At 33.3% G+C, this 114,245-nt stretch overlaps 10 protein-coding genes and 1 pseudogene across 13 annotated transcripts; 4 read left to right on the top strand and 7 right to left on the bottom strand.

Annotated features, from left to right (window-relative positions):
* The first annotated feature begins 757 nt into the window (after positions 1-757).
* LOC108197191 (beta-ketoacyl-[acyl-carrier-protein] synthase III, chloroplastic) lies at positions 758-7,688 on the top strand. Its single transcript, XM_017364735.2, has 8 exons — positions 758-1,225; positions 2,607-2,755; positions 3,637-3,773; positions 4,065-4,170; positions 4,275-4,393; positions 6,291-6,355; positions 6,432-6,654; positions 7,198-7,688. Exons 1-8 carry the CDS (start codon positions 1,026-1,028, stop codon positions 7,417-7,419), a joined length of 1,221 nt encoding a protein of 406 aa, XP_017220224.1. The 5' UTR covers positions 758-1,025; the 3' UTR covers positions 7,420-7,688.
* A 170-nt stretch (positions 7,689-7,858) lies between these two features.
* On the bottom strand, positions 7,859-10,121 carry LOC108198314 (probable xyloglucan galactosyltransferase GT19; annotated as a pseudogene).
* A 15,229-nt stretch (positions 10,122-25,350) lies between these two features.
* Positions 25,351-30,236, top strand: LOC108197493 (probable trehalose-phosphate phosphatase F). Of its 3 annotated transcripts, XM_017365127.2 has the most exons (13): positions 25,351-25,487; positions 27,317-27,442; positions 27,537-28,018; positions 28,148-28,288; positions 28,376-28,447; positions 28,578-28,709; positions 28,818-28,874; positions 28,980-29,081; positions 29,196-29,273; positions 29,385-29,454; positions 29,562-29,632; positions 29,738-29,830; positions 29,960-30,236. In XM_017365127.2, the coding sequence occupies exons 3-13, from the start codon at positions 27,725-27,727 to the stop codon at positions 30,011-30,013; spliced, it is 1,164 nt and encodes a 387-aa protein (XP_017220616.1). In that variant the 5' UTR covers positions 25,351-25,487; positions 27,317-27,442; positions 27,537-27,724; the 3' UTR covers positions 30,014-30,236. The 3 variants fall into 3 exon arrangements, with proteins under 3 accessions (XP_017220616.1, XP_017220615.1, XP_063938483.1); XM_017365126.2 differs by lacking the exons at positions 25,351-25,487; positions 27,317-27,442 and having other exon boundaries at positions 27,580-28,018; positions 29,559-29,632; XM_064082413.1 differs by lacking the exons at positions 25,351-25,487; positions 27,317-27,442; positions 28,980-29,081 and having other exon boundaries at positions 27,580-28,018; positions 29,559-29,632.
* Positions 30,237-33,393: 3,157 nt separating this feature from the next.
* LOC108198675 (protein YABBY 4) lies at positions 33,394-35,153 on the bottom strand. Its single transcript, XM_017366454.2, has 7 exons — positions 34,875-35,153; positions 34,548-34,709; positions 34,301-34,427; positions 34,121-34,169; positions 33,947-34,022; positions 33,768-33,851; positions 33,394-33,651 (listed from the first exon to the last, which is right to left on the bottom strand). Exons 1-7 carry the CDS (start codon positions 34,989-34,991, stop codon positions 33,580-33,582), a joined length of 687 nt encoding a protein of 228 aa, XP_017221943.1. The 5' UTR covers positions 34,992-35,153; the 3' UTR covers positions 33,394-33,579.
* Positions 35,154-44,238: 9,085 nt separating this feature from the next.
* Positions 44,239-46,035, bottom strand: LOC108197734 (NAC domain-containing protein 7). The gene is made up of 3 exons (XM_017365427.2): positions 45,876-46,035; positions 45,486-45,757; positions 44,239-45,334 (listed from the first exon to the last, which is right to left on the bottom strand). The coding sequence occupies exons 1-3, from the start codon at positions 46,033-46,035 to the stop codon at positions 44,681-44,683; spliced, it is 1,086 nt and encodes a 361-aa protein (XP_017220916.1). The 3' UTR covers positions 44,239-44,680.
* Positions 46,036-53,991: 7,956 nt separating this feature from the next.
* Positions 53,992-56,483, bottom strand: LOC108198313 (vacuolar-processing enzyme). Its single transcript, XM_017366074.2, has 9 exons — positions 56,274-56,483; positions 56,019-56,183; positions 55,567-55,723; positions 55,386-55,471; positions 55,101-55,303; positions 54,930-54,978; positions 54,661-54,846; positions 54,378-54,581; positions 53,992-54,277 (listed from the first exon to the last, which is right to left on the bottom strand). Exons 1-9 carry the CDS (start codon positions 56,481-56,483, stop codon positions 54,131-54,133), a joined length of 1,407 nt encoding a protein of 468 aa, XP_017221563.1. The 3' UTR covers positions 53,992-54,130.
* A 1,817-nt stretch (positions 56,484-58,300) lies between these two features.
* LOC108198312 (vacuolar-processing enzyme) lies at positions 58,301-61,432 on the bottom strand. Its single transcript, XM_064082485.1, has 10 exons — positions 61,197-61,432; positions 60,938-61,102; positions 60,523-60,679; positions 60,345-60,427; positions 60,061-60,263; positions 59,896-59,944; positions 59,630-59,815; positions 59,347-59,550; positions 59,204-59,247; positions 58,301-58,521 (listed from the first exon to the last, which is right to left on the bottom strand). Exons 1-10 carry the CDS (start codon positions 61,392-61,394, stop codon positions 58,431-58,433), a joined length of 1,380 nt encoding a protein of 459 aa, XP_063938555.1. The 5' UTR covers positions 61,395-61,432; the 3' UTR covers positions 58,301-58,430.
* Positions 61,433-67,561: 6,129 nt separating this feature from the next.
* On the bottom strand, positions 67,562-71,230 carry LOC108198311 (vacuolar-processing enzyme). The gene is made up of 8 exons (XM_017366071.2): positions 71,069-71,230; positions 69,038-69,194; positions 68,844-68,926; positions 68,560-68,762; positions 68,415-68,463; positions 68,152-68,331; positions 67,881-68,069; positions 67,562-67,792 (listed from the first exon to the last, which is right to left on the bottom strand). The coding sequence occupies exons 1-8, from the start codon at positions 71,162-71,164 to the stop codon at positions 67,646-67,648; spliced, it is 1,104 nt and encodes a 367-aa protein (XP_017221560.2). The 5' UTR covers positions 71,165-71,230; the 3' UTR covers positions 67,562-67,645.
* A 6,235-nt stretch (positions 71,231-77,465) lies between these two features.
* On the bottom strand, positions 77,466-78,511 carry LOC108197682 (21 kDa protein). The gene has a single exon (XM_017365371.2). It carries the CDS (start codon positions 78,406-78,408, stop codon positions 77,782-77,784), a length of 627 nt encoding a protein of 208 aa, XP_017220860.1. The 5' UTR covers positions 78,409-78,511; the 3' UTR covers positions 77,466-77,781.
* Positions 78,512-81,409: 2,898 nt separating this feature from the next.
* LOC108197436 (non-specific lipid transfer protein GPI-anchored 7) lies at positions 81,410-110,589 on the top strand. Of its 2 annotated transcripts, none has more exons than XM_017365056.2 (3): positions 81,410-81,793; positions 82,806-82,841; positions 110,157-110,589. In XM_017365056.2, the coding sequence occupies exons 1-3, from the start codon at positions 81,478-81,480 to the stop codon at positions 110,261-110,263; spliced, it is 459 nt and encodes a 152-aa protein (XP_017220545.1). In that variant the 5' UTR covers positions 81,410-81,477; the 3' UTR covers positions 110,264-110,589. The 2 variants fall into 2 exon arrangements, with proteins under 2 accessions (XP_017220545.1, XP_017220544.1); XM_017365055.2 differs by lacking the exon at positions 110,157-110,589 and adding an exon at positions 84,303-84,612 and having other exon boundaries at positions 81,417-81,793.
* An 869-nt stretch (positions 110,590-111,458) lies between these two features.
* LOC108197616 (non-specific lipid transfer protein GPI-anchored 7) lies at positions 111,459-113,946 on the top strand. The gene is made up of 3 exons (XM_017365280.2): positions 111,459-111,915; positions 112,692-112,736; positions 113,692-113,946. The coding sequence occupies exons 1-3, from the start codon at positions 111,474-111,476 to the stop codon at positions 113,835-113,837; spliced, it is 633 nt and encodes a 210-aa protein (XP_017220769.1). The 5' UTR covers positions 111,459-111,473; the 3' UTR covers positions 113,838-113,946.
* The last annotated feature ends 299 nt before the right edge of the window (positions 113,947-114,245 follow it).

The raw sequence follows: 114,245 nt of genomic DNA, 5'->3' as shown, positions 1-114,245 counted from the left end.
AAGTTTTTTCCATCATTACACCCACTATCTCATATTTAACAATAAAAACTACTATTACACCTACTACTTTCCTCCACTATCTCACATTTATTATTAAATATTGATGGGTCACACCACTTTACCCACTTTTCATCTAACTTTACTCATTTTTCATACATTGTCTTGGTCTCCGTGTCCCTCTCCAATGTAAATAATTGAGGGGGACGGAGGGAGTACTTGTCAACAAACAACCAATATAATTATTAAAAAAAACAAAATGAAAACCCTTATATGGGCCTTCCTGCCATTTCATGACCACGTGCATGCGTATACTCCCTCGGTCTCGTAGAGTAGTATATGCATAAAAATGACACGAAAGTTAAAAAATAAAATAAAATTTTGTAACGAAAAATAATAAAAATAAATAAAATGATGGAATTAATTAATATTTAATGTATAAAATGGGTACATGGATGAGAACGACTAATATTTGATGTACTCCTATCAAATAGATGCAGGAGAAGAAAAATAGTGCGTGTATTTAAATTTTTATATTATAAAATTTTATTAATTTTGAAATATACTTATATAATTAAATTGAGTAAAAGCTAAAAAGATGGAAACGGTATAGAAATGAACGAGTTGCGTTACACCTCACCTCACAGGCAATTGGAACTGTACCGGTCATCATTAGTACTCGAAAATAAAACAAATCTAGGCAATGGGAAACTATACATTTTAGTACTACTACAGTAGTATTAACTTTCTTCTAGTTGGGGTTTTAACACAGTAGCCAATTGTATTTCATCTTCTTCGGTTTCTCCGAAACACCATTTGAAAAAAATCCCATAAATAAACCCCTCTTTGTTTCTCATTCTTTTATTTATTAATTTCCTCATGTGGGCTGTTTTTTCTTGATTCGTATCTTCTTCTTCTCTCATCACCGAGCTAAAGATCTCTGCTTTATTGATTTTCTTGCTTGTTTGTGCATAAAGTTTTGATCTTTACATCTTTCTTGATAGATAGACACACAGATACATACACAAATGGCAAATGCATATGGGTTTTTTACACCTTCAGTGCAGAGTGTAAGAGGGAGGATTAATCCATCACCATCAGTAGGTGTTTATGGTTCTGGGTTTTGTTCTAACAAGGGGATTGCTACAAGGGTGTTGTGTTCAAGCAGTGTTGAAGGTGTAGAGAAGCTTGGCTCTGGTGTTTCTGCTTCTGAATCTAGGGTGCCCAGGTGAGTTTTTGGTTGTTTTTTCTTGGTTAATAATCATTGCAGGTGTTTGGTTTGGTGGTTGTGTTATGTATGATTTATTGTCATTCCATTAACAATGGTGCAGTTAGCTTCAAGTATGTTGTTAACTAGAAATGTTGAATTGTTAACTAGAAGGGTCTTTTGTATTGGTTGGTATTTGTTTGAGATTCTTGGTGTTGGTTCATTTCGGGGGAGCTGGATTAATTGCCAAAAAAAGTGCCTTTCTTGGTTTTTTCGACTCCTTTTTGGTTGGGGTTTGAGGGATTGCAAAATTCATTTTTGAAGCTTGTGTATACTGGAATTCGATAAAAAGACAGCTTAATTAGCTTATGTTGATCAAGGTCTTTGTATTCTGCCTGATCAACAGATGATTGCATTTATAACTATATTAGAGTTACGACAATTGAACTGGTATTTCCAAAATCCGAGTTTTAGAAAAATGATATGTTAAAGACATAAAACTTTCCTATGTCTCTGATTATCTTTAAGTAGGAAGCTGTAAAGTATAGGCAGTATCAGAATTTACGAAGGTAATATAAGACATTTCTGAGTGACAGTTAGCTGGGTTCCTGACCATTGGTAACTCTGATGAAAGAAAACATTCAAACAGAAGTACTAGTCTTTTAATTGGTTGTAAACGAAGGTAACTGTCAAACCTAATCAATGACAAGATTGTACATCTGTACTAGATTCAAACTTCTGAAATCTGAAAACGACCGGTGTGGTAAATGAACACATGTGCATACAGGGTCAATGAGATTTTTTAAGGTGGTAACTGTTTTACCCTCAACAATTTAATACTTGTAGTATCCAAGATTATGCTGACTGTGTTGTATGGGTTATAGCGAAAGATATTTAAACCTTTAAGTCTATAAACTCGACAATGTTGCGAGTATGCATAAGAATCACGAGTAGCTCTATTCCATGTCATGTGATGTAAACAAGAAATTTAAAAATGATTTAAGATCCTGAATGTGTAAATATATTCTGTAGAAAAATTGAAGCAATTGGAATTGAGGTGATATTTGTTTGCCAGCTCTAGGAGATTCATGTTAATTATATTTTTTGACTTGTGAGGGGTCCATTTGATATACATTTAAGACATTGTTAATTGTATTTCATTCATGCTGCAAGGATGATTGTTTTACTTCACTCTCCCAACTTTAGGGCACTCTTTTAAGTTTGGTGTATATGTTCCTTCTAAGTTTTCATCATCCTTTAGGCAAACCATTTGAAATTTACCATTTGTTGTCAGTGTCAGATATATTTTTTGATTTCAGGTTTAGCATGAAATCGGTCAACAAAAGAAAAGTGCGTGAAAATTTCTTTCTTCCATGCTGATTTTAATTACTAATGTTTACAGATTTGTCAGTAAAGGCTGCAAACTCGTTGGATGTGGATCTGCAGTACCAAGTTTAAAGGTGTCCAACGATGACCTTGCAAAATTTGTAGAAACCAATGATGAATGGATCTCTACCCGCACTGGAATACGAAATCGACGGGTTATTTCAGGTAAGAATTTTTTCAGTTCCATGATTGCTTGAATAGATCTGGAGATGAACAATTCGAAGTCCGTTATGTGTATTGTGATTTAAGAATGATCTCCATTGCCTTTCCTGGATAATGTTTAGGAATCATGTAGCAGTTACGTGCTAATCTGTATCCAGTACTTTACTCTTTTGTGAAACAAGTTTAGTGGTTGCTGCACATTAGAATAGTAGACTATGTTTTGAACTTGCATATTCTGGTGTGCTTCAGAATCAGAATTGATCTGCAACAATATTATTATCTATTAGCCACAGGGGGCATCGGTCTTGCCTGTTTATATATGATAGGCAGATGCCTCAGGTATTATATGTTTCTTTAAGTTTTTAGTTTCTTTCTACCGTCTACAGGGATTTAGTTTTTCCTTGTGTGTTCCTTAGTTTATTTGTGAGCTCTGTTCGTTTTAATTTGTAACTACAGAACTGAAGTTCTTTGACTTGAGATTTTTTTTACAAGCAAGAATGTAAGCTAAAGTTCTTTCCTTCAGAACTGAAGTTCAGTAACCTGAGATATTCCTTACAAGCAAGAATGTAAGCTAGAGTTCTTTCCTTTCTTCAAACCTCAGTGTGAAGTAATATTACCAAATAACCATGCGTTTGATGATCAGCTTAAGAATGAATAGCACAGTTTCAATTGCTCAGTCACACTGAAACATAGCGAGAACACAAACTAGTTGATCATCTTATGCAAAAAATGTCTATATGATACTTACAGGGCAGCCAAAATAAGGATTTTATATTATTTTGTGTGCACTACTTAGTATTTGGCATCATGGAAGCATACATCTTGCAAAAATAATGAAATAGTGACAAGCAAAATATGCTCAATTTGGTATGTACATCTCACAGGGGCAGATAGCTTGACGGGTCTAGCAGCGGAGGCAGCAAGAAAAGCTCTTGAGATGGCAGAAGTTCACCCTGATGATGTGGACTTAGTCTTATTGTGTACATCAACTCCAGAAGATCTATTTGGAAGTGCTCCTCAGGTATTGATTAAAGATTTATCTTCTCTAGACATAGATAGTGGAAATGTAAAAAATATGGCTTGTGATCAAAAGACTTCAGTCAACTTAGAAACTCGAATTTACATGAGTTTTCTGCTAATCTCTTTCCCCACCCCTCTACCCACTATATGCCAAGTTTGTTTCATTGTAAGTTTTAGGTTTTCAGCTTGATACATGTCTTCCAATGAGTCTTTTTTTTATAATCCTCTGCCTGTTTAGGATAATTATATATTCCAGGTGCTTAATTTTTCTGCTCTTCCTATTGATATCTAGATCCCAAAAGCACTTGGCTGCAAAAAGAATCCACTCGCTTTTGATATAACTGCTGCTTGTAGTGGATTCATTTTAGGTCTCGTATCAGGGTCTTCTTATATCCGAGGTAAAAAAAAATTGTAGCTGTGTTTTGGCAATGGTCTAATATGTCAACTTTTTTAGTGCCCAGAAAATAGTTTGCTGATAAATGAACTTGCAATGTGTTTGCAGGGGCCGGATTTAGAAATGTTCTTGTAATTGGGGCTGATGCACTTTCTCGTTATGTTGATTGGACTGATAGAGGCACTTGCATCCTCTTCGGGGATGCTGCTGGTGCTGTATTGCTGCAGGTATTATGATAAGGCTTTTTCTTTATTCTGAATGACAGGTTAACATATATAAACTGATGGAGCTGGATTAATTTTTATTTTTTTTGCAACGACAGAAGTTGTTATTGTGATGTCAGTGGTCTTTCAATTGCACTGTCAATACTAACTAAATAATACTAATATCAGTTAAAAATATAAATCTACAATTTCTGCCTACTTGCTGATCTGCTACATTATCTTAGATAAAAATGTAAGTGTTTTAAATCATAATCTCTAGACTCAAATTTTTTTACTCACCTAAATGCTTAACGAACTGATTCTAACATCACTTATATGAAGTATGCCTTTTAGATTTTAGCTAATGGTCATGTTTGGCAATTAGCGGTTAGCTGTTAGCGGATTGAATAAGCTGTTTTGACTAGCTAATTGCGGTAGCTGTTTGACTAGAGGATTGAATTAGTTGTTTTGTATTAAACTGATTGGTAGATAGCTGTTTACTTAGCTTTTTGCATCATAAATAGACACATATCAAACGTCTAATTGAAAAAGCTCCTCAAAGTAGCTTTTTGAGTCCAAACCGCTATTTCAATCCACCAACTACCAAACACCAAAATTAGATGATTCTCTTGGTCAAACTTTTAATATGACCCAAACCTCTAATTTCTCGTCAAACCCTTAACTTCCAAACAGGGCCAATGTATTTTCAATAACTCCTCAACTCTTGGCAAGGCATCTATGCCTACAAGGTTCACCAAATCTGTCTAGAAAACTTCTACCTTATAAGCTGTGATGTAAAAGTAAAAAATCGGTTTAAATCATCGAGCTAAGCACATACGATTTTCTGGATTTATAGGGTAGTAATGATTAATCAGTGTCTAAATTGGACGTATAAAGATATTCATAAATTTATATATTATTTAAGTGTAATAGTGAACAAATATAAGATCTTGTGACAGATAAAATGCTAATGCAATGTCAATTTAATGTCTAAACAGGCTGAACTACACAATACAATTACTTAGGCTCTAATATTTTTTTTCCCAAAAACAATGTTTTAATCAATTACTTAATAATCAAATTTCATTTTTTTTCAATACAAACCTAATTTTCACCCAGTTTTCCTCTTGATCTGATCGTATATAGGTTTCTTCCTGATTTTTCGAAAAATAATATTGACCCAATTTTTTAAATTGGATCAGTAATAGGACCGGACCCGACCCGAGACTTTTCCAGATTTTTTGATTTATAGAACACTGCTCTAAAGTCAATGTGTATTATACTGTAATTGGACTCCACTATTTTTTGGCTCCAAATTTGGACTAGCGGTTTCTACTTTGTCATTATGTTGATTGGAGTTTTGAGAAAAAAAGGAGCCAGTTAATGCAAATTGTGACTGTTTCCTTATTGCAAAGTTGCAGTATATTGGCAAGAAGCACCTGACAAGTTTTGCATTGTCTGGATCTATTATGATAATTCTGTGAATCACTATTATATATGTGTTTGTCCATGATAAAGTCAGAGCAGTGGAAAGAACTAGCAATTTGAAAGTCTCCACGAGTTCCATTATCATTATTGTCATTCGACACCTTTACTTGAACCTAAAATGAGTTTGTACCTAGTAATCAAGATAGATATTTAGGGCATGGCCTCTTTAACTTTTCTGGGAGTGATATTCTCTCAATTAAAGCAGATAAGAGAATGTGGGTTAATAGGCTCAAGAGATGATGATGACCGTATTATGAGACCTGTATCACTATTTCCTTGCATGATAGGATTAGTGCATACTCCACGTGACATTTTTTGTTTAACCATGCGCACTGCTCTAGTTTGCTTCAACTCTTTAAGTAATGCTTATCTTAATTATGCAATTTTGTGCTGATAATGCTTTCATTTAAACTGGTTTAAAAATACTTTGCAGGCTTGTGATATTGAGGATGATGGTTTATTTGGTTTTGACTTGCATAGTGATGGTGATGGCCAGAGGTTTGTTCCATTACCTCGGCGAAAATAGGATCCTTTGTTTTATGTATGTTTGTCTTACCTTCAAAAGCTTTTGCAGGCATCTGCATGCCACAATGAAACAAGAAGAATTGGATGATGCAGCAGGCTCTAATGGTTCAGTATCAGGGTTTCCTCCTAATCGGCCCTCTTATTCATGCATAAAGATGAGTGGTAATGAGGTGTTTCGTTTTGCTGTTCGTGCGGTGCCACAGTCAATTGAATATGCACTACAGAATGCTGGTCTTACTGGGTCTAGCATTGATTGGTTACTGCTCCATCAGGTATGAACCACTGGTCATAAAATTTACTTGATGAAACTATCTGATTACACGAGTCAGACATCATATTAAATGTGCATATCATGGCATAAATTACTTTTTAATATAAAAAATATTTAAAATTTGTAGCTGTATATTTTCTACAACACCTTTTTCTTCCTTGTGAACTTGCATGATGTGGAAAAGCCTTAGTTGTAATTTGTGAACTGATAACTTCACAACACTGAGTCACCACCAAAAGCCCAACCTTCTCTTGGTAAAAACGAATTTTGTCAAGTATACTATTACTGAATCCAATGAAATTGAAATTATTGTTATTCCCTGTGCGGCATTTTTTATTCTTCCATCCAAAATTTAGCATATCATTTCCAACTTAGAAAGGTTGAAATTACAATATATATATAATTTACACGTTTAATTCATTAACAATTTTATGAGTTCTAAACTATCTTTGATTTTACTTCCAAGAAGTTAATGCATTTTGAAATGACTATAACTCATTGTGTTCAATGCTATCTATATAATTTCTTGTCCAATCCATTGCAGGCAAATCAGAGAATCCTTGATGCAGTTGCCAATCGTTTGGAAGTTCCATTAGAGCGGGTCATATCAAACTTAGCCAATTACGGTAACACAAGTGCAGCATCAATTCCATTAGCATTGGATGAAGCTGTTCGAAGTGGGCAGGTGCAGCCAGGCCACACTATTGCAACAGCAGGATTTGGGGCGGGTTTGACGTGGGGTTCAGCTATCATAAGATGGGGGTAAAACCAATTTCAAAGATCCTTGCAGATAAAGAACTCAAAATGTTACATATCACAGCTTTTCAGGTCTTTTTTACAGTTAAGTTTAATGCATTTGCTTTAGGGAGGTTGCTATTCCACCATCTTATTGGTTCAATTTTGTTTGTTTGCTAGTCCCCTGGTTTCTTAAACATTTAGGATCAATAAATTGTAATTTCCCCCCTCTAATCTTTAGTTTTCCCCATAGACCCCCCTGTAAAACTTTTTTGTATTTATTTTAAGAAACTTGTTCAATTATAGCTATCAAACTTTTTTGGTTTGAGCAAATGAAACTTGTGCTATTATGGCATTGTTTAGACATTTGTGTTAATAAACACAATCTTAAGGTGTCAGGAACTTGGAGTTCTGTTTCCTTCACTGTATTTTTATATCCTAACGTCCATCACTGGGAAAGCCGTATAGTTTTATCCTTCACACCAAGTGAACTTCCATGCTTTCTGTATAGTTTTATCCTTCACACCAAGTGAACTTCCATGCTTTCTGTATATTACTCTAGGCAACATCTCCAGAACTTTCTCCCTCATCCTCCTAACCTGCATTCTCGGTATACTTGTTAACAATCCAAAACCTTAACCCCTTTGAAAACAACATTTTCTTTCCGTATAGACACTGAAAACTCGTCATACTTGTCCTCTGGCAAATGCCATCTCTGCTGTGCCTTGGCAGACAACTCCTCAAGAAAACTGGAATGCAGCCTGCAATAATCGCAGCAAATGTTGAATGCGTTGTTGGTGTATCACCGCGAGGCTGTAAGCAAAAACTTGCTTGCAGCATTGGCTTTATGAATCTGATAGGATCATGACCGCCAATCCCACAAACTCACACAAATTTGTACACGCTCCATGACTTCTGTTACTCGTACTAACATTTTTAAATTCTAGCCTAATGCTTCGCCTTGCATTCGGATTCGTAGAAATACCACCTCCCCCACCTGCAAACAACATCGAAGTGTTCTGTCTTGATCCATGCATCAAGAAGTGCTAATTTTGGTGGATGAAATGAAGTTGGTTATGAGATTGCCATTTCTTGATATGAGTAAGTTCTAGATTCGAAAGTTAACGCAGTTACATTATGAAATTCGGGTAATTCGAGAATGGGGTACCTCATATCGGTGGATCATTAATTAATGGCTGTCAAGTATCCCAAGCTGGTCTAGCCATAACCAAAACAATGATCAAAATGTATGTCTTGCGTAATCCGAAGGAAGTGCTTGAGAGAATCTATTCCAGCATGATAAGGGAAGAGATTAAGACAACGGTGGGATGAGTTGGATCATTGGTATTCAAAAGACGATGATGAAATATGAGTTCAAGTATGTAGTATTAGTGCAGAACCATGAGCCGGGGTTGCTATGTTGAGCCTGTTTGCCTGGGTTTAAGACCTGGGCTTTAAGCCATTTTCGACTTTAACTTGAAAAGTATCTGTTTGTATAATAAGTCAGAAATTGGCTTAAAATTAAAAATAAACTAAAGGGGTTCCCATCTTATCACATTAGGTTACGTTTAGTCACAAGTCACAATTTTAATCTCAGTCAAACGGGCTCGCTGTCTTAAGGCCAAGGCCATGATTTGAAATGTAAGGACAAAAATCACCAAATGTTCTATATTTTAGGCAGTTTATGAGAAGGTCTAGATTGTAATATGATGGGAGTTTTCGACTGTGAATCCTACGATCTCTGCATTCTGTTTCGAGATCCTGTGTTTATGGTAAAAATGAGGATACAAAAATAAGTGAAATGATTAATAATGGTGGCATTGTGTGGTAGCTGTTTTCATTATGGAGGGTGGAGAAGGAAAAGTGGAAGTAAAGTGATGAGGAAAAGTTTGAATTTCCAACCAAACCTAACCAACTCCCAGAAAGAACAAGCTTTGTACTGAGAACTTTCATACTTTGAGCAATGAGGAAGACTGGATAGGCAACATGGCATGATGCCTCTGTTAGGCTCAAATTGCCACTACAATTTTCTGGTATGAATTGGTTATTTCTGCTGTGCCTTGGCAGACAACTCCTCAAGAAAACTGGAATGCAGCCTGCAATAATCGCATCAAATGTTGAATGCGTTGTCATGCGCGCCAATCCCACAAACTCACACAAATTTGTATACGCTCCATGACTTCTGTTACTCATACTAACATTTTTACATTCTAGCCTAATGCTTCGCCTTGCATTCGGATTCGTAGAAATACCACCGTCACCTGCAAACAACATCAAAGTGTTCTGTCTTGATCTTCTCACCGAATCAAAAAGTGCCAAGTGTGGTGGATAAAATGAAGTTGGTTATGAGATTGCCGTTTCTTGATATGAGTGAGTTTTAGATTTGAAAGTTAACGCAGTTACATTATAAGATTCGGGTAATTCAAGAATGAGGTACCTCATGTCGGTTGATCATTCGATAATGGCTGTCAAGTATCCCAAGCTGGTCTAGCCATAACCAAAACAATGATCATGACCTTGACGTTTTTCCCATATCCGCGGAGATTCAAAATGTATGTCTTGTGTAATCTGAAGGAAGTACTTGAGAGAATCTATTCCAGCATGATAAGGGAAGACAACAGTGGCAAGAGTTGGATCATTGGTGAGACGATGATGAAATATGAGTTTAAGTATATAAGGATTAGTGCAGAACCATGAGTTGGGGTTGCTATGTTGTCTCAAGGCCAAGGCCATGATTTGAAATGTAAGGACAAAAATCATCAAATGTTTTATATTCTAGGCAGTTTATAAGAAGGTCTAGATTGTAATATGATGGGAGTTCTCGACTGTGAATCCTACGATCTTTGCATTCTGTTTCGAGATCTTGAAAATTTGGGAATTGTGTGGTAGTTGTGTTCATTATGGAGGGTGGAGAGAAAAAAGTGGGAAGTAGAGTGATGAGGAAAAGTTTGAATTTCCAAACAAACCTTACCAATTCCCAGAAATAACAAGCTTTTGTACTGAGAACTTTCATACTTTGAGCAATGAGGAAGACTGAATAGGCAACATGGCATGATAACTCTGTTAGGCTCAAATTGCCACTACAATTTTCCGGTATGAATTGGTTATTTCGTTCTTGATGTTATATCTCAATGGAACTCGTCGACTAAGAAGTTCAAGATGCTTCCTATATCTTAATACTCATTTTCGACTTTCTGTGATTCCAATGACTACATGGTTGTTAGGATTGTGTTTGATATCTTTGTTGTTTATGTAGTAGAATCGGAGGTTATTCCATAAATGCTGATTCAGGGAAAGAGATTGAGGTTCCTAAAGCTGTGCGGTTGGTTTCTGAGTTAAAGCTGTGTGAAATTTAGTGATCAAATAATTTCAACTGATGCATTTGAGTCTGTTGTGGTTTCTTGGTGACCCTGCAAAACTGCTATCGCATCAGCATGGCTTGTGCAGATTCTTCGTCTTGGAATGTAAAATATCTTTAAGAGTAACTATAGCTGTATAACGCGGATCACTCTAGATGTACTGACTATGCAGGGGCAAATTAACTTTGTAATGACTTAACTATCCACAAATAACTAACACAGGGAATCAATGTATATTAATAGATACAACAGAAAGCACAAACACTCACTTCAATCAGAAAGCAACATGAGTAGTAATGAGGAACAATAAAATAGAGGAAGCAAAACAACATATGACCATGGCCTATTTTAAACTATGGAGATGGTACAACAATGAAAGAAGTGATCAATCCGTATGTAGATGTCGTGGGAGAACTTAAGGGCTAGTGGCTGATGGCGGAGGTGTAAAGAATGGGATGGAGGGCATAGTTGTCGGGATGTTAAAAGTTGGTAAGGAAGGCATTGTGGTGGGAATGGTTGGGAGTGATGAGGGCAAAGGAGGCAATGTGACCTTGGGGATTGTGGTAGGGATAGTTGGTAAAGATGGTATTGTTGGAAGCGAAGTCGTAGGCATAGGGGGCAATGCTGCTTTGGGAAGGGTTGGCATTGCAGGCAATGGAGGCAATGAGACCTTTGGCATATTTGGAATGGTTGGCAATGTTGGTATAGTTGGTATTGTTGGCTGTGAAGATTGCATCAAGTGCCGTGCTGCAGAACTCACATCCATGCACGAAAGCGATGATGCTAGGACTAAAGCTAGGAGAAGACTGTGGTTGAAAGCCGCCATCTATGATTTAATGAGCAGAAGTTTGTATCACTTAGCTTTCCTGATATCTGGAGAACTCAAAATGCTCTATATTGTGATGGATTAAACCATAATCTTATTAGGTATTTATACAAGCCAGAATGCTCGAGAGTCCAGAGTTTGATGAATTATTGGTGAATAAGCAATTGTTAGTTTACCTTCTCAACAAACAACCTTTTGATACAATTTCAAAATACTATGAAGAGTATTTGCAGTGTTCTGATCTCCTAACATGCCAAATGTACCTCAAAGAAGGCATTTGACTTTGGGAGTATCAATTGAAAACTGACTGCAGAGTGTTTCAGAAGTATCACTTTCAGATATGTTATTCTGTGTGTAAATGCAGAACATCAGAAGTCATCTTGTTGAGAAGCTAGCTGAACTATAATCCCATTTTCTTACCCACCAGAACCTTAAGTCCTGACATTATTACTCCTAATGTACAAGTGGACATTAATGAAGTACACAAAGGGTACTATAACAAGCTTGGTTGCCTATCATTGACTATCTCCACCGTTTCAGACTTTATCCTCCTGGTTAATTTTTTTTAGCAATTCACATACATTTAGCAAGCAGTATGTTTATATTAAGAGAGGGGCTTTGTGCGTAGAAAAATCATACTTTTTTTTTTATAATTTTATTAAATATAGATTTATATAGAGTAATTCATTACTCCCTCTATCCCCCTACGTAGTTTACCTTGGGCGACGAGAGCTTGGACGCATTCTAATGCTCTTAGAAAACATAGTGCCGTAACTTATTTTTTAATCTTTTTTCTTTTGAATAAAAATTTGATGTTTGAACTTTTATACACAAAAAGAAAATCTCAAATATAAATTACGAAACTATATTTTATAAGAGTCTTAAAATGCGTGTCGAGCAGTGAAAAAAACGGTAAAGAAATGAGAGGGACGGAGGGAGTATATTATAAGAAGACATCAGAATGATATATATGATAGTATATTGATATAGTCTGGAATTTGGAATCAAGTTTTAGGAAGGTGGGATTAAATTTTTTAAGGGGGTTTAATCATATGATATCTTACATTATAAGGTTAATAAAAAAACTTATAGAAGTTACGAGAGTACTTAAACACCCTAAGCACCCTCTCTCTCTAGATCCGCCACTGATATAGCTAGAAAATCAATGGTTTTGTGGAATGTTCAATTAGAAATGAACCCAATTTTTTTTATGCTTTTAAATTGGATCAGATCATGCTTGACAACTCATTCTATTGATGATTTGAAATTTGACGGAATTCTGACATAATTATATGATCATCTTCCAGACTTCTAGTAGTACAAGCCATTATGCATCACCAGAACGTGATCAAACTTTAGTATAAGCCAATGACTAACAAATTTTCCTACTTATTTGATTCAATAATATTATCATGCTTTCTGGGCGTATTAATTCGTCTCAGTGCTCAAGACTATGTATTTTTCCCTACTAATTCCCTATTGAGCTGAAGTATTTAGAACTTCACTTGTTTTTGGATTAGTTACCTGAACTGATTCTGCTTATAAAATTCTGAAAGCCTTAGCATTTGTAAAGTCCCTTACAATGGTAGCCATATATCCGAGCGTGTGACTGGGAAGGTTTGCTGCTAGTTGTCAGATTGTTAACATTCTGTTCTTGAGCAAGTCATTTTTTGAATGTCAGATTAATAAATTTTATCTAACAAGATATGCTATGTTCTACATTTATCCTCTGTATCATAGTTATGCTGATCATAATTGTCTTGGTTTTCCGTCTTTGGTTAGAGATTTAGGCTTGACATGGAAGACTCGTTCTCTAATTAGTTTTGTGTTTATTGTTAATCAAGCATATTCTTCTTGGCCGTGAACTATATCTTTGCAATAGTCAGAATAATAGTATCAGATTAAAACAAAGTACTGCAGTTCTTTTAAAGTTTCAATGCCTGATTCTGAGTATGTTCATGAAACTAGGAATGTCCATTACCATAATTTAGTTTGATTTACGATTAGTTTATAAACCTTAGAACTTGGTAAAGACTTTAACACACAACTTAGAAAGAGAAATCAAATGTATATCATAGATACAACCAACAACATGAAAAAACCAACTAAAAAAGAGTAAAGCAAATACATATATAGAGGTTAACATGAAACAGCAACCTATTCCAAGACTATGTAATAGGTTCAAGAGCGGAAGAAAGATAAGTCCACAAGTGGAAGTAACGCGGGATCTTAAGGACTAGTGGTCGCTGGTGGGGGAGTGAGGAATGGAATGGAGGGCATAGTTGTGGGAATATTGATAGTTGGAAAGGAAGGCATTGTGGTGGGAAGGGTTGGGAGTGATGCGGGCAATGGAGGCAACGTCACCTTAGGGATTGTAGTAGGCATAGTTGGTAGCGTAGGAAGAGGCATTGGTGGCAATGTTGTTTTGGGAAGTGTTGGCATTGCAGGCAGGGGAGGCAATGCCACTTTAGGAAGATTCGGAATGGTTGGCAATGTTGGTATAATTGGCTGTGAAGACTGCAGCAAGTGGCGTGCAGCGAAACTCATTTCCAAGCTAGAAACTGATAATGCCAGGAAGAAAGCTACGACGAAGCTGTGGTTGTAAGCGGCCATCTTTGAGTAGTTGATGAACAAAAACTTGTAAAACTTAACTATCTTGATCTCGAAAAAATATGAATGAAGTGTTTGAGGTGGAATGTAATGTAGTTTCAGCTGCTATTTATAGGACTTAACCAAAGCTGGAAGGGCTTAGAGTTGGGCGAAATGTTGGTGAACAAGGTACCAGTTAGTTTACCTTCTCAACTAATTAACTCCAGATTGTGCATGAGAAGTTGCAGTTTTTGAACTGTATGACAAATGTGGCTCAAAGAATGCCTTGAGGCTCTTGACCTTAATTAGCACTATCTACTTTCATTGAAAAATGGTGGCAAAGTTGACGGTGTCTACTAACATGAGAATTAGTGTTCCCCAGGCCCAGATAGTCCAGTGGTACTAATGCCCATATTAGCCAGTGGGCTTTCCTTACAGAGGATAGTGCAAATTATTAAATACCATCTTGCCAATAATCAAGAAACTTTCAGCCCATAATGTTGTTTACATGGGTTTTGCTGAACCTTCGGCATCATATTTTGGTAGTTGGACTTAATACTCGTATTCAATAAGTTAATTAGCCTTTTCTTAATGAGTTAAATGCATAATGTGTACTTAAAGTATGCATCATGTGCATTTTGTGTACCTGAACTTTTAATTGAACACATTGTGTACTTCAAGTATTTAAATGTGAGCAATTCGTGTACTCCGTTAATTTTAGTTAACGGACATCTGTTAACTGCTTGCTTACATTGTCTCCCTGTGTACGTTGCTTTGTTTTTCTTTTCTTTGCCCCACTTAGAGCGCACATATCTTTCACTCTAAATGTAAGAAAGAAATAATAAAATAATTAAAGGAAAAAAAAATGCGTTTTGGAAGAGAAGTTTAACTCAGGGTTATTGTCACGAGCTAATTTTTGATTTTTAATTAATTAATTATTGAATTTATTGTTAAAAATTTTTTTAACACGATCCTTCAAATTTTATATATCCAAATTTAAACTTTTTCTAAAATATATTATCAATTATATTAAACTAAATTATAAAGTATAACACCGGTTTTAAACTAATAATATTTATTATTTATCATATATTTTAATTTATAATTCTATTGTGAATATAAAACTATAGTTGAATAATATTATTTATTAATTAAAATAGATTTTAACAAATGAGCTTGAATTAATACATTTTCAGTGAGTGTTCTAAATATTATTTTTTCCCAATATTGAACAATTATTTAATGGTTAAGTCCATCAAAATACTAAACAAAAATTGAATTTAAGAGATTATCTTAATGAAAATGTTTAAATATATTTTTTTGTTAGGTGTTTAAATATGTTTTAATTACAATAAAAGACTTATTAAAATTTATAAATAATTTTTTAATAAATTAATAAAAAAAATTAAATTTTTTTAAGATTTTGTATGACTTTTATTTCGATTAGACCGACTATATTTTATAAAATAATATTTTATTACTCCCTTTATAATATGTAGAAGTATCTTCTTTACACTTCAAGTCATGTGTAAAAAGTGTAAGTGGATATTAGTTTAGATCGGAGTATATATCTTTCAAATTGTTATAATGAAATATATCATTTTAATATGATAATAGATGATGTAAAATATTTTTTGCGGTTCAATAAATATAGAAAAAATATATTTTTGCGGTTCAACAAATTAATTATTTCTATAATTTAGATTTTCAACATAATTTATAAATATCAATTTTTTGTGTATATATGCAAATTATTTTCAAGATTCTCATAAATTATTATTTACAAATTTTATGTTTGTTAGATTTCTACTTAAACAATACGAGATAGTAAAGAAGAATGAGAAATATAACTCTTTTTTTTTTGAGTTGATTGGAGATTTATATAAATTTAATTTAAGAATAGTATATAATAACTAAAGTGTAAAAGAATTATAAAAATTATTTTTCAGTTTTGATTATTTTAAAGTATGTGAATTAATTAAAATTAATTAATTAATTAATATTATTTGTCATCATTAAAGAAATGTAAAATAAAATAAAATTTTGATATAAAACCTTAAAATTTATGGAGGCCAATTGATTTATTTTGAGGGTAAATTTTTTTGTAACCAGCCGATGTGTTCATTGACACTGTGGGGCGAGGTTGTGTCTCAGAGTACTGAATAAAGAGATGAGAAGTGAAAGCAAAGAAAGTTAACGGACGTGAGTAAAAACTAACGGTAATACACACATCGCACATATTTGTATATTTAAGGTACACAATTTGTTCAATCGATAGTTGAGATACACAAAGTGCACAACATGCATACTTTAGGTACACACTTTGCATTTAACTCTTTCTTAATCGAAAATTGAGTAATGTCTTTTTAACACTCAAAGAGTTGTTTGTGTATCGATACATCATCAATATTTTAACTCGGTTGATTTAATTCTCCAAGTATTCAATATATTACGATTAATTCTCATACCAAAAATGGTATATAACAGAACAGATGGACAAACATGACATGTCATACTGGTAAGGGTTAAAAGAACATTAAATATTGAGGGTTAAAAGAGTTAAAATACACATCTAATGTATTCTTTAAAGGTTAAAAGGAACTAGCAAATTATCTTTAGAGATTTAAAATAACGAGCAAACTTTATCTTTTATAGTAATCGTCAAATTACCCTCCATCGTATACTTTTTTTGATTTAATCCTCGTATGGGGGTTAGGGTCGCGCTCAAGAAAAAACTAATGCTTAAAATAGAACCATAGAACCACTAAGTTTCTGCTGCAGAACCCTAAATTTTAAATAGATTTAATATACATGTTTTTTTCATGTTTTTTCATCGTTGTGTGTGTGTTCAAAAATAATTTTAAAATATAATACATGGATATTGACATTTTTTGCTTTTGAAGTTCTGTTGCAGAACACTAACTAATACTACAAATAAGGTAAGAAATCTATATCTAATGGTGCTATCTTGAACATGACCCATGCATGGGGTTAATAGGAACATATATTTGGAGAGTTGAATAGGCCGGATTAAAATAGCGAAACCGCATCATACACTCTCTCAAATTCAAGATTAAAAGGGCACTTAGCCTAGAAAATAAGGAGCAAAATGGAAGAGAAAGAGCTAGCTGTTTGTTTTGTTAATTGTCAAAATGTTTGTTCCACATATGTAAATTCGATATCATTATATTGCAACTACACATGTGGTTGTTACACTGGCCTCACCTCACATGGAACATTTTTGTGAAATTACAACGTTGGAAACATGTTGGCGATTTATTTTTATATAAATAACTGGACAGCTACATAATTGATTGCTAATTCAGTAATCTAGGATTCTAGGTGCCACTATGTATCTCGTCTGGACTAGAAAGCACAAATGTAAACCTCCAATTATACAAGCTTTAAGACTTTAAGATTTCGCGCATCTCGCTTACACAAAATTAAACCAAGAATTAACATAAAAGTAATAATATATCATCATTAAAATATAGTCTCCGGAGAATAAGATGTACCATGATCATATCCGCATACTTTTAGAATGTAGATATGCAGTTTTTGCTTGGAAATGAATATTAATAAGTGCATGCAATTGATTTAGAGGCCGTTTGGCAATTCTAAAAGATATGATAAGTAAAAAAATAATTAGAATTAAAAAGTATATAAGTTAATAAATTGTTTAGAAAAAAAGTAGAAACTCTGAGAGAAAAATTAGTGGGTGTTTGTGTGCAGCTTAAAAACCCGGCTTTTAGGTTTATAAGTTACAAACACTTATTCGTACCGTTTGTGTAAAAAGTCAAGAACCACTTATAAAAAGCTAGGAATGCTAGCTTTTGTTTCAGGACTTCTACTTATTTCCTTAACACTTTAATCACTTATAAGTCTTAATTTGTTCTAACTTCTACTCCACTTTTTTTTATTTTAAGCAAGAAATACTTATTTTAAACTCACCAAACGGCTCTTTAGAATTCTCAACTTATTAAAAATGCTTATTTACACAAACGAGTTAAGTAAAGCAAAAATTAAGAGCAACCTATGATTTTTCTCTTTGTATCCGTCAAGCTTTTATAAGTTGTTGATCTGAGTATCACGGGGGAGAGTTTGGTTGAACATGTAACAGTGAAATCCCAACTTTTTAAGAACGGGAACACTATTTCAAGACTAATCTTAGTTGGTTCTAATTAGGCAGCTAGCCAAACCATATGTCTCCATCCTAAATCACTATTATACAACTTAATTATTGAGAGGCAAGCAAGCATGTTTCATGAAAGAATCGAAAGCAATCAAGAACCCTTAATTTTAATCATTTTTTTTTTCACGCAAGGTGACAGGTGCATTATCAGTCAAAATAAAAATCAAGTGCAGATCTTTTATATATAGGACATAATATATGTTTGCCGAATAATGTATAGTTCTACCAAAATTTTATTTCATCAATAATCATTGTATTAACTTTTGCACCAGGTTTATTTCTACATATTTAGCACAATAATGGTGACAATATAATTAATTAACACATGGGATATAAACAAATATGTATCCATACATGCATGATACATAGAAGAACCTTTGGCAAAAAATATAGGACAGAGAGGTTGTTTTCAAATTATAAGTTAGAGAAATTTTAGGAGCTTTTGGTAAACTTAAAAAAAGTGATTCTTTATTTAAAGTAAAGAAGTGGATTAGATTTGAGAAGTAAATAAATTAATAAAGTATTTGGAAAAAAAATAAAAATTGTGAGAGAAAAACTACTTATTTACACAAACGGGTTAAGACAAATGGAAGCCGAAAGCAAAGCCAGAAAGAGAAGTTGATTCCGGTTAACAAACAGGCCCTTAATACCACCACAGGCACAGTCCCACAGACTACACTCGCACTCACATTCTCAGCTATTTCTTACTATAACTTTTATTAATGCCACCTTTCGCAGTTCCTGTAATATTTATTGTCAACTTTTTATCATCAAAACGATAAAATGTATGTTTATTCGAATTGATGGTAAGTCTCCAAATCATGAAATTTTGTTGATTATGTTTTTGTTTGTTGTGTTGTCACTCAACTATCATAAGCAAAAGCACCATTGGATATTACAAGTGCTGGGATTATCTTCTATTGTTCCGGAGATCCGGATTCGACTCTAACTCATCCAAAAAGTATTATAACAAATATCAATTTGTAAGGCATATAAATCTGCATTGTCGCATTGTCAAAAACAAAAAGGTGATATATTTCATTAGAAATATTTAAAATTCATATCTATTTAGTTCAAACTTTTCTTAATTTATTAAATGTTGAAGTATTTAATTCATAATTTTAAAAATCAAATGATATTCAATAAAATTTAAAATTATATCTAAGAATATGAAATTATTTTAAAAGTCATGTTGTATTCAAAAACTAATGATGAATTTTTTCTTGAACTTTTTTAATATATTGATTTTGTAAGATTATTTATTATAGTTTATGTTTTTAGAAGTCTATCCATAATTGACTAGTTTTTAAATAATGGTGCTTAAATTCTAAAAATTCTACAATAATTTTATAATATTTTATCTAGAATTTACTATACTTCCATCGTATAATATCAAAGTACAATTATACCTTACATATGATCCATCAAAATTAATAGATTATTATTAATTCATTAATATCCTGATTAAATATACCTCCTAAGTATCTTTGCAACATAAATGACTCTCATTATTTGATCATGGTATTTTTATAAAACCCCTTATACTTCCCGGCCGCAAAACAATAGAACTGAGTTGCATTTTGTGGCTCTTTAAACTGAGTGACATCGTGGCTCTTTGTTTACTAAAACAAGGAGTTTGTGGTTTTCTTCATAATTAGAAGCATTTATGAAAAGTTAAGAGTATCAATTTTTTTTATTCACAAATTCACTTTTTTCTAAACAGTTTGATTACTAATAAGTCTTAATTTGTTCCTCTCTTCTACTCGAGTTATTTAATTTTACATTTTTCACTAGAAATATCACAAATTTCATTTTAAATTTTATCAATATATTACTTTTTAATATGATATTCTGAAATCAAAACTATTTTAAATAATTGTTTGATTTCTGCTTTAGAAGTACATCAGCAGTTTTAAACCGTATTTCTTAACAAACTTTTGATAAATTTAACTGTTTAAGCCGGTATCTACGTAGTTGGGCAAATTGCTGTGTTGTCTATAAAAATGCTTGTAAAAAAGTTCTGTTTCAGATATCAGTTTGGTAAATTTTTTGATACGTGCTTATTTTGAATTATAATATAAAAAAATATTTTTACCAGGTTTGATAGTGATATCTGTAACAGCCTGCAAAAGCTGAAAATCAAATTTTTCCTAAAAACAGTTTTTCAGTTAAAATATGTTGTTCGAAAGAGCTGATTTTAGATTTACTAAACAATTTTACATTTTTTTTGATAACAAATTGTTGTTGCTATCTGCAAAAACTAACGGCAAACAGATCTGGACAGGCCATGGGGTGAGTTTGGTTGATTTGTTACAGTATGTATAATAATATAATATTTGTATCTGGCTTCTAGATTTGCTGTCTTAGTGATCAACTAATAAGGTTTCAGTGATTAAGCAAGGGGGACTAATATATTAATAAATTTCGTGTGAGCACGATCGGATAGCCCAGTGGTTAAGGGTTTATCCTCTGTCGTCCCAGGTCATGGGTTCGACTCTGGCTCACCCCGAGAATATCTTCGAACAGATACTCACTTTGTAAGGCTATAAGTCATATTAGTCAAAAAAAAAATCAATTTCGTGTGGGCAAATGCCGCAAAACCAATATAATAATACACGATCATCGCTGTGAAGAAGACGGCTAAATATTTTTGGGTGTTTGGCTGTGACTTAAAATCCGACTTCTAGATTTTTTGGTTAGAAGCACGTATATATACCATTTGTGTAAAAAGTCAAAAAATATTGAAGTTGAGAATGTTAACTTCTGTTTTGCAGCTTCATTTCTTTCCTAAACACTTTAATCTTGGTTCTAACTTTTACTTCAGTTTTTTATTTTAAATGACAAACACTTATTTTAAATTCACCCAAACAGCCCCTTTGTTTAACAAGTACACCTCATCGGTAGACATGATAATTGATTAATATAAGGGGTTTTTAGTATATATTCAACTCCAAAATTTTTTTTCTTTACAAAACATTTTTTCAAATGTTTAAAAAAAATACCAAACTTTTGAAATATCTGTAAAAAAAAATAATGTATGCAACTGAATGCAATTACACGCAATTATACTTGCAATCAGATGCAATCATGGTTGTGACCGGGATTAATTAACTGAATTGTATATGATTGCACCTAGTTGCGGCGTGTGTTTTTGTAAATATTTTCTAAAAGTTAGTATTCTTACAAATATATTAAAAAGATATTAATATTACAATTTTTTTTAAAGTAGTATATTTGATAAATCCTTTCGATATAACTAGTGATATTATTTTTTATTCAAAAAAATGCAATTTCATCCGTGTTTAAAAAATTCTAAAATCCCACTATGAAAAAAAGTTATCGATTAAATTTTAATTTGACCAAAAAGATTTTCGATTTATTCAAAAATTTCCATAAACCCTCCATCGATAATTTAATTACAGTTCTGATTTCCCATTTCCAAATTATACGATTATGATTTTTATACAATTTTAATATATATATATATATATGCATATAATTTTACGATATCTATACTTGTGCATTATTTGGCGACTCAACTGTGTTCATGTCACTCCCGAGTCAGCATCCACGACATTCTTGGCGGTGCGCCTGGTGTCTTTGTTTCAAGGGCTCACATGCACTTGAGTTAGTCCACATCTTAAGTTGTTGACACGTTCACATCAACCTCTCTTTTCTTCAACCAAATAATTCAGCTTAATGTACTCTAATTAAACAACACTTAATCATCATTCAACTCATTGTTTTGGAAAGTAAGTACACTTAAATGGACCCATGCACTTGGTCGTCCTTAACCATCACGACAACGTCTCAAGTCGTGGATTACAAGTGGCTCCAACTCACTCACCTTTCCTTCTCAAATCTCAATCAATCAATCAGTTTTGGAGAAGTGATTACCAGGTACCATGTGTGTCTATGTGTTTGTGGCAATTGAACTTTACACTTCCCATAATCCCATCCATGACGCTTTCACGTTTTGCCCAACCGGATGTTTAAAATTATAATTTTTATTTTTTTCTGAATTATAATATCTATTATTTCTTACTCAAAATTAAAATTCTGAAAACATTTTTTCTGAATATAGTGTCAAAACACGTTAACATATGTGACAAAAGTTAAACTTCATATATAAAAAACCAATGAAGTTTAATCTCTCCGTGACCTGAGTTATTTACCTTTGTTGGGTATGGGCTCTCCACGCATTTGAGATTTCCTATAAAATATAATTTTATAAGTTATTTTAAGTTTTTTTGAGTGAAATTAAATGTTTAAATAATTATAATAATATTTTGAAATAAGTTATAAACTTATATTCTTTATACATCTTAAAATATATGTTAAGTAATATAAAAAATTGATTTAATATGGAGATTCACTGCCAACAAATACCAAAAAGAAAATTTTACCAAGCAGATTACGCGTCTAAACTTGAATTGTATTTATTCTCTCGCATTTGTTTTTTTATTTAAACTTGAGAACTCAGGCTTGACAAACGCTTAATTTATTTACAGTCCTTGGTATCAAACATTAGAGTTAAATATTTCAGTAACCATGTAACATTCGGCCAGTCAAAAGACCAGTATTTGGATTTCGCCGAGTGTACTGTACAAAACTAGGTACAGACAATTTTCTAAAGCTTTTGCTTGGTACACCAACCAACCAAACATGTGTTCCAGTTTTGAGTCGTGTTTGTAGTAGACTAGTAGTTAGCACGTACCTTTCTTCGCCAACGTTGGTTTAGTATGTTACAAATTCTCATGGTTAACTGCTTAAAAAAAAGTCTTTATATATGTATCTTTCTATGAAAAAATATTTGGAAATGTCTATTCTTTCTTATTGCACAATATATATGATCATATTTTAACAAAAATCACTAGAATATAAATTAAATACATATATCAACTATACCGAAACCCGAATTTTTTTGGATTGGAAACCCGAACCCAAAATCTGAAAATATCTATCATTATAAACATTCCAAGCACTCAATTATGGAGCACTAGGAAGAGATAGAATTTTGATATTTTAACTTCAATCATTATGTCACATATCAGTTTGGTTTATATATGTATGATTAATATTTAATTAATCAATCCAACTAATAATATTTCTCATTAAAAAATATCTTATTCACAACATTACCTTTTTGAATTATGCTATAATTTAATTTTATTGAATTTAATTATTAGTCAATTTTTAGGTTAAAGATAAATATATGTCCCAAAAGTTATACAATAATATATATATATATATATATATATATATATATATATATATATATATATAATATGCAATATATAAAATTGTGTGTGTGTATATATAATATTATATATGTGGGTTTTTTTGGGTTTCGGGTTCTAATCAAATTTTGAGCGGATTTCGGATCGGTATACTCTAATATCAAAATTCAAATTCAAAAAATTTCGAGTTTGAAAATTAAATCCATATCCAAAATATCGGATTCGGTAAATCCAAAATTTCAGTTTTGAATCGGATATTTTGTCATCCTTACTAACTTCATCTTCATATCTCTCTTCCCCCAACCTGACCACTGCTACCACACTCGCCATCCATACCCATCCATGTCAAAGTCCCTTATTTCACCACAATCCTCATAAGTTCAGCCCCTTCGTCTCTTCGCCATCACATTATCGTCATTTTTCCACCATCATACTTTTGTCATTTCCTTTTCCTCTCTCCTGATCTTATTCCGACAACCTCTTTCTCAATTTTTTGAATGACTAGAACTCTGTCATGAATTTTAAAATTGTTAAAGCTTCGATATAATTATAAAAATCAATGATTTCTACTGTACAAATTGGTGATATTCGCTTTGGAAAATGGTGATTTTCACTTTGAAAAGTAGTGATTTGTGTTAAAAAAAAATTGTGATTTCTACATCAAACGTCCTGTGATTTATAAAATTGTTATGCATGTTGATTATGTTGTAAAATATAATCTTTAGCTTATCGAATGTTTAAGGATAGTGTAGAAAATAGTGTAGAAAAAAAAAATCAAATTTGAAACTACTAGATCATATTTTATCCAATTTTGAAGAATAAGCACTTCAAGGCTATGCTGAAATTAGGATTCCAAGGAACTTAACTCTCTCAATAAGTATATATTTTATAATTTTACTAATCTAAGTTATAATATATCTACATATTGGGAATTTTAATTTCTTTGTATAAATATATTTATTTTTGTATGTAAAAGTTGTTTGGATATTTGTTTCTGATATTTTAAAAGTGATGAAATATATCTTAAAAAGGACGTCAAAATATAAGAACTGTATAAAAAGAAAATTTATAAATATTGTCTATATTTCACTTATTTTCTTTATAATTTTGAGCTTTTATTCAATCATATTACATATGATATTATACTAAAATATTTATTAGTTAAAAGATAAATAAGAAAATTGATGTTTAATTTATCACAATCAAATGGTTCACATCAACTATATATAAAGATATATAAAACATTAATAGTTGGATAAATTGAATCTGTAAGATATTATGTAAGTTTTGTCAAACCACATATTTAGATTGTTAAAATAGAATTTACGTTCATACATAAAATTATAGACAACAAGTGAGTATGGTTGGAGTGTGTTTTTTGATGCAGTTAGTTATACTTTTTATTTTTATTATGCTAAGTATTTTATCTTAGCTAAGGGATTATTTGTATGGTTAAAGAATAAAGATGCTTTAAAGTAATATACTACTATTCCCTTCGTCTCTTAATACTTTTTATTTTTGTGTTTTTCATGTTTGTCAACACACAATTTTAATCGTTAATTACTTCAATTTCGTATTAGCATATTATATAAAAATTTTATCGTATTGAAATACTCTAAATATGAATTCAACAAAATCACTAACAGCAAAAAAGAAACGGACTGAGTACTATTTTACAAGGGGTTGTTTGTTTCCCGGCTAACAACAAGGGAGGAAAAATAGGTGGGTAGTTACCTTGTTAGGCACGTCTTTTTGGTACTCATCAAACTCTATAAATACCCTCCTATTTTCCTTCCTCTTTTTTCCCTTCTTTCCTTCTTCCTCTCTCATTTACTCTCTCTCTCCAGGGCTTTTTCTCTCCCTTCCCTCATTTGCCTGCCGTAGTTTTTTAAGGTAACAAGTTTTTCATAATATATTATTTTTCCTTCTCTAGAATTCTATACATGTAAGTTTAATCTTATGGTTCATTTCTTGAGCTGGGATCTTATGGCTTATGATGATTTGAATAACTATGTGTTTTTATGGATTGTATCTGATAGAAGGGTAGATTTTTGTTGATTGCACAGTAAAAATCTATCTTTTAATGTTGTTATCATATAGATTCTTGAATTAATTAAATTAATTTGCTAATTAGTTTGGTACTTTTTGATTCATAGATTCTCATTTTTTTGTTGAGATCAAGATTCTGTATTGTTTAATTATGTCCTTTCTTTTCTGTAGTTCTGTAAAAGATCTGTACTTTAGACATGCAAAGTTGTGAACTTTTTGTCTATCACTATTTTGTTTCTGCTTGACTTTGCCTCTCTGTAGTGAGTTATACATATGATAATTGATAGTGAGTGGTCTTTTTCCCAATTGAATACTGTTTATTTTATGATTTCTAGTTGGTACCCCATGTGAGTACTGTTGTTATATGAATTTATATTATATTTGATATTGGATTATGACTGAATATTGTTGATTAAGAATATACTATTTTGTCGGTTGCTGTAAAATATATAGAAGATGTTGAAATTTTAATAGGCTGTCTTGGTAAATTTTGTATTTGGCTTTACCAAGAGAGGATAGTAAGGACCATAGGATTCTGTGTTGCGAAAGTTGCGCCTTCCTTAAAGCATCTATTTATGGTGTTTAAGTTGATCTCCTAGATGCTCTATTGTACTTGATGCATTAAATTTTGGATTCTATAGCTGAATTTTATCGTTTTTTAACCAAAAGTGGATGGCTATGGTTTTCCAGAGATATAATTAGTTACAGAGTTTATTTTGTTTATGAGGACAACTTGCCCAAATTTGTGCTAGATTTTCTAAGCTGAAACTGTACTTATTTAGCTGAAAGGGATAAATGTCCTCTCCAGTTCCATAATTTGCTTAAAAGTGTGTTAGTAGTAAATCTAGTATAATGTTACAGAATCCTTTCTTCCGGATCTGCTCTGTTGGGTTTCTGATTTGGGATTATATCTAATCGAGGCTAAGATGTTTGGTGCCTTGTTGTTTGGTACTCGTTAAAACAAAAGTGAACAAGTTATGAACCTAAAGTTATCGCCAAATTTGTAGAGCAATTTTGTAAATGCATCTCCTTGAACTTCCATAAGAAGGATATGTAAAAATTGATTTACTAAATCAATTAATTTTTCCCCATAAACTAGAATTAAATGTAAATTTCTGTCAAAAAAAGCAGAAGAAAAAAGATGTAAAATATCTTTGCTTGGCTCTATGAGTTGGTAGTCGATTAGAAGTAAGCTGTAATTTATGTGCATGAGAATCTGGGTTGTGTAAATACCTACTTTTATTTCATATCTATACAGTACCCTGGATGAGTGTGGAATAAAAGGAATCATATCTTTGAAGTCATACATTGAATAAAGAGTATTATGTAACAGTTTCGAAATACATTTGGTTTCTGTGCCAGAACTTTGTTCCTGATATGTTGGTGATTACTTATTACTTTGCATACCTTGATGTGGAAACTGAGGATTTCATTAAATTGCATGTTCTGTACACTTAGTCAACGAAGTTCTGTGGACTGATAGATAAAAGAATTCGGGAACAAATCAATTGTAACTCGTATCTTTTTGTATGTTCCGGTCTTCATTTGGTTTAGTTACTTGTCAGTGTATATAATATTCTTGAAGATAGCAAAATTATTTTATAACACCACCAGAATTTTAATATTAAAAATATCTGTTCAACTTCATGGTTTCTTCCCTTTTATATTTCCAGAATAAGCAAAGCGTGCAGTTAGTTTCTTTTGCTGGTTACAAAGGATACATTGACCAGGACAATTGGGAGTTTCAACAAATAATGCTTTATTGCTTTGTATAGATGCAATATAACTCTGGAGATGAGGTCTTTTTAATTATTTTTTTTATTTTTCACTGTTTAGGGGCTTCTTATATGCTAACAAGAACAATTTTTACTAATATGTACATTGTATTATCAGAGGGTTGGTATTACATACTTGATGGACTTCTCTCCAAGTAGCAGTGACAAAAAAACATTGAAGAGGTGGTTTTTCATTGACAAGAGGGTTGGTTAGAGGTTTTCTCAGTTCTTCATATATCTTCCAAAAAAGACGCCGTCAAATATTAACAGCTTATTATAGTTATCCTTGGAAGTTTTCTTCATTCTATGGATTTGAAAACAACCAAAGCATCCCCTGTCCTTGCCGATCCTTCAGCTCCTATAAGCAAGTCCAGACTAGGCATGCATTCTAGTCTGATGCCTTATTCGCAGACGGGAACATCATTTCCTTCGACCATACTGACTATACCAAGAAAGAAACCGGCAAAGCTTGATGATGTTGGTTCCAATGGTTGGCTTGAAGCTATGAAGTCATCGTCACCTCCTCGCAAGAAGATACTAAAAGATCCCTTTGCTGGGGTTTCTTCAGATGATGGCGAGTGTGCCTACCACTCATGGAAGGTTTGCTGCTACCCTTTTATGCTACTTCTCTAAATATGTAGATTATATCGTGCAATTTCTCATGCACATTTTTTCCAGGCTTCGTTTTATATACTGTATTCTGATCTCTTCATTCATTCCAACTTCCAGCTGAAGTTCCCGTCTGCCCTTTTCTCTTTTGAGAAAATTGTAGACTATGCCAGAGATAAGAAGATAGTTATGTTTCTAGATTATGATGGTACACTCTCTCCTATAGTAGATGACCCTGATCGTGCTTTCATGTCTGCTGATGTAAGTAGTGAATTATTTTCCTCGCATTCCACATAATATTATAACCAGTGGTATATGCATAATGATGTCAACCTTTTCCTCTGCCAGATGCGTTGTGCTGTTAAGAATGTTGCAAAGCATTTTCCAACAGCAATTATAAGCGGAAGAAGGCGTGACATGGTAGTTGAAATATTTTTTTAGGTCCTATTAAGGCTCTAAATCTTTGAGTATTTAGTCTCTGTACTGCACTGTTGCGCACATTGATTATATTCGTTGTGCAAAGTATCTAATTACTGAGCTGAAATTCCAGGTCTCTGAGTTGGTAGGACTAACAGAACTCTACTACGCTGGTAGTCATGGTTTGGACATTAAATTCCCTGTTAGAGACATACTTACAGCATCCATCGACCATCCAAATATGGAAAAATTCTCTGACCAGCAGGTTTGAGATTTATGCCAAGTATTTCGCATATAATGCAGTATAATTTTGAGTCTTACATTTGTTAAATATACAACATGGTCTCTTAGTTATCCTGGTTAATGCCTGCAGGACAAGGAGGTTAATCTCTTCCAGCCTGCTAGAGAGTTTTTGCCCATGATTGATGAGGTGAGCTACTATACATCAAGCAATCCTGTAGCATATTTTTAGAAAGTAATTCCATTCATAAGTATAACAGTGTGGTAAAACCTGTTTTTGTCTTTTAACCTTCAGGTTTTTAGAACCCTTGTCAAAATTACTAGTGACATAACTGGTGCATTAGTTGAGAATCACAAATTTTGTGCATCTGTACACTATCGTAACGTAGATGAGAAGGTGAAGAGTGCTCAACTACTCATAATTACATGTTTATTTGTTAGCACCTATTCTAGTTCACCTGTTTACTTGTCCTAAAGTAGTTCTCGTTGTCTTTTACCCTATGATATACAGAGTTGGGCGACAGTTGCACAGCGTGTGCATGATGTATTAAAAGATTACCCTCGGTTACGATTAACTCACGGGCGGAAGGTAATTACTTAGTAAATGGATTTATAATAATGTTTCCATTTTCACTTTTTGTCTGTTTAATCTTATTTCCATTTAAGCTTATATGTGCTGGGATTTGTGTAATCCCCATAGGTATTAGAAGTTCGCCCTGTGATTGACTGGAATAAAGGGAAAGCTGTTGAGTTTTTGCTTGAATCAATGAGTAAGTTATATTTAGTCCCATTCCAATTGTTGTGCGATCAAGTTCCCCTTTTTGGTGTTACTTCTATTTGGGATTATATCTGATGAACATGATAATTAATCTAGCAGATCTCGGTAACAGTGAAGAAGTGCTTCCTATATACATTGGAGATGACAGGACGGATGAAGATGCATTCAAGGTATATGACAGCTTATTTGAAGAGAAATTTTCCGTTTGTGTATTATATTTTTTCTTGTACATAATGATGAGCGGGATTGTAACTTATTGATGGCTCCTGGACTAGGTATTAAGACAAGGTAACAGGGGTTATGGCATTCTTGTCTCTTCTGTTCCAAAAGAGAGCAACGCCTTCTTCTCGCTCAAGGATACTGAGGAGGTAAGCAATGTTTTTTTTTTTTTATACTTTGGATGTTCTTATTATCTCGTTATCTTCCAAGTAACTTTCAGCTTTGCTTTGTTTGCGAAACATATTGGCTGATTAAAGGGTGTACTCTATAATATATAGGTGAAGAAATTCCTCAAGTCCCTTGTGCGGTGGAAGGAGAAGAGTATGTTGTAGGTGTGTTGTCGTGTTGATGCAATGGAAGGAAAGTTGGCTACGAGATAATGTTAGGATAGTTGCAGAATAATAGATGTGCTTATTTTGTTAGTTCTATAATAAAGCAGTAAAGTCTTTGAAACTTTCCTTGTGAACTGCTTGGATTGTTTTAATCTATCAGATGAATTTGGAAGATAAGTTGTACTTTCTAGTTTCTATAGATGAATCTGCTTTAAGTCTTTTATTTCTTTTTCAGAATTAAATTATAAGCCTTTCTATTGCTCTTCGAAAGAGGATCCCCGGAACAGAAGCTAGTTGCCAAAAATATCACCTGATAGATCCTTGGGGTAATGTAAATGTGCAGATCATGGGAGATGGGAACTGATAACGCCAAATCCCGAATCCCGGTCTGGACCTTCCTCCTCCGCCGTGGATGGTTGTTGTGAGGTGTCGCTGCTGGAAGGGCACCTACAAAACAACGCCGGAGGGGGGTTTGGGCCTCCCGGTCTGGACCTTCCTCCTCCGCCGTGGGTGGTTGTTGGTGGTTGTTGTGAGGTGTCGCTGCTGGAAGGGCATCCACAAAACAACGCTGGAGGGGGGTTTGGGCCGGCGGGCGCTTCCGGCGGGAGAATAAGAGTAGGCTTTGAAAGAGATACGACTAGAAAGTGAGGTATCTATGTGTGTGGAAGGGTGGTGTATGGTGGCTGTTTGTGGTGGCTGGGTGGTTTCGTGTTTATGTGTTTGCTGAGTGCTCAGGTGTGTGTAAAATATAAGTGTGAAGAAGAATGTAATCCCTAAATCCTTCTTCTGTGTGCTATTTATAGGCCAAAGATTAGGGTTTAAGGGGACGTACCTTGGATCCTGGTCCTACACGTGTAGGGGTTGGATCCCCTACACGTGTCCAGGTGTCAGCGCGAGAATAATCTTTTGGAATGTTCCCTTGCTCGTCTCTATTGCTTATTAGTTGACCGTTGTGTGTGGTCCTTATCATGTCAGTCTGTGCCTCGTACAGTGTTGTGTCGGTTTGGCCTTGTTCGGGTCTCCGGATGACTGGCGTCTTCCCTATACTTGGGCTCCAAACCAGGTCCAGGTCGGTATTCACCAGTCCGCGACTGGCAGGCTTCGGGGGTAGTACTGAAGTAAGGTACGCGGATTCTATTGATCCGGATTACATCCTATCAGGACCTTTCCCATGCACACCGAAAAATCAAACATAATTTTTTCCGTAAAAACCTAGGTATACATGCTAAGCATGAGAAATTGAACGAAATGAAACTAAATTGAACAAAAATGAAACTAAATTATAAATAAATGACAGCAAGTGTGAGTTGAATATAACAATGCAGATATTTATGAAGTCACAAGAACAAGTACCCACTGCCTCACACTAGCGAGAAATATTTAGAAGGGATAAACGTAAAATACACGAATCAACTAATTCTATTGCAATTATAATATCAAAAGGTGTATCTTACTATCTTGCTATAGGTGGTGTGGCCTAAGTTCAATATCTCAGCATCCTGGCCTATATATGCTGAGGTCGGGTTACCTTATTATTGATAATTACATTTTTCGACGTTATGATGATTTTTATTACCTGGGTTAACCTGAATTGGAAATGGAATATGGATACTTCGCTCAGAAAGAAGGATATACAAAACAGTTATATATGATATTATACATGTAACTGGGATCATAATATTTTATTGGGATATTTCATTTTTTAAATGAGTATTGCATACAACATGTATTGATATTCAATCAGGTAAAAAAACCAACCTCTTAAGAAATTGCTAATCTCATTTATTTAAATTTCAAGGTAGGGTTACTTTTAACATGCATGAGCAGGAGGGCTGAAAACGAATCCGAATCTCGGATTCGAATTCGGATTCAACTCATTAAAGATGATTCGTATTTTTATAAAAAAATGAGTGAATTCGATTCCGGTTTTATGATTAAAACGAATACCAAGTCGGATTCTACCATTCTGGTACTCAGATATATTTATCTAGAATAGTTTGACTAAATTAAGAGTACTTGACTATACATATTTAATAAAGATACTCGAATCAGATTTGTTTATGTATATTATTAATGTATAATATATACATCATATAAACAATAATTATATCAATATAATACACCACATGCAAATGATTTCATTTTAGTTATAGTAAATAATTATTCGAGTATTTATATTTTTAATTATCTTCTACGAATTCGAATACGAATATATATATAGTTAATTAATGTAGTATCCATTCAAGACGAGACGAAACATATATGAATATTGATATTCGAACTCGAGTCAAATCTGGACAAACTTATATATTTTTAGTTCGAATTTTTACCGAATCTGAACGAGTAATTATAAATTTGAGTCAAATCCAATCATATTGTTATTCGTACCTATTTGACCTGAAACCTAGGAGCAGGGTGATCGCAGGGTGATCACAGTCTTATAGGACCGTGAAATGAAATAAATTTATTTTGTGCGACTTAAAATAAACTTTAGTTAATTGCAGGGGACCAAATTATACTTTATATTTATATTGGATATATGTTTTATTTAAACTAAAATTTTGTAAATTATTCGAGAATGTATGGAACTAGATTACTCATGCATAATTAATAACATACTATTTCCAAAATTAAACTAATTTTGATATAAAATCTTTTCCAAATATTTTTTTATCATTCCCACCTATATAACATTTATTTGAAATTAAGTTTCTAATGTGTGTGTATAAAATCAAGTTTCATGGAGCATACATTTACTGAAGTCTTTGGAGTTTAAAAATATGAGCCTTTCATCTTCATCTAATCTAACAATCGACAAGTATTTTGAACTTTTTAATTTATTGATTCTTCCCTAATCACGTATATGATGTGAAAATATACGTATATAACCACATCTTCTTTCCCCAACAATTACTACAAAACAATATTTTAGAACTTTCGATTTTAAGATTTTATCCATTAATGTATTAAAATCACCGATCATTTATGTTGTTCAACATACTTGTATATGAGTTTGAAACATCACGCTTCTTGTGCATCAAATTGTTCTCTAAACAATTCGTTTTAAAAACACAGACTCCGACGACAAAATCTCAATTCTTTACTTTATTCGTCAAAGTTTTGCAACCTTACTTGTTATGTATACATGTATCTGATTTTGAATATTACAGAGAACACATTATGTATTTTCCCTTTTGCTATGTCATTTTATTTGTAAATTACTACTAAACAATCATTATCAGAGATATGAGTGCTTAATGACCGTTTAATCCCCTTTTACGACACGGGCTGAAATTGAAGTGAACATTACTGGCCAATTTCATTGTTGTTTCAGTTCTTCTGCCATTATCATCTTATGGAAAAACAGTGATAAAACAGTGTTTTGAAATATAGCTCCATCCTTCATTAGAAATTCGACTGATCAGTACATAGATATTGAAGTTCTTAGCACTCTTATACTCGCACTTGATATATTGAAACATTGTTTGCAGTAGGAAAGGAGAAGGGGGTTAAAGGAGTGCAGCTAGCTAGCTTATACAAAAACCGAATTAGCAGCATTCTTCCACTCAGTATGGAGAGACACCAATGTTAGCTGAAGGGAAATAGCCATCTTTCATGAGGATATCTTCAGCATTGTCCTACAAACACTCAAAAAAAAAAATTAAAAAAATTAAAGGTTTCAAAAATGTAATTAGAAGTTTGCCTTAATTGGCTAGTATGTAATTTGTGCAGTATTAATCATATATGTATAGACCTGTTGGCACACAGTAGTGTTCTTCTTGGCATTATTTGAATCACCAGTCATGAGACCAAAATGGATGTGAGGAAAATGTGCCCACTGAAGAAGAAAAGTGGATTACTTGGCCTAATAATTGTACTAAAAGATAAAACCCTAATGTTCATTTATTAGAATGAAAATAAGGGCACACTCACATTCTTAGCTGCAGCACTAAATGCTTCTCTGTGGCTGATATCTGGATTTGCTGCCTTGATCCTTTGAATTTCATCCCTGCATATTGACACGCACGCACATCATCACAAAAATATATAAAAAATCTATCTGAATATATGAACATATACAAGAAAGATGGTCGGATCAGAACTCACTTTATAAATCGGTTGTAGGCAGAGGGGACTCGCTGCCTCTTCTCTGGAGCTGCATATACACATTTAATATCATCATTTCGACTAATATTTTTTAATGGATGCTTTGACCATGTAATCATCGGTAGGAGTTTGTAGGTTAGCAAATAAATTAGATCACAAAATTAAAAGGCAGTTACTCACGTCTGTTAATTACTGGAGGCCTATGAATTTCATCGAAACCAGAAGCTCTAGCTGATAGAGAGAAGTCACCGATATTCAAATTAGCTTGGTTCATCAGATAGTTTGGGCTCGAATTTGGCATCTCTTCCTGCACATAGATATACACATCAAATATTGATATATAGGGATGGTTTCTACGGAGAACACGTTTTAGCACGATTAATCATCGGTTTTTAATAAAGCAACTTAAAAAATTGATGATGTGTACCAGAAGGTTGTGATGGCCTGGAGGAAAAAATGAGTGATGGCCCAAGTGAAGTTGATTAGCAGAAGGCAGAAGCAGCGCCCGCATGTTTACTGGCAGTAGGTTAGTGCAGTGGCCGCATCGCACTGTCACTGTCTTGAACAAACTTGAGCAAGGAACACTCACCTGAAAATCACATGGAAATGTTTAATTAAGTGGTCATAAGCTTCTTAAATTTATTCCCTACAACAAAGCATGAACAGTTAAAAACCCTAATTAAATAACTGGTAAGCTAGCTAGCAATATATGTAAGGATTTAATGAAACTAAAGAAACAAAATATTGTGTATACAGCTAGGACAGTGTCGCAGATATTGCAATGGACATAGCAGAGCTTCTCGGAGGGTGGAGGAGGGAGATGGTCAGGAGATAACAAGGAGGAACCAGAGGAGAAGGAGGAGGAGGACATGGTCTTTGTTTATCTTGACCCTTTTGAAGTTTTCTCTTTTTTTTGCAGAGGCCTATGATTTGATATGAGGTGTTGATGTGATTGATGGATGGATTGATTGATGGCTTGACAGATTAACCACCACCTTGGATCTGCTAGCTCTTGATTTATACTACTATATCTGAAAAAGGAAGAATATAAAATATTAAAAAAAGGACTAGATAGCAAGGGAAGGAATTGAAAACTAGTCAAAATTGAGAAGGGAAAGTGGAATAGTCTATTTGGTGCATAGTAACATAGTAGTGGTAGATATGATTGAAAGTCAAGAGGGGCCAATTCCTTTTCTCACTTGTAGCACCGGTTAATAAGTCGGTCATGGAGGCATAATTTAATAGTGTTCGTATTTTATGTATGTGTACATTTCTGCATGGTCATGTCAATATGCATTCCTCCTTCAAATAGATTTGTTTGGAACCTAGCTAGTAGATTTTGAATGTTTTCCCATTTTACGTTCGTCCATGATCAAACTAGAAAATAAATATAACTAGAGTTGAATGGTATATTTGTTCCATTCCAAAATAATAATCATTTTTATATTTTATATATAATTTGAGAAGTAGAAGATATATTTTTTTATATATTATTTTTGAATGTTATTTTTCCTTGAAATTATACACCTAGAGGGGGGGTGAATAGGTGTTATGGCTAATTTAACCGATTTTTGATTGTTACCGAATTGTTAATCTGTCACAGACAGCTTGCTGTTAATTTCAGAGTAAATTGTCAGCTAGCTAACCATGCAGATACAATGCAAAACAAAAATAATCAGTAAGTTAGCACACCAAGAATTTTAGCCAGGTTCGACCCCTAACCCTATTGGTTTACGTCTTGGTCCCCTACCAACTGGTAAGAGATTATATTATTAATCAAGAATGTTAACAATTACAAGATTCAATAATATAACTCCCTTCAACCCTTGTTTTTGTTATCAGCTTGCTGAAACCCCTGAACCACGAATCAAAACCTCTTCAAGACCTATACTTTCCAAGTATACTCTTCTAGCTAACTAGTCCCCTTGTTCCCTTGTTTCACAAGCTGGATACACAACAACAAAATTTTACACTTTGAACAATACAATGTAAGATTGTAATACAACCGAAACTATGAACTCAATATAGATATATAATCAAATATAAGTACTAGAGCTCAAAGAAGATTTAGCAATGAACGAGTTGTATTTTCAGAAAGCTTGAAGTGTGTTCTTGTTAATAAAAACGGCAACCACACTCAAGTATTCATACCATCATTCCAAACGGTCATAATTCAACAAATCTTCAACGTTCTTAATTTAACAAATCTCACGTTTTATTTGCTTAAAAGATGAACATTTGAACAACGTATATTTTACTGAGTAAAAGCATAAAGAACGTTGTGAAAAGTCTCAGTAAAACGTTTATATAAAAACAACCTTTTAGAAATCAAATAGGAGTTTAAATGGATAAGAATGAATTGACATAAACTCTCCTATCTTTTAGGAAATCGTTTTTGTTTAAAAACTGAGCTCTAATATTTATATAAGTCATATATAAATATTAAGATCCCTACAATTCGTTTCCTAATTACAAATCTCTATGATTTTAGACTTTGATCCTTATCTGTTTGCCATTCTGTCAGTACGCTGTGAGCTTGCTGATAGTCTGTGAATTTTCTTGTAAGCTTGCTGGCACTGACATATTATATTAAAATCCTGTAATTTGTTAGCACATGTATCATATCACTTTGATAGCTCGCTAACATGTATTAGTTTTATGCTATAAGTTTGCTAACAATGTGATCATCAAAATTTTAAGAGTATATTTGATGATACACATTACGTATGTATATATTTATATTCGAGATACATGTTATATATAAGACAATTATTTGTGACATTGAAATAAAGGATTTATGTCGTTAAAAACATAAAATAAAAATTGGCCTTGGACTAGTTTCTTTGCAGACCAGTTTGGCTTTAAAAATAATATTAACGGTATAGATGATCGTAAATCGTAATATATAGAAAGTATAAATAAATATAATAAAAACCAGAAGGTAGTCAATTTCGATTTTGAAAATAGATCTGAACTCGAACCTCAAGAACTCCATAACAAGTACAAATGGAGCTGAACCGAGTTAATCGGGTTAACAAAACCAAGACTCCAGTTAAAATACTAATCGCTGTTGTACGGATTTGTCTCCTTTGGCAAATAAAGTAAAGCTATCCGACTCAAATTATTGATCGTTATGGAAGGGTAACGTAGAACCTCCCAGCAGTTGCTACAAACACATCAAACTGCATAGTACAAATATTAATTGGATGCATAGGTTGATCTTAGAGCATAGGAAGGTCCTACAATCCTACTCATGAATAAAAGGTCCATAAAAATGAAAATTTAGCAGTTTTTGCGAGGTGACATACAATTCTATAATACGAAGAAAGACACTAGTCAAGTTCCGGCTCAAATTATTATTGACTTGACCCGGCATTAATTTATCTTTGTCCCGTTTGACTTAATTTAAAAGAAGTGCTTAAACAGTGAGAGGTTGTTTGTAAATATAAAGTACCTTCTAGTGTTTGAATAATTTTTATAAAATTTACAAATTGTCAGACATAAAAATTATTAATATAATAATAATACATTATAAATTATCTGTTAAAATGGTTCTTTACATTTTGTAAAATCAAATTTTGAAAATAAATATAAGTTTTTAAAAACATGCTAAAAATTTAGATTTCTAGGATTCCGACTTATGAATTGGAAATTGACTAATAACTTATGATACAAACAAGCTATTAATCACTTATAAGCCGAGAAGGGGAGCTTAAAATCCATCCATACACCATATTTATTTTACTTTTTCCTTGAGGGAGCACTTGATGGAGTATTATTAAGCGCACATAATGGTTGGCACAGTATTCACTTGCTAGCAGTAAAATGTTCGTACTGTTTGTCTCCTTGTATCCATAGATATATATATATATATCTGTACAGTCTGTTCTTCATCTGTGGGCTATTTACAAAGGAGTTCTGAGTCGTGTCTAACATACGCATGGTGTTACAAAAGAAGTGACCATGATTCCCCTTCCCAATATTGTGTGTGTGAGAGAGAGACAGAGAGAGCGAGAGAGAGATAGAGAGATAAATACAAGCGGCGGATGTGGGGGAGAGTGGCGAGAAAGGGACGTTTGCATGGGGTGATATAGTCGTATATCTTTAGCCCATTCACCTGTTGTTTTCATAGTTTACAGGGCGAGCCAGCGACTTGTCATACATGTACCTCCATCTATTTCAATACATGCGCATTCTAAAGTTACCTTTACAAACACCATCACATAACCTAAACCTAACTCTCTGAACTCCACCTCTCTCTTTTATCCCCCCGGACAATATGCCCATCTCTTTTAATCTCCATCACCCTCCCTTTTCCGTCTCCTTAGGGTTCTTTTCTTTTTTCACATTTTATTTTCTAGCTAAATAAATAAATTCGCATATACTAGCAATTCAACTTAATCTTTTGTCAACCTAAAATTGATTCTCATTTTTGTTCATTCCGAGAATTATTTTAGCCTAACTAACATCTATCCGAGACGTGAACTTTGTGGGTGTTTGACTTAGTTTAAAACAAGTATTTACAAGTTTCTTTTAACACTTTAAACTGTTTTTACTTTTTACATAGTATTTGACGTTAGATTTTTTAAGCCAAAAACTCGAAACTAGAAATGCTAGCGTTTTTTGGGTTTTTTAGTGATTTATATTTTATTATAAAATATTTAAGTTTTTAATATGTAATAAACTTCATTTATTAATAAAATTTATAAATAAAATTATTCAAATATTTTTAATAACTTATAATCAAGTTCACCACTTATAATTCACTTTTTTGTTTTAAGTGTTAAGTCACTTTTTTTTGTTGGGGAAATAACAATTTTGTTTATCGGTTAATATTAATTCTGATGTTCTGTCTTTTGTACTTGATAATTTGATCTCCTCATATGCGACTAAAGAATTCTTTCATAAATGAAGTGACATTCTAGTCTCCTACCACATAATAAAGAAATAATTACGATGATACCTTTAATGATTTGACCACTCATTCTCTTTCTTTCTTACACACACACAGATACGTATAGGGCCAGCATAGATAGACTAGCTAGCTATGCACTTTACCACCTGTGTCGTCCTTTGATACATGTTTTGTATTCTCTTTCTTTTTGGCTTATACTCGAACGTTGATTTTGCTAGATTTCTGTCCATTTTTCCACACATTTCTAGGGCTTCGTTCCAGAGTTTTCATTCAACAACACCTCTAACTGTGGTAAATAAGATGAGATGCCATGTTTCCACAAATAATAAGGCATCAACAAAATCACCATAGAATTAGAGAATACCATATATTTCAGAACCTTCAGTGTGTCTATCATTTTAAGTAAATTATAAATATTTTAGGGTTTCGAACTCCTAGAAAAGTTGTTTTGGATGCATATTTACAAACAACTACTCACAGCAGAAGCTGTGCGGACTACTGTTTGCTACCGGCATGGGGTTTACTGTTCGGTAAATTTATTGTTTTTTTGTCAGAGAATTTATTGTTTTCTAGATTTGAAAAAAGTTGGAAAAGTTTGTTGTGCTTTTACAGACCATGAAAATGGTAATTTTAAATTCGAATGCGCACCCATCAACATGATAATTAAGTGGCGCTTACTTTGGCAGGGAAGTGAATCTACGAGAGGACATCCTTGGATTAGATTCTGCCAAAAAGTCGATGAGAATTTATCACACTAGCTAGTAAGTAGACGGTGGACCAAACTTAATATTAAAGATCACCGTACTCATAGCTAAGTTGCAGTTGGGTCACCGAACTCAACAAACTTACAAACGAATCACAGAATTAGATTTAATTTGCAATCAACTAACTAAACTAATAAGAACTTGCATTTAGATAATTACGGTTAGCACAACAGTTAAGTATCAGTTGACTTTATCGGAATCCGTTAAAAAAATAAAATAATAAAATAAAATTCTAAAAAAGTGATTGCATGTCAAATTAAAAATAAGTGAAATGACAATGGAACCAAGTATATCTCATTCTGAGTTTAACAAGTTAACTGTTCTGTATGCATCATAACAAATGATGCGGGTGAGAGGAAGAACACATAACTATGATGGTGGCAATGACAATGCAAAGGAAAAGGGATTTACCAAATAAGTTTTGAACAAAAGCTATTTATACGACTGTATATCTTTAGAACTGATTATCTACAGAAGTCACTAATGAAAGAACACGCCTCTTGAATGGGGGTATGGATGTAGACCATTTGTATGTCACTTGAGAATACTCAGATGCACAATTACGTTCATGTGCCTAGTCTGAAGTGAAATAAATTAGAAAAAATAATTGAAAAAGGAAGTTAATAATATATTTCAATTTTGTAATATGATGAAATATGGCCTTCCATATCATTAATTTTTCATGTTAATGCCCCAAATACCATATTTTATGAAAATGGTCCCAAGTATCATATGTATAATAATGTTTTATAAATTAGCATTTTGTATATAATAGGAAAACACTATTTTGTGTAGCGTTTATGTTTTATAAAAACGAAAACGATGCACGAAGTAGCTTTTTCATATTTTACAAAAACACAAATGCTACACAAAGTTGCGCTTTGTGTATTTCTTTATATAAAAAACATATTTGAAATTAAAATTGGTTAAAGTTTAAGGTTTAGGATATAACTCTCGAGTCTAAATCCTAATTAATTAGCGTAGGAACAAGTTTAATAAAGTTAATATCGTAACGTAAATTAACAGTTGTTAACATTTTAGGTTCATATTTGGGTTTTAGCATATATAATATAATTAATTTATACTTGAAACTAAATTGGCTGACGGTTCGGGTTTAGGATTGAGAATTTTGGTATTTAGGCCCTCATCGCTCGAGTCTACATCCTAATTAATTCTAGACTTTAGGCTCGAAGTATAGAACCAATTTAATAAAGATACTTAATATTTTAGGGTTCACAATTGGTTTTAGAATAATTAATTTATACTTGAAACTAAATTGGCTGACCGTCAAGATTTAGAATTGAGGGTTTTGGGTAGGCTCTATACATGATCACTCGTCATTCAGGACTATTTTTTTAGATCGTGATATTCATGACATTAAAGTATAATTTTGTGTCAAATTTATTTACATGTTATGGATTGTGATTGCGGCTATTTTTTTTTTTTTTTTGACTAAATCATGTATATAGGTTAATTTGTGATTTCGGAAAAATTGCACCGGCCGATCATCCGGAGAAGATAAGCCGTAACAAATTGCACAAGGTCTCTAAAAAGACTGCAAAATTCGTTACCCTCGGTTTGGTTGACTATAGGATTAGATTCATTTTATTTAACATGGCAAGTTCGTTTCGGGACAAGCCTAAAATGTAAACTCTAATCTAGCAAGATCAGATATACACGGACATTGAGAAGCATATACACACTGACCCTCGGACAGTTCTTTGGAAACAAAACACGGGCCTAATGTCTCTGTGCAATGCACAATAAATTAGGCCTCATATTGCAGCAGCATCTTAAGGGGCTGTCTTAAATGTAAAGGCTGGGATGAAATAGACAAAATTGTCTGTGCTCCATAGGTTTCTAGAGACAAAATCAGCTATTGAGCTGCAATTTACTGTATGCGCCCAAAGCACATGGTCATGTGAAGACAGACTGTTTCAAATATATGTAATTTACAGATTTATTTGGTAAAATCTGTGTATAGTTCAATTACGCTTCATTATCAGTGGTTCAGTGCATGCATATGTGATAATGTAAATCATGAAATTGTACAGTGCAAAGCTGAATTTTACTGCCGCCATAAAGTCTCCGACCGACCATTTTTATTCTGTTTCCAATATGAGATGTTTATGTACATATTTCTACGTCGAGGTATTTGGATAATTAAGTTGATTTATGCAGATAATTATGTACATATTTTTACGCCAGATATTTATATGATCGATATGTTTTATATACATTTTCAAAAAAAAAAAAATATGTTTTATATATTATAAATATACTCCCGTGCGTTAGATATCTACTTTCAAAAAATCACACCGTTTATCATAATATGTGAAGTGAGGTTGATTTACAAAATATAAATGTTCCCTCCGTCTCTTTTTAGTTATCCACTCTTGACTTCCAATGATCAAACTGAGCTTTTTTATCTAATAGACTCGTGGTTGGAGATGTGTTTTCTTTTAAAGAATAAGTATAAAACTTGACATGTCAGTTTTTTTACCTATAGTTGATGTTAACTTCAGGGACAGGTAGAGCCTCTATATATATGAAAGCTTTGACGCATTGGGCCTTTGGAAAGGACTACTCACTAAACTCGATGAGACCTCCTTGTGAGGCCAGGCCACTAAGCTTCTACTTAGAATATGGTGACAAATTGTTACTTAAGTTCGTGAAGTTTGGGTCAGGCCCAAATTGGGCCCTGTTTGCACACATTTTTTGTAAATGAGGGAAGACAAATTTAAGGACATGACTACATAAATTAAAATAATTATCTAAACGATCATCGATAATTAAAGTTTCATGAGGAAGGTAATTGTCAATAATTTTTTCACTAGGCAACGAAGAACCTACTTCTCACTTCTCAGGGACCGGACTCATGTCTCATGTTAATTATGTATTTGTCATGTGCTAAAATACAGAATATGGAAGAGCGAACCAATGAGAAGGGAAGGCTTTAGTATAACAGTTTATGATGTGGCCACGGGTAGGTTGTAAGTACCAAATTTCATATGTTTTACTCATTTTGTTAGGTTACTATTTATTAGTATAATAATGAATTTCTGCATTTGGAAAAGCTCCACCGATCAAAATAAATTAAATATATCATATTTATCGATCGCTTAGCATTTGAATACACTAGCCAAACCCTCGGTATAACACACATCTCCGTCTGCTTGCGTGTGTTTGTCTGGCGGATGCACGCCCAATCATAATGTCTCGCTTCATCATTGCTTGAATGCGAGGGCCTTTCATGCTTGACTTCAACTCAATTACTAATTATCATGCTTTGCTCCTAGTTGACAATTTATATTCCCCCTTTTTACACTATATTGTTCCGTCCATCCGGACAAGGTACATTATTCTTGTTTCTTATTTTTGGTGCATGCAGCATTCCATGTCGTTCTGTTGGGGCAGTATAAATATATACGCCTTGCTTTTCATTATACTTCATATCTTCTTCTTTGACCACCGTTTTACTACTCAGTCTATACTCCCTTCTGGTATGTGAGAATGAAATCTACACAGTCATTTTCTTCTCCGTGGCTTCATCAATATTTCTCGATTTCCAGAACCAGGGAACGTTTGCTCGTCGTCTCCGATTCTGTGTGGTGGTTAACATGCAGCCTGCAGGTGTGTCTGTAATTTGAATTCATGCATCCAAATTGCTGCAATTGTACATTTGTGACTTTGATGCAAAAACGAAGGTTAAATGTTAGCAATGATATTATGCAGTGTATAAATTTGCCATCTGAATTCAGGTATCTTGCATGACCGAGGTAATTGGTAATAACTAAGTCTCATGCATGATTGAAATACAATATTATTCTGAAGACACGAAAAACCCTAATGTGTTGGATGAAGATCTTCTCTCATAAATCATAATCATATATGAACTCAGTATTACCCTATGCATAGTTGATAGTTCCATTCCTCCGGACAAATTAGCAAGTTTTCCTGTAATTGGTTTAAGATAATTTGAAGTTTATTATCTGTGTGAAAGTTATAATTCATTAGCTATCGAACCATATGGTGTCTGCGCGTTATATACTGTAATGGGACTTGAAAATAATTCATAAAAAATTTGCGCCGGTCATTAATCTAAGTACATATATTAAGTAATTTACATACCTGTTTGCCTTTTCTTTCTTTTAAATATTAATATACTTCAGCTGCTCAACTGTATCAAAATAATCATTTTTAGAAAAAAAATTAACAATCTATTTTTTGTGTTTCTTTTTTCTATCTGCAGATCAGGTCAATTGTTTGCTTAATTTAAACCTAGCTACATGACTTGGATGAACTCAGAGAGCAGTAATTTAAATCTATTTTTTATATCACTATTAAAAATTAATGCATGTTTTATTTGTTCTGTAGTTGGGAAAATATTTTTTACCTGGGGAATGAATTATGGCAGACTGGAAAAAACGAAATATGAGTACAAGCTTGAAAACCATAGTATATATATTTCATTACATTTCCCATCAGTGGGGAAAAAATGATGATAAGAAAATCAAAAACAATGTGTTGGGTTACAATCAAGAAAATTATAAAAACAGTCAGCCATACAACTCATGGTTACAGGAAAAATATTAGTCTGCAGGAGAAATTACTTGAAACATGAAACAGATAATTACAAATGTATACATTATAACACATGATATAGATGTCTTGAACAGCCATTAATACAAGCTGTCAACATACTGGTTTTATTATTTACAGCAACTGGATGAGAATATTTCCCTTAATAAGGTTGTATGCTTCATAATTACTGCACATATGATAGAACTGCTGCATGCATGCACTTCATATCTCCAAATGAATATATATATAAATGCTTCTACACTCCCTCTAAATAAAGGGCCAGGATTATGTATGTTCTTACTTCCACAGATCAATTTGACAACTCATGGCTGATAGCGAGTTGCTTTCGGAAGCTGCCTGATCATCTGTCCTCTTCAAGTCATTGCATAACATGTTTATGTGGTCCAGCACTTGATCATTCGAGCATGTTGTCTCGTTATTAGTTGTAGCATCTTGGTTATCTTGACCGAGCTGTGAAGCGACGAATTTGTCCAGTACCTGCCAATCAGTCACTTGATCCACAGCATGTTCATGAATAAGATTGTTGCTGCTGCTACTACCATAGAGGGACCTCAGGTTTTGTGTTTGGCTGCTGTGTTGCATTTGCTCTTCATGTGTGAGTGTTGAGGAATGCTCGAATGCATATGGAACTACGGAGCTGCTGCTTACCCCGGGTGCAGATTGTGGGACTCTTGGACTTTCTAATTGAGGGAGTTGGAAATATCGTTCATGAGGTCGAAAATACTGAAGCTGATCAAGCTCTTGTTTGCAAGAATACTGATGATTACGGAATGCTGTATAAGGCTCGTGACTTATCTGCCTCGGAGATTCAAAATCTGGCATGAACGAGACTTGATCATCGTACCAGTTGCATAGTGGCTCGTGCTCATCCATCTTCCTTACTGTTGTTAATCTCTTCTTGAACACCCTACACACGACCCATCCTTCTTCCTGATGAAGCTCAATAATCAAAGATTGTATCAGCAAAACACATGAATAACCTAGTCCAAATTAGCGATACTTTTAAATTGCTCTGACCTATTTGTAAAATAAAATTAAGTTCTTTATGATAGATGTAAAGATGAGTTGTTTCTTCACTTACCTGAGGAGGTCCATTTTCATCTGTTTCTAGTCTATACTCGTGCATAATCCAATCTGATTTCATTCCATTCGGAGCACGACCTTTATAAAACACCAAGGTCTTCCTCATCCCAACTAAACTATGCTTGGAATATATAGCCTTGTCTCTTCCAGTAGCCTTCCAAAATCCTTGCTTTGTAGCTCTATTTGTGCGAGTTCCGGTTGGATACTTCTTGTCTTTATGGCTGAAGAAATACCAGTCATTTTGGTCCTCAGTCCCAAGCTTGCATAATTCTATACATTCCAAAAAATTATGATTGTTGATGAGTAATGATCAAACATAATCGTAATCTAATTAAATTTGGATCATAATTAATACATTGATGGATGGAAAGACAAAAGAACTATTCACCTTCGAGATCCCATGGCTCAATTCTATAGAGATCTACATCTTTGATGACATCTAGATCAATTCTTTTGGAAGCAACTTTTTTCTTGAGGTAGTAATCAACAAGTTCTTCATCGGTAGGGTGGAATCTGAAACCAGGAGGGACATGTGAAAATGTATCCATGCTTCTTCGGGATAATTATTGATTTGTGAACTGTGGCTGCAAAGGCAGAATCATATATAGTTGTTACTGCTTAATATATATTTCATGTCTCATACATGTTTAAATGTCAAAACCCTAAAAGAAGAATGCAGTGTTGAGAAAGATCTACTAGCTTATGAGCATGCAAAAGTATTATAATTTATGGCCTATCAAAACGGTTGACAACTAAGATATACTTGAACCTAATATATAATTTTATGATGGAAATATCCATCATAAAATTATATATTGTGAAGAAATGGTGTCTCACATTTGCCTTTAATTTCATGTGATCAAGATGTAATAATTATATATATACAGGGTACTTGTGTATGCATATACATATTACAAGCTAGTTTTCATATCTTGGAAAGGAAGCAGGCTTTACATGATGATAGAGATAAAAACTACTCAATTAGCTTGGCTTGAGGTACATGTAACCTATTTGAAAACAGACAAACTATTGGTCTACATGTTTGCTCCACTTAGGTTTAGTTAAAATGAAGGTCTCCACTCTTTTGCTTGAAATTTATGTGTAATTAATTATAGATTTTACATGCTTAAGATAATGAGTGAATCAAAAGACAATATATATGAGATGATTCCAAAAGAAACATATACGTACGGATTGTTAAACCTAGATCATCAATTGGTGCTTACTTATATATCATCCATATCTCTTCCTAGCTTTCGAAGGCATGTATGGCTAGAAAACCCATTGACATCAGAAACATAAATCTATATAGATCTGGGAACCAAAATATATATAATCTCATACCTAAAATCATAATACATGAAAATCCAAACAAAACATTTATGAGAAAACACAATACAAGAACGGCAGCTATTTTCGACCTTTTTTTTAATGGAGTTTGACGATCTAAAATAGCTGTTTTTCTTGCGATGACCAGTACTTAATTAGTAATCAAAACATGCTATATAGATGGCATATGCCAGTACAAATGGCCATACACACTCCAAAAACACATGGCTTGAGACATTAATTTCGAATCAAACAAATAATCATAAGAGGTTGGAAAGAGAGAAGAAACCCTAGCTAGGATGCAAGTAAAAGAGTTGAGTACTTGCCATGAATCAGCACTGAGGAGAGAAATGATCAACTGATGTGCAGATCTTGAGATTAATAAGCTACCGCTCAGACCAAAGAAGAAAAGGAGAGAAAAAGCAAACAAGATGTTGTGCTTTCGCCTCCTCGGGAATTGAACCAAGAAAAACACACATGGTTTTATATAGGAGATGATAAGAGAGAGGTGTAAAGAGATCCGTGTCATGCAGTCATTTTCTTATAATAAAGAAAATGTGTGACGTGTGGAGATATAAGCGAAGAGTAATAAAAATCATGTAGCTTTATCTTTGGGGTTGAGTTAAGCTTGATTGCGGGAAAAGCTTACACTTGAAAAACCAAAGGGGAGGCGAAAAACAGTGCGATTAATTATTTCATTACCTCTCACCAGCTACTGATAAAGACTCTACGTATTACACATGTACATGTATATAAATAAGTATACATAAAATTAAAAGACTATGGGACGGTTTGTTTCATAGAAGTAGAAGCTGCTTCTGCCTTCTGCTTCTTTTGACCCATTAAGCAGAAGCACTTTTAACAAGTTGAGAATGTTAGCTTATCTCTCAGCTTCTATTTCTTTTCTAAACACTTTATTAACTTATTTACTTGTCATTTCTACTTCACTTCTTTAATTTAAGCAAAAAGTCACTTTTTTTAAGTTAACTCAAACGGGCTCTATATTTTAACGTCATAAAGGTTTGATTTAGAATGCGAGCTAGTCTTATTTTTTACTTCGATCGCTTCTATTTAAAATACTTACATTTGATAAGTTAAATCGCGGAAATTTTTTCTACTTTGATCATTTCTATCGAAATGCTTATATCTGATCATAAATTAAATTGTGGAAATATTGGTTAGTTCGTGCGAAAGTTCCACTTACATACAATAATTAAGATTAGAAGAATTAGTTAAGCTAATTATGTGTGATTAGAATAGTGGGGGACTTGACTATTAAACCCATATTTGTTGTGAACAGAGAAGAATAAGTGTCCAACTTAATTAGTTCGCCGTCTCTTACAACTTTTTTAGAACAACTAATGAATTAAGTCGATAGTTTAATATGTATCATAAAATTTAAGGTTGTTATAACAACCTTTAGATTAATTTGTCAATGTATTTAAAGAGATCTAATTTAAGTCCAGTCTCATAGAATGGATTAATGGGATTTAGCTCGGTGATCAGTTCATCTTGAAATGGTTTGAACTTGGTGGAATTCAAGTCACAGGTGAAGAGGTAGGATCCGGCTGATATCGAATTCAATTATAGGAGAAAAATGCAGTTAATAATGCGGTTTTAAATAAATTATTATTAGTACCTTGTAGCCAAAACAAAAAAAGTCATATAAGTCTGGTCCTCATTATTACACGTTTCTTTTATTAGAACCAAATATAGTACTTATTTTGAAAGTACAAATTCAGGTTTAGGAATTTTAATCTGAATTTTTATCGAGTAAAGTACGCTTTATATGTAAGACAAAAATGATAAAATATAAAAACCATAGAACAATAAACTGAATAAATTAAATACTTACTAATATTACTATAATATTAGACTATTAGTTAAAAGCCAAGCTCACCAGCACCTTCACTTTTTCATAATATTTTATCGATCTAACATATTTTTTATCCCTTGCGAATCCTTTACGACTCACAGACCCCACAGGCCGACCCAGTGACTCCGACTACGACATTTCTCCAAATCTATAATTACTTTCCCAAAAATTTAGGGTTTTAATGAGTTTAGGGCAGATGATTATATTGAATCACACTGACTATTATTTGTTTCATTCTAAACTCCATCACTGATTATAATGTTTGTATACATATATTCATCTTATATAATTAAGGCTTAGTAACTAGGTATTTGACAAGCATTATTAGTGAATAACAAGCTCAGTAGTAAATTTATAAACAAACTACATTCGAGTAAATTTTAGAAAGAAAATTAAAATAATAATAAAGCGTTAGGCAAAAGAATCTAAAAAAGTGAAACTAAACGTAAAAATAAAAAATTAAACCAGCACCTAAAAATAAAGACAAAAATGGGATCCTAAAATAAAGAGGAAAATCAGAACCGAAACAAAATACAAAACCAAATAATTAATTTTTAAGTATATTATTCTATATGCAAAAATTCTACGTCCTGAATTAAATATCATACAATAAATTTGTAATACTTGTACTTCCGAAATCCATGATTTACATAGCCTTTGATTTCACGGTTTATTGCTTACTCGCTAGCTCGGATTGTGCAGCTTGGTTTAGTTCTAGGAACTGATTGATGTCTGACTTGATGAAGATTTAGTTGGTTTCTATAAAGAACTCCGGAGTTCATATTCCTTCTGTACACTTTTTTGTTCTGAAAGTCTCGCTCAATTCAATATATTTCAAAAAAAATTAAAATAATAATCTTATATAATTCCCGACCACCATCTACTTTCATCCATCTTTTCAAATCTATTACTTTAATATTAATGAGTCCGATCATTTTATCTATTTTTTTATATTTCTTGTTATTTTATTTTTTTTTCTTGACCTCAATATCCAATCCAAACATATAATTTAGAGAGACGGGTAAAAATTAATCTAAAAATCAAGTTAATGAATATGTGCAGACTTCTCAATTGAATTCCCCTAAAACACGACCGGAGAAAAATAAAACCAGCAATGAAAAATACACTTATGGCAAGTGGCCCCAAGAACAATATCATATACTACTGCATTACCGAATGGCCGAGGAGTCATAGTGGGCCCGAGTGGGTTAGTCTCTGATGATTAAACATGCAAAGTTTAATAGCAGGCCTGTTGCGCCAGTGTGGCCCACACCGTTCCCCGTTCAAAGTGGCCACGTGTAAACTAAATTATTATTATTAAATTAAAGTTTAGTGGGGTGTGCTTGTGCGTGCCGACTGCTGATAAGTTTAATCACTTAATCGAGCTCTTCTCTTTTTATAGCCTTAATTATGGAATTTTTTTTTAATTTTCACATTAAATATATTTATGTTATGTGTGACGTGGACATCTTAGCCATGTCACACGTGATGCAATTGCCACCTTGGCCCGTTCGCCCTGCCACGTGGCTCTTTATCTCTTTCATATACTTGACAGTAAGTCAACTTATAAATATAATATGTTTGACAATAAGTCAATATAAATTAAATATTGTTTAAGAACCATTATGAGGCATAACTTTGAATAATTAAAAAGTTAAATGTGGAGTGTGAGGGGTAGTAATTGTGTGCTAATACTATTTGAGATTTTCATGTTGGAACATTATTTTTGAAGCTTAGAGTAATCGTCCCCTAGAGTTGTTGCAATTGGATTCTCCTAGGTTGAACTAATTGTGTTAATTAACACTCCATATATAGGAAATAGTTATATGAAACTGGACATTTTGTTTATATAAATTCATGATATACACATGCATGTTTATGAATATATTGAGAGTGTTAGAAAAAATATTATATATTGAGTGATGTTAGCTAGCTATTTCAATTTTTTTTCGAATATTTTTTGTTTAATAATTTATTTACATAATGAGACTTCTATATTACTGTGAATGAAACCAATCAAACACTAAAGGCTAAAAATTTTCTGTATTTCTTCTACATGATTATCTAGTACTCAATTTGGGTACTACATTAGCGGTTATTAGCCGAGGTCTCGGCGAGATCTTATATTAGCCAAGGTTAAGTACTTAAGTTCCTTCTAACTAATGACATAATGACATACTTGCTGACGGACTGAGCCTCCTAATATGCATATTTCTGTAGCAAGCTATTTTAACAAACTTACCGACTGACCAACAAAAAATGTGAAATAATTTATTTCGTATATAATTTTAGAATCAGTGATATAGGGAGCTACATATATGATCATATCTGTTTGAAATTGCAACTCTCTGATCTATTTCTTTATAAGTGCAACCTAGACTACGTATATGTGGAGTAATCTATACTTCATTTCTACAAGTAGATCGTACGTTTCATATCTCCACATTTCGACGAATAATATATCTCCATATATGTTTACGTATATAGACTCTTTAGACCATCTCCAACCCATAACACCAAAATGGTGTAATTTTAACACCATTTTATGAAAATTACACTATTTCAAAATTTCACTCCAACCCATCAACACCATATCCTACACCAAAAGAATCTTTTTACACATAAAATGGAATATTTATCACTTTTTAAGTTATTTATATCAAAATTTATCAATATCATTGCTTAACATAGAATTTTAACAAGTTAACTAAACACGGATCTCAAATAATTATATATTCATCAACCAATTTAAGAGAACAACTTAATTATTTAATTTTTTATACAAGAATATAAATTTATTGAAATTTTGAAATAAATAAAAAATGTGAATTAAATAGTAAAGGACGAAAATTTATGATGATTATGATTGAAAAATAAAAAACATAAGATAAAATAAGTGTAATGGGACATAGAAGGAATAAATTTGTTTTGTCGGGTATAGTAGGCATTTTTAAAAACTCCAAATTTGATGTAAAAATTACACCAAATGAACACTTGACACCAAATTTGGTGTCAACCAATTCATTTGGTGTAATTTTAACACCATTTTGATGTTGCATTGGAGTAACTTTTACACCAAAAGTGACACCATTTTGGTATTTTGATGTTGGGTTGGAGTTGCTCTTACCAGCTTTATACCCGATTTTGAGTATATGACAATAATTTATTTATAAATATTTTAATTTTTGACTGAAAGTAAGGAAAACATGTTAAAAGCCCTGATGATCAGTATATTGCGATTCAGCTTCTCTGTCCCGTCAGAAGAATGATGTGAATGATGAAATAATAATACGAAATTGAAATTAAAGCCCAATAGAGTAAGGACATATATAGTGGAGCCTAAATCATAAGCATGCCACATTTAATTTTGTGCCCAAAGGTTGAAATTATGAAGCATGAATATTTCTTCAGGAAGCTTGTACGATATGGCATTATAATTATATATTTCTCATGTTTCCACCTTTTTTTTCTGCTGCTATCATTTTGCAGCCCATTATTTTTTATGATGGTTTATTTCTGCGGGAAATGATCGAGTCATTCGTGATTTCATTTGATTGAATTATAATAAACAACTGGCATATATTATATATATGACCCGTGCATAGTTATTTATAACATTTATGATTTTAACGTCATTTTTTAAATTTAATTAAGATATAAACCGATCATGCGAACATAATTTATTTAATTTCCTTTTCACTACTTGAAATGATATACACATGATTTTAATAATTATTATTTATTGGATATATTATCCTTTATTTTTAAATTATATATATATATATATATATATATATATATATATATATATGTATATATATATATATGTATATATATATATATAATCAGTTATATATATGGACTTATATTCTCCCTGTTTCATTTGTTTATATATCCATGATGTTTGAAAAAAGACGAGTTTTTCTTTTCGGACATTAAGGGGGTGTTTGTTTCCGGCTTAAAAGCCGGGCTTCTAGTTTATAAGTTAGAAGCACTTATTTCATACCGTTTGTGTAAAAAGTCAAGAAGCACTTATAAAAAGCTAGGAATGCTAGCTTTTGTTTCAGGACTTCTGCTTATTTTCCAAACATTTTAATTACTTATAAGTCTTAACTTGCTTCTAACTTCTACTCCACCTTTTTATTTTAATCAAAAAGCACTTATTTTAAGCCCATCCAAACGGCCCCTAAAATTTTATTATCTAAATTTGTCCGGTCATCTTGCATGTCCGATGGTTAGATGATAAGTTTTCTTGAATGAAAGAATTATCATGGCGTATTGACGAATCATATCGGTTGAGATTCATTCTCATTTTCAAAAAATAATAAAATAGAATCGCTTATATCTAATAAAAATCGATATCGATCTTTATAATTGGAAAGTTTGAAACTAACTTTACAAGTAGTTACTTAAAAGTTGAAACAAAAATATACATATATCATATTCGACCGGTCACGTTTGCATTTAAATTTCTAGAAGTACTAATTTCGAATGTTCTCCCTCCGTGTTTAGATAGGATGATCTGTCTTTTGACTTTTTGACACACATGTTAAAATGTTTTGACTATACAATTAAAAGCAGTGTTGTAAAAAGCGGGAATCGGACTTAATCAGGGAAGTCACGGAACAAGAATTAATCGAGAATTAATTGAATTGATCGGTGATTAATCGGGTTAATCGGTGATTGATCAGAGATTTAATCAGTTCGGCGAGCTACGGAACCGAGATTAATCAGCGACTTTTAGAACAGAGGTTAAAAGCATTATTTATGATTTTTTTTTGAATTAAAATATTATATCAATACCTTTATTCACAAGAAGAAATATTTGAAAATAACATCTCTAGCTATGTAGTCAAAACACATTGAAATGTGTGCTAAAAAATCAAAAGGCACATATCAAAAACAGAAGGAGTAATATTATGCATTTAATACTTGCTAAATTAATGACACAAAATTGTGCGCATCCAGTCCATTTGCCACAAAAATCATGAAACAATCATCAATGAAATTGAAATAAAAACAATAACCAAGTATTGCATGTTCATCGCAATCAATGTGACAAAATATTGTCATGGGCAGACAATTTTATTCCTCCAAATTTTCAATGAGTCAATCAAAATTTTCATAATATTGTTTGCCTATGTAAGTTTGACGATACATACTTTTGACCGCTAATATTTTTAATTTTTTATAATAACATTAAATATAAAATCTTTTTCGGAAAGTAATCATAAATACGAATCCAAAAAATCACTCACCACTATATTAATTTAGTCAAAGTAATAAGAGATTGTAATATTCTGCCATAGTTTATAGAGAAAAGGTGAAATAGTAGTGAAGATGCACTATTGATAAAGCAAAAGACTGCTTTACATGTGTGCGTCTTACTGAAACGTCAAGCCGATACAAAGCTAGCAACAAAGGAGGTCTCACAGTTGCTAATTGCTTCCCTTTCTACAAACAGCCATGCAAGTATCCTCCATGTCCAAGCCAGTAACGCCATTGTTACACATGTCTGCAAATACTCTCATATGTTTCATCCCATACTGAGTTAATGGCCCGCAATGTTTCTCGAATATTCCAACCTGAATTTTGCAATTTTTGGATTGTAAGGTCTTTCATAAGTTGATCACATAAATGAAAAACAATTTTAGGAAAATCAATACTTGACAAATGACTTATTACCATTGATTTAAGGCAATCCCAGTCGTCCACAACCGGTGAGCCTGGTTCTCTTACTCTGTTCCGAATAGAATTAGCATTTCCAGAGTTAAACAGAACGTTCGCTATCATGCTTATGCTATCATCCAAGTGCCTCCTCTGTGCCGTAGTCTCCTCAATCCTCTTCAATATTTTGGTCTTGTCTGAATCATTAGGCGAATTTTTGTACTGCAATTGAGTTGAGATATAAATGATATCAGAATCGGGAAATTTGGATTGGAAAGGTGAAATTGGATTCAGCACGTACCAGTGCCCACATGGAAAGAATGTCAGCTTCTCTTTGATAAGTAGCAGCCATGGGCGAATTTGATTCAGTTAATTGGCTAGTCTTCGAGGCAGGATTATGACCTTGATAAAGAGAGACCGCTTCTTTATGCATCTCCTTAGCCCCGTACTCAGATACATGAGAATAATTAGAAGCCCGTTTGCTGACCTGAGCAAATACTAAAATTTTCACATACATCACAAAAATCAAACGGATTTATGATGAGCTAGAGTTGAATAAACGATATTTACCTTTAAGTACTGTTGTTCTAAAGTCTCATCCTTCGAACCACGAGTCTCACTGCAATTATAACGTTGATAAAAAATTATAGATAACTGTATTGCTTACAAGGATTTTACAATACTCAGGAGTCGTTTGGCTGGTGGTGGTATCAGGAATCAAGTACGGGTGAGAAAATATACCTATTTTCCATCCAAGCTACACTAAACAAATCTCCTAAGCAAGTTGTGTACTCTTTGGGAGGAGGGTGATCTAGATTCCCCGGACAATATGTTGCCCAGCTATTCTCAGTTGCATTCGAGGCTGTTTGGACGTAAATGTTCATATCATCCGGCAGCAAACCTTCGAATATGCTGCCACTTTCACATGCTTCTACATAGATGACCTGCACAAATTAACAAGATCCCGAAAACATCAGTGTTATCTGAAGAAAAAGAACAACAATTTTAAGCCAGTGGGCGTAGTACCATTTCTTTGTATGTCCCGGTCTTGTGCTTCAATTTTAACACGTCAATGAGATCTTTCGCGTAAAGGACTCCAAAATTAGGCATTCCTATAAACAGAAAAAGGAAATCGGCAGTCGAAGAACAAATAAAATTTCTTGATTCGGAACAATTATATATCGATGAATCACAGCAAAGTACTCACCGAGTATTCCAGGCCCTCCATGATCTGTATAAAATATAAATATTCTATCATTAGGACCGCTGTCGACAACCTTTCCGCTGCCACCCTTAACCAAGCTTTTATTACCAAGAATCGCGGCAAACAAATTATTGTGTGTCAAATTCGTCCCCGTATAGTCCTGTCAGATTATTCCATCAGATGACATGTGAATGTCGTACAATACTTACTCCCTCTGTCCCATTCAATTATATACAATTTTTATACCGCACGACACGTATTTTAATATTCTAATGAAATATGGTTCTCAAACTTATATTTAAGTTCTTTAAGAAAAGAAAATCTTGGAAATTAGTTAGAGAGCTATACTTTACGAAAATATTATAATGCATGTTGCGTACGATCCCGCAGTGTATACTACTCACGGGGACGGAGGGAGTATCAGATATCGAAAGACTCCGTAAATGAGTAAGCACCTTAGGAACACCGGCATAGACATCCTCACCGTGAGGACTGTTTATAATAACACCCTTCCTCGGATTATATTCATTATAAGCAATGTCATCGTACATGAACACAACTATGTTCTCCTCCTTGAGTCCTCCTTTTTTCAGTATTTGGTATGCATGGCACACGTCAGCCTGTTTAACAATCAAACTCAACATCAATAATACGTTATTACACTATAAATGAACTCACTTGCGCTACGTCAAAAATTATATTTGTCGTACCTGATGCCTATAATTGTCGTATCCGCTCGAACCAGCAACAAGAACCGCCCAGTTGGTTCCATTGGTTGGATCATCAGAGTGTCTTGGTGACGGAGCCGGAGAGGCTAACCCGCTCAGTGGCCCTCGGGCCCGAGCAGCTTCACAATATCGTAATATTATACACATTAACAGTACCAGAATATGATGAAACACAAACTTATAATTCGCCATTGAAAAAATAAGATTACTATAGATCGATTAGAGCTAAATTATGCACCTTTGTATACTGATATGTCTGTATATATACTAGAAATAGATTGCTCTTTCTTATATTATTTTCCTTTCACCAAGCAATTTGTTTGAGCATAATTTTTGCTAAAACAGAGCAATTTGAGTATATTACTACTGAAATTAATTAAATTCCATTTAGTTAACTTCCATAGTTCACATGGGCCAAATTTACACCCTAATAAATTGCTAAACGTGATCTAGCTAACCATGTTTCGTTCTATTATATTAATATGGAATATGGATATGGATATGGAAATATTAACGAGTCTGAATTTTAATTATTATAATAAAATTTCAAATAATTGTTGTTTGAATAACACTATATAGAATAGTTAAACAGAAATTGATTTAAATAAATATTTAAAAAAGAATCTCTATTTTTGTTATAGAATATAGTAAATTTCTCATACTAATATTGTCACTAAATATTTACATAATATTTGATTTGATAGAAACTCTGATGACTAAATATTTTCATTATGATGGATCTTTTAAATTTTAAAATTTGAAATTTAAATTTAATACAGTAAATATGATTGATTGATTAAGATATGGAGAATATAATTTAAAAAAAAAAGATATGGAGAATATAACAAAAGAATTAATTGATTACATATCTGCTTATTTGTTAATCAGATCATACTTATATATGATATGTTTGTTTAAAAGATTTTGTATTATCATGTCCGAATATGTCTTCTGTATCGAATTGTTCACATATATTTTCTCAATCTTCTAATTACATAGTCGTTTGATTAAAATGACTAGTTCCTCAGTTTTCACCGATATATAAGTGTTTTTAAAATCATACTCAGAAAACAACACAGGATGGTATGGCACTTAAAAATAAATTAATAAAATTATAATTACATAATTAAACACTAATTAAATTTAATATATGAAATATAATATATAAGCTCATCCAGATTATTGATATAAAAAATTATAAATGCAGTACACAATCAGGAATTTTTTTACTTAAAGTCATGTTATTTTTAATTCATATTAATTATCTGGCAAAAAAATTCATATTAATTATTAAACATGTTAGATATTATTATTATTATTATTATTATTATTATTATTATTATTATTATTATTATTGATAATGATAATAAAAAGTGTCAAAATTAGAATTTAACTCAAGTCTAAGAGGGGTGTATTGGATTGGGATTCTAAAGCATTTTTTTTGCATTCATGAAATCCGAGGGTATTCGATTGGGATTGTTTAAAATCCATTAAAATCTCGAGGTATTCAATTGGGATTTTAAATTATGCTACAAAATCTGATGGTATTCAATTGGGATTTTAAATTATGCTTTAAAATCCGATGGTATTCAATTGGGATTCTTTAAAATCCATTAAAATCTGATGGTATTCAAATGCTGATGGATTTTTTTGCATTTCATAAAATGATGGATTTTGTGGCATTATTCAGTGTATTTTAAGTTTTTTGAAATCCCACAAAATCAATGGGATTTTGAAGTATTGTGCTTAAATCCTATAAACTTTGCGACATTTTATCAAGAATCCGCACAAAATCAAAATCACACACAATCCATTAAAATCCATAGACTAAAAACAATACATTAAAATCCCAATCGAATACACCCCGTAAGAAGAGATTATATTTTCGATTCTTATAATTTTTTTAAGAGTCCTTTTTAAGCAATAGTCTGTAAATATGTAAATTTTTGCAATTGTTTGGTTATAGAGAAAAGATGAAATACTAATGAAGTTGCACTGTTGATAAAGCAAAACACTGCGTTATTTGTGTGTGTATTATTGAAATGTTAAATGTATATAGTCTTTTTTACATTTCCCTTTAGGCAACGTCAAGCAGATACAAAGCTAGCAACAGAAGAGGTCCACATATTGCTTTCCTTTCTAGCTACAAACAGTCATGCAAGTATTCTCCATGTCCAAGCCACTGACGCCATTGTTGCACATGTCTGCAAATACTCTCATATGTTTCATCGAGTTAATTACAGTTTGTAACCCCTAGGATTGCTCCAAACGCACTTAAGATCCTGAACTATCAAACGTGACATAATGCACCCTGAACTTTACATTCTCGTGCAAGTTGTAACCCATAGTCACTATTCCGTCCAAATATGCCGTTAACTTTAACTGTTTGAGAGGTAACAGTGTGTGTATTAGTTTCTAACAGCTACTTTACCTCTTGTGACCCCTCAAAAATTATGTATTATATTTTGAAATTATTTCTGAACACACACAACGATGTAAAAAAATTTAAAATAAGTTTAAAATATCTATCTAGATTTAGAATCTGAAAATTTATTATTATTTTTACATAAACGATGCAACTTATTTTAAAATTTTAAAATAAATACATATTTTAAAAATTATTTTAATAGTTTTTACATCGTTGTGTGTGTTCAGAAATAATTTCAAAATATAATACATAAATTTTGAGGAGTCACAAGGGGTAAAGTAGCTGTTAGAAACTAATATACACACTGTTACCTCTCAAACAGTTAAAGTTAACGGCATATTTGGACGGAATAGTGACTATGGGTTACAACTTGCACAGGAATGTAAAGTTCAGGGTGCATTATGTCACGTTTGATAGTTCAGGATCTTAAGTGCGTTTGGAGCAATCCTAGGGGTTACAAACTGTAATTAACTCATGTTTCATCCCATACTGAGTTAATGGCCCGCAATGTGTTTCGTAAATTCGAACCTGAATTTGGAATTTATGGATTATAAGGCCTTTCATAAGTTGATCACATAAATGAAAAACAATTTCAGGAAAATCAATACTTGACAAATGACTTATTACCATTGATTTAAGGCAATCCCAGTCGTCCACAACCGCTGAGCCTGGTTCTCTTGCTCTGTTCCGAATAGAATTAGGATTTACAGAGTTAAACAGAACATTCCCTATCATGCTTATGCTATCATCCAAGTGCCTCCTCTGTGCCGTAGTCTCCTCAATCCTCTTCAATATTTTGGTCTTGTCTGAATCATTAGGCGAATTTTTGTACTGCAATTGAATTGAGATATAAATGATATCAGAATCGCGCAATTTGGATTGGAAAGGTGAAACTGGATTCAGCACGTACCAGTGCCCACATGGAAAGAATGTCAGCTTCTCTTTGATAAGTAGCAGCCATGGGCGAATTTAATTCACTTAATTGGCTAGTCTTCGGGGCAGGATTATGACCTTGATAAAGAGAGACCGCTTCGTTATGCATCTCCTTAGCCCCGTACTCGGTTACATGAGAATCATTAGAAGTTCGTTTGCTGACCTGAGAAAGTACTAAAGTTTTCACATACACCACAACAAAGAAATGGATTTATGAGCTAGAGTTGAGAAAACGATATTTACCTTTAAGTACTGTTGTTCTAAAGTCTCATCCTCTGGACCACGAGTCTCACTACAATTTATAAGTTAATCAAAGATTATAGATAACTGTGTTTAGGAAATTTTAATACTTAGGAGTCGTTCAGTTGGGTGGTATCAGGAATCAAGTATACGGGTGCGATAAAATACCTGTCTTCCATCCAAGACACACTAAACAAGTCGCCTAAGCAAGTTGAGTACTCTTTAGGAGGAGGGTGATCTAGATCCCCAGGACAATATGTTGCCCAGCTATCCTCAGTTGCATTCGAGGCCGTTTGGACGTAAATGTTCATATCATCCGGCAGCAAACCTTGGAATATGCTGCCACTTTCACATGCTTCTACATAGATGACCTGCACAAATTAAAAAGATCCCGAAAACATTAGTGTTAACAGAAGAAAAGGCACAACAAACTAAACCAGTGGGCGTAGTACCATTTCTTTGTATGTCCCGGTGCTGTGCTTCAATTTTAACACGTCAATGAGATCTTTCGCGTAAAGGAATCCATCAATCATTCCTTTAAACAGAAAAAAGGAAATCAGCAGGCGAAGAACTAATAATATTCTTGACTAGGAACAATTATATATCGATCAATCACAGCAAAGTTCTCACCGAGTATTCCAGAACCTCCATGGTCTGTATAGAATATAAAAATTCTATCATTAGGACCGCTGTCGACAACCTTTCCGCTGCCGCCCTCAACCATGCTTTTATTACCGAGAATCGCCGCAAACAAGTTATTTTGCGTCACATTCGTCCCCGTGTAGTCCTGTAAGATTATTCCATCAGATGACATGTGAATGTACAATACTTACTCCTCAATTCTATACGGTTTTTTTACAGCTCGACACTCTAGTTCTCAAACTTATTTTTAAGATATTAAAAAAAGAAAATCTTAAAAATAAGTTATAAAACTATATTTTACGAAAGTAGTATAATGCGTGTCGCGTCATGTCCGCCTAAGTATACTACTCAGGAGGATGGAGGGTATATCAGATATCGAAAGAGTCGTAGAATGAGTAAGCACCTTAGGAACACCAGCATAGACATCCTCACCATGAGGACTGTTTATAATAACACCCTTCCTCGGATTATATTCATTATAAGCAATGTCATCGTACATGAACACAACTATGTTCTCCTCCTTGAGTCCTCCTTTCTTCAGTATTTGGTATGCATGGCACACGTCAGCCTGTTTAACAATCCCACTCAAAATCAGTAACATGTTATTACACTAATCATAAATGAGCTCACTTGCGCTACGTCAGATATCGTATTTGTCATACCTGATGCCTATAATTGTAGTATTCGTTCGAACCAGCAACAAGAACCGCCCAGGTGGTTCCATCAGCCTGGCTTGGTGACGGTGCCGGAGAGGCTAACCCGCTCAGTGGCCCTCGGGCCCGAGCAGCTTCACAATATCGTAATATTTCACACGTTAACAGTACCAGAATCAGATGAAACGCATACTTAAAACCCGCCATTGAAAAAATAAGATTACTAATTTATGAATGGATAGATTAAGCTAAATTATGCACTTATATATACTGATATGTCTGTATAGTACTCCATGCAGAACAAACTATGTTGTGGAATCGTTTTGCTATTTATTATATTATTTTCCTGTCACCAAGCAACTTGTTTGAGCATAATATTTTGCTAAAACAGAGCAATTTTGAGTATTTTAGTACTGAAATTAATTAAGTTCGATTTAGTTAACTTCCAAAGTTGACATGGGCCAAATTTACACCCTAATGAATTGCTAAACGTGATCTAGCTAGTCATGTTTCGTATTAGTATATTGTTATGTTAATACTATCTATGTAAATCTCGCCGATCATAACTTGCGGGAGTTAAAGTCCATTGAGGTAAAGTTAGTAGAGCACGCGAAATGACGGGCGATATGGACACATATCTATTACTATTTAAATCACCTTAATTTTGTTTGATTAGGCTTAAACTCAATGCTGAAGAACATGTTATGTTCTGATACAACCAAAGTACAAGAGTTTTTAATTTTAGCGGAGACAAAATGTGCGCATGAATACTCTTGCAAGCTAGCGTTGCTGATATACCTAGGACTGATTGCTGTTACCTAGGACATTAGCAGGCTGACGAAAGAATATTACTTATGGAAAGAGGAGTATTTTAACTATTAAGTGATCCTAATTATGGCGCCAAATTTTTTTCAGACATATGATTAATTTTTATTTGAGGATTGATGATATACACAGGAGGATCTCATTATTATTATTAAATAATATATAATGTGAACTGAACCAATCAAACGTTTTTAAATTAATTTGGCAAAAGAATTTTGGAAACATTACCTAACATTTTCCATGCAGAAATGAAAATACTAAATTACTCGCTCCTTCCTTCCTTTGGGTTTTTAATTTTTTAATTATTTTGTATAGAATAATATTTGTTATTCTTGTTAGGACATATTTCTTATACATATTTAATAGTACAGAGTTGGTGTGGGTAATACTCGGATTCGATTCCATTCATCTTATTTATCATCATAAATTAAAAATGATTAGTTGATTATTTGACATTTTAATCAAAATTTAGAAATATTTAAAAATAAATATGTTAAGCATCTCGTTACAATATGTTGAAGTGTATGAAAAAAAAATACAAGTATTATGTATGGAAAATTGAAGGGATTAGAGAATAACTTATGCCAGACATAAGCAATAGTAGTAGAATATTTCCATTTTTTTTAAAACTTTGCTTCAGAAGGAAAAAAACACATTATTAGAACGATTTGCTAATTATATTGCACTTTGTTTTCTCCTCCGTCTTTGCTAAATCCCACTCTCGTATGCAAACATGAAACATATACAGATAAGACTTGAGAGTGACTTGGCCAGTTGGGCAGCAACGAACTATTTAAATTCTAAATTTTATCAAAATTAATCAAATATTTGTAAAATAACTTTGAATCTTTTTGAGAAGAACAGAAAACCGGCGGTCCGGCAAGCCATATACAGTTAAACCTCTTTAAAGTAATACCCCTCGGACCGGGGAAAAATATTACTTTACCGAATTTATTATTTTATCGATATAATAATATTTTATTACTTTATCGATAAAGTAATATTTTATTATTTTACCGAATTTCTATATGTTTACAAATTATAATTCATTATTTTTAAAAACAAAAATCAGTCACATGCAGTAGTTAATCATATGTGAAAACTAAATTCATGCATGCCCTAGATAGAGTATATATGTACTGTAACATGTGTAGTGTACATACTGTACATCATACCAAGCGTGTCATCAAAGGAAGCACTTCAAGCAATCAACACTTTAAACAATTACTTGTTACAACATGAGCAAAACATACCGAGAGTTATTTATGCTTTACATAAAGTCAAAGATGGGGTTAATTTTGGTCTTGGTGGAAAGAAGAAACAAGCTACTATAGATTCATATTTTAAAAAGAACTGAAATTTGTAATTCATATACATTATATATATATATATATAATTCATGAATTATTACTTTACATATTACCTGAGCCTTTAATGAATTTCTAAATTTTTATTATCTTATGCTTTTAGCGAAAATATTACTTTACAACATTGGCCCAAGTTGGGACCGGCAAAATTTATTACTTAAGCGAGGTTATTACTTTATCGGATATTATTTAATCGAGGTTTAACTGTATTGTTTTCTCAACAACAATTAACTAGTATATATACGACGGTTCTAATATAGGATTCAACGATAAGGTGCTGTGTGTGAGTATATCGTGAGATAAAAGAATATGTGCAGACATTTTACGCGGAAAACCCAAGTATGATCCTTTAAGAAAAAAGAGGAATCAACATTCGTGGGGGCGTGTATTTTTCGACATATTTAAAAATGTTATAATTTTTATATTAAAATAAGAAAGATACAAAAGGAAAAGTTCATAATTATGTAGCTTACTCGTAACTTTCAAAATTTGTTAGCTCACTAAACTTGGAATATGTTGGAAATATATGAATTTGCTACTAATAATATATTTAAATATCTAAAAACTTTCTTACTTCAAAAAAAATATTTTAAAAAATTTAGTGTAGATTTTTTAAGTGATCCAAAAATATTAAAAAATGATATGGGGATATGAAAAACCATTCATAAAAATTATTTTCCAACATAAGAAAAAAGTCCTAAGAGCATCTCCAATGGGGTTTGTCATAATTACCGATTAAATTTGATTTATAAGACATTAGATAAAATTTGCTGAAAATTATAAGACAATGTGCTTCAATGGTATTGATTTTATTGGTTGGTTATAATTTAAAAATAATATGTTATAAATATTTAGATTGTTATAAATAGAATATCTCAGTTTAACATAATAACAAATGATGTGTAATTTTACTATAGATTTATTACATGCACGTAGAAATTCGACAAATATAATATCCATAAGAAATTGACTAAAATAGATAAGAGGTGAGTAGGGCTGGAGTGTGATTTTTTCCGACTAAATTGACTATATCTCTTATTTTTGATATGTTGTCTTAATTTTTAACTAAAGACTATTCATGGGCCAACTACCTTCATGATTATTTAGAATCATATTAAGAGCCCACTGGAACTTACTCCCTCCGTCTAGATTATTTATATGGTGTCTGACATGATTAAGGAAAAATACATTTTAATGAACAAAATTAATAAACGTGAGTAAGATGGTGGGATCCATTTACATCGAATAATAGACTAACTTATACTCATGTTTGGCACAGATGATTTATAACATTTGTAATTTAGTTGAAATTATTTGTAAATTTAATTTTAATTTAATATTTATTTGTATTTTAAGTCATATTATGTGTATATCTGTCCTTGCTTCCGGCTTTTTTTTTTATAAAATAGTCGCATATGTTTTTTTTGACCTGTTTGTGTAAAAAGTCACAAGCACGCGTAGGAACTTGAAATTCTAACTTTTTTTGAGGACTTCATTTTTTTTTCAAACACTTTAATCACTTATAAGTATTGACTCACTTCTCACAAATAGTCCACTTTTTTTATTTTAAGAAGGAAGTCACTTTTCATAAGATTTACCCAATACACTCTATATTGATGTATATATGTACACATATCCTCACTATTATGATATTTATTAAAATATAAATACAAAAAATATAGTACACTATATAAAATTATATAATTAAATTACCACTCACCTAAAATTATTGAAAATTTAATACGAAAAATGAGATTCTTGCTGCATTCTGCCTATATATAAACTACGCTTCTTCTTGCACACAAAATCACACCTGCGTATAATCTTGTTTAATGAAACTATAAACAAGACACGCCGCCATGAGTAATTTAAAACACACCATCGAATTTTCATGGACAGAGAGTTTTGAGCGTACAAAAACTTGCGTGGTGAACATCAGTGTCGTACAGAGGGTTCATATTCAAGCCGAGGTAGCTCCGGGAGATTTTCAAGTAATCGTTAATGAACCTGACGAAGTAATCGTAGGTCACGAGGTAACCCGATAGAGCCTCTTGAGTTCTCTTTTGATGATGTTCGTTCGGGGAGGATTTACGATTATATTATTTATAGTTACTAGTGAAAAAGCCGCGCTTCGCGGCGGCGTTATGAATTTTTTATAAATTTAGACAAAATATTATTTTAGCTACTTTCCCGTCAAACATAATACTAATAAAAAAATATTATTATTTAGGTAAAAATTAATTTGGGCCGTCCTCCCCTTAAACACAATACTAATAAATAATCTTTTTTATAAATTTTGATACGAAATAATATTATAATTCCATAAAAGTTATTTTCAGTTGGGTTCCCATTAAACATATCTTCAATATATTATATATTATCGAAAATAAGAATTGTATATATTACTTTACATAACTTAAATATAAATTGTATTTTATCTATTATTATTAGTTTGAATAAATATAATCCTATTTCTTTTAGAATTACTAAATAAGAAAAGAATTGTATCATCGTTAGAATTCTATAAGAAATACTATTGTATCATCTTTTGAATTTAATAAGAAATACCAAATAAGAAAAGAACTGTATCATCTTTAGAATTAAATAAGAAAAGAATTGTATTACTTTTAGAATTCTTGGACCTGATTTTTTGAATTATAATTATATTTTCTCTCCGAAATTCAAGAAAATTTAGAAGACTGAATCGAACAATCCTAGAGACGCTTTATATATATATATATATTGATTCTAATACATATATATATAATTTTATTAAACAATACTCCCTCCGTCCCTTTTTATCTGTCCATTTTGGGAAAAAAAACACATACCAAGGAATACTTGATTGTATAAACTTTTTCATTAAATACCTCTAATTAATATCTTGAAAATGATGGAATACCCCTACTTTATGTCTTGAAAATATGAATTCAACCAAGTTTTAAATAAGTCAAGCCTTGAAAATTGAAATTATGGAGATATATTTGAAAAACTATCATTAAATTAGTTTTGAAAGTATAAATGGACAGATAAATAGGGACAAATTCTTACTTCCAAAGTGGACAAATAAATAGGGACGGAGGGAGTAACAATTAAACATTCTAAAAATTGGCCGAGTTAACCTATTAATCAATAGTCGGACGGATTTTGATCCGATTTGGTAAAATACGTTTAATCGATGTCTAATTGGTCAGAAATTTGAATAATGGGTCGAAAATCATGCAAAATATAAAAATTTACAAAATTTGTGAAGAGAAATTAAAATTTTAAAAATGATTATATATATTATTTTTACATATATAATATTAAATTAATCAAATAATGACCATGTTAACCATTTCGATTAATCATCGATATTTTTATTCTCGCTTTTTATAATACTGGATATTTATTTATTTATTAAATCATAATTATAAATGTTATATACTTATATGTATTAGAGTTATAATTATAAAGTAATTAATGCATATTAATGAAGAGACATTAATGTCTAATAAATAGGTTGGTATTAAAAGTAAATATTAATAGTGAGTAGGGGTAGTCTAGTCTTTTTGAATTAAATTATGTATAATGAGCAAGGGTAGTTTAGTCATTTTGATTTAAATTACTCATAGTTGGTCTATTAGATATATAATAGATGTTGCCTGCTTTATTTTTAGAAAATCGATTTTTTAGTTAGGAATATGACAAGAATAGTGTGTTAGTTAAAAAGGGTAGTTTCTATGTTATCTAATGTTATTTCGAAAAGTAGTAGAACCTCATGAACAAAAGTTAACCGGTCAAGAAAAATAGATGAAAAAAATAGTTGCTACTTCTCTCAACCAAACAGCCGCTATGTTTTGCTTCTGAATATTAGATCTTCATAATGCAGATACAGAAAATGGGAGATCATAGGATATATACGATTTTATGCATGCTTCTTCCGTGGAACTTTGGCAAAAAAAATGAATACATGATCCATCGTACCAGAGTTTAGCAGAGATTATATATTCAATACTTATATATATTTATTCTTTTTTAAGAGTCTTTTTTAAGCAATAGTCAGTAAAAATGTAATTTTTTGCTATTGTTTGGTTACAGAGTAAAGATGAAATACTAATGAAGTTGCACTGTTTTCTTTTTAGTAATGATGTTGCACTGTTGATAAAGCAAAACACTGCGTTTATTTGTGTGCATCTTATTGAAATGTTAAATGTATAGTCTTTTTTTTTCATTTTACTTTAGGCAACCTCAAGCAGATACAAAGCTAGCAACAAAATAGGTCCACTAATTGCTTTCCTTTCTACAAACAGTAATGCAAGTATTCTCCATGTCCAAGCCAGTGACGCCATTGTTGCACATGTCTGCAAATACTCTCATATGTTTCATCCCATACTGAGTTAGTGGCCCGCAATGTGTCTCGTAAATTCGAACCTGAATTTGAAATATTTGAATTTTAAGTTGTTTCATAAGTTGATCACATAAATCAATATCAATTTCAGGAAAATCAATGACGAATTACCATTGATTTAAGGCAATCCCAATCGTCCACTACTGGTGAGCCTGGTTCTCTTGCTCTCTTCGTAACAGAGTTAAACAGAGCATTCGCTATCAGGCTTATGCTATCATCCAAGTGCCTCCTCTGTGCCGTAGTCTCCTCAATCTTCTTCAATATTTTGGTCTTGTCTGAATCTTTTGCCGAATTGTTGTACTGCATTTGATTTGAGATATAAATGATATCAAAAAAATCGCGCCATTTGGATTGGAATGATGAAATTAGATTAAGCACATACCAGTGCCCACATGGAAAGAATGTCAGCTTCTCTTTGAATAGTAGCAGCCATGGGGGTATTCGATTCAGCTTGGCTGGTCTTCGACACAGGATTACCTTGATAAAGAGAGACCGCTTCTTTATGCATCTCCTTAGCCCCGTACTCCGTTACATGAGAATAATTAGAAGTTCGGTTTCTGACCTGAGCAAGTACTAAAGTTTTCGCATACAGCACAACAATATTCAAATGGATTTATGATCTAGATTTGACAAAACGATATTTACCTTTAGGTACTGTTGCTCTAAAGTCTCATCCTTCGGACCACGACTCTCACTGCAATAATAACGTTCATCAAAGATTATAGATAATTGTGTTAGGAGTCGTTTGGTTGGGTGGTATCAGGAATCAAGTACGTGTAAGAAAACGTACCTGTCTTCCATCCAAGCTACACTAAACAAATCGCCTAAGCAAGTCGAGTACTCTTTAGGAGGAGGGTGATCTTGATCCCCAGGACAATATGTTGCCCAGCTATCCTCTACTGCATTCGAGGCTGTTTGGACGTAAATGTTCATATCATCCGGCAGCAAACCTTTGAATATGCTGCCACTTTCACAGGCTTCTACATAGATGACCTGCACAAATTAAAAAGATCCCGAAAACATTAGTGTTAACAGAAGAAAAGGCAAAACAAACTAAACCAGTGGGCGTAGTACCATTTCTTTGTATGTCCCGGTGCTGTGCTTCAATTTTAACATGTCAATGAGATCTTTCGCGTAAAGGAATTCATCAATCATTCCTATAAACAGAAAAAGGGAAATGAGCAGGCCAAGAACATTAACATGACAACAAATATGCACAACACCGAACAAATAGAAATCTTGATTAGGAACAAATGCAAAGTTCTCACCGAGTATTCCAGGCCCTCCATGGTCTGTATAGTATATAAAAATTCTATCATTAGGACCGCTGTCGACAACCTTTCCGCTGCCAGCCTTAACCATGCTTTTATTACCGAGAATCGCCGCAAACAAGTTATTTTGCGTCAAATTCGTCCCCGTGTAGTCCTGTAAGATTATTCCATCGGATGACATGTGAATGTACAATACTTACTCTCACTTAGGGCTGTTCACGAACCGAGCCGAGCCGAGTTTTGACCGAACCGAGCCGAGCTTTAAATTTTTTTCTGACGAGTCGAGCCGAGTCGAGCTTTTTTATCGAACAAAAATTGTGTTCAAGCTCGGCTCGTTAACTAACGAGCCGAACACGAGCTTGTTCGCGAACAAATACAAGCCGAGCCGAGTCGAGTCGAGTCGAGCCGAGCCAGAAAAAAAATAAAGACAAACCGCTAGTTGACTCTTAAAATAGCTAACCAAATAATTTTAATTTTTTTGAAACTTTGTTTATATCACTAAAATGTATATATGTTAACATCCATACGGTTGGATCGGTAAGAAATATTTTTTAAAATATTGAAACACTAAATTAAGATTAAACACTAGTTAGCGGTACTAGTTAACCTTCTACTTGACTGTTAAAATAGCAAACCATATAAAATTATTATTTTCCGAAATTTTGGTGACAACACTAAAATATATATATATATATATATATATATATATATTAATTATATGTTGAATTCTGAATTCAATAACATATATAAATTATAAAAAAAACCCCAAAAATATTACATTTTTTCGAGCTTTAACGAGCCGAGCTCGAGCCGAGCGAGCTCGAGTCGAGCTCGAGCCGAGCTCGAGCCGAGCTCGAGCCGAACATACTAAAAGCTCGGCTCGAGCTCGTTTACTTAACGAACAAATTTTTGTGTTCGAGCTCGAGCTCGTTAACTTAACGAGCCGAGCCGAACGAGCTCTTAACGAGCCGAGCTCGAGCTTGTTCGCGAACAGCTCGGTTCGTTAAACAGCCCTACTCTCACTATCCCATTCGGCAACGGGTCGGGTCGGGTCGGGTTTCTTGAGATTCATACCCGATCCATTATATTTCAGTTCGGGTTGGGTCCGGGTCAGGGTCTGGAAAATGAAGATCCAGATCCGATCTGTCGGGTTTTTTCGGGTTTCGGTTCGGGTTCGGATTCGGGTCTAATTCGGATACTTATAAAAATAAAATAAAAAAATTAAAAATTATATATCTATAAAAAAAAATGTGATGATTGATTTTCTTAAAATTTAAGAATATGAAAAAAGGTTTTACAAGTTTCGTTTAGTACAATAAACACGTGAAACATTTTAACTTAATTGTATACAATCATTCAACTTATCATTTATATTTTATATTTTTATTATATTTAGATTTTTTAATGCACAGTAATTGAGAAAAATATTGATGACATAAATTTAAGTTCTGTATTGGGCATATAAAATTAAGTAAAATGTTAATATTCATACCTAATAATTCATAATATTTCAATATATATACTCTACATTAAACATATAATATATATGTATGTATATGTGTGTTTATATATATATATATATATATATATATATATATATATGTATGTATGTATAATATATTGTATCGGGTTTTTTTCGGGTTTCGGGTTCAGATCGGGTTTCGAGTCGGGTCTCGGTTCGGGATACCTGAGATCCAGATCCAGATCCATACTCTTTCGGGTCTGAAAATAAGATCCAGTTCTGAATCCAGATCCAAAAAAATTGGGTTCGAATAGACCCAATTAGGTCGTAACGGCTCGGGTAAAACTGTCATCCCTACATTCAATTCTGTACGGACACGCATTTTAATGCTTTGACAAAATATAGTTCTGAAACTTTTTTTAAATATTTTTTCTAAAAAAAATCTTAAAAATAAGTTACTTTACGAAAGTGTTATAATGTGTATCCGTCAGCGTCCTGTACCCTATGTATACTAACAGGGGATGGGGTAATATCAGATATCAAAGATTCGTAGAATGAGTAAGCACCTTAGGTACACCGGCATAGACATCATCACCGTGAGGACTATTTATAATAACACCCTTCCTAGGATTATAGTCATTATAAGCAATGTCATCGTACATGAACACAACTATGTTCTCCTCCTTGAGTCCTCCTTTCTTCAGTATTTGGTATGCATGGCAGACGTCAGCCTGTTTAACAATCCAACTCAAAATCAGTAACATGTTATTACACTAATCATAAATGAGCTCACTTGTGCTACGTCAGATATCGTGTTTGTCATACCTGATGCCTATAATTATAGTATTTGTTCGAACCGGCAACAAGAACCGCCCATGTGGTTCCATTGGCTGGATCACCGGCCTGGCTTGGTGACGGCGCCAGAGAGGCTAACCCGCTCAGTGGCCCCCGGACCCGATCAGCTTCACAATATCGTAATATTCCACACATTAAAATTACCAGAATCAGATGAAACGCAAACTTAAAATCTGCCATTGTAAAAATAAGACTACTAAAAATATGAATGGATAGATTACAGCTAAATTATGCATTGAATTCCTCACAAAGAGGATTTATATATTACATATGTGGTTATTCGTAATTAATAATGTATAATATCTAGATATTCGTAAATAAATGTGGATATTCGTAATTAATTGTAAAATATGTAATTAAATATGTATAATTATATTATGTAATTAAAAAGATGAAATGATCTAATGATAAAGAAATTATTATTAGTATTTGCTAGATATTAATGAGGGCATAATACTTAGATATAATTAATAATGGATATTAGATATATAGTTATTCACAGTTATAATGTATAATGATTGATGAAACAAATTACTCCCTCCGTTCCGTAATAATAATCGCTTTGACTTTTGACATGTGATTTGAGTTGTATAAAAAACATACTTCTACATATTATTTTTCAAATTTCTTTTTTTGAATAAAAATATAGATGTTAAATTTTTATTCAAAAAAAATTTGAAAAATAATACGTCGAAGTATGTTTTTTTTACACCTCAAATCACGTGTCAAAATTCAAACCGACTATTATTATGGGACAGAGGTAGTAATGATGGTAATTATTAGCGGATGAAACGGATTAATTATTAGCATTTTGCAAGATATTAATGAGGGTATAATAGTTAGATGTAATTAATTACAGATATTAAATATGTAGTTATTAATGAGGATATTTATGATTAAATTGGCTCATCAAAACCCATGTATATATAACACCTCAAATCACGTGTTAAAAATCAAACCGACTATTATTATGAGACAGAGGGAGTAATGATGGTAATTATTAGTGGATGAAACGGATTAATTATTACTCCCTCCGTTCCTAAATATTAGTCGCTTTGATTTTGTGCACGTAATTTGAGGTGTACAAAAAATATAGTTCGAAGTATTATTTTTCAAATTTTCTTTTTCTGAATAAAAATTTAACATCTATATTGTTATTCAAAAATCTTTTTTTAAAAAATAACATGTAGAAATACGATTTTATTGCACCTCAAAATACATGCAAAAAGTTAAAGCGACTAATAAAAGGGAACGGAGGGAGTAGCATTTTGCAAGATATTAATGAGGGTATAATAGTTAGATGTAATTAATAACAGATACTCCCTCCGTTTCAATTTACATGTCCATTTTGAAGAAAATTTTTTGTTTCAAATTACTTGTCCACTTCAACTTTCAATACAAAATCATATTTCCAAAGTCATTTCCACACCACATATCTCTTATTTATATTTCCTAGATTAATCTCACTCCACATATTTTGATCATTTAATGCAATTAATTTGTGAACAACCACTTTTCTTAAACTGTGTGATTTTTTTAAAGTGGACATCTAATTTGAAACGGAGGGAGTATTGAATATGTAGTTATTAATGAGGATATTTATGACTAAATTGGCTCACCAAAACTAATGTTGAAGTTAAGCACGGAATTTGATATATTTAAGAGATTTTGATTGGTGTGATTGTTGTATTTGAGGGGGTCCACCATTATTAAGATATGAGAGCCAATCAAAATCTTCCAAACTTGTAAAATTCCGCACTTAGCATGTGCTCATGGGCACACACTAGAAAAACCGTATATATATAACACCTTAAATCACGTGTCTAAAGTCAAACCGACTATTATTATGAAACAGAGGGAGTAATGATGGTAATTATTAGTGGATGAAATGGATTAATTATTAGCCTTTTGCAAGTTATTAATGAGGGTATAATAGTTAGATGTAATGAATACTCCCTCCGTCCCCCTGAGTAGTATACATTGGGGGACGGGGACGCGGCACGGACTTTAATGCTCCTGTAAAGTATAGTTGTGTAATTTATTTTTAAAATTTTCTTTTTCTGAATTAAAGTTTGGATGTTATATTTTTATTCAGAAAAAGAAAATCTCAAAAATAAGTTACGGAACTATATTTTATAAGAGCATTGAAATGCGTGTCGAACAGTTGAAAAGAAACGTATACAATTAAATGGGACAGAGGGAGTAACATATATTAAATATGTAGTTATTAATGAGGATATTTATGATTAAATTGGCTCACCAAAACCAATGTTGTAGTATTATATACTCCCTTCGTCCCATTTTAATTGTCACAATTCTATTTTTGTTGGTCAAATTGACTAAATTTTGACCAAAGATTATGAATCACTATTTCATTATTTTAAAAAACTAAAAATTACATCTTAAAGTAGATTAAAAGTTATTTCCGGTGATATATTTTTTTAATTTTATCAATTAATAAAATATTAATAAATTTCATTCAAATTTTAGTCAATTTGGCCGGTACAAAACCTATAATTATAATAAATTAAGAAAAGGGAATTTAGCAAATATTTTGTTTTTTGAAAAAAAAATTGCCATTTTACTATAGTTTGAGAATAATTGCAAATATACCGTGCAACTTGGTGCAACTTCAATATTTTTGTAAATATATAGTTGTGTCGACCTTCTCTCCCCTTCTTCCTCTCTAGTCCTATTAACAATTGTTGGTGATGGGTCCGCCAAGGTTGCGAGCGAGGCTGCACATGAGAGTTTGAACGACGATGGAAGGGTAGCAGTGGGGGTGACCTTGAGTTGCAGTGATGGAGGGCAGCTGTGTAAGAAGGGGTCATAACCTAGTACGGATAAATTAAGATTACAAAAAAATTCATTGAAAATTAGAAAGGAATGAGTTGGGCTAGTAATTTAGAAAATCGTTATTGACAAATTTTTGAGCAGAATATTTTATTTTTAGTTTCAAATTATAACTCACAAATTTAAATGACAGTCAGACTACTAAACTTTCTTTCAATTGAACTTTGCCAACATCTTACAAAAGAAGGCTTCGACAGAGATTCCTGGTTCTGAAAATCCAAATAAAAGAGAACAAACCCCGATTAAAATTTATGCACCTAAAGATCTGCAGCTACTTTGTTTACTACTCCCTCCGTTTTTTTTATACATTTCTCATTTGAAATATATCGGTACTGTTCATAACATGTTATAAATTACTAGCCTCTAACTCGTGCGAAGCACAGGCGGATATAGAAATCATAATTTATTAATTATAATTTAAATTTTAACATCATCTTATTAGTATTTTAGTATTAATTAATGAATTAGATTTTAACCAGAATATATTTACCAACTGATTACATTTTTTGGACGACTACGAATTATACCAATATCGGTTTATTATAATATAGTATATAAATAATATATAAATTATATTTAAAAGAATAATGGTGGAGTTTTTTATCTTGTATTACATCACAAATGTTTGTAATTTGAACAGTATAAAACTCTTTAATATTGTAAGAGTAAGAGAAGTCTACATGTGACCGACTTGTAGTTATAAAGGAGATGACCAAACCAAAATTTTGTACGACTACAAATTAAACCTATGTTGGCTTATGTATAGATTAATTTACATCTAATCTATAAGACTAAACTAGCATAAAAGCCCGTGCGAGGCACGGGTCTCTAGTTTATGTCGTATTTTAAATAATATTGACATGTTATCGTATTGTTTCGAGCAATTTAGTAGCAAATATGAAAATTATTAAATTATTTCACCTAATATAACATGATTTTGATGAAAACTTGTTCTTGATATGTTGAATTACGATATCCTAAATCGTCATTAGAAGAATATGTGTGGTGTGCATTATTTTACATTTATTTCTTCTTTTTTGAGCGTAGATTTGGCGTCATAGTTTATAATATCGGCTTGTTGTTAAATTTTAATTTTTTATAATTACTTTTCTAAGCTTGGTGATTAAGACTTTTAATGATTTTTCATGTAATTGTTATAAACCAGATCTCAAACAATGATTTCCTGGAATTTGAAATAGCAAAAACATAGTAGATATAAGTCACACCCCATAAAATTCACAAAGACATGAAATATTTAGCCCAATTAGTTGTGTATTTATTTTTTTAGCTTGGTGCAAACTTAAAATTTTAAATATTTTGACACTCGTATTTGTTAGGGGTGAGCAATGGAGCATATCATGTTCATTTGTTAAAGATTAATTCAAGTTCTAATTCCGTTTAATCAGATATTAGTTTTCACCGTATCGCGTCAGATTATCCGGTTCAAAATTAATTATATTTTTTTAGATTAATTTGTAAATGATTAGTTAATTTAATTGTAGTTTGAATCATTTTATTTAACTGGTATGTTATATATTGATCGATGACATATTAAAAATTATAGTTTTAAGATTTTAATATATATAGCTTATTTCTCTGTGTTATTTTATTTTAACCAAATAATCTTTTTTTGAAAATAAATCAAGTAAAATTTATAACTCAATTCGTTTTGGTAGGTATCGTAAACGTTTTTTATTATTATCTGATTGACTTTTGATTAACAATATAAAATTTCCCTAAAAGCAACTTTATATCACATATTATGACACCAAATTTAGATACATATTATGACACCAAATTACATCATTTAGATACATATTATGACACCAAATTTGATGTCTTTGACATTATTCTTATATCTATATTTTTTAAAAATAAATTTAGTTACACGTCCAATTCTGAATTCATAAGTTTAAAATAAAAAATATTCTAAATAAGAATATTTTTTTAGTTACCTTATTAGTGTTCTCCAAAATATTGTAATCTCCTTATAAATTACCTTTTATAATAAAAATTTAATATGACATAGTCCATGTTGAAAGCCCATCAACCTTTTGTTTCAGATATGCTCACTGAAATCTTAGTGTTTGAGCTTATTTCTCACATTCATTACTTAAAATTCTATAATATCGTATCGGTACTCGTTTAAACTATTAAGTTAGATTTGAATTTGTTCATTTTTATTCGGATATGAATTATATCTATTTTTAGAAAGTGGAATCATGATTCGAGCCCTATTATTCAGATTCTTTTTCAATATATTAGACTTAGCTGAAATAATAACTTATCTTAAATAAATAAGATATTGAAAAGAATATAAATACAATAGTTTTAATGAATGTGGTTGATGCTTTTGAATAACATGTTGATTGCCTGTGTAGCTCAAGTGGTTTGAGTGGTGCACATGAATTAGAGAGGTCTTGGGTTCAATTCTTGTCCAAAACATTTTTTTTATATAAATGAGGAGGAGGTAGGTTCGGAGTTAGGCTCAGGTTCAGAGCGAGGTAATTTATTTGCTCAGGAGGGAGGCTTAACACGAACCTGGTCTGTTATTATATATATAAGTAGATATAATCATTAGTGATCTTGTTAGATTCATATTTATGAGTACTTTAATATGATAAAAAATTTATATTTAATATTAATATGAAATTAAGAATATTAATGATAAAAATTGTGCGTTGACAAACGTGATAAAGATAAAAAAAAAAAAAAAAAACTTTGTATAAACTTAAAGGAAAATGCTTGGTGCACATAAATGGATACAAAATTTTGTACAAATGACATGTGTTGGATTTTAATTGGAATGGACCCTCTGTATTTACATCAATCACCCAATTAAACCCCACCACATCCATTGCCATATTATTATGTACAAAATTTCGGTATACAATTTTGTGCACTTAGCACTACTCAAACTTAAAATATAGTGTATAAATTTTATTTAAGTAGGGTTAAAATGGTAATTTTATGTATATATTTTGACGGAAATATGCTTAATGTAATAAAATTTTATGTATAATTACAAATTGAGCGGCTTCAACTTTCAATTGTCCCCACTCAATATATGTTGGCTACGCCCCTTGCCCCTCTGTATGATCCATGATACCAGAGTTTAGCGGATATTTTTCTTCTATGGAGAATACGATCCTTGATAGATATAAAAATGCATTGATGTAAAAACTTTTCTCAACCAGTAATGGTGCTGAATTATTGCATCAAGGCTAAAAATATATAGTGAGAATTATATCCAAGTGAAGAAAGGATGCGGAGAAGTATATAAAGCACTTGAACATAATCTCAACATAAACTGTACATAGACACACTAGCAAAGCAAAGATAGACTTTGGAAAAGTCTTGACCATTTTGGTGGCTTCAACCAGCAACAAAACTGAACTCAAGCAACCACACGGGGTCTCGAATGGTTGGACAGCGACGCTTAAAACCTGTTGTCTTGAGGCATGAATCGGATTAGTCGTGGTGCGCGAAAGCTGGCCCGACACCGGTTTAACAAAAAAAACAACTGAACTTAAGCACTCACATACAGACTCAAAAGCAAGCAAAAATTAAACTATGGCATATTTGTGGCTGCAGCTTGGTGTCTTTCAGCAAACCTATTAACAAGCGCAAGTGCATTGCTAGTAACTTGTGCAACAGTGACAATCCTTCTCTTAACCGCAGCCTTAACATTCCCTTCCATAAAATTCCCAGAAAAGCCATCAAAACAAGTGTTCTCATATGTTAAAGCAGCACTTACCCATGTCTGCACATTGCTCATGTGCCACATGAAGTCTTGATTGCCCCGGATTCGGCTCATTTCCTTCATGGATCTCGAAAGCTGATCAACCGTATCGCCCATGTTTTCGATACAATCTTTCACTGCTCTGAACTCTCTTGGCCTAATTCCTGACACTTTGGTCAATTTGGACACGAACATTGCAGTGAACCTCGCCTTGGCTAGGCTTACAGAGAGCGCTGCTTCTGCGAGGTGGCGCTCGTTCTGTTGGATTTTGGTAGCATACATTGAGAGAGACTGGAAACATAAGACTGGATACAGAGTTGCTCTGCAGGAAAGCCTGATGAAATTTGTGGCACCATTTTTCGAGTTTACGGCAACAGCAGAACCTGCAGCATTGTTAGTCACAAAATGGAAAGAAAATAAAACAAAAAACAAGTAGTAAAGACCAAGATTTGCCATGTATTGAGAGAAGGATAAGAAAAGAAAGTGATGAACTTGGAAGAAAATATGAGAGGTAGCTTAAAGCTTTTTATACAAAGAAGAAAGTTTAGTTTATGTTTCTATGATTTTACATCACTATAAATCCTCTCTTAGGTGTAATAGTAAGAAACTTTAAATAAAGAGTATTTGTTATCTGTTTGTCTTGTTGAACAAAGATACTCACATGCATGAGGCATTCACTTGTGCTTATCTTTTTCCTTGTTTTCTTTTATTCCTGACATGAAATTGTATTTTTCTGCAGCAAACAGAGATTTTTGTTTGTTTACTACTTCCCAAACTTTTTTTTTATGCCCATGACAAATTATTCTAAGAGCTCTACCACCACACCAACACCTTGTTGGCTAATAATTGTGTTGTGACACTGAAGTGGTCTCTCAGAACCTTAATCCATTAATGGATATCTTCAGACTCGAAAGCCCATTTTCAGATCGAAAATATATAACTGAGAACTCATTCATGGACGGGATCATTAGATCAAAATTTTAAGTTGTTCCCAAATATATGCCCTCACAATTGTGCGCTCCCACAGGAACAAACATCTTAATTACCTAGTGTGTGGCTCTATGATTGTGTGGTCGAATAGATGAGTTAAAATAATTATAATAAGCTTTCATGAAACATGCAAACAGCGTGGAATACATGTCGTGTGATTTGTCATAGAATCACTTCGATGTTTGATGAAATTTAATTAACAAGTAATTAAATATATTGTACAACCTTAGTCTCTCGACATCGCTAATCAGGATCTAACAACCCCCACGTTATGGTACTAGAATAATTTCAGCACTTTGGACCATCCGAGTTGATCTCAATAATTTATAAATTTGAGGATCTTTGTTTGTGTTGGAGACACATATCTTAGTTGTTCCAGGAATTCACGTTCTTGTCTGAGCTCTCGTAAATTTAAAATTGAACGCATTATAAATTAGATGGTGTACTTGTACGGTTATGATGCATGAACTATACAGTATTGATTCTGGCCATTTGGGTTGAGCAGATATTAAATTTTGCAGGAGACAACTTCGAGGAATCCATACAGAGGGAGTGTGGGTAAGGGTAACCATTCCTGCTTGGAACCAAATGCCAATGCATGAAACAAATAGTTTGAGTGCGACATTTCTGCTCCTATCTAGCATTATGGGGCAAACAGCAGTAGTTACTACTATTACCGGTGGTATATAATTTTACTGTATCTCCGTCCTAATATGTTCTTAACATTATTATTGTGCACGGGAGTAAGGAAAATGAAATAATATAAAGAAAACATGAAAAAGTAGATGTAAGATGATGGGACATATTAACTTGGGTCTTTGTCCCCGGTCATCGATAGGCGGGAATTTGTTGGTTGTTGGATCAATATTCAGTATTCAGAATTATAATTTTATTGCGTTCAGCGTTTTTTAGCTGTTAGACGATAAAAATGACCCGATCCAACTCATTTTAAGTGCTGAACAATTCGACATACATCCCGCGATTAAAAAGCACGGTACATGTTAAAGAAAATGTTATAATCCTAATAGCTGGATATGAATCCAACCATCCAAAAATAGTTGGTCAACTAATACATCCCGAGTCAGGACCCTATTAATTTTAGTAAACAAAAGATATAATTTTAGAAAATATAATAAGAGATTAATACATAATCTCAAAATAGACAATATTAAATAAAGAAATGAATGAAACCGAAATAATATAAATTGAACTTCACCTGAAAAAAACTTGTAATTTTCTTTGTCAAATTTATATAAGATATGCATATGTCTTGGCTAATATTCCAGTGTATATAGGGGCCGTTTGGGCAAGCTTAAAAGAAGTGACTTCTTGCTTAAACTAGAGAAGTGGAGCAGAAGTGAGAAGTAAATAAGTGAATTAAGTGTTTGGAAAAGAAGCAGAAGTTGTGAGAGAGAAGCTAGGATTCTCAGCTTCTTAAAAGTGCTTCTACTTCTTTACACAAACGGGTCAAGAAAAGCAGAAGCCAGAAGCAGCTTCTGCTTCTGGTAAACAAACAGGGCCATAGTTTCCACATGCTACATATCTGGTAAGAGTTGAAAGACAGGCTTGAATTTGTTATTATATTTTACAATAATTACCACAGCGTGCTGGCAAATTTTAATGAAATCATTTGTCTTCATGAATCATAATTAGCAGGCAAAATCATTTTGCTTCTAGTGATCTCCTCTCTGTCTGTCCCCCTTGAGGCCTTAAATCCTCGTGGTATTGGGCTACAATCCACACTAAGCAGATTGCAAGTCTTGGGCCTCCAAACCTGAATGGGCTCAATTTGTGTGGAAAAGTAGACTTTGTTAGCTGTTACTTTCGGTGTATATATCCTTTGACCTTTTCATAAGATGCATACAAATAGAAGTTGCCTATACTTTTCAGTTGCACTTTTATACTCTATGAAATGAATATTCTTTCATTATTTTTTTTTTGGAGTACCACAAAGAAAGCTTAAATTTCTGGATTATAAGTCATTTTCAATTTTAAATTGAAAAATATTTATCTTTGTAATAATAAGTAAGTTAAGTTTAAAGTTAGAAATGAGTAAGGGAATTGATTTAAAGTCAGAACTTAGTTAAAACTATTTTGTTCAATAAATTAATTTTTTAAATAAAAATTACCAATATATCAATTTATTTTTATTATTATTATTTTGATAATTCATAAATAATTAATAAATATAAAATACCACGACAAATATTATAAACTTCCATGTTATCATAGTGATAAGTCGAAACGGGCTCATACATAACTCTAATTGCGTGCAGCTTTCAATTCATTCGTGTTTTTAATTATTCCAGTTGAATAATGGCAATACCACTGACTTTGAATTAGACCAAGTATCTTAAAGCTACCGGGTTGACCACGAAAGCCTTAGAAGGGTCAGTGCATGAACATTATACGTCCACGGTCCACGGATGTTTTTTCACACTGATCATACTACTTTCTAATTTCTATACAGTTGCTCATTTTACAAACTCTGCTTTATATTTTGTTTTTAACTTCTATCAGGCAGAGAATTTGGCAATGGGTAGTTCCGGAAAAATAAAGACGCTGATTCTTAGAGTGGTGTTCGTGATTGCCCTGACAGCAATCATGTCAGCGGAAGCGCAAGACGTACCAACATGCGCTTCCGCGCTCGTGCCATGCGCGGTTTTTTTAAACGCAACAACGAAACCTCCAGCTTCGTGTTGCGACCCGCTTAAAGATGCGGTTGCTAATCAGCTTGAATGCCTATGTAATTTGTATAATACGCCTGATTTGTTAAACTCTTTGAAAATAAATGTTACACAGGCTCTTCGGCTTCCTACCTTGTGCGGTGTCCCTGATAATCTTTGTCAATGTGCTTTTTTTTTACCTCTCTGTTTTCGTTTATAAGTTCTTTTGTCAATATGGTTTACTCATAGTATGATGTTTTGTTAAAATGAAGTCATGTGTGGGTTAGAGTTTTGATTATCCTATATGCTTTTCGATCAGTTATTATATCCAATAAATCTAATTCTGGTATATCCATGCTCCAGCTACCCATATGAATCCAAAATCATGTAAAGTAGCCACTTATTGAATTCATTACAATCCTTTTGTATAGAAAAACTTATAGATGGCAAAGATTATCATTAGGTTCGATCTATATCCTCTTTTATCCAGTTAATAATGTCTTAACCTTAGTACAAGAAGTTCGAGTTTAAATTTTTATGTTCGAGCTGATAATAGGTTCCTTTTTTGGGTATTCTGGAAAATAGAGGGGGTCTGGGGAATTTTAGTTTAGGAGAATAAAAAATAAGGGAAAGGAAAAGCCATGTGGTACGGGGAATTTCAGTTTATGAGAAAAAAAATAAGGGGGTATGGACAATTTTTCACAATTCTAAATTTTGCAAAATTACAAAAGGCCCCTCAAAAATTTTGAAAGTATACAGGTGCTTTTCAAAAATTTGCTTGGTGTCCCCCTAAGAAAACAATCCTAGATCCGCCCCTGTATGTGCAAAGGATCTTTGATTAATTCCTTTCTTGCTGCAACATTTTATATTTACATGAAAGAACTATCTCAGCAGTTGGTGTTTGTAATTGGTTACTCTGTTAAGAATGCTACCAGTGAATATGTTGTAGTTCATCGCTGTTACATACTAAACTCTGAGAAACGCGGTGCATATAATAGACCAGGCTGCTCATGTTACCCCATCCTAACCTTCCAAACTTGCTACATGTTATGTGCTACTGCTTCATGAATATATTTCATCCAAAAGTTTCCTGCATTACAGGTTTTATTTTAAAAGCTTTGATATTTTGGAAATTTCAGTTTTATATAATGATCAATTACCTTAATATCTGTACTGTCTTGATTTGATATTCTTCAGGTGGGAACAGAACTTCTCCCAATGTTCCAGCATCAGGTAATGCATTCAACATCAATTATATGCAGAAGTTGATTTTTTACGTAGTTCACATAAAATGTCATTCTATGTGAATTTTTTTCACTTAGTGATTATTCAGCTCGATTATTAATATGCCTAATGCTTTTTATGCAGTAATCACATTTTCTGCATTTTGAAAGTCATGTTCAAAAACTGCCACTCCCACTCCCACTTTTAGTTTCTTCTAGTATCTTTTTTATTCTGTTTCTCTGAGTTAACTTAGTCACCTTTTGGCTAAACAAATTTTTGAGTGATAAAATAGGAAAAAAGTAAAATTTCTTGGCTTAATCTAGCCATTAGAATACATTTTTTGTTGCTTTAAATGCCTTGATTAATATTACAAGAGACCCGAGCGAAGATGTGGACTTCCTTTTTGGAGGGAATGCATCTCAGTTAACACTATTCCTATGTTGTAGCATATAAATACGCTTTAAAGTGCATATAATAAAACTAATATCATCTTCATAACTTAGGACCTCGTAGAACCTGCCAGAGGATCTGTTATTCATACGCTACACCTAGGAAATCCCAATGATAAATAGAGTGTGTTGTAGCAATAAACATGCTAAAAAGTGCATATAAAAGACTAATATCATTTTCAACTTAGTACCTGTTAGAGGGTCTGTTAGACATTCGCTACACTACAAAGAACGATGACAAATATTGTGTGTTTCATCTTTATTATCAATTTGAAAACCTTACACTATATACCTTTTTTTGTAAGACATAGTAAACTTAGTCTAGATTCGTTGAGAGTAGTTTACATTTTATTCCTTCAACTTTGCAACCAAGTTGTCAATCCCAGAACTTTTAGATGCCAAATTGTAACTTGACCAAACTTATTAGTTCCAAAGTGAAAACTACATATCTGTCAATAAATATCATATTGTTCTACAAATTTTACCTTTTTACCATTACCTTGTGTCGTTGTGACACCAAAGATATATAACATAAAGTGTGGGTACCAAAAGTAGAGATAGATCTTGAATTTTGAATTTTGGTAGTTCCATAACCAAAGTTTTATGGCCTGCAGTTTATGAAGTTAAATGTTCTGCATAAAGTAATACCTTATACCTTGACACATTCATAACTTTTACCCTGATTTATGGGATTTATGTGGAAAGTCTTCCTTGAAAGTTCACTGCCAATGCACATCTAATTTTTAAATATTAATTAGTACTAAAACAAGATTACCAATATCATGGTATATTTGGAATAGTATAATGATTTGCCTTCTTTCAAATTTATATGAGGGCAGTTAGTCGCATTGGTGTGAGACCGTAAATAACTGCCTTTTGTTGTTGCATTCTGCGAAAAAACATCAGATTAAGGACAACAGATATAATTCAGAAAAAGAAATTAAATTTATTCAAGTCTCTCCCCAATTACAAACAGAAAGAGCAAAAGTGTGCTGTTTTTCTAACAAAGTAGTCATTACAGGATCACCCAGGTACAATGATAGCTCATCCAAGAATCATGCAGGAAGGTTAACATCTGCTGGTATATTTAGCGGCCTTTTGATTTGGGCTTCTTTGACGCTATTCTAAAGGCAATCTTCCTATAACTATTCTGAGATATTTGAACCAGTCACTTCAGTCTGCAGATTGAAGTCTTGAGCAATTTATATAGCCTTGTGTTCCCGTTACAGAGAATTAGATTACTTCAGTTATCTTTTCCTGCTATACTTGCTTGGTCAAAATCTTGTATATTGCATAGTAATCAAAATATAAATTTTAATTTTTTTCGCAAAGTTTTATGTTCTTGTTTTGCTTTTGAAATAGACATTTCACAGTTTCCTCTATGTCTCTTCCCCTTGAGGCCTCGACAATCCACACTAAGCAGATTGGTAGCAAGTCTTGGGCCACCAGACCTAAATGGGCTCAATTTGTTTGGAAAAGTATAAATACCGTGGCTCTTAGCAATTTAGTACAAAGTTAAGAGTGTAAACTCCAACAATACTCTTTATATCTCTTCTTTATTTCATATTTTATTCATATTGGGCTCCACTATAAGAAAGTTAAGAGGATGTGAATTGGAGGGAAGAAATTTTTTATTATGAAAAAATAAGTTAAGAGCTATGTGGTGGCTCTTAACTTTGAGAAGAGAGGAGAGAGAAACAAGAGGCTCTTAGTGATTTAAAGAGCCACTAAGAGTCTTTTGGAGCAACATTTTTTCTCTCCCTCCTCAAATTTCAAGTTAAAAGCCTAAATGAAGAGCCTCTTGGAGATGCTCTAAACCCGTTAGTTGTTAGTCGTTGCTTTCGATGTATATAGGAGCCGTTTGGGTAAGTTGAAAAAAAGTGATTTTTTGCATAATGTAAAGAAGTGAATTAGAAGTGAGAAGTAAATAAGTTGATAAATTGTTTAGAAAAGAAGGAGAAGCTGTCAAAGAAAGGATAACATTCTCAGCTTCTTAAAAGTGCTTCTGCTTACTTACACAACGGTCAGGAAAAACAGAAGTCACAAGCATGAGTTGCTTCTACTAAACAAACAGGGGCATATTCTTTGACCTTTTCAAAGGATGCACACAAATAGTAGAAGTTACCTATACCTTTCAGTTGCACTTTTATACTCTATGAGAATGAATTTCTTTTTATTAATTTGTTTTAGTGTGGAGTCTTTGATTCATGGTTAGTGAGTGTGGTTAATGAAAATCAAACATATATTTATTAGTGTTTGGATTAGTAATTTTATTGTATGGAATGGAAATTTAATTCCCATTTGATGGAAAAATCATTCACTCTATAGTCCTTGACATACCCATTCCCTTTAACCAGCATTCTTAATTATTCCAGTGTATCATTCAAACCCGGACTGTATGTATGAACACGCATAGCAATATTTTAGGGCTGTAATTCGAGCCGAGCCTAATTCGAGCCAAAACCGTTGGAGATGCTATAATATTATTAGTACTAGGCTAATTTTGCCTACAGATGCTACCCTCCTCTTTCATTTCATTTTATAGATAATATTAACGGTCTACACAATACACAACTTGAACACCTTCTAAAACTATCTACACTTTGCTAGATATCGTGCATACTGCTCCTAGCACGAAAGAATAAGCATCTTAATGCATTTGCTAGATATCATGCATACTCCTCCTAGCACGAAAGAATAAGCATCCTTAACGCATATGCTAGATATCATGCATACTGCCCCTAGCAAGAAAGAATAAGCATCCTTAGCGCATCCTTACGAGCTCGACCTCTGCCACTATTACTTGTTGCCCTCTTTATTGAAACTCAAGGAAAGCCTTGATCGATACCTTTTCCATAAAATAGAAAAGGTGATAATGCGCTCAAGCAAAGCTCCATAGGTGTTATCGTACTACCCTAGTCCCTACGGGAGACTTGACTGGAATAGCCCTAAAGTTGTTATGTACGTAGTCCTACCTAACTTCTGGCTTTTTCCGAGAAAAAAAGCTTCTGCTTTTCTTAATTCGTTTGTATAAAAATTAAAATGACAAAAATATTTATAAGAAGCTAAGAGTCTCCTTCTTTCTCAAACAGAATTCTTAATTCACTTCTGACTTTTAGTTCATTGTTTCTTTAAGTAAGAAACACTTTTTTTAAATTTACCCGATCATTTTTCAGTTCCACAAAGTGCACCAAACTTCAATAACACACATTTTCTTCCAGGTCGACAAAATGCACCAAACTTCATGCACACACATTTCGTTGGCTCCTCTGTTTTACTCCATAAATGATACGAAAACACATGCCTTGTTTCTTTTTCTTAAAGCTCCTGGGTTGACCACGAAAGCCATGAACATGAGACGTCCACAGATGTATTTTTCACATTGCTCTTTACAGTAAAAGGCATCATGTGTACGACTTGAGGTTGGCAACTTTGTCTACCTTAGATTTCACAAGTATCTAGTACTCTATAGCCAAATGCATGTTGAAGTTATTCGATTTTTTTTTTGATAATCCAAACTTATATTAATAAAACGAACGAGAGTTGGCTTTACAGCAAAATAGCCCAACTCGGAGAATCATCCAATGCAAACATAAACCAGAAAACTAGAAAATAGCTACAACCAGGAAACAAAACATAAAGAAGCCTGAGAACCAAAAACAGGAACTAACTAAAACCCTTGCATGCTAATACCCTTGCCTTCCAACTGATGCCAGCCTGAGTTACTAATCGTCCTCGTCATTCTCCTCATCGTCCTCATCAGAAATATTAATGACCGGAGGATCCTCCGCCAGTTCCCCTTCTCCAAAATTAGGCTGCACCTCTAAGAAATCAGCATGCGGCCCGAACCCCATATCCAACTCTAAATGCTCCTGCAGTTCCTCAAAAGGTACGGGAACTTCCACAAGCGAGGAACAATTCTCCAAACCGTATTGAGCCATGCATAATGCAGCCCTATTTCTAGATTCGAGAATTGACACCAGCTCGCAATCCCATCGTTTTCCATCATCCTACCTCAAGTGATTATACGTCCTGCTTAAAATATTGATTTGTCTAACCACCTCCTCCAGTCCCTCCTCTTCTATCAAGTCATCATCTTGCTCCAGCAATATCTCATAGGCCTGGACATTGTCCGTTTCAAGAATGACTCTCGGAATCCGCCTCCTGTATGCCGTGACCATTGCCTTGTGAATAGCCCACAACTGCAATTCAAAAAAACCCACATCTCGCATAGGAACCATGATACCCCAGAGGTACTTAGCCCGATGATCCCTCGCTAGAATACCTACTCCATTCACGTTCCCATTCTGCAGAGCAACAGCCAAAGAGGAAGCGCGAATATTTACTTTCACATAACCACGCTTCGGAGGTTCCCAGGAAGGATCCATGAAGCTTAGCTATGAGATGAAGAAGATGTAGATACAGATGATACCCTGAAATAAGCTAGGAGCTCTAAATAAATACTTTCACTCATGCATAGGGTTTTTAATTTGCTGACTAGCTTTTCACTTCTCCAAGAACCAGCTTATTTTTCCCATAAACGCATGCATACCAACGTTTGTATTCTTCAGCCAATGAAACTAAGTGCTTTTGCTTGGAAATAGAAGAGGACTATAGGAACGCTGAACAATTTGACAGACCAGTTTGAAATTTTAAAAATAAACCTATCCAATCAAAGTAGGCCATCCAACTCAAGCCCACTAACTTGTTTGGCTTTGGGCCTCGTTCTTCCACTTCTCTTCCAATTCAGCTCTGTTAATCCCTGCCTTAGCCAGCCCATCAGCTTCTAGGTTAAATTTCCTGTTAATTGCTTTAAGATCCACCACCTTTAGCACTTGAAAAATATCAGTAGGCACCAAATTATTGTCTTCGCTCTCAAATTTTAATCTAAGCAAAAACTTAATGGTCTCCACAGAATCTGAACAAATAAGGACTCTACTTCCATCTCTTATCACCCCTGACAATCTACGGATCACATGAACACAAGCCTCTAATTCTACCTCGAAAATTTGAAGCTTCCTAGAAGGCCCTGAGAACGAATATTCCACCGATCCATCAGAAGACCTAATAACTCCCCCAATACCAGCTTTTCCATGTCGCCCGTTAATTTTGTGCACTGCACCATCGACAACTGCCACCTTATCATATTTACTCAGCCATCTAGACCAAAATTCGTTAATCTGTTGAGATTGACAGACTTTAATTGCTCCTCTTGGGTTAACATATGACAAATTTTCCAGACCTTCTTTTAGAAAATTATTGACCTCCACCCACTTGAAAATTCTAGCTCTCAATATTCTTAATGCATTGTCTCTACTCCATCGAATATTATTAAAAATCAAAGCATTTCTCAATAGCCAGATGGTCCATAATGTAGCAGACACCACCATTTGCCAGGCAACTTTAACCTCCTCCTGCTGTACCATTTGAAAGAGATCTTCAATAGAGAAATCTAAATTGGTTGGCATTACCTTTTTCACTTCATTGGCATACAAATATAGCTTGCTGAATTCTTCTTCATGCCTTCCTATAATTGCTTCTTTGGCCTTTCTCATAGCTCTATAGGCCATTGTCTCAGAAATATTGCATTTCAAATCATTCACTACCTTTGAGTGAAATGCTTGCAAAGGCCAGCTAGGGTTCATTCTAATCTCATGCTCATATGTCCTGGCCAACCAAATGGAATTGATCTGGTTCTGAATCCATGCAGGGCTACATGTATGTGTGTTGCATATTGTCTTGATTTGAATATTAGTTGATCTCTGCTGCTTTATGCCATAACACTTCCACTCACACCCCTCTGAGCATACCCACTTGATTTTGTCTGAATGATTTTTCTTCAATCTTATGCCTCTTTGCTGTGTAATTGCATGCTGCCTCACTGCTTCCCTAAATACTTGTGCACTGCTAAAAACCATGCCCATCTCAAATTGAGGATTCTCCATATCGATATTCTCATTAAATTCTCGAAATGTCGTGTCGTCCTCATCACAAGAAGAGATGGCCATCCTCTCAACATTGTTGTCATATTCACTCACTGAGCTGTAGCTATCATTTTCTTCCTCATCCTTTGCAACATTTTCTCCATCTTCTTCCTGATTCTCCAGTTCCACTTGTTCTTCTTGCTCTTTTTGCTCTGCCTTTTTGCTCTGCCTTAATCTTTGGCTCTGCCTCAACCCTCCTCCCATGTTCTTCTGGCTACCCTCTCTCTGGCTACCATTGTCTTCATTGCTCTTCTCCTTAAGTCTCTGACTCATTCTCTGGCTCACAGTCACCTCACCCCTCTTCTTCTTCTTGTTTTGACTCTGAGTCAAATTCTCTTCACCAACATTCTCTGCACCTACATTTCCCTGACTACTCACACTCTTTTGCCTTGTCTTTCTCTTCTCTTGACTTTGGATCAACCTCTCCTCAACTGCTTTCTCTGCACCAACAATTCCCTCACTACGCACACTCTTCTGCCTTGTTTTTCTCTTCTCTTGACTCTGGATCAACCTCTCTTGGCTCAGTTTATCTGCACCATCTTTGTTCTCAGTGCTCATACTGTTTTGCCTTGTTTTTCTTTGACTCTGACTCTGTTTGTCTTCAACAGGTTGTTTATTTTCTTCACTTCTATGGCTGCTCTTTCCTGCACCTTTGTTCCTCTTCACATTTTTTGGTGTCACATCATTACCAGCTTCATCCAGTACCACTGGTGTGTCTTCTGTATTCTTAAATAACCCCCTCAACATTGAATACCTACCTCTCTTTCTAGCTCTATATGGTGGATTAGGTGGAGGCACCCTCCTCTTCTTTTTAGGCTTAGGACAGTCACTCTGACTAGAGTCCATGTTCGAACTGTCGCCGTGGAAACTTAATTTTTCCCCTTCATCCTCATCTGCACCTTCCTCAGCCACTTCATTTGCAGTTTCTTCAACTTCAACTCTAATGTCCTCTATCCTCTCTATCCTCTGATCTATAGCCAACTGTGTCCATGAAATATCCCAATTTTCACCATCTAAACCAGGCCCATTAGGGGTGGTATACAACCTAACTAACTTGTAATTACTCTCTACCAAGGTTTTAATTAGATCAAGGTCTCTTTCAGTTTCAATAGGCATGATATTAGTTGCATTGAACTCTAATTCATTGAGCAAAAACCAGAGGTCCATACTCTCAGTACTACAACCAACCTCTCCAAGCATAGCATCAATTTCAAAAAAAACACAAACCTTCCACAGAACACATGTCAAAAAAGGCAATATCACCCCCAACATATTCGGAAAATTCAGTGTTAAAGTGACCACCATATTGGAGTTTTATCGAAAAGTATGGACTCATATCTGCATACAAAAATTATTTTTTCAAGCTTTAAACAACAAGGGGACCACACTACTTTAAGTAATCGAACATATTCACATCAATGGGACCACAAACATATATAAAAACAAAACCCTAATAGCCACGAAAAGACAACATGCATGATAAATATTCAACTCACTATCAATGCCATATAAACATAACTAAAAGCAATCATTTGTGAGAGACGAAGATGGTGCTTACCAGCATAAGCCGGGATTTCATCACCCCCCTTAAATACGGCTGAACCAGCATTGTCGCTCGATTTCACATCTCCTACATCATTTACGCTTGAACCACTCCTTAATCACCCTCTCATTGTCGATCGTTGTTGATTTCAGGTTTACGGGGTACTGCTGTAGTGGGTGTGAGTAACGGGGTTTGAGTGTGTTGGTGTGATGAAGACGAAACGGTGTTAAAGGGGATGGGGGAATTGGAGGGAATTAGGGATTTTACCTTGTTTTATTGATTTAAATTAATTAAACATAAACTAAAGGGTGAATGGTCAAGAGTACCCTTAAATTCAAACGTTAACGGGAGAAGTTGAGTCAACTTTAACATAAACGGGTGGGAAGGGTTCGAATTGCCGCGCTTTTCAAACTAGCGGGGTGCATACTGCAATTATCCAAAGTATGAGCCTTAAATGACTTTTCGGAATACCAGCGGGGTGCAAAACGCAATAAACTCTATTATTAATACTAGGTTCATTTTGCCTAAAAATGCTATCCTCCTCTTTCATATGCTTCTATATATTAAAAGAGAACTAAGGGCAAAAAGAGCAAGAAAAATACTCGTGAAATGACATATATACCTTTGTTTTACACACAATTTCAACAATACCCTCGGCCCTTTATTTTCTTTTTGTCTGCGACAGTTTCTCCCTCGGCTCTTGGTTTTCTTCTTATCTCTGTATATATTGTACGGCTGCCTTTTTGATTTATCTCACATATTCTTCCTTGCCTGCGATTTATGTTTTGTGGTGGCTTGCCTCTTCTCCTGGTTCTTTTTCACCTGATTTAGGTTTTAGGGTAAATGGATGCAGTTTTGGTGTGTATATTAATTGGGATTATGGGGCACACCTTCTTCATAAGGGATGGTTCCCCGAAAAAACGTGGCAGGCCGGAGCTGTGTCTGATACAAGAGGTTGCAGAGGAGCGCAGGGCGGTGAAGCGAGGAATGCTGCTCGTCGGGACCCAGGTATGATTTCTCAGATATAGGGGCCGTTTGAGCAAGCTTAAAAGAAGTGAGAAGTAAATAAGTGAGAGAGCAGCTTCTGCTTCAGGTAAACAAACAGGGCCATTGACTTGTTACCTCCGTGTTAATGGAGATGAACCAACATCAAATTTTTAGATGGGAGTTCTATTGTCGCGAGACAAAAGTTAACATCACCGATGCAATTGGTCTTGTTATTTTATATTGAAATTCATTGTGAACTGAAGTTAATATTCTGTATGACATCGGTGAATTTACAGAGCATTATAATTACAATATCTCTGATGATGTCTGCATCGGTTCTACAATTAGCTGAATACTCCTATTACTTCGCTTTTGGACTGCAGATAAATTAATCAATCTTATCAGGCTACAAATCTACAATTGGCCTGTGACTGAAATTTTCAGATATGAAATCAGTTGGAACCCTGCCATTTGAGAATCTCCCAGTTGGCACTCAACCAAGAAAGTCGGGTCCATAAGGTACAAAATTTCTTCTCGCAATTGTAGGAATCTGGTTGTTGTTTCTAGCATCAACAGATGTAACTGCCGGAACTCTGGCTTCAGTAGTTCTACTCATTAGCATTATAACTAATTCAGCTAATATCATTAGTGCCCATTTTCTATGTATGAATACCATTTTCTTCTTAAGGATGAACCACAAAAATATGAATGCAAACTGACTGTGCACATATATAAGACACTTAAGTTTGATAAAAATCAATTTGTTAGTACATAATAATAATTGTGCCGATGAGGCTTCTTTTTTATCTTATTATATTCGCTCAATTTACAACTCTAAGTTATGTTTTATTAGGACTTTTACATTGATGCTTCTGCTCATGACAAGTATGTATTTAATGATGCAATATGAATCTCCAAAGAATATACGACGGTTTTGGTCCTTTAATCCAACATTAAGCACCAAGTATATCAGTGTATATGCATGACTCTTACCTAAGTTTGTATGTGAACTAATTTAGAGAAAAATCTTTATATTACTTTTTGAGATGTATTTGTAGTCTCTGAAAATAAAAGGATTTGTATCATTCAAGAGTATGTTAGCAGGTTCCAGACCATAATCTATTATGTTAATTGTATATACACACAGGCTCTAGCTTGCACGGTTCCAACCAATATGTATTATGTTAATTGCATATTAATATATATAAAAACAAGCCCGTGCCTTGCACAGGATTTGTAGAGGAAATAGTCAAGAAGAGCATCAATTGTGTCTCCTACTTAAACTTCACATCGCCAGTTACCTTTCCACTTTATCAAGAATATGCAAGTGCCACAAATTTTTATGTGTATTGGTGGTGAAAAGTAGTTCTTTTGTCTAGAATATGGAAATGTGTCTCTACTCTTTCAGTTTTCTGGTCATTGTTTTGTTACATAGGTAATATTGGTTTTCACATTCTGATGATTAGCTGAAATAATTTTTTGAAATATCTTTCAGGTCCTTCTTGGGGATGTTAGTGCTGGAAAATCAAGTCTGGTTTTGCCTTTTGTCAAAGGGCAATTTTTCGAATTTCAGGTGAATGCTAATAGCTTTGTGTATAGTTGTATTCGTGCATAGATTGTTATATAGTTATATACTTATATTAATAATAATAAGCAAAATAATGCAGTCTTAAATGTCCCTTTTTTGTTTTACTTCTTATCTTGATGATTAAATGATCATCCCGGAATCCACAATAGGTGCTGCCTTCTCCTCACAAACAGTGGCTGTAAATGACGCAACTGTAAAATTTGAAATTTGGGACACTGCTGGTCAAGAGAGATATCATAGCTTAGCCCCAATGTACTATAGAGGAGCTGCAGCTGCTATAATAGTGTATGATATAACAAACCAAGTAAGTTTTTGGAATACTATGTTTTTTTATCTCTTATTTGATTATTGCTGATACAGAAGGTGCAGTTCAAATTAGAAGTATATAAGACAACTAAGATTTTATATACTACACATGTTGAATCTTCACCTTTGCTGGTGTAATGATTTCTATTATAGATTTATCATTTCCTATATAGGGTATAGTTACCTTTGTTTATGATATTGAGGTATCTGTTAGAATTCATATTATGGGCTCACCATTGTGAAAATAAGTTGGGGTTCTCCAGTTTTACTTCATTAATGTGATGGTAAATTATGTGTGTGCCTTTGAGAATTAATATCCCTTGCTACAATCTTGTAAGAGTAGCAACTAATTGATGATGCTTTTGTGTTTTGGTAGTTGAAAATAGTTTTCTTTGCTATGTTATTCTACGTTGTTATTTTGCTTAACAACCTTTCAAGATCTTTTACCCGAATGCTTTGTCTGTATTATAGGTATAATTCGCCTGGTGCATTGATATTCGCATACTTGGTGTCATAACTGAATCAGAATTGTGATGCCAAATTTTTTGCCTGCAATTTCTTGAACCAGAAACAAAACATCTTTTAAATTATAACAACTAGATGCATGAATATAGGTGGTAACATCATCCAATGTGTAATATTAGTATAACTTTGATACACATTTTAGTTATGGGATGCAGAGACTGGTAAAGAAGTTAGCTGATACGCTGAGCACGGTAACATGGCTTGGTCAAATTAGCTAGCAGGGTTGATGATCGCTGTGTGAAACTCTGGGATACCAATCAGGGATGCTCTCTGTCCTTTTTCATCTAATATTTTTTTTTGAAATATTAACACTTGGAGATTTGTATATTAATAACATGTAATAAATCCATTCGATTTGTTTCTTTTTTCAGAACAGCAGTGTAATGACAATCGGGATTATTGCACCTGCCTGCTGCGTTCAGTTCCATTCGAAATCCAGCAATTTGCTTGCCTTTGGTGGTGCAAACTACAATACATACTGCATGCATCTTCAAAATCCTGAATAACCATGGTGTATGTTAGTCGGCCATGCCAGTGCTGTTAGCTATAAAAAAAAATTAGATTCATAAACCGTCATTCTGCATCTACTGACAGTAAACTAAAAATTTGGGACCTCAACAAGCGCGGAAGTTGCATTTCAACCCTTGCTGGACATACTAATGAAAAGGTTTGGATTCCTACTTCTGATCTCTTCCTTTTTAAATAAAAGCAAGGGTCATATTGCTTCTTTTTTCGTCAACTGTTTTTAATTAACTTGCATTGTGTCTACATCAGAGCTTTACATCATGTGTGCTTCAGAGACAAAATAGTTTGTGTAATATCTTCAAATAGTTTTCGCTGATATAAAACTTTAGTTTTGCCAACTCCATTGTAATTTCCCGCTTGTGTATGAGAAGAAGATTACTTAAATGTAGATATCTATCACTTTGATCTCCGTACTGCGATGTGTTGATTGGCCGTGTAAGTGAAAAGCCAACTTGTATTGTTTTGTCCCTTTTGTTAGATTGATCATTGATGGTAGAGAATGTATAGACAAAATTTGAGACAGGTTGGTTTTATAATTATGGCCCCTGTCTGGTATATAATCAACCAAAAATAGCTTAATTTGGTGAGGAATTATACTTTTGATAACAACATTTGCATGATTACAGCACTCTTCAGCATCTATCTGTAAGGAATGTCAGGAAATGAGCACGAGTTTAATCCTATTTGTTTTCTACAGGTGTTTGCATATCATAGATCGTTTTCAATGCCGATCACTTCTCACAAGTTCAGCTTGGCTGATGATGATGATGGACGTTTTGTTTCAGCTGTTTGTTCGCAAAAGCAATCTGAGATGCTGGTTGCTGCTAATACCGCTGGATCCATAAAACTATTGCATATGGTTTGAATGCCTGTTCTGTTAGTGTAGTTGATTACAGAATTGCAGCAGTGTTGTTTCTTGTCATGACAAAATAGAATCGCTGTTTTTCTGTATCCTGCTAAATAAAGGAGACTGCTATCAAATTTTTGTGTTAAATATGATGGCATCTTCAAATGTGACCTGAATTTGCAACTTAGTTCTCACAAAAGTTGTATGCTGACATTTCCCCCGAGCAAAACTCAAATGTGAATACTACTAATACAAGCAGAGATCATCATGATTCTTTTCAATTTGATTTGGGTGTGGATGGTGTCCAATGGAATCTACTTGAGCTTGGGTATTTGGATTTGATTGTATAAATACTGATTGTTGGATCTCATTTTATGTAAAGATAAGTTACATACCATGTTGAGAAAAGTTGAAGCATATGGAATTAGGGAGTACTTTAGACAACTTGGCCTGATTTTGGTAATTAAATTTGTCACTTGAAATTATTAATTTTAGAAGAATGATTTTAATTTGAAAATATTTACTACATCCAACAATTATTTTACATTAGGTTCTAATTTTAATACTCTATTCGTTTCGGTTTACCCCTCTACATAATTATCTTGTCATAAGATGTATTTACTATACAATTATATATACAATTATATTGAGTTAAGTTCCATGTAGTCCACATATTTACTGTAGTACCGTAGACCACGTATGTTCTGCAACTATAGAATGTTATAAAAACATTACAAAATGTATGAAACTTGTTATTTTGTAAAATACATTCTATAAATATCACTATTTCATGAAAAAATTGAAAATCATTTATGTTCGACAAGTGGAACACATATATTCTGTAATATGTAAATATGTTCTGCAAACTTAACATGTTTTGCAGAATAATGTGTTTTTCACTATTTAACTTGTATAATGTTCAGGATTGTCAAAATTTTTAACAAAATAATGATGTTTATAGAACATGATTTGCAAAATAACACATTTTCCAATGTTTTTATGCCATTTTATAGTTGCAGAACATACGTGGTCTACGGTACTACAGTAAATATGCGGACTACATGGAACTTTGTTCCAATTATATAACTTAATTTTAATTTAAGAATAAAAGTAGTACTTTACACTTTCATTAAGGATAAAAAGCATTTAAAAATCAAATTATGTGAGATTAACTAATTTATTTAGGGTTTTTTTTCATCACGTATACTATGGTTTTATGCAGACTCGAAACCAGTGGAAGCCTGTTGCATGCATTTGAAAGTACGGTTGGGAAGTAAATATCATACTGAACGGATTAGTGATTATACTCATTCACATTTCATGTCCAGCCTTTTCATATTCACGAGAACGTATAACAGCACATACATTAAGAAGGGATACAGAAACAATGTCCACAGCCACCTCATCTCTGATTGAACCATTCCACTGCCAGTTAAATGTCCAAGCGGTTTCTACATCAGTCACAAATATTAATTTACATAAAAAGATCCATTACCAAAATAAAATTCGTGTAAAATTAATTTTTAATATTATATATATATATATATATATATATATATATATATATATATATATATATAACATAAAAATATTTGTAAATTCACACATACACACATTATATATATATATATATATAAAGTGAATTTTATATATTCGGACCCTACTACTCTTCATTAAGGACCGTCCCTGTCCCCGAGTATAGTCATAGCGACGGAACGAGAGAAAAAAAATTGGAAGGGAGAAATTTTTTATACCAACAATACATTCGGACAATCTAGATTTTATCGACAATTCATGAATTTGTATGTACAAAGTCCAAATTTACATGAGATTTCTATATATATTTGAATGGACCATCAAGATTTGTTAGTTTCTGGGGAACGAAATAAACTCTATAATCAATTTCTATGCTCAAAATTGAATAAATGCAAATTTTTTGGGAGATTTTTAAGGGCACGGAATGGTTATATAATCAGTTTTTATACTCAAAATAATATCAATTCAAACTCTCAAGGAAGGTTTTGAGGGGAATCAGAGCCAACCCATGCCCCCGTTCATTCCATCCTGGTCGTATATATCTTATGCCTACCTACATTCTGCGATAAGAAGGACATCGACCGATCCAAGAATTCATGTTAAGAACGACATCGACCGATTCAAGAATTCATTCACAACGGTGCTTTATTTATATATAAAATAATTATATGATCAGTAGTGCGCATGTAATAATATATTGACATACTCGAGAAAAAAATATTATAAAGTGGGCTAAAATTTTTAAAGGAGAATTAAGTAAAACATTTTACATTATAATGTAAATAAAAAGATAGAGGAATTTGGGATTATGTTAAAATAAATACTTTTTATTATACACGACTGTTTAATTTGAAAAAAATATGTTTCATGTCATTTAGAATTAAATTAATATTTTAATAATTAATAATAATCATGTGATTTTATAGTTAAAAATGAATGAAATTTTTACAATATCTAATCAAACTAAATATATTTCATTTTCATTAAAATGATATGAAATATTACAAACATATAAGATACAATTAAAATATTATAAGTTTATGTATTTCCAATTATATTAATGTATTTATTTATATAAAAAATTATTTCAGTATATATACAGGCTCGTGCCTTGCACGAGTTTCTACCCTAGTTTCATTTTATAGATCATTGGTGTAAACAATACACAACTTGCACACCTTCTAAAACTACCGCATACACTTTGCTAGATATCGTGTATACTGCTCCTAACACGAAAGAATAAGCATCTTTAGCGCATTTGCTAGATATCGTGCATACTGCTCCTAGCACGAAAGAATAAGCATCCTTAGCGCATTTGCCAGATATCGTGCATACTGCTCCTAACATGAAAGAATAAATGTCCTTAGTGCATTGGCTAGATATCGTGCATACTGCTCCTAGCAAGAAAGAATAAGCATCCTTAGCGCATCCTTACCAACTCGACCTCTGCCACTATTGCTTGTTGCCCTCTTTATTGAAACTCAAGGAAAACCTTGATCGATACATTTTCCTTAAAATAGAAAAAGTGATAATGAGCTCAAGCAAAACTCTTTAGTTGTTACCCCACTACCCTCGTCCCTACGGGAGACTTGACTGGAATAGCCCTAAAGTCGCTATTGTAGCTCTGCCTAACTTTCGGCTTTTTTCGAGAAGTCTGCTTTTCTTAATCCATTTGTATAAAAATTTAAATGACAAAAACATTTATAAGAAATTAAGAGTGCTAGTTTATTTCATTAATTTTCCTTCTTTCTCAAACAGTTTAATTTTTAATTTACATCTGATTTCTAGTTAACTTTTTCCTTTAAACAAGAAACATTTTTTTAAATTTACACGATCATTTTCCAGTTCCACAAAGTGCACCAAACTTCCGGTACACACATTTTCTTCCTATAAGTATTCTGAGATATTTGAACCAGTCGCTTCGGTCTGCAGATTGAAGTCTTAGAGCAATTAATAGTGTTCCCATTACAGTAGATTGCGTCAGTTATCTTTTCCTGCGGTACTTGCTTAGTTAACATCTTGTATATTGGATAATAATCAAAATATAAATTTTAATTTTTTTCCGTAAAGTCGTATGTTCTTGTTTTGCTTTCGAAATAGACATTTCACAGTTTCATTTTGTTTTTACTTTTTAGTGATCTTCTCTCTACCTGTCCCTTTATTGCCTTAAATCCTCGTGTTATTGGGCTACAATCCACACTAAGCAGATTGGTAGCAAGTCTTGGGCCACAAAACCTAAATGGGCTCAATTTGTTTGAAAAAGTAAACCCGTTAGTTGTTAGTTGTTGCTTTCACATATGTATATAGAAGCCGTTTGGGGAAGTTGAAAAAAGTGATTCTTTGTTTAATGTAAATAAGTGGATTAGAATTTAAAAGTAAATAAGTTGATAAATTGTTTGAAAAAGAAGTATTAGAAGTTGTGAGAGAAAAAATAGCATTCTCAACTTTTTAAAGGTACTTCTGCCTATTTACACAAGGGTCAGGAAAAACAGAAGTCAAAAATAGGAGTTGCTTCTACTAAACAAACCGGAGCATATTCTTTGACCTTTTTAAAGGATGCACACTAGTAGAAGTTACCTATACCTTTTCGTTGCACTTTTTTGTGTGGAGTCTTTGATTCATGGTTAATGATAATCAAACCTATATTTGTTAGTGTTTGGATTAGTAATTTTATTGTGTGGAATTAAAGTTTTATTTCCTTTTGATGGAAAAATCATTCACTCTATAGTCCTTGACATACCTATTCCCTTTAATTGGCATTCTTATTCCGGTGTATCATATAAACCCAACCCGGATTGTATGTATGAACACTTATAGCAATATTTTATAGCAATATTTTAGGGTTGTAATTCGAGCTGAGTCTAATTCGAGCCAAGTTAATCGAGCCGAGTCGGCCTCAACTCGAATTCGGCTCGTTTATTTTCACGAGTCGAGTCGAGCCGGCTCTTTTAACTAAACGAGCCGGAACTTTTGTCCGAATTCAACTCATTTCACGAGTCGAGCCGAATCCAGTTAAACGAGTTCGAGCTGGGCAAGCTCGCGAGCAGCCCGACTCGAATTACAGCTCTAGGCATCCTGTGTATGACTTGAGGCTGGCAACTTTGTCTACCTTAAATTTTAGAAGTATTTGGTACTCTATAGCCAGATGCATGCTGAAGTTATTCGATTAAACTGTGCAAGTTGTGTACTTTCGTGAGAAGATAACCAACTCCGTTTGTTTGTTGGGTATATAGAGCTACGGAGAATGGTAGCTTGGTGGACAGTCATTTTATTTTTTAATATTTTATTTTAATTTTTACTTTTGTGACATATGTTTCCTCATTTTATTTATTAATTTTTTGATTGTATATCACATTTTAATTATTAGTACATACTAATTTTAACCTCATACGAAGAAATGATGAATATATGGTTTGAAGTTTTTATTCCTAATTAAAATTTTAACATTATTTTATTAGCGTTTTAGTATTAATGAATTAAAATTTGATTAAATTATATTACCTGACTAAGTATATTTTCTCTTAAATATTTAATTTTTACACTAATTTTTTAATATTGTACATCGGTAGTGTAAACAACAAATAATAATCACTATCTATTTATAAATATTTTTCTAATATTAATATGTGATAATGTGTTTTTTGATTAATTTTAAATTTTATTTTTAACATAATTATATTATTTTTTATATTTTTTTTGATAAGCCAAAATACTAGCTTAGAGAAAATAACACCAGACAACTTCTACTGACCAAGAAATAAGCAAAATGACATGAGAGGAGAGAGGCCACTGCAATACAAATTCACTTTGTAAAGCTGCTTCCCCCATACTGCATTTTCTCTTTACCGGAAAGAAGGAGCTTTGTAAATTGTATGATAATGGATTGAAATTTGATAAAATATTGTTGTCAAATAGATTATATTTTTTATCAGAGATTTAACTTTTACAATATTATTCTATATATTGTAAATGGGTATTGGAAATAATATATATTTTTATCATCTATTTATATGTATTTTTAATATTTTTATATATTATTAGTAATATTTTTATTTTTTAACTAATTTTAAATTATATTTTTCATATTTTAAAAATAATAAAATATAAAATTAATATTTTGCCAAATTACACATTCTTTTCAAATTATATGCTAATTAAAATTTTAAACATGAAGGTTTGAAACTTTAAAAAAAGATAAAATTAAAATACAAAGGAAGCAAATGAAATCTAAATTACTAGTGCTACCTCCTCTCCCGTTTCATTTTATGGATCATATGGTGTACACGGTGCACAACTTGCACACTTTCTGAAACTACCCCAGGCACTTTGGTAGATATTTGCATACTGTTACCAGCACCGAAGAATAAGCATCTTAGCGCGTCCTCCCCTATGAACTAGCTTACCTCCGCCACTAGTGGTTGTTGGCCTTTAGTTAAAACTCAAAGAAAACTTTGATCAATACTTTTACCTTAAAATAGAAAAAGTGATAATGCCCTCAAGCAAAGCTGCATATATAAGTGTTACCCTACTACCCTAGTCCCTACGGGAGACTTGACTTGAATAGCCCTAAAGTCGCTATTGTAGCCCTGCCTGCTTTTTTGAGAAGAAAGACTAATGCTTTTCTAATTCGTTTGTATAAAAATTAAAATGACAAAAACACTTACAAGAAGCTAATAGTACTTAGTTTTTATTTCAGAATTTCTTCTTCTTTCTCAAACAATTTAATTCTTAATTTAGTTCGTTCATTTTTTCTTTTAAACAAAAACATTTTTTTTAAGTTTGCCCGATCATTTTTCAGTTCCACAAAGTGCACCAAATTTCAGGTACACACATTTTCTTCCAGGTCATTTCAGTTTGAGTCCTGGGTTTTCTTTTGTTACTGATTATGTTTGGAACTATATACGCTTTCTGAGTTGCTATCTTTTGTGAGTCGCCACCAGGTACCGAGTTAGCGGCCGAGTTTTCGTTCTAGCTTTGTAGGTTTGCCGAGTTGCCTTTGCTTTGTTGGACCAAATTTTTTTTGGTACAGTTGCATATTACAGCAATGATAAAATGTGGTTATTGGATGTTTTCTATTAAATATAAAATATTTTACCGTGAGTATTATTTTTCAAAATATCTATTTTTAGTATTGTGAGATATGACATACTTCCGTTATATTTTATTTAAAATTTTTATTTTACACTTATTTTAAAACTTCTCTAAATTATAGTTTTAAAAAAATTAATTTTAAAAAATTTAAAGTATTATTTAGAAAAATTATAAAATTATAGTTTATATATACCTTAAAATGTGTGTAAAATTTTAAGGAAAAAAAGTATAAAGAAACTGGTGAGACAAAATGAGAATATTCCACACGTTCTGGTGTAATTGAATATTAAACATATATATTTTTCAGGCTAATGTTAAAATCACATAAAATAAAAACTACACACTCTTTTAAATTATATGCTGATTAAAATTTTGAATAAAAAATATTAAACATGTGTATATTTGAAGATAATGTTAATATAATAAAAAGTAAATTAAATTTTTACCAAATAACACATTCTTTTCAAATTATATGCTAATTAAAATTTTAAAACTTGAAGGTTTGTAATTTTTAAAAAAGATAAAAATTAAAATTAAAAGGAACAAATGAAATCTAAATTAGTAGCCTAATATTAATACTAGGCTCATTTTGCCTTCAGATGCTACCCTCCTCTCCCGTTTCATTCTAAAGATCATATTAACGGTGTACACAGTGCACTGAAACTAGGCATTCACTTTGCTTGCATACTGCTCCTAGCACGAAAAAAATAAGCATCCTTAGCGCATTCTTACCAGCTCCACCTCTGCCACCAGTATTGCTTGTTGCCTCTTTATTGAAACTCAAGAAAAGCCTTGATTGAATTGATACCTTTTTCTTAAAATAGCAAAGGTGACAATGCGCTCAAGCAGAGCTGCATATATGTTACCCTACTACCCTATTCCCTACGGGAGATTTGACTGGAATAGCCCTAAAGTCGTTATTGTAGACCCGCCTAACTTCCCGCTTTTTCCGAGAAGAAAAGTTTCTGTTTTTCTTAATCTCTTTGTATAAAAATTGTTTTTATTTTATGACTTCTACTTCTCACTTTTAGTTCGTTTTTTATTATAAGCAAGAAATACTATTACAATATGTAACGTTAGTTGGCGTGAAACAGAAGCTGAGCCGGCAATCCAGAGTAGTGGTGACAGCCGCGAGTTAGTTACAAATATAGAGATATAGAGGGTGTTTGTTTACGGCTTTTAAGCCCCTAGTTTATAAGTTGGAATCACTTATTTGTACCGTTTGTGTAAAAGATCAAAAAGCATTCATAAAAAGCTAGGCATGCTGGCTTTTGTTTCAGGACTTCTACTTATTTCACAAACACTTTAATCACTTATAAGTCTTAACTTATTTCTAACTTTTACTCTACTTTTTTATTCTAAGAAAGAAGCACTTATTTTAAACTCACCCAAACGGCCTCATAGTTTTTATATGTATACTGTATAGGTCAGATTAGTATATATACTCAGCTATCTAAGTGTGTAAAGCAACTTTAATATCAGTACAAGCATATTTTTCTTTCTGTTCTTCACATTGTGAGAAACACTTTTTTAAAATTTACCCGGTCATTTTCCGGTTCCACAAAGTGCACCAAACTCCAAACAATCCTTACCACTTTTCTGTTCTGCGAGTCTGTTCTGTTTTCGGCCGAGTCAGGTACTGCAGTACTGTGTTTCTTATGTCCGAGTTTTGTTTTGTTTTGAGTCTGTGTCGAGTTGCAGCTGTGTGTGACATTGTGAATTTATGCGTTTAGTCTTAATTTACCTTTGACTTCTAGTTCATTTTTTACATTAAACACGAAGCATTTTTTTTAAGTTTACCCGATCATTTTTCAAGTCCACAAAGTGCACCAATTTTCAGGAACACACATTAAAATGATGACCCTGATTCTTGGAGTGGTGTTACTGTTAGTGATTGTCCTGGCAGCAATCGCAGAAGAGCAAGACTCATGCGCTTCCGACCTCGTGGTATGCGCCGGTTATAAAAACGGAACAACGAAGCATCCGCCTGGTTGTTGCGATGTATTTGAAGAGTTGGTTGCTCACGCCCTTGAATGCCAAAGAATAAGCATCTTAGCGCATCCTCCTCTATGAGTTAGCTTACCTCCGCCACTAGTGCTTGTTGGCCTTTAATTAAAACTCAAGGAAAACCTTGATCGATACCTTTACCTTAAAATAGAAAAAGTGATAATGTGCTCAAGCAAATAAGGGAGACTTGACTTCAATAGCCCTAAAGTCGCTATTGTAGCCCTGCCTGCTTTTTCAAGAAGAAAGACTACTGCTTTTTTAATTCGTTTGTATAAAAATTAAAATGACAAAAATACATATAAGAAGCTAATAGTGCTAGTTTTTATTTCAGGATTTCTCCTTGTTTCTCAAACAATTTAATTCTTAATTTAGTTCGATCATTTTTTCTTTTAAACAAAAACATTTTTTTCTAAGTTTACCGGATCATTTTTCAGTTCTACAAAGTGCACCAAACTTCAGGTACACACATTTTCTTCCAGGTCGTTTCAGTTTGAGTCATGGGTTTTCTTTTGTTACTGATTATGTTTGGAACTGTATACGCTTTTGAGTTGCTATATTTTGTGAGTCGCAACCAGGTACCGAGTTAGCGGCTGAGTTTTCGTTCTAGCTTTGTAGGTTTGTAGTGCCGAGTTGCCTTTGCTTTGTTGTACCAAAATTTCTTTTTGGTACAGTTCGCATATTACAGTAATGATATAATGTTGTTATTGGATGTTTTCTATTAAATGTAAAATATTTTACTGTGAGTATTATTTTTCAAAATATCTATTTTTAGTATTGTGAGATATGACATACTTCCGTTATATTTTATTTAAAATTTTTATTTTACATTTATTTTATGACTTCTCTAAAGTATAGTTTAAAAAAATTAATTTTAAAAAATTTAAAGTATTAATTAGAAAAATTATAAAATTATACTTTATATATACCTTAAAATGACGTGCGTAAAATTTTAAGGAAAAAAAAGTATAAAGAAACCGGGGAGACAAAATGAGAATATTCCACACGTTCTGGTGTAATTGAATATTAAACATATATATATTTCAAGCTAATGTTAAAATAACATAAAATGAAAACTACACACTCTTTTAAATTATATGCCAATTAAAATTTTGAATAAAAAATATTAAACATATGTATATTTCAAGATAATGTTAAAATAATAAAAAGTAAAATTAATATTTTACCAACTACTAACACATTCTTTTCAAATTATATGCTAATTAAAATTTTAAAACTTGAAGGCTTGTAATTTTTAAAAAAGATAAAAATAAAAATAACATGAAATCTAAATTATTAGCCTAATATTATTAGTACCAGGCTCATTTTGCATTCAGCTGCTACCCTCCTCTCCCGTTTCATTTTATAGATCATATTAACGGTGTACACAGTATACAATTTGCACACCTTCTGATACTACCGCATGCATTTTGCTAGATATCGTGCATGCTGCTCCTAGCATGAAAGAATAAGCATCCTTAGCGCATGCTTACCAGCTCGACCTCTGCCACCACTATTGCTTGTTGCCCTATTTATTGAAACTCAAGAATTGATACCTTTTTCTTAAAATAGCAAAGGGATAATGCGCTCAAGCTGCATAGGTGTTACACTACTACCTTAGTCCCTGCGGGAGACTTGACTGGAATAGCCCTAAAGTCGTTATTGTAGCCCCGCCTAACTTCCGGTTTTTTTCGAGAAGAAAAGCTTTTGATTTTCTTAATCCGTTTGTATAAAAATACAAAAACACTTATAAGAAGTTAATAGTGTTACTTTTTATTTCTTGACTTCTACTTTTCACTTAGTTCGTTTTTTATTTTAAGTAAGAAACACTTGTGTCGGGGGTATGTAATGTTAGTTGGCGTGTAACAGAAGCTGAGCGGGCAATCCAGAGTAGTGATGACCGCTGTGAGTTAGTTACAAATATAGAGATATAGTCTTTATATGTATAGGTCAGATTAGTATATATACTCAGCTATCTAAGTGTGTAAGCAACTTTAATATCAGTACAAGCATATTTTTCTTTCTGTTCTTCATATTCTGAGAAACACTTTTTTTAAATTTATCCAATCATTTTCCGGTTCCACAAAGTGCACCAAACTCCAAACAATCCTCACCACTTTTCTGTTCTGCGAGTCTGTTCTGTTTTCGGCCGAGTCAGGCACTGCATCACTGAGTTTGGTCGAGTTCATAATGTGCTGAGTCTCGTTTTAGTTTGAGTCCTGGGTTTTCTTTTGTTACCGATTATGTTTGGAACTGTATACCCTTTCTGAGTTGCTATCTTTTGTGAGTCGCCACCAGGTACCGAGTTAGCAGCTGAGTTTTTGTTCTAGCTTTGTAGGTTTGATGTGCCGAGTTGCCTTGGCTTTGTTTTACTGAGTCGCCAGTTGAGTTCAGGGGCTTGATTTTAGTTTCGGTTACGCATAGATGATTGTTTGAGCAGTGTTTCCTTCTTCCGAGTTGAGTTACAGAGTTGAGTTGTTTGGCTGTTGAGTCGTGTTCTGCAGTACTGTGTTTTCCATGTCCGAGTTTTGTTTTGTTTTGAGTCTGTGTCGAGTTGCAGCTGTGTGTGACATTGTGAATTGATGTGTGTTGTTAGTCTTAGTTTAATTTTGACTTTTAGTTCATTTTTTACTTTAAACACGAAGCATCTTTTTTTTAAGTTTACCCCGATCATTTTCCAAGTGCACCAAACTTCACGTACACCCATTGTCTTCCAGGTCCACGGAGTGCACCAAACTTCAAGTACACACATGGTCTTGTACATTCCTTTTTATACAGTTTCGCACATTACAAACTCCGTGCTTTATACAGTACTATCTAAATTTTGAGTTGTATCAGGCAAAGATTCTGGAAATGAGCAGTTCCGGAAAAATGAAGACGCTGATTCTTGGAGTGGTGTTAGTGATTGCCCTGACAGCAATCGTGGAAGCGCAACACTCATGCGCTTCCACGCTCGTGGCATGCGTGGGTTCCATAGACGCAACAACGAAGCCTCCGTCTGCTTGTTGCGATTCATTTGAAGAGGTGGTTGCTCACCAGCTTGAATGCCTATGTAATTTGGAGTATAATACACCTGATTTGTTAAGATCTTTGGAAATAAATGTTACTCAGGCTCTTCAACCTCCTACCTTGTGCGGTGTCCCTGATAATCTTTGTCAAGGTGCTTTTCTTTACCTCTGTGTTTTCATTTTTTAGTTCTTTTATCAATATGTTTTACTCATTGTATGATGTTTTGTTAAAATGAAGTCATGTGTCAGTTAGAGTTTTGATTATCCTATATTCTTTTTCATATTCACCTAATCATATGGATCGAAAATCATGGAACCAAAGATCATCATTAGGTTCGATTTATATCCTCGTTTTAGCCGGTTAAAGTCTTAACCTTGGTACAAGATTTTCGAGTTTTACTTTTAATGTTTGAGCTGATAATAGGGTCCTTTTTGATTATTCTGGGAAAATAGAGGGGTAAGGGGAATCTAAATTTTTGACAATAAAAAATAAGGGAAAGGAAAAGGTACGTGTCATGGGAAATTTTAGTTTATAGAACAAAAAACAAGGGTGTACGGACATTTTTTCACCATTCTAATTTTTACAAAATTAAAGAAGTGTAAATGTTACAAAATTTGACAATAAAAAGATATATCTTTTTAAATTTTCTGGGACACTTCTTTAATTTTGTAAAAGTTAGAATTGTGAAAAAATGTCTATACACCCTTATTTTTTGTTCTCATAAACTAACATTTCCGGTGGCACATAGCTTTTCCTTTCCATTATTTTTTATTGTCAAAAACTTAAATTCCCCTTACCCCACTATTCTCCCGGAATAACCAAAAACGACCCTATTATCAGTTCAAACATAAAAAGTAAAACTCGAAAATCTTGTACTAAGGTTAAGACATTAACCGGGTTAAATGAGGAAATAGATCGAACCCAATGATAATCTTTGGTTCCATGATTTTCGATCCATATGGATAGATGAATATATAAAACAATATAGGATAATCAAAACTCTAACCGACACATGACTTCATTTTAAAAAAAAACATCATACAATGAGTAAACCATATTGACAAAAGAACTAAAAAAATGAAAACACAGAGGTAAAGAAAAGCACCTTGACAGAGATTATCAGGGACACCGCACAAGGTTAGGGCTGGCAATTTCAGACACGACCCGATAACCCGACACGAATTCGACCCGCAAAATACGAATTCGGGTCAGGGTATTTCGGGTTCGGGTCGATTTCGGGTTGACCCAAAATCAACCCGAAAAAACCGGGTCATTTTCGGGTCGGGTTCGGGTAACCCGAAATCAACCCGCATATATTTATTATATATTATATATTATATAAGTTTACACATAATATACAAAACCCAACAGACACAGACACCTATTCATTACTTTCTTTTTACAGATCTGATGAGGCCGCTCAACTTCACGCATCAACTTCAGGTCTCACGGCTTTCAACCCTAAATCTCTTCTATCTCGCAGTCGCACTCTCTTCTTTGGTCTTTCAGCCTCCTCCAAATCAAAAACCATATGTTCGAATCTCCTCCCCTCTCAGTCTCTCACTCCAATTCGAGTCTCAACTGGACTCGTATTCTTCTGTATTTACCCACCTCCCTTGTTCTTTCTTCTTTGTTCAGATCTTGTAAGTTCAGGATGTCGATTGAAAGTATGAGTAAAAGAGAGGAGGGGTTTAATGTGGAAGTGGGTACTCTGTTTATTTAGAGTTTCGGGTCGTGTCGGGTTACCCGAAATTAAATCGTGTCGGGTTCGGGTTTGGCACCTGTACCCATTAAATTTTCGGGTCGGGTTCGGGTTGGGTTGAAAATACTACCCGAGTATGTTTTCCCGACACGAACCCGACCCACGACCCGCAATTGCCAGCCCTACACAAGGTAGGAGGTTGAAGAGCCTGAGTAACATTTATTTCCAAAGCTCTTAACAAATCAGGTGTATTATACTCCAAATTACATAGGCATTCAAGCTGGTGAGCAACCACCTCTTCAAATGAATCGCAACAAGCAGACGGAGGCTTCGTTGTTGCGTTTATGGAACCCACGCATGCCATGAGCGCGGAAGCGCATGAGTCTTGCGTTTCTGCGATTGCTGTCAGGGCAGTCACTAACACCACTCCAAGAATCAGCGTCTTCATTTTTCCGGAACCGCCCATTGCCAGAATCTCTGCATGATAGAACTCAAAATTTAGATAGTACTGTATAAAGCACGGAGTTTGTAATGTGCGAAACTGTATAAAAGGTAGAGTACAAGACAATGTGTGTACTTGAAGTTTGGTGCACTTTGTGGACCTGGAAGACAATGTGTGTACGTGAAGTTTGGTGCACCTGGAAAATGATCGGGGTAAACTTAAAAAAAAAGTGCTTCGTGTTTAAAGTAAAAAATGAACTAAAAGTCAAAATTAAATTAAGACTAACAACACGCATCAATTCACAATGTCACACACAGCTGCAACTCGACACAGGCTCAAAACAAAACAGAACTCGGACATGGAAAACACAGTACTGCAGAACACGACTCAACAGCCAAACAACTCAGCTCTGTAACTCAACTCGGAAGAAGGAAACACTGCTCAAACAACCATCTACGCGTAACCGAAACTAAAATCAAGCCCCTGAACTCAACTGGCGACTCAATAAAACAAAGCCAAGGCAACTCGGCACATCAAACCTACAAAGCTAGAACAAAAACTCAGCTGCTAACTCGGTACCTCGTGGCGACTCACAAAAGATAGCAACTCAGAAAGCGTATACAGTTCCAAACATAATCAGTAACAAAAGAAAACCCAGGACTCAAACTAAAACGAGACTCAGCACATAACGAACTCGACCAAACTCAGTGATGTAGTGCCTGACTCGGCCGAAAACAGAACTAGAAAAATGAATACATTTAATTTCCAACGAAGGAGTCATTACAGGATCACCCAACTACAATGATAGCTCATCCAAGAATCACGCAGGAAGGTTAGCATCTGCTGGTATATTTGGCGGCTTTTTGATTTGGGCTAATTTGACCTTAGTCTAAAGGCTCATGAAAGATGTATCAAAATGAATGGACAGACTCATGAAGATCTGCAACTACTTTGTTTACTACTATATGGCATGTGATGGTCTCAAAAACAGCTCAGAGTTGCTCTCTCTTTCAAGACACATGAAAACCTTCTCTGGTCGAGTGCCTTCATTACTATTTACCATTGTCGGCAGATTTTTATTAGCAATCCTATGCTAAATTCAGTAGTGTTCAATATTTATGTTATGTTTTGCTTCTGGATATAAAATCTTCATAATGCAAATAAAATTTCTTCAGCAATGTGTTCAGAAAATGGGAGATCATGGGATATATACGATTTTATGAATATATGATCCATTATACCAGAGTTCAGCAGATATTTTTCTTCTCTCTATAATTTTTTTTAATGAAAAAGATCGAGAATTCGATCCTATAAAAGAGTGCATTGATGTAAAATCTTTTTTTAACCAGTAATGCTGCTGAATTATTTTATCAAGGCTTAAAAATATAGTGATAAATATATCCGAGTGAAGAAAGGATGCGGAGAAGTATATAAAGCACTTGAGTCTGCAGATTGAATTCTTGAGCAATTTATATAGCCTCGTGTTCCCGTTACAGAGAGAATTAGATTACTTCAGGTATCTTTTCCTACGATACTTGCTTAGTCAACATCTTGTATATTGCATAGTAATCAAAATATAAATTCTAATATTTTTTGTAAAGTTCTATGTTCTTGTTTTGCTTTTGAAATAGACATTTTACATTTTCACCTATAATGGCCTCATGACTGATTGCTATTAGCCAGTTTTGTTCAAACTTGGTCGAAAGGTTCTAAAAGGGAATCATATTTATATTCCGGTTTGTCAAAATAATACGAAATTTTTGTTTCATGTTCCACAGTTCTTATCTCTATCTGCATACTTTACTGCTTCTATGGTTTGTGGATTGTTGACCAGGATATATAGCTTGATTTTGTAGTTGTGAATTGTAATGTGACTCTTTTCCTCTGTTATTCTGCCAGATGAGGTTGTTTAGACAAACTTTATATAAAGTATATTAGCAAACCAACAAGGAAAAAGAATCTTCTGCATTGTTTGATCAGACCTACTCGCAACATTTTTCTCATAAAACAGTACCACAGAAACTCATGAAAAACGTTTTCTGTGCATTGCACGCCAGTAAACATCGGTCTGAAACTAAAATTATCAGTAAATTCTATGCCAAAATGGTGTGCGCCATGTTGCAGAAATCAGACAATTGGCGCATATATATAGCACACTTGAAAGCACCAGCCATTAGCTTGTATTACAGAAACACAATATATAAAGAATTTACCAATGGGAGGTGTTTAAGGAGGATGAATTGCAGAATGGTGGCTGCGGCAGTACTGCTGGTGGTGGTGATGGGCTGTATGAGGGTGAGTGAAGGGCAAGAACTTCCGGCATGCGCCACAAATGTGGTGCCATGCATGGATTTTCTGAACCTGACCACAAAGCCACCGGCTTCTTGTTGCGATCCACTCTCCAGAGCAGTTGTGAAACAGCTTTCGTGCCTCTGCAATCTCTACACAACTCCTTCCTTTTTTGAATCTTACTCTATCAACTTTACTCTAGCAATTCGTCTGCCTTCTCTCTGTGGTATCTCCACTGATCTCACTACTTGCCTAGGTACTCCATCGCTTATCTTATTCATTACCGCAATCTATTTGAATTCATCAGCTTTTGTTTTGATTGCCGTGTTTGGAAGTTAGCGGTTTGGAGTAATATTAGAGGTTTAGGATGATTCAGAGATTTGACAATCTCAATCCGCTAATGATAGTGTTTGATAATATCCGCTAATGATAGTGTTTGATAATTAGCGGATTGAAATAGAGGTTTGGGCTCAAAAAGCTACTTTGAGGAGTTTTTTGGATTAGAGGTTTGGGTATATATCATAAAAAGGTAATAAAACAGCTATTTACCAAACAGTTTTACACGAAACTCCTAATTCAATCCGCTAGTCAAAACATCTATTTCAATCGGCTAGTCAAAACATCTAATTCAATCAGCTAGTCAAAAAATCTAATTTAATCCGCTAACTGCTAACCGCTAATTCCCAAACATGGTCATATCTTGTTGTATCTTCCAAATCTGGCACTGAAAAATGTTGGTAATACAAAAATAGATACAAAATGACACGTATTGTATGTTTATTGATCATAACTTAAATAATAATAATCGATCCCGCTAATCTCTCTTATCAAATTATTCAAACTACCACGTGTATTGGTCATAACTCATAACTTAAATAATAGTAATTAATAACTGATCCCGTTAATCTCTCTTATCAAGTTATTCAAACTACCATGTCACCGATGTCACGTTATTTTGTATCCAATTTTGTAACAATAACATTGCTCATTGCCCAATCTATTGAAATTTGAAATATTACTATTTTCCTGCAGGTGGTGGCAAAAATGGAACGACTTCACCCATCCCAGCATCGTTAGGTAATACTACTATGTAATTAATACTCCTTCTGTTTTTTAATATATAACTGGCACACACTTTTAAGTGCTTTGATCGGGTAGTTAATTTTTGAAATTTTTTTTTCTGAAATTTTTGAAATTTTTTTTTCTGAATAAAAAAATATAATCAAAATTTTAGTTCACAAAAAAAATTAATTAAAAAATAATAAATTTACTATCCGATCAACTCATCTAAAAGTACGTGCCCAAATCAAAAGTGACATATAATGATACACGGTCAAACGAGAAGCGGGGAATTAAAAGAATCAAATTTGTCAAGAACATTGCTCCCTCCATCTCATCCAATCTATAAAATTTTATTTCATTACTTGACACTTCTGTAAATTATAATTTTATAAATTGTTTTAAGGAAAACTAGTTTTGAATAAAAATTTAACTATTATAGTTAAATTAAGAGAAACAAAATTGAAATAAACATTATTTTTTTTTGGTGTTTCCACTGTTCTCGTTTTGATCATAATTCTTATTGAGCGACTGCACAAACATGTTGTAAGACCGCGACATTATTAGATAGTACTAGATACTACCTCCATTTCTATTTTGTGATTTAGTTTAACAAAAATTTGTGTCTACATAGACGTACAGTATCTCTTATATTCCAATACAATTTTTCATATGCTTTCCCATAACATTTTTCTCATGTTCGATAAATGAGATTAAAGATAAAATCACTTTTACACAAGTTAAGAAGAAGTTGGGCTTACCATTCACCCAAAAAGTCACATAATTTATAATTAATTATGTCATGTAGAGTAGTATAAATATAGCTACTGCACTCACTGTACAGAACTTTCTTCACACACTTCATTATAAATTATGTGATTTTTCGAGAATGTCTAGGAAAAGGGAGGAGCATGAAACATTAGCGGCGAATTTGCATGCATAATCACTTGTTAATTCTGATGCGTTCATGCAGCACCACCAGGGAACAACGAGGATGACAACTCAACAAAAAACAATGTTGCAAACTCATCGGAAAACATCGCCCACAGGAATGAATTGAGTGTGTTATTACTAAGCCTACTCTTGCTTTGGGTTTCATCATCGGTTAATCTTGTTTAGTTCGGAATTAAGAAAGGATTAGCAATTAGAACACGTATTCAAGTCTCTAGCTATGAAGTCATGATGTACTGGTGCGTGTTAATAAATTAAAGAAAGATTATACATAAAATTGATACTTGATAAATATATTAGTACTTGTAATGGCAGGAAATGTTATATTCAGAGCACATTTTTTATATCCAGAGCTGAAAAATGAAAAGATAAAATTACCCTCACATTGTTTTTTTTCTTTTGCTGTTGTTGTATATGCACGGGTCAGTTTTGTCTTTTCATGCTTGTTTGCTCTGGAAATTAAAATTTTGCTCTCGATATAGTATTTTCCCCTAAGATCATGATCCACAATAATCAATTATAAATAATAATCCTTCTTTCCCCATCATTTCTTTACCGTTTTTTTTAGGATGTCTC

The sequence above is a fragment of the Daucus carota genome, chromosome 8, assembly GCF_001625215.2.
Source record: "Daucus carota subsp. sativus chromosome 8, DH1 v3.0, whole genome shotgun sequence".
NCBI classification, from domain to species: domain Eukaryota; kingdom Viridiplantae; phylum Streptophyta; class Magnoliopsida; order Apiales; family Apiaceae; genus Daucus; species Daucus carota.
Note: the sequence above shows the minus strand (reverse complement) of the source record. Positions and strands in the feature narration are given on the sequence as shown.

Coding starts and splice junctions, on each gene's coding strand:
- LOC108197734 (XM_017365427.2), bottom strand. CDS start 46,035: ATGGATACATTTTCACATGTCCCTCCTGGTTTCAGATTCCACCCTACC. Junction 45,758..45,875: donor TGAGCCATGGGATCTCGAAG/GTGAATAGTTCT, acceptor TGGAATGTATAG/AATTATGCAAGCTTGGGACT. Junction 45,335..45,485: donor ATGAAAATGGACCTCCTCAG/GTAAGTGAAGAA, acceptor GAGCTTCATCAG/GAAGAAGGATGGGTCGTGTG.
- LOC108197191 (XM_017364735.2), top strand. CDS start 1,026: ATGGCAAATGCATATGGGTTTTTTACACCTTCAGTGCAGAGTGTAAGA. Junction 3,774..4,064: donor TATTTGGAAGTGCTCCTCAG/GTATTGATTAAA, acceptor ATTGATATCTAG/ATCCCAAAAGCACTTGGCTG. Junction 4,394..6,290: donor CTGGTGCTGTATTGCTGCAG/GTATTATGATAA, acceptor AATACTTTGCAG/GCTTGTGATATTGAGGATGA.
- LOC108198675 (XM_017366454.2), bottom strand. CDS start 34,991: ATGTCCTCCTCCTCCTTCTCCTCTGGTTCCTCCTTGTTATCTCCTGAC. Junction 33,852..33,946: donor TTAGTGCTGCAGCTAAGAAT/GTGAGTGTGCCC, acceptor TTTCTTCTTCAG/TGGGCACATTTTCCTCACAT. Junction 33,652..33,767: donor ACACTACTGTGTGCCAACAG/GTCTATACATAT, acceptor GAGTGTTTGTAG/GACAATGCTGAAGATATCCT.
- LOC108197616 (XM_017365280.2), top strand. CDS start 111,474: ATGGTGTGCGCCATGTTGCAGAAATCAGACAATTGGCGCATATATATA. Junction 111,916..112,691: donor TGATCTCACTACTTGCCTAG/GTACTCCATCGC, acceptor ATTTTCCTGCAG/GTGGTGGCAAAAATGGAACG. Junction 112,737..113,691: donor ACCCATCCCAGCATCGTTAG/GTAATACTACTA, acceptor GCGTTCATGCAG/CACCACCAGGGAACAACGAG.
- LOC108198313 (XM_017366074.2), bottom strand. CDS start 56,483: ATGGCGAATTATAAGTTTGTGTTTCATCATATTCTGGTACTGTTAATG. Junction 55,472..55,566: donor TGGAGGGCCTGGAATACTCG/GTGAGTACTTTG, acceptor TTCTGTTTATAG/GAATGCCTAATTTTGGAGTC. Junction 55,304..55,385: donor CCGGGACATACAAAGAAATG/GTACTACGCCCA, acceptor TAATTTGTGCAG/GTCATCTATGTAGAAGCATG.
- LOC108197493 (XM_017365126.2), top strand. CDS start 27,725: ATGGATTTGAAAACAACCAAAGCATCCCCTGTCCTTGCCGATCCTTCA. Junction 28,875..28,979: donor TTTTGCCCATGATTGATGAG/GTGAGCTACTAT, acceptor TTTAACCTTCAG/GTTTTTAGAACCCTTGTCAA. Junction 29,633..29,737: donor CGGATGAAGATGCATTCAAG/GTATATGACAGC, acceptor CTCCTGGACTAG/GTATTAAGACAAGGTAACAG.
- LOC108198311 (XM_017366071.2), bottom strand. CDS start 71,164: ATGTACGATGACATTGCTTATAATGACTATAATCCTAGGAAGGGTGTT. Junction 69,195..71,068: donor TCTATGCCGGTGTACCTAAG/GTGCTTACTCAT, acceptor ATAATCTTACAG/GACTACACGGGGACGAATTT. Junction 68,927..69,037: donor TGGAGGGCCTGGAATACTCG/GTGAGAACTTTG, acceptor TTCTGTTTATAG/GAATGATTGATGAATTCCTT.
- LOC108197436 (XM_017365056.2), top strand. CDS start 81,478: ATGGGTAGTTCCGGAAAAATAAAGACGCTGATTCTTAGAGTGGTGTTC. Junction 81,794..82,805: donor CCCTGATAATCTTTGTCAAT/GTGCTTTTTTTT, acceptor GATATTCTTCAG/GTGGGAACAGAACTTCTCCC. Junction 82,842..110,156: donor TCCCAATGTTCCAGCATCAG/GTAATGCATTCA, acceptor GAGTCATTACAG/GATCACCCAACTACAATGAT.
- LOC108198312 (XM_064082485.1), bottom strand. CDS start 61,394: ATGGCGGGTTTTAAGTATGCGTTTCATCTGATTCTGGTACTGTTAACG. Junction 60,680..60,937: donor TCTATGCTGGTGTTCCTAAG/GTGCTTACTCAT, acceptor ATAATCTTACAG/GACTACACGGGGACGAATGT. Junction 59,551..59,629: donor TTCTTTCCATGTGGGCACTG/GTACGTGCTGAA, acceptor ATTCAATTGCAG/TACAAAAATTCGCCTAATGA.
- LOC108197682 (XM_017365371.2), bottom strand. CDS start 78,408: ATGGCAAATCTTGGTCTTTACTACTTGTTTTTTGTTTTATTTTCTTTC.